Raw genomic sequence first — 144,179 nt, 5'->3', positions numbered from 1 at the left:
TGATTTATGAGACCTTAGAAATTAAAGAAGAGCAGGCCTCTCTGTCCCTACATGACAAAATGTACCAAACCCTGAAAGAAGCTCAGTCTAGGGTATTTCCGGTACATGACACCTTGTCGGACTCCATTAAAAAGGAGTGGGTGGAGCCTGAAAAGAAGCTGTTTTTCCCAAAGAGCTTAAAGAGGAGGTTTCCCTTTAACGAGGACCCCTCTTGTATTTGGAACAAGGTTCCCAAGCTGGATGCGGCCTTCTCACAATGCGCCAAATCTACGGACCTGGCCTTTGAGGATATGGGTGTCCTTAAAGAGCCTATGGATATGAGAATAGAGGTTCTCCTTAAAAGGTCATGGGAGGCAGTTATGGCTAACCTAAAACCAGCTATGGCCACAACAGTGGTGGCCAGAAATCTGGAGGTTTGGCTGGACCAACACTTAAAGCCCATCTGGAAGGAGGGACTTCCCGTAAAGAAATTCTGGATTCCGTTCCTATGCTGTCAAAAGCGGCCGGGTATATGGCAGATGCTTCGGCAGAATCGGTCAAGTTGTCCACCAGAACTGCAGCCCTGGTGAACTCTTCACGTAGGGCCTTGTGGTTGAAGTCATGGTCAGGGGACTTGGCGTCCAAGACGAAGCTTTGTGGTATCCCCTTTGAAGGGGACCTCTTATTCGGCCCAGACCTAGAGAAGGTCCTGGACCGAACAGCTGACAGGAAGAAAGCTTTTCCGTCAAAGCCCAAGAAAGCTCCAGAGCGATGTTTTTTTTTCGTCCCCAAAGGCCACAAGGGCAAACTTCCAAAATGCCAGCCACTAAAAAAGTGGGGGAGAGGACAACAAAAGAGAGGTATTCTCTTTTCCTCTCCTAAAAAAACCTCTAAACCCCAATGACCGGGTCCCGGTGGGGGGAAGGTTGGGTCAATTCCTCCCACAGTGGGAAAGCGTGACCCAAAACAGGTTCATATTGAGGATTATCAAGGAAGGTTATCAGATTCAGTTCCAGGGTATCCCACCCGCGAGAACAGTTCTGACCTCCCCTCCCAAAGATCCCCTAAAGGCGTCGGCACTGTTGTCGCAAATTGGCGACCTGGTGGACCAGAAAGTTCTTGTTCCAGTGCCCCAGGAAGAAACAAACATGGGTTTCTACTCGCACGTCTTTGTGGTGAAAAAGCCATCGGGGAGTTTTCGACTAATCCTGAACCTAAAACCTCTGAACAGATGGGTGACCCACAAAAAATTCCGGATGGAAACCATCTTTACGGTGAAAGCAATGCTCCCCCCAAATTGCTTTATGGCTTCCCTGGATCTAAGGGATGCCTATCTTCATATCCCGATTCACGAGAAGTCTCAAACTTTTAAGAATAGCGATAAGATGGGGGAGTGCTGTTCGCCATCTGCAGTTCAGAGCCCTGCCATTCGGACTGAGTTCTTCTCCCAGGATTTTTACCAAAGTCCTGGCAGAAGCACTGGCTCCCTTAAGACTAAGGGGAATCTCGGTCATTCCGTATCTGGACGACCTTTTATTTTTTGCCCATTCTTTTCCCCAGTTACAGGAAGACTTGCGGGTGGCCACCCGGTTCTTGGAGGACCTGGGTTGGTTAATCAACAAGGACAAATCCAATCTGATCCCAACACAAGAGTTGTGCTATCTGGGGTACAGGATAAATTCAATAGAGCAGAAAGTTTTTCTCACTCTAGAAAAGGGGGAAAAGGTAAAGGCGACAGCAGCCGCCCTGCAATCCAACATGGCACTGTCCATCAGGACAGCTATGTCAGGCCTAGGGTTCCTCGCAGCAACAATCCCAGCTGTTCCTTGGGCAAGGGCCCACTTTCGGTGTCTCCAAGCCAACATCCTGAGAGTTTGGGACGGGAGACAACAATCCCTGGACAAGACCATCCGTTTATCTCCAAAAGCCAAGCAATCGCTCTGGTGGTGGAGAAAAGAGAACCTCTGGGGGGGCCTTCAGTGGTCCTTCCCAGTATCTGTCCGGATAACTACGGACGCCAGTACCTGGGGCTGGGGAGCCCATTGGGGAACGAGGATGGCTCAGGGAGCATGGTCCAGAAGGGAATCTCGGGAATCGGCCAATTGGAGAGAACTACGGGCAATCTGGGAAGCCCTAAGAGTGTTCTCCAAGGACCTGAACGGACACCATGTACAAGTCCTATCGGACAACGTGGTGGCGGTCGCTTATGTCAACAAGCAAGGAGGGACTCGGTGCCCATCCCTGATGCAGCTGACAGCGAACCTTTTTTCCTGGGCAGAAGTAAGGGAAGTCTTCCAGTTGGTGACCCAGAGATGGGGCGTTCCAGACATAGATCTGTTCGCCAGCAGGACGAACAACCAAGTACCAAGGTACTTTTCCCTAGAGAAAGGCGGAGGAGCCATAGGGCTGGATTCCTTAGCTCAGGAATGGACGTCTCAGCTGAGTTATGCCTTTCCCCCGTTCAAGTTGATTCCTCTCGTTTTAAGGAAGTTCATCCAGGAGGATACCACCTTAATCCTGATAGCCCTGTTTTGGCCAAACAGGCCTTGGTTTTCATCCCTGAGGCGTCTAGCAGTGGGTCCTCCCCTCATGTTACCAGAGAGGGAAGACCTGCTATCTCAGGGGCCGATACAACTGCCAAAGATTCAGAGAATGAAGTTGGCAGCCTGGTATCTGAAGAAAGTCTTTTGAAGTCAAAAGGACTTTCAGATAAGCTGATCCGCACAATTCTTTCTAGTAGAAAGGTCACCCAGGCAATTTATTTTAAGTATTGGAAAATTTTTTGTTCTTGGTTAAAAACCGATAACAGTGAGGTCGGTATTCCAGCCATTCTTGAATTTCTGCAGAAGGTGCAGACAAGGGACTGGCCGTTGGCACTTTAAAAGTGCAAGTAGCGGCATTATCAGCGTTTCTGGAAAGATCCCTGGCTTTAGAACCTTTAGTGGTGAGGTTCTTCAAGGGACTATCCAGAATTAGAGCAGTTCCATTTAAGGTTCTTCCTAAATGGGACTTGTCAATAGTACTACAGGGTTGGATAAAACTTTCGCAGGACGTAGATCTGTCGTTAAAGTATATTACCCTTAAGACAGCCTTTCTGGTAGCAATTTCTACAGCCAGGCGCATTAGTGAGCTTCAGGCGCTTTCAGTTAGGGAACCTTTTCTTCAAATTTTTGAAGATAGGTTGGTCGTACGTACAGATCCAGGATTCCTACCTAAGGTGGCTTCCAGGTTCCACAGGGCCCAAGAAATGGTGTTCCATCTTTCTGCTCCTCCCCTTCCAATCCAAGGGAAGCAGAGTTTCATCTTTTAGATATCAGGGCCTGTGTGTTAAGCTATCTAGAGTTGTCTAAGAGCTTTAGAAAATCCAATGCTTTATTTGTAGTGCATTCAGGGAAAAATAAGGGGCAGCAGGCTTCAAAAAATACTATAGCCAGGTGGATTAAACAGGCGATAGTAGAAGCTTATAGAAGTTTAGATAAAGAGTGCCCTTTTTCTCTGTTGGCCCACTCCACGAGGGCTTTATCTGCTTCTTGGGCGGAGCGGGCTGGGGCGACACCAGAACAAATTTGCAAAGCAGCCACCTGGTCTAGCTTCTCGACATTCATCAAGCACTACAGACTGGACCTTCTCTCTGCGCAAGATCAAGCGTTTGGAAGGAAGGTCTTCCAGGCGGTAGTCCCACCCTAATCTGGTAAGTTCTGGTTGATCTCTCCTGTGCTGTCCTGGACAGACTGGAGAAAAACCAGAGTTAGACTTACCGGTAACTCTGTTTCTAGGAGTTGTCCAGGACAGCAGGGATTCCCTCCCTATAATGCTGTTTTAACCATGGGCGAGTTTTTTTGTCTTGTTGCAAATGCCATGTCCGGGGAGTTCTCGGATAAAGACTGGGGAAGATGGTGGGTGTCCGCCCCTTTATTCACCTGATCCTTTGTGTTTCCTGTCTCCGGAGGTGGAGCCTATATCTCCTGTGCTGTCCTGGACGACTCCTAGAAACAGTTACCGGTAAGTCTAACTCTGTTTTTTTTTTTTTTTTTTTTTTTTTATTAAATCCAAAGTTTATTAGAAAACAACTAACATGAAACTGGACAGGAAATACAGGAATCGTAAAAGATACCACTATCTTCCTTTTACAGTAAATACACAGTGAAGTAAATGGATACACGAGGGGGCAAAAATACAGACCGTAGAACCCACTTTAAACATTTCAACTCCCACATTAGCAAATAAGTGCAAAGGACCATGGGGTTCCATCTTTCGGCCAGCAGTCTCATCACAAAGGCACTATATAGACCCCTTAGTTAACAACAAATGTGTATTACAGGCTCTCAACGATACGATAGTGCAAAAGGTGGTTGTAGTATACAGAAAAAGGAGAGAAGATAGGAAAAGAGAAGAGCTGAAAGTAAGAGAAGAAAAACAGGAGAGACTCCCAGAGACCAGAATGAAAGAAGCACACCCTGAATTAGACTTGCAGAATTCTACCCATCATCAATTGTGCCGGGGCTAAGCCCGGACTATCCAACCAATCCTGCAAACCGCATAGAACTTTCTAAGCGCATTTCTATGGCGGTAAGCCAATTGTTCTTGTAGCAGAATCGAGTTCACTCTAGCAATCCACTGTGCCACCGTAGGGCTCATCCAATGACTCGCTAAAACTTTCCTGGCCAAATATAACAAGCGTTGGACCATAGTGTAAGTGCCCGGTTGGTATGGCTCAGGATCCAGTATGCCCAGCAGGCAGACTAGAGGGTCAATAGCTATTGTAATATGGGAAACCCGGGAAACGCACTGAACAACCTGGGTCCAGTATCTACCGTTGTCAGTTTCGGGCACCGCCATAGTAAGTGAATGAAATCACCCCTGCGCCGGTCACATTTTGGGCAAAGGGGGGGGGGGGGGGGAAGAGTCGCGACGCCCCCATTTAAACAAGTGTACTGGCGTACGGTACGTCCTATGGAGGATAAACAATTGGGACAGTTTGAGATGCTGACAATGACACAGTAGGCAATACCTCTAGAGCCTGAGCCCACTGATCCACCCCCCCCCCCCCCCAGGTCCTCCACCCACGCTGCCCGGCATCGCAGGGCTGTTGGGTCCTGTATGCAGGAGAGAAGCCACTGATATTTGAAAGAGATCATGCCGCTCTTCTCCTGTACCCGAATCAGTCTGTCATAGTGGGGTCTGGCCTGCTAAGGGGGGACAATTGTTGAGCTTGTGTTGCAGCTGCAGGTATCTGTAGAAATGATGGTGGGGAAGCTGGAAATCTGCCTGTAGTTGTTCAAAAATTTAAAGGTGGTACCCAAAAATAATTGCGCCACGTAAAGTATGCCTAGATCCCTCCACCCCAAGAAGTCCTGCAACTTGGCTATTTTCCGGTTAGGACGGGTTATTCCACAAGGGGGTATAATCAAGGAAACCCACTGTATGGGAGAAGGCCTTCAGTTCCCTCCACACCCGTAGCAGCAAAACCGAAGTGTGCAGGGAGACGCATTTCAAGATGGGATGCCGCCAAAAGCAAGGGGTAGGAACTGGATAGCAATACAGCCGAGGGATCCGACAGATCCCCCAACCCGCTAAATGTTGAAACTGTGCCCCCAGGAAATATAATTTGGGCTGAGGTACCGCCAGACTGTCCCTATCCTTAGGAAATTGGAGAGTGGACAATTTAATCCTGGACTGTTGCCTCTTCCAGATAAGGTCCTGAAATTGGGACTCCACCCTTCGAAACCAACGCTGCGGGATCCACACTGGAGAGTTATGGAAAATATACAACAGTTGGGGGGCCCAGATCATTTTAATCAAATTCACCCTGCCCACAACGGACAGGGGGCGCTTGCACCAACATGTCCCGGCCTTGGCACGCTGTTTATCGAGAAGAGGCCACAGGTTCAAATCGAAGTACTGAGAAGGGGTCGGGGAGATCACAAGACCCAAATAACGAAATGTGTTCTGTAGTCGCAACCAGCTCAGCATAGAAGGGAGAGGGTCAAGTGGCATCAAAATTGACTTATCCCAGTTAATGGCAAATCGGGGAAAGGACCCAAAGTCCTCAATCATTCGCATAAGAGCATCGAGGGTCTCAGCTGTGTCCCCCAAGTATAACAAATACTGGAGTTTAGCAAGTTTCCATCCTGCCGGACATTCTGGTCTGAGCTGCTTCAGCAGCAGAATCACTTGAAGCCTTCTGTGAAGAAGATCTTTGATTTGGAAAAATAAAAATATTAGATAAGATCATTGTATACAGAACAAAACGTATCAGAATACTCTTTACAACAATAAAACGCTTCTCAACAAAACCGCACATGCCCACATATCTGTTTTGGGCCCCTTTCACACTTGTACGACATGTCCTACAATTTGGAACTGCAAAGTCGCATGAGAAGTCGTTCTCCATGAGTACCGTTCATATCTGTGTGACTTCAACTCGCAACGACTTCAAAGTAGTCCCTGCACTAATTTAGGCCGTTTTTTTTTTTTTACGCGTTTTGAGGTCCAAAGACACAAGCATTGCTTCAAGTCCAGTCAAAATTGCGGCAACTTTAACCACTTGCCTACAGTGCACTTTCACCCCCTTCCTGCCCAGACCGATTTTCAGCTTTCAGCGCTCTCATACTTTGAATGACAATCACTCAGTCATGCAACACTGTACCCATAAAAAAATTGTCCTTTTTTTCACACAAATAGAGCTTTCTTTTGATGGTATTTAATCACTACTGGGTTTTTTATTTTTTTGTGCTATAAATAAAAAGACAGAATATTGTGAAAAATTTTTCTTTTTCTGTCATAACATTTTGCAAATGAGTAATTTTTCTTCACAAATTTTGGCCAAAATTTATACTGCTACTTATCTTTGGTAAAAATAACCCAAGTAAGACCCCGTTCACACTGGGGCGACTTGTCAGGTGACCTGGTCGCCTGACAAGTCGCCGTGGGTCGCCTGCCATAGAGTAGCACAGGACCCGTTCTAATAGGAGCGACACAAGTCGCTCCGACTTAGAAAAAGGGTCCTGAGCTTCTTTGAGGCAACCTGCATTGACTTCAATGATATGAAGTCTGTGCAGGTCTCTCCGAGGTCGCGGTGCGCACTGTGCACCACGACCTCGCAGGTCGCCCCGGCAAGTCGGGTCGCTGCAATGTGAACCGGCTCTTAAGTGTATATTATTTGGTCTTTGTGAAAGTTATAGAGTCCACAAGCTATGGCGCTAATCATTAAAAATTTATCACACTTGATCACACCTGATGTACTGAAGGCCTATCATTTCTTGACACTAAAAAGTCAGGAAAGTACAAATACCCCCCCCCCCCCAATGACCCCTTTTTGGAAAGTAGACATTCCAATGTATTTAATAAGGGGCATGATGAGTTTTTTGAAGTTGTAATTTTTTTCCCACAATTCTTTGCAAAATTAAGATTTTTTTTTTTTTTTACAAATTGACGTATTAACAGGTTAATTCTCTCACACAGCATATTTATACTTGCAACTACACCCCAAAACACATTCTACTACTCCTGAGTATGGCGATACCACGTGTGAGACTTTTTCACAGCCTGGCCACATACAGAGGCCTAACATGCAAGGAGCACCGTCTGGCATTCTAGGAGCATAAATTACACGTATAATTTCCTGACAACCTATTGCACTTTTGAATGTCCTGGAGCACCAGGACAATGGAAACCCCCATAAAATGACCCCATCTTGGAAAGCAAACACCCAAACGTATAATTTTTGAGGCATAATGAGTCTTTTAAACGTGCATTTTTTTTTTTTTACACAGTTGTACATTTATGAAATATTTCCAACACCTAGCATGTACATAGCAAAATGCATTCTGCTACTCCTCCTGATTATGTCAATACCACAGGTGTGAGACTTTTTCACAGCCTGGCCACATACAGAGGCCTAACATCCAAGTAGCACTTTACACAAAGTTGTCCATTTATCCACTTTAAGACTGGGCCTATTTTTGACATTTGGTGTTTACAAGCTAAAATCATTTTTTTTTGCTAGAAAACTACTTAGAACCCCCAAACATTATATATATATATTTTTTTTTTTAGCAGAGACCCTAGAGAATAAAATGCAGATCGTTGCAATATTTTTTATCACACCATATCTGTGCAGCAGTCTTCAAATGCAATAATAATGTGAAAGATAATGTTACGCCGAGTAATTAGATACCCAACATGTCATGCTTCAAAATTGTGCACGCTCACAGAATGGCGCCAAACATTGGTACTTAAAAATCCCCATAGGCAACATTTTAAAAATTTCTACAGGTTACCAGCTTAGAGTTACAGAGGAGTTCTGGGGCTCAAATTATTGCTCTCGCTCTAACAATCGCGGCGATACCTCACATGTGTGGTTTGAACACAGTTTACATATGTGGGCAGGACTTGCGTATGCGTTCGCTTCTGGGGACAGGGCGCTTTAATTTTTTTTTTCCTATTTATTTTTACACAGTTTAAAAAAAAAAAAATTTTTGATCATTTTTATTCCTATTACAAGGAATGTAAACATCCCTTGTAATAGAAATAGGCATGACAGGTCCTCTTTATTGTGAGATCTGGGGTCAAAAAGACCTCAGACCTCACAACTACACTAAAAAAGAAAAAAAAAATTGTTGAAAAAGAAAAAAAAAATAAAAGCGGCCCTTTAAACCGGTTGCTAGGCAACGACTTTTGACGTAGCTCCGGTCCTCCAAGACCATAGTCGAGTGAGGGCCATCTTGCCCTCACTCGACTTCCTGTCTCTGAGGATCCGGGACCAGATAGTTTTCCCCGCTGCCGGCGGGTTCGGTAAGCTGGGAAAACGTCTGGGACGCGGCGGGAGGGGGGGGGCACCTCTTCCCCCTGCACCGTAAGGGTTATTCCGCGGCGAATCCGCCACTGGGACCACCCTTATCTGAAAGCTGACCGCCTGCCGTTTAAAAAAAATACTGGGGTTATGGCAGCTATCTGCTGCTATAACTCCAGTATTTAGCTTTTAATGGCTGACGTATATAGTCGTTAGGCGGTCGGTAAGTGTTTGCATGTATATAGCAAAAATTGCACCCCAAAATACATTGTATAAAGGAAAGTGTACAGGAATAGCCTGAGTCCATCTCCGATCCGCTACTATAAGCGATTTCAAATTCCGAATCGGATTCGGGATTTGATTCGGATACTGATGAGAGCTCCCCGGTGCTCTCATCAGTCACGGAGAGGACCTGAAGGGCCTCCTCGTTGCTGTACATCCTTTTTGACGTGCTGGCTGTGATGGGCTGTGCGACGGGTGACGGTTGACTGCGGATGATTACTGATGGGTTGACAGATGACTGATGGAGTGACGAGTGACGATGATAGATGGGGTGACAGGTGAGGGGTGATGGTCACCGATGGGTGACGGGCGATGGTGCACGGCGGTACTGATGGCAGTCTCTGGTGAAAGGTGCACTTTAGGCTACGTTCACATGTGGGCGTAGCGGATCAGGACAGAATCACTGTGATTCCGCCCGCATTCCGGAAATCATTGCAAATCGCGGGGCTCCTGTGCGTTGCCCGTGATTTGCAATAGCACCCCACACGCTGTGCAATGTTGCCGCGATTTCCACCTGCCGAATCACGGTAACATCACGCAAACAACGCATGACGCCCCAAAGAGCTCTTGTACCTTCAGGGGAGAGATGGATACCCCCTCCCAGAATAGCCAAGCACATTTTTTTGGACATGGTGCCCAAAAGTAGAAATGAGGGGGCAGGCCCACCATATGTGGGTAAGAGTGCCCCTATTCCCGGCCACATCTCCAACAAGTATCAAAAGGTGTAAGTGGGCCTGGTGTGGAGGAGAGACCAAATTTCAATGCGTTGAGGTGGAAGGATCTTAAGGTGGGTCCGATTAGGGGGTGAGAAAGTAGAGTTTTGGGGCAATGAGAAAGGGGAATCCAGGGAGCAGGTGCTAAAGAGGTGGAGAAGGACTCCTCCACCAATATCCAATCTTTTGTGAGCATGTGGCAGTTCCAATCGATTATTCTGGACAAATGTACAGCTAGAAAGTAATATTTAAAGTTGGGTTGGCCCATACAGGGGGATTGATTCTAGTATCTGTGCCCCCTTCCCCCTGCTGTCTTGGACCCATGTGTGTCCTTTTCCCGCACAGTGCTGATGTTGTCCCCCCCCCTCTCCCACCGACAGCTGCTGAGGGCACACAGGTGGGTTATTTCCAGGTGGTGAGGAAGGGGGGTGTTCACAATCCTGAATGAACTCAGTGAGCGATTTAGTACTGATCACTTATTGTGGGGTGCAGATGTTGCCTTTGTGCTGCTATTCACTTGATTGGGTCTTGTTCAATGGGGTATAATTTCTGCCATGGCTGCAAAGCATCAGTGTTGCATTTTGGTAAAATATCATTTGATATTCTTGCACGAGGGGGGGGCCCTGTCAGGTAGGCTCTACAGGGCCATCTTACCAAATGGGCACGCTGGGCAGTTGCCCGGGTGCCCCACCTGCCCAGCGACCTAGCCCAAGCATTAGTCCCGACTTTTTTTTTTTTTTTTCCAATATGCATCCCGTCGCCGAACTTAGCAGGTGGCAAGTGTCTGTCGGCCCTGGGCTGCTGTCAGGCCACTTGGGCCGAGGAGGGGGAGCCCACAACTGCAGGAATGCCTGTCCGCCTCCACGGGAACAGGCACACACAGGACAGTCGAGCCTGACTCCCATCCGTGTGTGTTCACATAAACCAGCCGCCGAACTTGGAAGCTTTTATTAGCCTGGCACTTCTGTACCAATAAATATTGCCTTATCGATAATTTGCATCTTTATTCTCGTGGGCGATTGTGTAGGCGGGGCCCCAGTGTACTGCATTGCTCAGGGGCCTTTAATGCTCTTAAGATGGCACTGGCGGGGCCCTGTGACTTCTATCAGCAGCCCTGTTAGCAAGCCAAATTATATCCAGTAAGGCCCCTTACACACGGGTCCGTACAGTGCATCCCTAATGGCCTTTTAGTGTGCCCAGGAGGGACAGGTGCAATTTCCAGCTACACTGCAAGCAGCATATCAAGGTCTATGGCAGGTTGCAGCTTGATGGAGCTGAATGCTGCACCGGGTGGTACGGACATTTAGGGCCCTGTCTGTTTTTAGGGACATACAGTGCCTTGCGAAAGTATTCGGCCCCCTTGAACTTTTCGACCTTTTGCCACATTTCAGGCTCCAAACCTAAAGATATAAGACTGTAATTTTTTGTGAAGAATCAACAACAAGTGGGACACAATCATGAAGTGGAACGAAATTTATTGGATATTTCAAATTTTTTAACAAATAAAAAAACTGGAAAATTGGGTGTGCAAAATTATTCAGCCCCTTAAGTTAATACTTTGTAGCGCTACCTTTTGCTGCAATTACAGCTGTAAGTCGCTTGGGGTATGTCTCTATCAGTTTTGCACATCGAGAGACTGAAATTTTTGCCCATTCCTCCTTGCAAAACAGCTCGAGCTCAGTGAGGTTGGATGGAGAGCGTTTGTGAACAGCAGTTTTCAGTTCTTTCCACAGATTCTCGATTGGGTTCAGGTCTAGACTTTGACTTGGCCATTCTAACACCTGGATATGTTTATTTGTGAACCATTCCATTGTAGATTTTGCTTTATGTTCTGGATCATTGTCTTGTTGGAAGACAAATCTCCGTCCCAGTCTCAGGTCTTTTGCAGACTCCATCAGGTTTCCTTCCAGAATGGTCCTGTATTTGGCTCCATCCATCTTCCCATCAATTTTAACCATCTTCCCTGTCCCTGCTGAAGAAAAGCAGGCCCAAACCAGGATACTGCCACCACCATGTTTGACAGTGGGGATGGTGTGTTCAGGGTGATGAGCTGTGTTGCTTTTACGCCAAACATAACGTTTTGCATTGTTGCCAAAAAGTTTGATTTTGGTTTCATCTGACCAGAGCACCTTCTTCCACATGTTTGGTGTCTCCCAGGTGGCTTGTGGCAAACTTTAAACGACACTTTTTATGGATATCTTTAAGAAATGGCTTTCTTCTTGCCACTCTTCCATAAAGGGCAGATTTGTGCAGTATACGACTGATTGTTGTCCTATGGACAGAGTCTCCCACCTCAGCTGTAGATCTCTGCAGTTCATCCAGAGTGATCATGGGCCTCTTGGCTGCATCTCTGATCAGTCTTCTCCTTGTATGAGCTGAAAGTTTAGAGGGACGGCCAGGTCTTCGTAGATTTGCAGTGGTCTGATACTCCTTCCATTTCAATATTATCGCTTGCACAGTGCTCCTTGGGATGTTTAAAGCTTGGGAAATCTTTTTGTATCCAAATCCGGCTTTAAACTTCTCCACAACAGTATCTCGGACCTGCCTGGTGTGTTCCTTGTTCTTCATGATGCTCTCTGCGCTTTAAATGGACCTCTGAGCAGTGGCGTAGCGTGGGTTGTCAGCACCCGGGGCAAGGCAAGTCATTTACGCCCCCTACACAAACCTACTAGACCACTTTACAGACCTACCCCCCCCATACACTGACACCTACACTGACCCCCCTTCACTTAACCCCACTACACTGACACATACACTGACCCCTACACTGACTTCCCCTTACATTTCTATACACTGACCCCCCCATACACTAACACCCCCTACACTGACACCTATACAGACCCCCCTACACACTGACCCCTACACTAACACCTATACTGACACCCCCTACACTGACCCCCCCCCCATACACTGACAGTTACACTGACACCTATACTGACCCCCTTACATTCCCACATACACTGACCCCCAATACATTGACCCCTACACTGACTCCCCCCTACACTGACCCCCTACACTAATAGCTATACTGACTCCCCCTACACTGACCCCCCCCTACACTGACCGCCACATACACTGACACCTATACTGACCCCCCTACATTTCCACATACACTGACCCCCCTACAATTTGCCCCCCCATACACTGACACCTACACTGACACCTATGCTGACCCCCTACACTGACACACCCTCCTCTACACTGACCCCCCCCCCCATACACTGACACCTACACTGACCCCCCCGTACACTGACAGCTACACTGACACCTATACTGACCCCCTTACATTCCCACATACACTGACCCCTACATTTCCACATACACTGACCCCTACACTAATAGCTATACTGACCCCCCCATACACTGACACCTATACTGACCCACCTATACTGACCTTCCCCATACACTGACACCTATACTGACCCCCCTACACTGACCGCCACAGACACTGACACCCCTACATTTCCACATACACTGACCCCCCCTACACTGATCCCCCCCCATACACTGACACCTACACTGACACCTATGCTGACCCCCCTACACTGACACACCCTCCTCTACACTGACCTCCCCCCCCCATACACTGACACCTACACTGACCCCCCCATACACTGACACCTACACTGACCCCCCCCGTACACTGACAGCTACACTGAGACCTATACTGACCCCCTCACATACCCACATACACTGACCCCCCCCTACACTGATCCCCCCCATACACTGACACCTATGCTGACCCCCCTACACTGACACACCCTCCTCTACACTGACCCTCCCCCCCCATACACTGACACCTATACTGACCCCCTTACATTCCCACATACACTGACCCCCCCATACACTGACCCCTACACTGACCCACCCCCCTTCTTCCCTCCCTCCCATGTCCACTTCCCCTACACTGACACCTATGCTGACCCCCCTACTACACTGACACCCCCCCCCCCCACTTCCCTGGGCCCTGGGGGCAGGCAAGACATCACTTACCTTGTTCTGTGCCAATACACTGGCGACTCGACAGTCACAGTCCAGTCAGTCCTGACTCCTGTCCTGTGTACACAGCCAGCCCACTGAGCCCAGTACAACTCCAGTCCAGTCAGTCCAGTCAGTCCTGACGCCTGTCCTGTGTCACTCGTGACTCCTACCTTTTTTTTTTGCAGGTGCACCCGATCACAACAGCAGGCTATGTCTTCTTCTCCAGGTCCTCTGGCTCCTAGGTTTTCCTCCTGCGTCTGTCACCACTGGCTCTCTCCTCTCTGGCCTGTCACCTGCCGCCGCTGCCAGCTTCTTCTTGCTGCTGCTGCCTGGGCTGGGCTGGTGTGGCTCCCGCGCTCAACGCTGCGCTGGGCGGCCGCTGCAGTGCATTGTCCCTCCCCCAGATAGTCCCTCGCTCTCCGCACGCCTGGCACCACCCCCCCCCTCCACAGTGGGCGGCGACCCGGCGGCTCGGATCGGATTCGCACAGCGCCGCCGCCACAGCCAGCCCAGCACTGTAGTGAGAGAGAATGAGTGAGCCAGGCAGGGCAGAGCTGCGAGTGCGAGCGCGCCCCCCCCGGATGTTGCGCCCGGTGCGGCCGGCCCCCCCTGCACCCCCCACGCTATGCCACTGCCTCTGAGACTATCACAGTGCAGGTGCATTTATACGGAGACTTGATTACACACAGGTGGATTCTATTTATCATCATCAGTCATTTAGGTCAACATTGGATCATTCAGAGATCCTCACTGAACTTCTGGAGAGAGTTTGCTGCACTGAAAGTAAAGGGGCTGAATAATTTTGCACGCCCAATTTTTCAGTTTTTTATTTGTTAAAAAAGTTTGAAATATCCAATAAATTTCATTTCATGATTGTGTCCCACTTGTTGATTCTTCACAAAAAATTAGTTTTATATCTTTGTTTGAAGCCTGAAATGTGGCGAAAGGTCAAAGTTCAAGGGGGCCGAATACTTTCGCAAGGCACTGTAGTTCCGGAATGTAGGAGATCTGCATTCCAGGACCTTGTCCCAGAACAGAGGGAAACACTGGTACCACTCTGTGCAGCATCTACCTACAGCCTACCATACACTGTCAGGCTGCCTTCAGCCGGGACACTAAACCTGGATGGCCCCGTGTGCAAGGGACCCCTATAATTACATGTACTGATGGCTGGCAGTGTAGAAGATGTCTTGTGTTATGCTTCACTCCCACCTGTAGATGCAATATTATATAACCGGACTGGTCATGGCCAAACCTAAAGGACTAAGGTGGCACACAATATTCCTATCTGGGGTAGGTCCATACATTGGGGTAATAACCTTATAACAGGAACCTCGACCCACACTGTGCTTGTGGACTTCCTCCCAGTCATGAACATATATACCATATTTTCCCAGCCGCCCTCATACAAAGCTAGCCGACAACTTGGCTTGTACTGGAATCGCTCTTTATTGAACAGTCAAACAGAATTTATATACAGCATGGACCTCCCCCTCCTGATCAGATTACCACACAGGTCAGGGGTTGCCTGATTACATTATTATATGCAGATTAAATTTGTATACAGAAATAGAATTAACCTGAGCTAATTATCTAGCCATCTGGACAGAAACAATGTGAGGTCATTAACATTTAAGGATGGAACCGACAGACTTAACACAATCCACATCCCACCTCAATAGATAGACAATAGGGAGAGCCTATCAGTGACAGTCTGTCCATATCCTACATTGAAGTACATGGAATACACATCTAAAGCATTGCTTTGAGTATTTAGGAGACAGACTTCATGGCAACAGGCTATAGGTCTCACAGTGTAAAGTGGGATTGAAGCTTCATATTTCTTGATATTGCTGACAAATATTACTGTCCCACTTGAAGCAATCCAAACCATTAAGTATCTGTCTTTCACTCCCAGTGACGTTGAGTTCGGTCACAAATCTGAACTGTATAGATTGGCCATAAGGGATGTTCTTGTGTGACACAGAATGGTAACATTGTTTGTTTTTCTCTATTCTGCTCTGCTTCAGGGATATTACAGGTCAGTTAGAAATCTATTTCTATACATTGCATTATCACACTCTGAATAATATCTCACAGAATGATTAATATGAACTTCTTCTCTGACAGATTCCAATATCCAGACATTCTCAGTACTTCCCATTGCTGCTGGAATGACTATCCGCGTTCTGGTGAGTAATATTTTACATAATAGTTCAGTAAATGATATCACTGGATGGGGATTATCCATACCAGCAATGCCGTCACAATAGCATGCAGATATTGAAGTGTCAATATAATGGCTTTGGATCAATATGTATATATTTAAATACATAAAACCGGGTTAAAATGTACAAACAAGTTCACTAAAGTCGGACAGAGAGCAGAGAAGGTTGGGGACCTGAAAGTGAATAATTCTACACCAAGTTCACTATATGGACCACTTCTGTATTTATTCATGGTGATCCTCCCCCCCCCCCCCTATGTATTTATACATGGGGATCATATACCCCTCCCCTTATGTATTTATACATGTGATCATATCTCCCCGCCTTATGTATTCATGGTGATCCTATTCTCCCCCCTTATGTATTTATACATGGGGATCATATCCCCCTTATGTATTTATACATGGGGATCATATCCCCCTTTATGTATTTATACATGGGGATCATATACCCCCCCCCCTTATGTATTTATACATGGGGATCATATACCCCCCCCCCCTTATGTATTTATACATGGGGATCATATACCCCCCCTCTTATGTATTTATACATGGGGATCATATACCCCCCCCCCTCTTATGTATTTATACATGGGGATCATATACCCCCCCTCTTATGTATTTATACATGGGGATCATATACCCCCCCCCCTCTTATGTATTTATACATGGGGATCATATACCCCCCCTCTTATGTATTTATACATGGGGATCATATACCCCCCCTCTTATGTATTTATACATGGGGATCATATACCCCCCCCCCTCTTATGTATTTATACATGGGGATCATATACCCCCCCTCTTATGCATTTATACATGGGGATCATATACCCCCCTCTTATGCATTTATACATGGGGATCATATACCCCCCCTCTTATGCATTTATACATGGGGACCATATACCCCCCCTCTTATGCATTTATACATGGGGATCATATATCCCCCCCTCTTATGTATTTATACATGGGGATCATATCCCCCTTATGTATTTATACATGGGGATCATATCCCCCTTTATGTATTTATACATGGGGATCATATACCCCCCCCCCTTATGTATTTATACATGGGGATCATATACCCCCCCTCTTATGTATTTATACATGGGGATCATATACCCCCCCCCCTCTTATGTATTTATACATGGGGATCATATACCCCCCCTCTTATGCATTTATACATGGGGATCATATACCCCCCTCTTATGCATTTATACATGGGGATCATATACCCCCCCTCTTATGCATTTATACATGGGGATCATATACCCACCCTCTTATGCATTTATACATGGGGACCATATACCCCCCCTCTTATGCATTTATACATGGGGATCATATATCCCCCCTCTTATGCATTTATACATGGGGGTCATATCCCCCTCCCTTATGTATTTATACATGGGGATCATATACCCCCCCTATGTATTTATACATGGGGATCATATACCCCCCCTCTTATGTATTTATACATGGGGATCATATACCCCCCCCCCTCTTATGTATTTATACATGGGGATCATATACCCCCCCTCTTATGCATTTATACATGGGGATCATATACCCCCCCTCTTATGCATTTATACATGGGGATCATATACCCCCCCTTATGTATTTATACATGGGGATCATATACCCCCCCTCTTATGTATTTATACATGGGGATCATATCCCCCTAATTTCCTCTTCTCAACAAAGAATACATTCAGTTCCTCATACAGTAGTTGAGCTTCTCCTCACTGAGCAATCACATGACCACTGATTGCTCCGTCCTCGGACCGAAGAATAGTGACTGTCAGTCCCACTGAAGCCCTAGGGAGGGGTGGGCGCAACTGTCTATGGCTTTCAGCCAGGCGCTGAGTGGCAGAGCCAGCTGTCAATCAGGCAGCTGGGTAAATTCCAACAATATTGTCAGGACCCTTCCAGAGCCTGGAAGTCTATCAGCTGATTCTGGGTAACAGGAGAACAAAACTGCAAGAGAATAAGTCCCTGTTCACACCTGAGTGTTTTTCAGCTTGTAAAACGCTCATCTCTGAATTCTCAAAACGCCCAACAAGCAAAAACAAAAAACTTGTTCAGGTGTGAACAGGGTCTTAAAGGGGAAGTAAACCCTCTGAAAAAAATTTTGGGAAAAAAAAACCCTGTAAAGACAAAGGCATATTGAGCTAGTATGCATCGCATACTAGCTCATTATGAAGTCCGCCGTCCTGCTTCCTGGATCGTGTCCTCCGGCCATCTGATTGGCCGGAGGCGCAATTACATCACTCCCGGGCATGCGCTCTGAAGGAATGGCATGGGTGGCCGTTCCGTCAGAGCACATGCGCCGATGACGTCATCAGCTGCATGCACTGTAAATATCTCCAAAAAGGTGCAAGTTTAGGAGATATTTATAGCACCTATAAGTAAGCCTTAATATAGGCTTGCCTATAGATAAAAGTATTTAAAGTGGGTTTACAACCTCTTTAACTGTGTATCTTTCAGCCACAGTTGTTACTTAGTGTTTCTGAATCCATTACAATGTTTCTATCTATAAAAAAAAAAGTAGATTCCTTTTATGTGTTATGGTTTCCCTCTAGTGGCTAGTTCTGGTATTAAATTGGTTCTAAAGTATAAATGTGTTTAACCCTAATGTATTACCCGAACAAAAGTTATAATATACTTCGGATCTAGCTCTTGTGCCCCCTCCCTAAGCACTTGCCTGACTCCTCCATGTATAACATTTTATTTTTTTGAAAAAAATAACCTTTTACAATCATTTTAACTGACGTTGTAAAAATGGATTGCATTATATAAATGTAAAAAAAAAATATATATATATATATATATATAATATATTGTTTTGGTTTTTTTGTTTTTTTTTTTTTTCCATGAGCATTTACTTTTTTTTTTTTTTAATTTAAGTCCCCATTTTTATTTAAACTTTTCCAGACTGCCTGCAGCACATACTGCGGCAGGGCAGTCTGGCTGCTCAAAATCACGTACATGTATGTCATTTTGTGCACAAGCTTTTGGGGGGGCGTTCCGCTGTGTCCAATCAGCAGGTCTGGCGGCCGCCAGGATCCACCAATCATTCGCAAAATGACGGAACGGCAATAAACAAGACAGTCCGCTGTTCTGTCAGGGAGGAAAAGAGGGATCATGTGTTTAAGCCAAGCTGAAACACAGATCTTTTTTCCTCTAGTGCATCCACTCCTTCTACAGTTCTAAAGTACTCCCTAGGTACACACCTAACCCCTGATCACCCCCAGTGTTAACCACTTCTGTGACAGTGTCATTTATATTTTATACAGTTACTGTGCAATTTTTTATTTCTTTTTTTTAATACTTATTACTGTATTGGTGTCACTGGTCCCCAAAAAGTGTCACTTGGTGTCAATTTGTCCGCTGCAATGTCGCAGTCCCGCTAAAAATCGTTGATCGCCGCCATTACTAGTAAAAACAATTTAAAAAATTGTCCATGTATCCCATAGTTTTTATACGTTTGTAGGATAACTTTTGCGCAAACCGAGCAATATACACTTATAAGGATTTTTTTTTTTTTTTTTTTTTTTACCAAAAACATGTAGCAGAATGTTGGCCTAAATTAACCACTTTACCGCTGAGTACCGTAGTACTACTGCGGCAAAGTGGCTCGTTATCGTCTGACGACGTAGACCTACGTCGTCAGACACTCCCCTTCTGGGCGGCGCTTGCGCGCCGCCGGAGGCTCGCTCCCGCTGTATTCAGTCACAGCGGGAGTCGGGCCAGGGGAGGAGTGGCGGCAATCGCCTCTGCTCTTCCCCGATCGTCGGGGATCTAGTGTGGAGATCCGCCCGCCTGTGTAAACACAAGCGGGCGGATCTCCCAAGTGACAGGGAGTGACAGATCGGAGTGTTCAGCATAGCTGAACATGCGATCTGTCCCTGTGTCACTCAGTCACCTCCCCCCATACACGTTAGTAAGCACCAGGCATACATTAACCCCTCCCTCTCCAATAAAATTAACCCCTTCCCTGCCAGTGTCATTTTTACAGTAACAGTGCATATATATAGCACTGATTACTGTAGAAATGTCACTGGTACCCCCAAAAGTGTCAAAAATGTCAGTCAAGGGTCCAATCTGTCCGCCACAATGTCGCAGTCCCGCAAAAAAAATCGCAGATTGCTGCCATTACTCGTTAAAAAAAAAAAAAACCCACCAAAAATGACAAAAATCTTTCCCTTTGTTAGTAAACGCAATAACTTTTGAGCAAACCAATCAAAATACGCTTATTGTGATTTTTTTTTTTTACCAAACATATGTAGCAGAAAACAAATTGGCCAAAAATTTTAAAAAAATTTTGATTTTTACATTTTTTTGGGGGGAATTTCATATAAAAAAAAAAATGTGAAAAATATTGTTATTTTTTCAAAATGTACGCTTTTTTTGTTTATAGCGCAAAAAGTAAAAATCGCACAGGTGATCAAATACCACCAAAAGAAAGCTCTGTTTGTGGGGAAAAAAAGAACGTAAATTACGTTTGGGTACGGCGTCGCACGACCGCGCAATTGTCAGTTAAATTCGAACAGCGCCGAATCGCAAAAAGTGGCCCAGACGTAAGACAGCAAAATGCTCTAGTGGTAAAGTGGTTAATGAAAAAATTCGTTTTTTTTTTTCTTTTTTTTTTTTTTACCAAAAACATGTAGCGGAATGTTTATTGGCCTAAATTAATGAGAATTCTTTTTTTTTTTTTTTTTTTTTTTGGAAATGTTTTATAGCAGAAAGTATAAAAAATATATGTATTATAAATTAAAATAATTGTAAACCTTTTTAACATTTAAAAAAGTTATACCTTTTTGAAAAAAAAAAAAAAAAAAACAAAGTGCTAATTCACACAGGTTCTCTGTCCGCTAATAATGATTTTAGTGTATTTTTAGTGAAAATATTGTCTTGATTTGGGGGGGCCCTGCCAGGTAGGCTGTATGGGGCCCCGTGATTTCTAACAGCAGCCCTGCATCTGGCAGTAACGTATGCGTTTGCATTTGTTTGTAAGTACGGTGGGACAGGGGCTTTTTAAGAAACAAATACATTTTGTATAAATTAAAAAAAAAACTATCTATTTTAAACAATTTTTTTTTTTCGCACAAACTTTATTGCTATCACAAGAGATGAACATCATCCCGTGTGATAGCATGGGCCATGGCAGGTCCTCTTTATGGAGTGATTTGGGGTCTATTAGACCCCAAATCTCTCCTGGCGCCCCCTCCCCCATGCAACTTTTCGGACCGAGATCGGTCCGATCAGCTGCTGGTGGCCAGATAAACAAAGGGGCTGAACCGGATGTTGCGAATACTCGGTCCCAGTTTTCCGAGTTAGAGAGGGGAATGACTTCAGTTCCTCTCTGTCCCAGGCAGCCATCACCGCCGGCCGCATTTCTTCCGGCCTCTGCGATGGGACCGGAGAGGCGGTGGGAGGGGTGTGGCTAATTAGCCACTCAGATCACTTCTGCTTTGTAGGGAATCGCTAGCTGAAACTAATGGTACCGGTATGATGCCTGCAGATGCAAGAATCACCCCGGTATAACCACTGAAACCCAAGGACGTACAGGCACGTCCTTTTGGGGGGGGGGGGGCAGTGGTTAAACTGTGCTGTTGGGAAAAAAAATGCCGATTTACAAAGTTTGTGGATAGGTGCAGCATGATGCAGTGGATAGAAGTAGGGGTGGGACAAGGGGTGGGCAGGAGGGACAGCTGCCATGGGCACAATTTATTGCAGGGATGGTGGTGCCCTGATCCTAAGGTAAAAGGGGGGAGTTTGCCATCTTTGCTCTGGGCGCGTGATAAAAAAACACACGGAGTCTAAGTGCTGTAATGAGAATATAACCGATAATTTAACAGCAGTCCAGCAATACAGAACAGACCAGCGGGAAGGCAACACGAGCGGCGCACTCACAAGTTGTAAGAGAAACGCGGCAGCAGAATGGTGAGTCGGAGGTGCTGGCAGCATCTGTCTTGTAGAGCGGAATGCAGCCTGGCCGGGCTGTACCCAAACAGGGAGGCGTCCAGGAAGGCTGGAGTGTCCCTGCACTCCCTACTCCAGAACCTTTCCCTGATGCTAAGCCCTGTCCCTAACACACAGGTGGTCTGTCCCTATTCTTACCACTCCCATAATGCACACCAAACCTGACAGCCAGGGGTCTAGTCTATCCAAGCTGGCCACCTAAGTCACATGGGGTGTCGGCATCCAATTGGATAGCTGCCCCCCTGTGACCAAGGAAACCATAGAGGAACCAAGTGCCTCAACTTCCTCACCTATCTGCATTGCCTCTGTGGGGCACCACCTGCAGTGGAGAAAATAGACTTCACCTGCCTCCAAATTTAATAGCTTAAAGCAGGACATCACCCAATAGGGGAAGTGCCACTTGTTTGCACCCCCTGCCACATTTGGCACTTTTTGGGGGTGGGGCGAGCAGGTACCTGGTTTTGACAGATACCCGCTCCCACTTCTGGGTCAGATCACTACGGATATCTGAGGATGTTAAGCCCCTCCTTCCCCCGCAGCCTTTGGGGCGGGGGGACGCAGTTCCCAGAAGACAGCTTGCGCATGCACATTAGGAAACCGGCTGTGAAGCTATTGCATCTATAACAGCTTCAACTCTTCTGGGAAGGCTGTCCACAAGGTTTAGGAGTGTGTCTATGGGAATGTTAAAACATTCTTCCAGAAGCGCATTTGTGAGGTCAGGCACTGATGTTGGATGAGAAGACCTGGCTCACAGTTTGCGCTCTAATTCATCACAAAGGTGTTCTGTTGGGTTGAGGTCAGGACTCTGTGCAGGCCAGTCAAAGTTCCTCCACCCCAAACTCACCCATCCATGTCTTTATGGACCTTGCTTTGTGCACTGGTGTGCAGTCATGTTGGAACAGGAAGGGGCCACCCCCAAACTGTTCCCACAAAGTTGGGAGCATGAAATTGTCCAAAATGTCTTGGTATGCTGATGCCTTTAACCACTTAAGCCCCGGAAGATTTTACCCCCTTCCTGACCAGGGGGTATTTTGCGATTCGGCACTGCGTGACTTTAACGGACAATTGCGCGGTCGTGCGACGCTGTATCTAAACGAATTTGGCGTCCTTTTTTTCCCACAAACAGAGCTTTCTTTTGGTGGTATTTGATCACCTGTGCGATTTTTTTTTTTTTTTTTTTTGATCATGCGCTATAAACAAAAAAAGAGCGTAAATTTTGTAAAAATAGCAATATTTTTCACATTTTTTATATGAAATTCCCCCCCAAAAAAATGTAAAAATCAAATTTTTTTATTTTTGGCCAATTTGTTTTATGCTACATATGTTTGGTAAAAAAAATCGCAAAAAGCGTATTTTGATTGGTTTGCGCAAAAGTTATCGCGTTTACTAACAAAGGGAAAGATTTTTGTCATTTTTGTTGTTTTTTTTTTAACGCGTAATGGCGGCGATCTGCGATTTTTTTTTTTTGCGGTACTCCGACATTGCGGCGGACAGATCGGACCCTTGACTGACATTTTTGACACTTTTGGGGTTACCAGTGACATTTCTACAGTAATCAGTGCTATACATATGCACTGTTACTGTAAAATTACACTGGCAGTGAAGGGGTTAACTTTTTTTGAAAGGGAGGGGCTATGTGTGTCCCTAGTGGCGTGCTTTCTTCTGTGATTGGCTGTGGCTTCAGATGTATGAATGGTGATCAACGGTTCTACATAAAACCGTATGATCATCCTTCATACACAGGGGAGAATGACAGGCAGCTTGTTTACACAAGCCGCCTGACTTTCTCCCTCTCCCCCGCCGATTGCAGAGTGACCGGCGGACATCGGGTCCGCCGGTCACACGCACGGGGGGGTCCGTGACCACGCGGGAGTGGGTGTGCGCCTCCGGGGGCGTGCGCTCGCTCCCTAGACCCTCACAAGCTAGCGACGTAGACCTACGTCACTTTGCCTGTGAGGGGCTGACCGACGACGTAGATAGTCGTGCGGCGGTCGGCAAGTGTTTAAGAGTTACAATCGCCTCTCCCAGGAATGCTGGCTGGTGCTGGGTAGTGGGCACGACCATTTCCACCCCCAGTGCTGTTGGCTGCCGCTGAGACGAGGGACCTGCAATCGCCTCTCCCGGTACCGCTGGCTGGTGCTGGATAGTGGGCACGACCATCTCCATCCCCAGTGCTGTTGGCTGCTGGTGGGACGAGGGACCTACAATCTCCTCTCCCGGTAACGCTGGCTGGTCCAAGGTAGTGGGTACGACCATCTCCACCCCCAGTGTTGTTGGCTGCTGCTGGGACAAGGGACCTACAATCGCCTCTCCCAGTATCGCTGGCTTGTCCTGGGCAGTGGGCACAACCATCTCCACCCCCAGGGCTGTGGGCTGCTGCTGGACCAAGTCTAGGAGGTGTTGGTAGTCCTGTTCCAACCCCCACTCGATCATAACAAGGTAGGTGAGGTCTAGTCTCAGCTCCAACAACTGGGCTGGTAGCATCCTTCTCCGGTAATGATAAATAGCCCAGAACCGCGACATTGCAGGACTGCCAAAATCATCATCCTCCTCCATGGCCTTCCACAACAGGCCTGGGCCATCATAGACCCCCCCCCCCCCCCCTCTGGTTGAATGCCTTCTGCCAACCAAGGGTCTTGTTGGACTGCGTACCACCATAGTGCCCGGTACGAGTCGTCCAGCATAATTTCTCTGGACCAGGCACTCAAGGTGCCTTTCACACTGCTTGAAGGGTTGTTCTGCCAGGATAAACATCCGTTGGCAATCAAAAAGGACAGATCCTGCACATGCTGATATGCAACAAGTACAAAGAGGAGTACTTCACCAGCCCATGGCGCTGTCCATGTGTTCACCTCCTTTGTTTGTATGTTTTTTTGGCTGAAATGTCCTGGTTGCTGCTGCTCCTCTCTCACTCCACCGGGGGGGGGGGCGGATCAAAACAATTCAAATCTGTAAAGAAAAGCGCACGCAACCTCGGGCAATAACGCTTTAATAAAGGACAATAAAACAGTACATTGGAATTGCACTCACACTTTTCCTTTAAGACAATCGCTTTACAGCATTCCAACAGGAGCTACTCGCTCCTCCCGTCCCTCCAGATGGTGACTCTGCGGTCTCCTCATCCGCGGCTGCCACCGCTGTATCCCCGCTCTCCTTCACTTCCTGTGTTGCCTGGTCACCGGATGCCGGTTCTAGTGCGCCTGCACACTATACCAACGTGATCTACGGCGCCTCAGGAGAGCCTCAGCCAAAGCCGGAGCCACAAGTTGTACGGAGCTGCGAGGTGGGGGATTCAAGACACGGGTGCACTGCCTCTGCTGTTACTATGGACAACGCGTTTCGGAGGCTGAGCCTCCTTCCTCAGGTCCCACCTTGCTTCCTGCTAACGCCCTTCCCTATATACCCGGGATACCATCGGCCCTAATTATATAGTTGTGTATTCTTAAAGGGGCCAGTAACCGATAATCCTTATCCACCTTGGCTGGGACGGGAGAAACTGTATTTTTAATATATGTTTTTTAAAAGTGGATAGCCCCTTGCTTCTCCCGTCCCAGCCAAGGTGGATAAGGATTATCGGTTACTGGCCCCTTTAAGAATACACAACTATATAATTAGGGCCGATGGTATCCCGGGTATATAGGGAAGGAGCGTTAGCAGGAAGCAAGGTGGGACCTGAGGAAGGAGGCTCAGCCTTCGAAACGCGTTGTCCATAGTAACAGCAGAGGCAGTGCACCAGTGTCTTGAATCCCCCACCTCGCAGCTCCGTACAACTTGTGGCTCCGGCTTTGGCTGAGGCTCTCCTGAGGCGCCGTAGATCACGTTGGTATAGTGTGCAGGCGCACTAGAACCGGCATCCGGTGACCAGGCAACACAGGAAGTGAAGGAGAGCGGGGATACAGCGGTGGCAGCCGCGGATGAGGAGACCGCAGAGTCACCATCTGGAGGGACGGGAGGAGCGAGTAGCTCCTGTTGGAATGCTGTAAAGCGATTGTCTTAAAGGAAAAGTGTGAGTGCAATTCCAATGTACTGTTTTATTGTCCTTTATTAAAGCGTTATTGCCCGAGGTTGCGTGCGCTTTTCTTTACAGATTTAAACATCCGTTGGCTCACTTGTTCATGCCAGCGTTGTGCTGTACTTGGAAGCTTCTCTTTCTGCCGAAGCTGTGCTACCTCCATGGACTCCTGCCAGAGTTCTTGCATTACATATTTTCTCCAGTTCCTTGTCCTTGGCTGACATATGTCCCTGTTCCTTTGCCAGTATGTCTTGTAGTCTCCGCTGGAACTCCACCTCATATGGGGACACTGCCCGGGGGCTAGCTTGCTCCATCTCCTGAGTTCCTCCTTAGACCGAGACGCTGCTGGGCTCCTCACTGCATTCCTGGATTGGGATCTATTCAGAGAAGAATCCCACCACTGCCACCAGTGTAACAGATCCCCAATACTTGAACCAAGTATTTCTGTCTTAGGTCTCCAGACTCTCCAGTGATGCAGTGACCTGGCCCCTCAATTCCCCCCAAACATCAGCCTCCAGCTTGATGAAGGTTAAAACAAAATGACCCTTTATTCACCAACTCACTTGCAATATATATCCAGTAATTAACATACCTGGCCATCTGGACAGACACAGGTGAATGAGACTGCAACATTATCATAATTAATTCAACAAACAACAAACCCAAAACCTAGCTGAATACACATTCCTAGAAGTGTGAACACACCTCACCTCTAAACAGATTAAGCAGGAGACATAGGCTCTCAGACGGCCCGTTTCCGTATACAACACACCTTAGTAGAACTGTCAATACACATCCCCCCCCAGTATACCAAAGCTGAGTCTTATGTCATTAGCATCTGTTTAGTCTCTCTTGTAACAGGCAGCATTAGGCCTGTAACATTGATCCCAGTCTGAGTCTGTATCTTGGGGTGACATGGATTTGAGTCCAAAGCAACACTACTCCCATTGTCCCCCAGCATATACCCCCACACAGAGGTGCACTCCCCTACAAGCCAGGGCCCATAGTCCGTGGGCAGGAGGCTGGCCTCCACACTCCTCCAGTAGCCCGTGGCGAACGTTCCAGCAAATGGGTGTTCGTCACAGTGTGTATAGACGCACATGTGTTTGCGCTTTTAGGGTGCACACCATAATGCAATAGGCTGCGCACACCTATGGTTAAAGGTGATTTAATCTTCCAAAGCAAATACACTTTTGCAAACAGGTACTGACTAGTATTCCAATGTTTCTATTCTCCCTCAGGTTTTCTCCATCACTCAGCTAATGAGACCCCAAAGCTGATGGAGAGAGGCACGGAAGGGTCAAACAAGGGTCATATGCAGTCTACTGACATCCTCCTTATCAACTGATGATGTCATTGGTCGATAGGAGGTTGGCGGCTAGAAGGATGTAATGGTGCACAATGAAAACCTGAGGCTTTGTATACAAGCTGGTGGCTGTATGAAGTCTGCCTTTTTAATTAACAATTTTGGAGCAATTTTTAGGCATTTTGCCAAGGCACCCCTGAGAAAACCTCAAAGCACCCCAGGGTGCCTAGGCACCTTGGTTCAGAAGGCTGCTGTACACTGCATTCTGCCTTCTAGTACACATATAGGTGAGATATAGGTGTTGAACAGCACAGTTGTTACATAGTTTGTGAGGTTGAAAAAAGACATCCGTCCATCCAGTTCAACCTATGATGTGTGTGTGTGTGTGTTTGCTGTTAACCATACATTGTATAGCCCTGTATGTTTTGGTCTTTAAGGTGCCCATCTAATAGTTTTTTGAAACTATCGATGCTCCCTGCTGATACGACAGCTTGTGGAAGAGAATTCCACACCCTTTCTGCTCTTACAGTGAAGAACCCCCTACGTATTTTAAGGTTAAACCGTTTTTCCTCTAGTTTTAGTCAGTGGCCACGTGTCTTATTGTATTCCCTTATGCTAGGGTCGCCAGTACAGTATTTGTACATTGATATCATATCCCCCCTCAATCGTCTCTTCTCCAGAGAGAATAAGCTCAGTGCTTGTAGTCTTTCCTCATAGCCGATGCCCTCCATTCCCCTAATTATTTTTGTTGCCCTTCTCTGGACTTTCTCCAGTTCCAGCACATCCTTCCTGAGGACCGGTGCCCAGAACTGGACGGAATACTCCAGATGTGGCCAGACTGGAGTCTTGTAGAGCGGGAGAATAATCTCTTTATTTCTGGAGTGAATCCCCTTTTTTATACATGCCAGTATTCTGTTGGCTTTGCTTGCAGCGGCTTGGCATTGCATGCCACTGCCAAGCCTGTTGTCTACCAGTACCCCCAGGTCTTTTTCCATCTTAGATTCACCCAGAGGTTCCCCCCTAGTGAGTAGCTTGCTTTCGTGTTTCTGACGCCCAAGTGCATTACTTTACATTTTTCAACATTTAAACCTCAGCTGCCATGTAGTTGCCCACCCCATTATTTTGTTCAGGTCCGCTTGTAAGGTTTCCACATCCTGCATAGAAGTTATTGCCCTGCTTAGCTTAGTATCATCCACAAATACCGAGATTGCACTAGATATCCCCTCCTCTAGATCATTTATTAATAAATTAAACAGGATTGGTCCCAGGACAGAACTTTGAGGGACCCCACTTTCCACACCCGTCCAATCCGAGTACTCCCCATTTATCACCACCCTCTGGACTCTCCCCTGGAGCCAGTTCTCTATCCAGGTACTCACCCTATGGTCCATACCTACCTTCCTTAGTTTGTACAGTAAGCGTTTATGGGGAATGGTGTCAAAGGCCTTTGCAAAGTCCAGATACACCACATCCACAGGCTTTCCTTTATCAAGATTGCAGCTCACTTCATCATAGGCTAATAGATTAGTCTGGCAAGAACGATTTTTCATGAATCCATGCTGATTACTACTAATAAAACAGTTTTCATTACTAAAGTCTTGTATGTGGTCCCTTAACATCCCTTCCAAAATCTTGCAGACTACTGATGTTAGGCTGACCGGCCTATAGTTACCCGGGATATATCTCGGCCCTTTTTTAAATATTGGTACCACATTGGCTTTTTTCCACAGCTGGCACCATACCCGTCTGTAGACATCTTTTAAAGGTCAAGGATAATGGTCTGGCAATCACCTGGCTCAGCTCTTTAAGAACCCTCGGGTGCAAGCCATCCGGTCCCGGTGATTTATTTATGTTAAGTTTCTCTAGTTTAGTTTGAAGTCTATCTTCTGTTAGACATGGCGGTACTTCTTGAGGTGTGTTATTTAGTTTAGCCTTACAAGCTGGGTTAGTGTAGCCCCCCGATTATTTTGTGAAGGCTGCAGAGAAGAAGTTATTTAACACTTCCGCCTTCTCTGTCCTCTGTGGCCAAATCTCCCTTATTGTCTTTTATGGGGCCAATGTGTTCTGGCCTCGCTTTCTTACTATTTATATACTTAAAGAATTTATTGGGGTTCTTTTTACTCTCTTCCGCTATATGTCTCTATTTTAGCCGCCTTGATTTCGCCTTTACATTTCTTATTACACTCTTTGTAATGCTTGAATTCTGCCAATGACCCCTCAGTCTTGTATTTTTTGAAGGCCTTTTCTTTCGTATTAATATGCATTTTTATGTTGGAGTTTAGCCACCCAGGATTTAATTTTTCTCTTTTTTAAATTTATTTCCCTTTGGAATGCACTGGCCAATCCCTTTGTTTAGTATGCTCCTGAAGCACTCCCATTTCTCCTCCGTGTTCTTTGATCCCAGGGTTCTATCTCATTTTCTAGCAAAGAGCGCAGTTTTGGGAAATTGGCTCTTTTGAAATTCAGTGTCCTTATATTACCCTTGTGTTTCCTATTACTATGATTAATACTGAAACGTATTCACCTATGGTCACTGTTTCCTAAGTTGCCCCGTATTGCTATATCCGTGGGCAGGTCTGTATTGTTGGTAATCAGTAGGTCAAGTACCGCATTTGTTTCTTGTCGGTGCATTCACCATCTGACCCATGAAATTGTCCTGCAAAACTTTTAGGAACTGCCGAGCCTTGGCTGAATGCGCAGTTCCTTCTGCCCAGTCTATATCTGAATAATTAAAGTCCCCCTATTATAATGACATTTCCCATCCTTGCTGCCAAACCAATCTGTGAAAGAAGGTCCACCTCCCTCTGGTTGGGGGGCCTATAGCATACGCCCAATATCACTTTCCCCATAGTGCCTTCCCTTTGAAGTTCTACCCATAGGAATTCTGCCTCGTCCCTAGCTCCATTATTATCATCCCTCATATTTACCTGTACATTGTTCTTAATAGACAGACATACCCCTCCCCCTTTTTTTACCTTCTCTATCTCTGCGATAAAGGGAATACTCCTGAATGGTCGCCATCCAATCATGAGAGCTGTCGAACCAAGTCTCTGTAATCCCCACAAAATCTAAGTCCTCCTCGTACATCAGCAGCTCCAGCTCTCCCATCTTGTTGGCCAGGCTGCTGGCACTGGTAAACAAACCTCGTAGTTTTGACCTGATGCATACCATATCCTCATTTGATGTTGTTTTTACGCTGCTCTTGTGATTTTTTTTTTTCCCCATACCCACCTTGTCTTTAGGAACTCTGAACACCCTACCGCTAATGTCCCCATTTTTGCCGCTGAACCTTGCTCCCCGCTGGCTAATTCTACATCTGTACCCTCCCCCCCATCACCTAGTTTTAAAAGCCCCTCTAACTTGTTGGCCATCATCTCACCCAGTACAGTTGCTCCCTCCCCATTTAGGTGCAATCCGTCCTTACTAAAGAGCCGATGGCCGACTGAGAAGTCGGCCCAGTTCTCCAGGAACCCGAAACCCTCCTTACTACACCAGCTCCTCAGCCACTTGTTAACTTCCCTAATCTCCCGCTGCCTCTCTGGTGTGGCTCGAGGTACAGGTAGTATTTCTGAAAATACTACCTTGGAGGTCCTATTCCTCAACTTAGCGCCTAAGTCCCTGAAATCGTTTAGGACTCTCCACCTCCCTCTGCCTATGTCATTGGTACCCACATGTACCATGACAGCTGGGTCTTCCCCAGCCCCACCCAATAATCTGTCCACCCGATCCGTGATGTGTCGAACCCGAGCGCCCGGTAAATAGACAGTTCGGCGCTCCCGGTCTTTGTGACAGATTGCACTGTCTGTCCTCCTAATAGAGTCCCCTACCACCAGAACCGGTCTTTCCTTTCCCTTTCTCCCGCTCTCACTGGATGAGTTCAACCCCTGGCAGCTAGGGGCGACTCTCTGCTCCAGCAAAGCTGGTCCCTGACTGGTTTCCCCAACACCATGCAACGGGGCGTATCTATTGGGGTGCTCCAGCCCAGGACCGGCCTCCTTGCCTTGTTCCCTTCTACCCCTCCTAACTGTCACCCATCTACTCTGATGCCTGCACCCTTGTATCCCCGCGCTCCTCTGTGCAGGCCCTGGCCTGCACCTGTCGGGTACGATCCCAGCTCTCCTTTCAGTATGGAGAGTCTTCTCAGTGTTGCCAGTTGCTTCCCTAGATTCAGGACCTGAGCTTCCAGGGAAGTAATGTGCTTAAATTTTGTGCGGCTGTATTTACCCTCAATCGCATGATCAAGGAACGCCTACATATCACAAGATGTACACCGAATCGCATCTCCACACCCGCCAGGCATTGTACCCACGAATCTAATCTGATGGGGATTCAGTAATTTACATCTGTCCTGTGTGGCTGTCTTCTAGCTTCCTAACTCTACTTTGTTTACCTCTGGTACTCCGCGACACTCACTGACCCTCAGGTACTCCCCGTCCTCACAGGTACTCACAGGTCCCCCCCGTCCCTCACAGGTCCCCCCCGTCCCTCACAGGTCCCGCCAGGTACTCCCCGTCCCTCACAGGTACTCCCCGTCCCTCCCCGGTACTCAGGTACTGCCCGTCCCTCACGTACTCCCCGGTACTCAGGTACTCCCCGGTACTCTCAGACACTCGGGTACTCCCCGGTACTCAGGTACTCCCTGGTACTCTCAGACACTCGGGTACTCCCCGGTACTCAGGTACTCCCTGGTACTCTCAGACACTCGGGTACTCCCCGGTACTCTCAGACACTCGGGTACTCCCCGGTACTCTGACACTCGGGTGCCCACAGACACTCGGGTGCCCACAGACACTCGCATACTCGGGTGCTCGCATATAATCAGGTACTAATAGGTACTCATAAAAACTCTTATATTGTTAAACTCTTATGATGGAGATGAAAGACAAATACATTTTGGGAACCGCTGACCTCGGGTAATAGGACAGTGATGTATTGCTCAATCACCTGACCTGCAGCTGTGTTTTTTATTTCTAGATGTGTTGCAAAGAGGAAAGTAAAGATCTTCCTCTCCGCATCATGGAGGTTGGATATTCACAACCAATCCACAGTAAATCCACCATCACCAATGGGATCCATGAAGATGATTCTCCGAATATAATGGATGATAAATATGAGCAACCCATCAACATATCTACATCTTCCCACAGAATCTTTGAAGATCTTCCTCTGAGTATCATGGAGGTTGGATATTCACAACCAATCCACAATGAATCCACCGCCATCCATGGGATCCATGAAGATGATTCTCCGAATATAATGGAGGATGAATATGAGCAACCCATCAACATATCTACATCTTCTCACAGAATCTTTGAAGATCTTCCTCTGAGTATCATGGAGGTTGGATATTCGCAAGCCATTCATCACGAATCCATATCCACTCATGGGATCGTTGATCCATATTTGAGTGAAGGGTGAGGGGGGGGTAATGATCCACCAATCTGTAATTCTTTTAAAACCCCAATGGGAAGGGATCACTGTCTGGAGCGGGGGATGGGAGTGTGCTCCACAAATTCTATTGGGACTCCCCCCATCTATTTACAAAGATGAATGTAAACTCAGTGCCGTTTTCTGTCATGTCCAGTAGATTTCTGGAGGATCTACACTGATACGTTATTTTTATCTCCTTTTTTATTATTATGCAATTTTGTACATTTTATAATTGTTTTTTTTATTGTTTTAGCAGACTTTTTAAAGTGGAACTCCAGCCAAAACATTTTCATGTAGTGTGAAGGAGGGTGGGGAAAGCTTAGAACCTCATCCAGATTGTTAGTGTATGTGCTGGGGGGGGGGATTTACTCTAATTTCCTGTTCCACCGACCACACAGGAAGTGATGGAACGCAGACAGAGGTGCTAAACCGTCCACACAACTTTTATAACTGTACGTGCCCCACTCTCTCCAAAAAAACTGAGGGAAAAAATGTTAGAGGTTTGTTTTTAAAACCAGTTATACAGTAAGTGAGTTTATGTAATATATAATTAACTTAAGAGTAAGAAGTCAGAGATCACATCAGGGTTTAATTATAAAACAAATGCTGGACAAATGCCGCAAGCATTCCTCCAGCCACCATGAATATTCACTGTAATTTGCCTAGTATGTTTTATTACCTATAATCAGCTCCACCTAGTGGCCATAATGTGGTATTTGATAGATTGCCGCATTTCAGGAAAATGCCGCATTGTGGCCACTAAATGGAGCTGATGGTCATAGGAAATAAACCAATTAGACAAATTATGATTATTCGTGATGGCTGGGTAAATGCTCGTGACATTCATTCAGCAATACCTATAATAAATAGACCCCTTAAAGTCTAATAGTCTCTGCCTGATTTTACACTCTTTTTATTCCTAAGAGTGCGCTGGGTAAAAATGTGTGAGATATATTTATGCACTGCGCCCATTAAAAAAAACGAACAAATAAATGCTATCAAAGAGCAAAGCAGGTGAAAAATAAATCGGTACACAATAATGTTAAAGTGCAAAATGATTTGTCTGCTCCTGATGAAGTCACTTATGATGAAATGCTGTGAGTGGGCGGGGCATGCTGATGTCACGCACACCAGGAAGTCTCACTGTTACAGAGCATAGATGGAGATTGGGGCAGCTGAGCGCATGTTTTGGTGCTGTTACAGGCATCTGTCTTGTGAGTGAGATGTTTTTATGCTTTTCTTTGTAAATCTGTTTGTTTTATGCTATGGAATGTCTGTCTTTTATTTTTTCTGTGGTAAATTGAGAGAGATTGCTGTAGATTTGACAATTGATTTTTGGGGTCATCCCTAAAGTGCTGACCCTCAGTATCATCTTGCTTACCTTATGTATTCATGGCAGCACTTTGTGGAAGAAGCACTTTACTATTGCAGTTTATAAGAAGGAATTGTAATATATATTTATTTTGCATTCCCTGAAATGATTTGGGTGAATGTTGCACTTTAGGATTTGTGGCACTTTATTTGCACATTATTGTAAATTGATTTTTTTTTTACCTGTTTTGCATTTGTAGTATGGTAATTGGTTAGTAATGTGTTTTTTCTTTATTAGTGCACTTTATACTCCACATTGATTGGGTAAACTATTTTACTTGCACAGCAGCTGTAGTTAGGGTGGTAAGTGGGTGTGTAGACTTTTTTTGTTTTTTTTTGTTTTTGGGTTAACCATTTCCCTTTTAGAACAGTTTAGATTTTTTTTTTTGGGTTAACCACTTCCCCTCTGGAACAATACATTTTTCACACACATCCCTAATAAAAAAAAAAAAAATTTGCGTTATTGGCTAACCCTGAGAATATTATATTTTCTGAATAAAGAGGCCCTGTAGAATAAATAGCTAGTAGTTTTTTTTTTTTTTATATGATGTGTTCAGTAAATGGAAACCAAATATGTCCAGCCTCAAAACTGCAAAAAAATGTATAGTACCCCAAATCATCAGTAGGTGGCACTTTAAATGCGTTTACATCTTATTAGTTTAGCGGTAACGTGAAACGTTAGGTAAAAAAGTATTGAATAGGCAGGAATTTAATGCAGACGAGGCATGCTTTGTCTTCTGCATTAGTTACTTTACCTGTCTGCCCACCCTGGTACAGTGAGATGTACAAATTTTGGCAATCCCGAATCTGACTGAGCTTCCATGCATGTGCGAGAGTGACATCATCTCAGCCAATAACAGCAGGTGGCGATCGAGACCTGGAAGCCGTTCATCTAAAGATGTCAGCGGACGGGCGGGCGGGGAGATCCAGGACGGCGCATCGCTGAATCCAAGGTGAGTATATTTCCACTGTAACTGAGGCATCTAGAATTATTGCTCACTGTGACGTTTGCGGTGACACCTAGCATGGCATGCGCAATTGTTTACATACACAGATGCACCCAACATGCTTGCTTGTGTTCTGTAGTATCAGTTTTTAAATATCTCCTAGTCAGGAAAAATACCACATTATGGCCACTAGAGGGCACTTAGAATCATACAAGATTATATAACACAGAATACGGCGAGTTTCCTTGGAGCTGTGCACCTGTTACATTCTTTATATACATGACTACTAAGGCTACATTCACACCTGAGCGTAGCGTTTTTCGCGCGTTTTTTACCGCGATTTTACCGCGATTTTTGCGGCGTTTTTTACCGCGATTTTACCGCGATTTTTACCGCGATTTTTGTGCAGGCGTTTTTAGATTGAATAGAGATCAATGGAAAACGCCTGTAATCTGCCCAAAAAGAAGCTCATGTACTTTTTTGAGCTTTGGGCGTTTTGTATACAGCTTCAAAACGCTCAGATGTGAACAGGGGCCATTGAAATGAATAGGATTTGTCTTGTTGGGCGTTTTGAGAGCTGATCCTGGAGCAGAAAAACGCCCCAAAAACGCCCCAAAACGCCTACGCCTACAAAAAGCCTAAGGCTCCGTTCACATGTAGGCGTTTTTGGGGCGTTTTTCTGCTCTAGGATCAGCTCTCAAAACGCCCAACAAGACAAATCCTATTCATTTCAATGGCCCCTGTTCACATCTGAGCGTTTTGAAGCTGTATACAAAACGCCCAATGCTCAAAAAAGTACATGAGCTTCTTTTTGGGCAGATTACAGGCGTTTTCCATTGATCTCTATTGAATCTAAAAACGCCTGCACAAAAATCGCGGTAAAAATCGCGGTAAAATCGCGGTAAAAAACGCGCGAAAAACGCTACGCTCAGGTGTGAATGTAGCCTTAGTGACTATTAAGATTATTACATCTACCAAAATTTTACTTTCTTTTTGAGAAGGAACCACTTAAGAAATGTGATATTGATGTGTTTGCACTTTTTATTGTTTAACATCATAGGTGCGTGCCTGGGCACACCCTAATCACCCCGTGTGATGCCGATTTCCCTATACTTCCTGTCTCCCCCCTGCAGTGCTGCCAGCTTCTCTCCCCACCCCTTTCCCTGCTTTGGAGAGAGGGGAGGGAAGCTGGCTGTCTTCCCCCCCCCCCCCCCCTCCTGCAGTGCTGCTAGCTTCTCTCCCTGCTCCAGAGAGGAGGGGAGGGAAGCTGGATGTCTCTCCCCTGCAGTGCTGCCAGCTTCCCTTCTCTCAGGAGCAAGGAAAGGGGCTGGTAAACATTTCATTAACCGGCCTTCCTTTTTCCGAATGAACACAGTGGGTGATCTCTACGGATCGCTCCGGTCTTCATTCTTAACTGAATCTTTGTAAACTATTTTTCCTGTAGGCTGTAGAGAAAAGGACTGGGGATTCTCTGTCCTCAGTTTATTTTTCTATCTCAAAAGTGAGACATCAGGGGTCTGATTTAGACCCTTGAGATTTCACCCAAAAAGAAAAAAATGAAATATTGTGGAAAAAAAAAAAAACTACTGACGCCGTCCACTGCTCTGCTGCACACACCAGTATTTAACTTTTAGGCCCCTTTCACATTTGTGAATCGAACAACTTTTTTTTTTTTTTTTTTGCCACGACCTGAAGCAATTCCTGGGTAATCTTGAGGTCTATGGACTTCCGAAACCCATCAGTCTGACCAAATTAGTGCAGGGACTACTTTGAAGTCGTTGAGACTTGAAGTCGCACAGATATGAACTGTACTCATTGGAAATCATGGCGTACGACTCGTCATGTGGCTTTGCAGTCCAAAATCGCAGGACAAGTTGCACAAATGTGAAAGGGTCTATACTGTTCCTCTGATAATCCGCAATCTCTGCCCCAGTATATGTGAGAGACGCAAGATATGTGAATGATGAATACAGAGATTTTTGTTGTGTTTTGAGGAACGATCAGAGAAACGCTGGATTTTCACTGGCAGGGAATCGGGAAGATTTTCTTAAGTTTTGGAATCTGACATCTTGGCAAGCTATCTTTTTTTTTTTTTTTTTTTTTTTTTAAACCTTCCACTGTTTTTTTTACCATAATTACATGATGAGCACAAACGACTTAATGTGGGCGTGTCCTGACCATAAAAATAGGAGGTTCCTTCTTTGACCCCCACTTTTCACCAGTTTTTGCTTTTTACTTTTTATTTGGTGGGGGGAAAAAATTTAATAAGGAGTCTAGTTATACAAAACTTTTCAGCGCTATTTATTCCTGTGAAGCTACATGTATATTCTTTCTTTGCCTTTCAGGGCAAAATTGAATGTTATAAGCCTATTTTATCTGCAGTTTGAATGTTATCCATAGAGTGAATAATAAAATACCACATTATGGCCACTAGATGGAGCTGAAAATCATAAGTGTTTATCTCCAGTGATTTTTTTTTTTTTTAGCTCCATCTAGTGGCCATAATGCAGTGCTTTCCTTATTCACTCTATTGTGTATGAATGAAAAACATCTGGCCGACGGCGAAAATCTCCTGAAACACTCCCATTTTACGCCTGCTGAATGCACATGATGTTTGACAAGACAAAAAATTCAAATTTTATTTATTTGTTTTAATTAAATCTGCAGCATAGTGCGACAAAATTTACAAATGTCCTCAACCTTTCCATTACAAAACTTTAGACCTATGCATTTTTTTTTTCTCTGTTGATGGCATAATCTGTAATGTCTGTATGTACGGGGGTTTCCCAATCTTCATCTCAGGGTTCTCATAATTGCTCGATCTCAGGGGCTAATGCAATAACATATTAGATGGAATATGTGCAATAGTGAGATATGGACAATGTAAAGTGCACCTGTCTAATTCCATTGAAAGATTTTGGGTCACCTAGAAGCATCAGCCTGTGATTGGTCCCTGTGACACTCACACGTTTCAGATAATATTGGAGAGAATTAGGCAGAATATTCCTGTTAGCACCTTGAATGTTACATTTTGTCAATACTTTGTCTATGAATTGTTTCTTTATATGAATGTATCATTTTCCAGACACAGCAACATTGTATTCTGTATATTGGTGGTTTATTCCCAATGGCAGGAATACACGATAAGAAATTAGTACGAAAACTTTCGTACAGCGAACGATCGGCCGATTTTCTACTAGTTGATGCCCAGCAATCAATACCCGATATCTATCTTATGAATGAAATATATATATATATATATATATATATAGCCTGACATTTCTTTTGCCTTGTTTATTTGGAATTTTTCATTCGTGTTTTACGAAACTTCGTTCTTGAACACTACTTCTGGGTCGCTAACTATTTCCGCTCATGTGTGATAATGTGCTATAGATTTTCTACTGACGACCTTCACACCAACGCATAGAAAATCATTTGTTCGCAAACGATACAACAGAATTTTTTAATCGGTCTAATATATATTATAATATATATATATATATATATATATATTCGTTTCAATGCCGATCTCTTCAACAAAGAGCATAGGAGCATTCGTGCTGGGAGGAAGGGCATGTCTACATAGTCACACGCACACGACATCACCTCCACTTGTACGTGAAACATCAACACTACGTATGAAATCGTTCGCTCTTTGAAAGATTTTTTTCGATTTGTTAAAGTGGAGTTCCGCCCCCCCCCCTCCAAAAGTGAAAAGACAGCAGCTACACATACTGTAGCTGCTGACTTTTAATATTAGGAAACTTCCCTGTCCTGGAGTCCAGCGATGTTTCCATCAGCTGTTGGGTGCTGCCGCCACCGCCATTGCCACGGGCGGGTCCCTATTGTGCTTGCACGGAGCACCCTGCGCATTTGGATTGGCTCGCCAGCGGGGGAAGGAGGAGGGGGCCAAACTTCCATGGGACGGCGCCGTCTCCCGGAAGTGGGGAAGGGTACCGGTCAAAAACAGATACCCCCCCCCCCTCTAAAAGGTGCCAAATGTGTGGCACAGGAGGGGGGAGGAAGCAAAAGAGTGGAAAGTTCCACTTTGGGTGGAACTCCGCTTTAATGTTGGCGACGTTGGTCGGTGATCGGTCGATATTCGAACCGTGTATTCCTGCTGTAAGGCCTTGTGCACACTGGTGGTAAACGGTTTTACTGCCCCCCCCCCCCCGACCATCCAAAGAAAGCATAGCAGCCGGAGGGGGCTGCACACATGTGGCGAGTGTGGAAAATGTATCTCCAGTTTCAGCACATATCAAAATTGCCCATTGAAGTCAATGGGACTTCACTAATTCACGCCAGATGCTTGGCTCATGCTTGAGGCGTGTTGCTTCTAAGCAAATAACTCAATTTGGGGGGGGGGGGAACCAGGTAGGGGGTGCAGCATCATCCATCCTCATCATGATTTGCCTCAATAAGGGGATCGCTTTTCAGTGGGGAGGTAGAGACCGCCACCTGTGTGAACGTGGCATTGGCTTTGGTTGTGGCACCGCTCTCTGGAAAAAATTGCTGTCATTTTCTATCCATCATGCTGGAAAACTCTTAAGAGGACAAGCCATACAGTAATAAAATGTTTTATACTTTTTTCTTATTGTGTGATTCCCTCTGTGTACATATATTTGAACCAAGTTTATAAGCTCCTTGCGGGCAGGGACTGATGTGAATGTAAAATATATATATATGAAAATTGATGGTGCTATATACTGTAAAGTACCTGTAATAAATAAAGTTTTTACTTTCGGGGACAGTCTTGTCTTCTGTGGTTTGAGATTCTTTTCGCTGCATTACCAGTCGTCCCAAAATCAAATATTAAAGTATGTAAAGACTAACCTTTTTTTTTTTTTTTTATATATATAATATGCATTGGTATGGTTGGTTTCATACTTTTTTGCAGTAGGTTTTATAACGGTGGTGCGTTGTGTTCTGCTTGATCTGTGTGTCCGGGTTCCTGGGATGTTCACAGTTAATGGTGGTCCGCGGGATATCCAGTGTTTGGATGCAGGCGGAGGTGCGCCTGGATTGCATCTATTTCCAGCTTCTGGGATTTACCTGTGATTGTTTACCATCCCGGAACATCCGGTTTCCGGATGGGGTCGAATGGAACGCATGAGCGGGTCGTTCCGCATTCGTCACTTCCGGTTAGGTCCTTTATATGCGTGCTGATGTTCTAGTCAGGTCCGCCTCTGATGTCAATTATTCTGACGACACGCGTCAGGCAACCTGGGAACAAGCAGCACGCCTTGTACACCGTGGTATTCTACCATTGATATGCTCATGTTATTCACAAGTTTGTAAGTACAATTCTTTTGATTTATTAAATGTTGATCCATGCAGTTTGCACTATTGTCCTCCTTTTTCTGTTGAGGTGCATTGCAGTTATGTTTCTATGAAACAGATCTTGTGGCATATCACTTCCTGGTTAAACAGCTTGAGTCTATTCATCGCCCTCTATATATCAGTATCTGGTAAGCAGATAGTGTATACATCACGATTGGGTGTTGGCTCCATTTCATCTGCACAACCGGGAATTGGGATCTTGTTTCTACTTTTCCTTCTCCAATCTATTGGACATATTGGACTTTTTATGGACACTTTTATCTGATATTTTTATCTGACGTTTTATCTAGTGTTTGGCGCTACTATACCTCTTTTTATAAGTATACAGATCTTTCTCTATCGCTCATTGACAGACGTAGTCTTCTTGATTCTCAAGAGCTGGGGTTATGTTGTCTCCGCAGGAGTAGGACTAGGCAGAAAGACAAAACGTTCTGGCTCCACCTTAGGGGCAGTCCCTGAGGGTATATCCCCCCTTCTCTCTGCTACAGGGAATCAGTTTTTTTCTGTCTAGTCAGGAGTAAGGACCTAAGTTCCTTGCTGGGATCTTTTGGTCCTGGCAAGACTTTTTTCTTTAGAAAAAGACATTTTTTAGGTAGTTTTTCTCCAGTGTTTTTCCTGTGAGATCTTCAAGCAAAAATGCCGGACTGGGCGACACTTGTGGTCACCCCAGCCGGCCTACTAGCGCGCGCAGACCATGGCATTGCGCTTGGTCGGCCGCGACACATTCAAGTAAGTATGCGGGGCCGGGCGACGGGCTGGATGTTGAGATCCAGTGGTCACCCCGGTTTCTGCCTACGAGCGCGTGCAGACCAGAGCTCCGCGCTGGGTCGGCCGCGACGGAGTCCCAGTGGAGGGACTGACCTTGCGAGTTAAGTCTCGCTTGGACGCCAGGAACCAGAGAGTCGAGGCGTCCGGAGTGGTCCACAAACCCCCACCCCGGTGGAGAGGGTATTGTGAAGAGAGGGTGCCTGTCGGTTTGGTATGGTGAGTAAACGTTCCCTTTTTTCTTTCCTCGTTATGAGGCAGTATGAATTATGGGCCCCTCCATATATGGTCAGTATATATCTGACACTAAAAGTCCCCCTGGTAAATACAGTATGTGTTTGTGGGAAGTGGACTTGGTTTGAGAGCTAACACTCTACCCAGCAGACTGTAGCATTACAGCAGACATAGGAGGTATAATCCTACCTTATTTGTAGTGTATCTCCTGTAGATCAATCAATCGCCACTCAGCAGAGATGCAGGTGGATGTGCTGGGAAAAACGATTTCGGCGGTCCGCCGCCATTTTGCCGTAGACCAGGTGCATGCATGTCCTCAGGTCACGCCGGCCGCCATGTTTTTGGAGTCTAATGTCTCCTGTATGGGGGCGGCCATGTTTCATGAGCCCAGCTACCTCGTGGAGAGCTGGGAACGCCGGAAGGCGTACACAGGGGGCGGAGCCACGTCCTTCTACCCGGGAAAAAGCAACAGCTCCTTCCAGTCTGTAAAAGACAGACGCTGACTGCAGTTGGTTGGAAACTTCACTGCATCGGTTGGTGAGCCTTGGGGGTCCCTCTCTCTCTCTGTGGGATCGAGAAGCAGGTACTCTGAGGGGCGCTATTGCGCTAGGGGGAGACACATAAAAAAAAAAAAAAAAATTTAAAAAAAAAAGGTATTTTTTTTATTTAAAAAAAAAAAAAAAAAAAAAAAAGTTTTTTTTGTGTTTTCAGGCAAAGGTGTCCTGAATTAACATGGACCCTGCCACTCATGTATCCTCCAGATCCCCTCGAGGGGTCTGCAGGATCCTCCAGCACCCCACTGACAATTGAATCATTGTCAGCTCTTATGGAAACTTTTGTGTCCCGGGTGGAAGTGGCTTGTCAGGGACAGGGCGCAAGAAAGCGACCCCCGCCTAACCCCTTATTATCTGAAACCTCGGATTCAGACTCTGAGCCTATTTCTGCAGTTGCAGGTACTTCATCTGGGATTGGTGTCTCGGGTCCTGTCTCTTCAGACAGCGGGGAGGATGTTTCGGCATCAGCCATAGCCCGAGAGGAAGCGTTGGTAAACGCACTCATTGTATCTGTTCAAGAAACCTTAAGATTACAGGGTATTCCATCGGAAATAGCTGAAACTGAAATCCCTTTTGGGACTAAAAAACGCATCAAAGTGGCGAAGGTTTTTCCATTGCCCAAATGTTTTGGCAATCCAATCGAAGAAGAATGGCGTCTGCCAAAACGCACTTTTACTATTTCTAAACGCATTAACAGGCACCTGTGGTGGATTCACCAATTGCTAGATTGAATAAAGCCACGGTTATTCCTCTAGAAGACGCTTCGTCTTTTAAAGATCCAGTGGATCGCAAGATAGAAGCTATGTCTCGCACCATGTTTTCCTTGATTGGATCAGCTTTCAGACCTGTAATAGCTATTGGTCTGGTTTCGCAGGCTGTAACTGAATGGACCAAGTGGTTACGCCGGGACTTAGAAGAGGTCCCTCAGGCGGTATCAGATTTGTTGGAACAAATGATACAGGGGTTACAGTTTGTGTGTGATGCGGCGTTAGACGCCACTCCATTATTGGCGTGAGCATCAGTCTCCGCAGTGGTTCTCAGGCGTACACTGTGGCTAAAAGGTTGGTTAGCCGACCAAGGTTCCAAAAAAGCATTGGCTAATGTCCCCTTTTTAGGAGAGCGTCTATTTGGAGCCAACTTAGATGAGATCATTAAGGATCTCACGGGTGGAAAGAGCACCTTTTTACCGCAAAATTTTAAAGGTAAAGGGACTCGTCAAAGACGAGGGCCTTCTTTTTCTGCTCACAAGAGGTTTTTTCGTCCCGCAGGTGAAAAAATTAAGTCCTCCAAAGCTCCTGCAGGAGGCATCAGGGGTCGTTGGTCGGGCAAGCAAAAGCCCGCCCCCTCCAGACCTGAAGATAAACCGTCCAAAGCCTGAAGGTGCGCCCCCACCCATAACTGGGGTGGGGGGACGTCTTCGCCGGTTCCCGGATCCATGGCGTTCCAGAATCCCGGACAGAGGGGTTTGCAAAGTCATAAGGTCAGGGTACAAGATCAAGTTTCGATCTCTCCCACCGGCGCGATTCTTCCCTTCCAATATCCGACTATCCCCGGATCGTTTAGAAGATCTGCGGAGAGCAGTCACAGATTTACTACAACAAGGAATGGTAGTCCACGTTCCTTGGACAGAACGGTTTCAAAGGTTTTTACTCAAACCTATTTACAATACCCAGGAAAGAGGGCAAAGTGCGTCCAATTCTGGACTTAAGGGCACTCAATTCTTTTGTCAACATAAGAAGATTCAGAATGGAGTCCATTCGCACAGTAGCAGCCTTCCTGCATCCAGGGGATGTCCTAGCGTCCATAGACATCAAGGACGCATATCTTCACATTCCCATTTTCGCAGGACATCAGCGGTTTCTACGCTTTTCCGTAGAAGAGAACCACTATCAGTTTGTGGCGTTACCTTTCGGTCTCGCCACGGCTCCTCGGGTCTTCACGAAGGTGTTGGCCCCAATGTTGGCACTACTGCGCCAAAGAGGCATATTGATTCTTGGTTACCTAGACGATCTTCTGCTTCATGCAGAGTCTCCTCAGACCTTGCTACAAAACATAGAAATTACTATGATTTCTTTACAGGAATTCGGGTGGCTGGTGAACCAGCAAAAGTCTTTTCTGGTTCCCACCCAGAGGCTCGAATATCTGGGTCTAATTCTAGACACAGTCAGGACAAGAGTTTTCCTTCCGGTAGGGAAACTCCGAAAGATTCAATCAGTAGTCCAGTTGTTACTATCCAACAGCTGGTCTTCCCTTCGGACTTGCATGAGGGTTGGGGTTGATGGTGGCTTCCTTCGAAGCAGTCCCATTTGCCCAGTCCCATACCCGAATTCTTCAGCAAGAGATTCTTCTCAGATGGAATCGGAATCCGGAATCCCTGGACAATCAGATCCGATTGAGCAAACAGACCAGAGAGTCTCTGGTCTGGTGGCTTCGGTCTCCGATGCTCAGCCAGGGAAAGTCATTTCTGCCAATATATTGGACGATAGTGACCACGGATGCCAGTCTATCCGGATGGGGAGGAATTCTCGGTCAGTTATCTATCCAGGGACTTTGGTCCCCGGAAGAATCCAGGTTGCCGATAAATGTATTGGAACTGAGAGCGATCAGACTTTGTCTGATTCACTGGACAGAGCAGCTCCAGGGCAGCCCGGTTCGGATCCAGTTGGACAACGCCACGGCCGTGGCTTATGTCAATCACCAGGGGGGCACCAAGAGTGTCAGAGCGGCCAAAGAAGTGGCTTGCATTCTTCGCTGGGCGGAACGATTTGTTCCAGCTATCTCTGCGGTGTTCATTCCGGGGGTGGAAAATTGGCAGGCAAATTATCTCAGCCGTCAGACTCCGGATCAGGGGGAATGGTCCCTCCATCCAGAAGTTTTCCACCAGTTGTGCCTACATTGGGGCACCCCGGATGTGGATCTGTTGGCATCTCGATTCAACAGAAAAGTACAGAGATTCGTGGCTCGCTCCCGCGATCCTCTAGCAGAGACCGCAGACGCACTGGTCACCCCGTGGAGGCAATACCAGCTAATGTATGCCTTCCCTCCTCTTGGGTTACTGCCAAGACTTCTTCGCAGGATAGAGGAGGAAGGAATTCCAGTAATCCTGGCAGCTCCAGACTGGCCTCGCCGAGCTTGATACGCCGACTTGGTCAGACTGGTGGCGGACGTCCCGTGGAGACTTCCTCTCAGGGAGGATCTACTGTCTCAGGGACCGATCTTCCATCCTGCTTTACGATCGCTGGTTTTAAACGGCCTGGTTATTGAGACCCAGGTGCTGAAGGACAAGGGATTGTCAGCTTCAGTTATTCCTACTCTAGTTAAAACAGGGAAAGCGACTTCCAGAAAGATTATCATCGTACATGGAAGTCTTATATTGTGTGGTGTGAATCCCTTGGGTTCCATCTACATCTTTATTCGGTAGTCCGAATATTGGCTTTTCTGCAACAGGGAGTTGAGCAGAAGCTGGCCTTGAGTGTTATCAAGGGTCTGGTTTCAGCATTTGCGATCTTCTTTCAGTAGCCTTTGTCTACTCATTCCTTGGTGCGGAATTTCATCCAGGGGGTGCGACACCTGGCTCTGCCAGTACACGCGCCGTTACCATCCTGGGTTCTTAATTTGGTGCTGTCGGTTCTTCAGACACCTCCCTTTGAAAATATCAGGGAGATTCCCTTGCTTTATCCCAGAAGGTGGTCTTCTTGGTGGCTATCACTTCTGCACGCAGGGTGTCAGAACTGGCTGCATTATCCTGTTGTTCCCCAGATCTGGAGGTTCATAGGGATAAGGTTGTTCTTCATCAGAATCCTTCCTTCCTAAGGTGGTTTCAAAGTTTCATTGAATGAGGACAGAGTATTGTCCTTCCTATGTCCTTAGCCCAATCATCCTCGAGAATTGCGTTGCATTCCTTGGATGTAGTTCGGGCGATCAGGATATTTTTGAATACACGGATTCAATTTGTAAAACGGATTCACTGTTTGTGATCACGGATGGCCCTAAGAAGGGGTTGCCTGTTCTGCTGCGACCATCTTTAGATGGATCAGACAGACGGTGGTATAGGCTTATTTTATCTAAGGGTCGGGATCCCCCGTTCCCTTTTAAGGCGCATTCTACTCGGGCGCTTAGAGTTTCCTGGACCTTCCGCCATCAGGCGTCAGTGGTTCAGGTTTTCAAGGCGACTGTTTAGTCGTCGGTTCATACCTTTACAATATTGTATAAGGTTCATGTGATGGCATCGTCAGATGCCTCTTCTGGCCGCAAGGTTCCTGCAGGCCACTGTTTGAGGAGACTGTTGGTCTACCTCGAGGATTTGTGGGGTAGGTCTCATCTGTTTACTCGATGAGTCCTTTGATACTTCTGGTTGGCTCCGGTTGGGCCTTCTAGATTGGATTTTGATTTCTGTCAATCCCACCCCTCATTTGTGGCACTGCTTCTGGATGTCCCAGCTCTTGAGAATCAAGAAGACTACGTCTGTCAATGAGCGATAGAGAAAAATGGATTTTTGTAAGATCTTACCGTAAAATCCTTTTCTCTTAAGCTCATTGACAGACGTAGTACCCGCCCCTCTATCATTGAGTTGGGTTGGGTTAAATTCTCTGTTACTGCTTTAGAACAGAACTGATTCCCTGTAGCAGAGAGAGGGAGGATATACCCTCAGGGACTGCCCCTAAGGTGGAGCCAGAACGTTTTGTCTTTCTGCCTTGTCCTACTCCTGCGGAGACAACATAACCCAGCTCTTGAGAATCAAGAAGACTACGTCTGTCAATGAGCTTAAGAGAAAAGGATTTTACGGTAAGATCTTACAAAAATCCATTTTCTTGTACACACGATAGGCAGCACGAAGGCAGGTGATGATGGACCTTCCTCCATGTTCCCCCATTAACTCGGGTCGGCAAGTGTGGGTCACCTGAAAGACAAATTGAGAGGCTCCTCTAAGAGTAGACTGTATGACAATTTTAATGCAGAGTAAAAACATTAGCAACTCGCATAGAATAAAGGAGAGCACATCAGATGGGGAAGACAGTCCCAGATGAAACCTCGGTGGACGCGTGGCCATCCGCTGACAAGGTAGTGCTGTGCAGACTGCGCCTCGCCAGTCACCATGAAAGCCGACTGTGCGGTGGATGGTAGTCCAAAGCAAGGCTTGGGGTGCAGATGGTACAGCGGCGTGAATGGATGACGTCACTGGGATGTGACGCGTATGTGCTGCGAGTGTTACGGCAGCTTCGCTCCTTCTTTATGGCAGTTCTTAATGTAGTGGTGAATCCAGTGGAGTGATCGAAGGGTTCAAAACTTTTTTTAGGGGATTTTTTTTCCCGGGTACAGTTCAAATGCCTGGTTCACAAGGGGTTCAGGATATGCTTTGTCCAAAAACGTTCTTTTGATGGGGGGGAGAATGAGGGGCTATTGAGCCGCGAGCTTCCGGCTACAGATTTGCCAAGAGACAATGTCGCCGGATTCACAGGATCCCAGTCTCCCGGGTGTGGAGCTACGTCCCTAACAGGGTGATTCCCTCCTCAGAGGCAATTTTTAATAAATCCCAGAGCCTCCATTTTTGAGCGTGTTTATCACTTTTTTTGTGTTGTGCCATCGCAATAGGATTCTCCATTTTATTGATTTCCTCGATTTTCTGGAGCCAGAGAGCTATTTGGGGGGGGGGGGGGTGTTTGCTTCCACTGAAGGGGTATGCAAGCCCTAGCTGCATTCAGAACAAATAAGTGACATCTTGAAAGTACTAACCGGGATGTTTGACACGTGCAATAGAAAGAAGGCCGGGTCATTCGGCATCACCTGCTCCGTGAACAGTGAGAGAATTCGTCTTACCTCGTTCCAGAAGTGTGTCAGCTGGGGGAAAAACCAGAATATATGAAGCATCGTGCCTCTGCCACTCTGCCATGACTTCGGGAATGGCCCTTCCGGGGTAATCGTTCTCCGTATATCCTGCCTTCTTTTTGCATTGTTTCTGGGATGCCACGGATTCTCAAGTTTTTTTCTTCTATCTCTGTTTTCTTGGTCCTCTAATTTGTATGCCATGTCCCTATGTTCTTTTTGTAGATTTTTCATTTCATTTTCGAGCTCTTTTATTTCTTGTGTATGGATCTCCAGTCTCTTTTCTATTTCTTCTACTCGCCTCAGCGTCTGGCCCAGGTCTCAGAGTAGTGTTGCCATTTCAGTTTTCAGAGTTCTCCAACTAAGCAGGCATGTCTGCCATTTCTGTTTTTGTCAGTAATTGAGTTTTAAAGCTTTGCTCTTCCGTAAGTTCTATTCCATTGCAGGCGGTCCCCGGGCTACAAACATCCGACTTACAAACGGCTCCTACTTACAAACGCAGGGAGACAACCGGAAGTGAGGAGAAATCTCCCCCTAGGAAGGGAAATTCACACCTGTAAGAGTTCTTATGGGAAAAATGTGTCTCCACTGAAGCTTTATCACCAATCCTTGTTTCCACAACAACCCAAAATTTTCAAAATCCAGTTGTCACAGCGACAGAAAGTGAGGTGAAATCTTCTGAACAGGGGTACAGACAGCAAAACAAATGGTACAGGGGTGTTAGCCCTTTCCTATGCTATACAAAAAACATAAAAATGATTCTTTTGGCTGGAGCTAGACGGCTAAATGTACATGTTCCGACTTACAAACAAATTCGACTTAAGAATAAATCTACAATCCCTATCTTGTTTGTAATCACTGTATTACTTTCTATCTCCAGATCTCCTTTCAATTGACTTGATGCGATTGAACCGACTGTTCTATTATTTTTTATTAGTTCCCGGTGTTTGTTTTGCATGAGTTCCTGGCTGATTTCCTGCTACAAACTTCTCATGGCTCTCTTCTTGAGACATATTTTTTTTTTTATTGTTCCTGGACTTGAGCCTATTTTGGGTGACTTTGCTTTGCTTGTTTTTGCCATTTTACCCTTCATTTTTATTTATTGATCATGCTTTATTTTCCCTTTTTTCCTCTTCTCTCTTCTCATGTCTTTTCAGTGACCCCTTCTTTGCTTCTTATAATATATATAACCCAGTGGCGGCTGGTGCTCCATGGGTGGGAGGGGAGAGCGGCAGACGGACCACACCATATTCCCTCCCCCCCCCCCCCCGGGCCACACCAGCTCCAGCCCACACACATTAGCCCCCCCCCCCCCGGTCGCCAGCTCACTCACCCTGGACTGACATGTGGAGGGCAGGCAGTGGCAGCTTCCCCCTCAGTCTCCTCCGTGGGTTGAGCTTCCCCTGCGTCTCCTCCCTCCTCCTCCTCCTTGGCCAATAGCAAGGCTTCTCCTTTCGGACAATCGGGAAGCGGGTCTCAGGACCCGCTTCCTGATTGGCCAGGAGGAGAATCCGTGTGACAGTAGCGAATATTCATTCGCTATCGTCACACAACTGGCTGGGCTCAGGGCGCAGTGCTCTGCACTCCAAGCCCACCCTTTTTTGAAGCCTATCATAGCCTCTGGCTCTAATCGCATGCTTCAAAAATAAAAATCCCCTATTGGAATCCATGCGTCCGACGCCCTGCATGTAGATTAGGGGGCCAGATGCATGGATAGGGGGGGGGGGGCGGCGCCCCAATGGAAAGGCCACCACTGATATGACCTCTTTAACTTTTAGTCTCATTTTGCCTCTCCTCTGTATTCTCTGGGATCCTCTTCTCCTCTCATCTCCCCACTGCACCTCCGTTCCAAACAGTCCTCCTGCAGTTTAGGGGGGGACTGGTCCAAACCTCAGAGTTGCCACAATTATGTAGTAACAGCAATTATAAAGGTGTATGGAAAAAGAGACTTAGAAAAAAGATAATAATTTACTGCTCTCGGTTAGGGTTGGGAGGTAGGGCTCCTCTTAGTCATGCTGTCACTCCACGCCAGCTCCATCAGGATCTCCTCTCGCTCTCCCATCACCAGGAGATTCGGCCACCGTAGAGAGCGGGGAAGTGAAAAAGATACAATTCGCCCGCCCCCCGACGGTCTCCTACCCCCCCCCCCCCGTCGGTCTCTCCCCCCCGTCAGTCTCACAGATGGTGAGTCAGAGGTCAGGGGTCCTGGATTGAGATACGGGGTTACCAGTGAATTACAGGGGGTTACGGGGGGTCCAACTGGTATACCGCATCTCCATCCCTTTTGCATTTTTCAGAATGGGAGTTCCTGGTGCTCCTAACCCGAGCTCCTGAGCAGCGCTATGCACAGACTCAGCAAATTTACACTGTTATACAAGCTGTACACTCACTACTTTGTAGCAAAGTGTAATTTCTTCCGTGTTGTCACATGAAAATATAGAATAAAATATATAGAAAAAGGTGAGGGGTGTACTTACTTTTGTTGCTGTATATAATGCTTACAATTTAAATACAGTAAAACCTTGGATTGAGAGTAACTTGATTTGAGAGCCTTTTGCAAGACAGGCAAAATTTTTTAATAAATTTTAACTTGATAAACAAGCGATAGCTTGATATATAAGCAGTATCATGTCAAACTGAGTATAAAAGAGAAGAGGGGCGCCTCTAAGTGTAGCAATATGGTTACATTTAACAACTTACATGGTTGAGGATTAATACAGGCACATCTAAATATGCTGGTGTTCTAAAATTTTGTCAGACCCATGAAAATTCCGGACCTCGTCACTTCCGGTTACACTACGTCAGTAATCAGCTGGTGAGAGTCACCACTGCTCATGCGCAGAAGACATTTTCTAGGTCGGAGAGGAGGCGGGAAGGATGTGCTTAAAAGCGTCTCCTTCTGTTCTTTATATATATATATATATATATATATAGGAGACGCTTTAAATCGCATCCTTTCCGCCTCTTCTCAGTTCAACCCTCCCGCCCCGCCTCCTCTAAGTCAGCTCTGCAACATGTTCCTTGCTGTCCCATCCACCCCCTGTAAGAACTAGATGACACGACGGTGTTGTAAAATTTTCCCGCGGCGGCAAGTCCGTCCCCCTCAGCCCCCCCTCCTCTCAGTCAGCTGTCCGCTGTGTCTTATATATTTTCCCGACCTAGAAAATGTCTTCTGCGCATGAGCAGTGGTGACTCTCACCAGCTGATTACTGATGTAGTGTAACCGGAAGTGACGAGGTCCAGAATTTTCATGGGTCCGACAGAATTTAAGAACACCGGCATCCGGGGTAAAGCTGTCCATATAGACTGTCCTCCATACGGCCATTGATGTCATCCCTTTCACACTGCCTACCATGAGCACTTCAAGCCTCGCTTTCAGATCGCTCTCCTGCAGGGTAGTCTTCCCGGTCACGATTGCAAACTTGACAGCGGTGAGAGCCGGCGGTGAGGAGGACAGTCCATGTGGACAACATTACATTCGGTCCTCCCAAGACCTCCTGCTCTCTAGCTCCCTTGTCACCTCTTCCCATGCTCGCCTCCAGGATTTCTCCAGAGCTTCTCCCATTCATTGGAACTCTCTACCCCAATCTGTCCGACTGTCCCCTAATCTATCCATTTTTAGATGATCCCTGAAAACCCTTCTCTTTAAAGAAGCCTACCTGGCTACTAACTAATAACACTGTTTCACTTGCTCCATCAGCTCATCCCCCACAGCTATTGCCTTTTGTATCTATTGACCCTCCCTTTTAGATTGTAAGCTCTAACGGGCAGGGCCCTCTGATTCCTTTTGTTCCGAATTGTAGTGTAACTGTAATGTCTGCCCTCATTTTGTTAAGCGCTGTGCAAACTGTTGGCGCTATATAAATCCTGTATAATAATAAATAATAATTACCCCGGATGCCGGCATGATTAGATGTGCCTCTTTTATTCATCAACCATGTGAGTTGCTAAATGTTGAACCTTCATTAAATGTAACCATATTGCTACACTTAGAGGTGCCCTCTCTTCTCTATTATACTCTGTAGCTCCTGCTGGATTTTGCTTCTAACCCCCTTGTGGAGGCGCCATTTGTGGATTGGCAGTTTATGGTTACATAATCTATCACATTGCTATAATCTTTTTATATGGACTATAAACTGAAGGATTTATGAAGAAATGGTTGTGGAACGAATCATCTGAGTTTCCATTATTTCTTATGGGGAAATTCGCTTTGATATAAGAGTGCTTTGGATTACAAGCATGTTTCCGGATCGAATTATGCTCGCAATCCAAGGTTTCTCTAGCGCTCATTGACAGACGTAGTCCTCGGTGATACAGCACCTTCGGGTTATGTTGCCTCCACAGGAGCAGGACTAGACAGGAAATTAAAAAGCTCTGGCCACACCCTAGGGGCAGTCCCAGAGGGTATATCCTCTCTCTCTCTGCCTCAGCAAATCAGTTATTTTCTGTCTAGTTAGGAGTAAGGACCTAGATACCTTGCTGGGATCTTAGGTCCTGGCAAGATTTTTTTCTTAAAGGATTTTTTAGACAGCTTTTTTTCTCCAGTGTTCCTGTGAGATCTTCAAGCAAGAAAGCTGAACTGGGCGACGGGCTGGATGTTGAGATCCGGTGGTCACCCCAGTTCAGCCTACGAGCGCGTGCAGGCCATAGCTCCGCGCTGGGTCGGCCGCGACAAAGTCCCATTAAAAGGACTGACCCCGCGAGTTAAACGTCTCGCTGAAACGCCAAAGACCATGAGTCACGGCGTCCATATCGGTCGACAGCCCTCCCGCCCCGGTGGAGAGGGGTACTGTCAGGAGTTGGTGCCCGCCTGGTTCCGGTATGGTGAGTAGTATGTTCCCCCTTTTCCCCTGACGGGTCTTGTGGTGAACGCGGGCCCCTCTCTGTATGGTAAGATAGAGTCCCTCTCTATCCTATAAATGACACAGATCCTCCTACTTTGAGTGTGATTTTATGTGCAAAAAGCCAGGAGGCTTGGTTTGGGAGCTAACAATCTAATTGTATACATGTTAAAAAGATTGTAATCAGTGGCATTCTGGGAATCTTACGGTGATAAGAATAAGCTACCTACCAGTCAGAAGCCACGGACATGTAGACTGCCTTCCTAATCAGATCTCCAGCTATTAGCAGGCCTCCCGAATGGCCATGCGGTCCGCCAGGGCCGGTACCGCCAACCACGCCAAATCCCCATGCAGAGAGAGTGTTGTGTGCCCTGCAGCACACCGCTATTCAGTACAGGCCGCCGCCATTTTTTTTGCTGGATCGCACGAGCCGCCATTTTGGCGTAGCCTCGTGTCTCCAGCATGGGGGCGGCCATGTTTGAGGTGATCCAAACACCTCGTGGAGCTAGGGGAGGCGCCGGAAGGCGTGCAGAGGGGCGGAGCCGCCTCCTTTCTTCCTGGGCAGCCAGCCAAAAGACTTCCTGTTTGTCAAGACAGCGCTGTAACCTGTTGCAGTTAAACTCTGAGCATCAAGTGGTGAGCCTGGGGGTCTATCTCTCTCTCTCTCGATCGATAGGGATCCCTAGCAGGTAACACTAAGGGGCTTTTTGTGGCGCTGGGGGTCTGAAAAAAAAAAAAAAAAGTTTTTTATTTTTGAATTATATTATCCAGGAAGTGACTGGAATTATCATGGACCCTGCCACACATATTCCCCCACCTGTTTCCCTCGAGGGGGCCACGGGACCCGCCGGTGCACAGAGTGTAGAGTCATTTACAGCAATTTTGGAGTCTATGGTGGCTCGGGTGGAGGCGGCCTGTCAGGGACGAGGGTCAAGGAAGCGACCCCCGCCTACCCCTATACTATCTGACACCTCTGACTCAGATTCAGAAATGGTCACTGCAGTTGCAGGTCCCTCTGCAAGGGCTGTTATCCCAGGTAAAGCCCCCTCAGACAGTGAGGAGGACGTTCCTTCTCCCGCTATAATTCAGGAAGAAGCATTGGTGGACGCACTAGTTGTGGCAGTGCAGGAAACCTTAAAACTTGAGGCTTTACCGGCAGAGGCAACTGAAACAGAGATTCCTTTTGGTACTAATAAGCCCATCAAAACGGTGAAGGTTTTTCCTGTACCCAAGTGTTTTGGTAATCAGATTAAAGGAGAATGGGAGCATTCTAAACGTACCTTTACTATTTCCAAGCGTATTGCTAGACGCTATCCGTTTGAGGAATCCATCATTAAGAAATGGACGGTACCACCAGTGGTGGATCCACCTATTTCCAGGCTGAATAAAGCCACGGTTATTCCAGTGGAGGACACTTCGTCCTTTAAGGATCCGGTGGATCGAAAGATGGAAGCAGAGTCCCGCACCATCTTCTCTCTGATAGGGTCAGCATTTAGACCAGTAATTGTTATTGGTCTAGTTTCCCAGACACTTACGGAATGGGCGAGAATGGTACGCCAAGACCTTAGGGGAAAAGATATTCCCCAGGAGACATCTGATTTGATGGAACAGATTATACAAGGGCTACAGTTTATCTGTGACGCAGCCTTGGACACTACTCCCTTATTAGGGCATGCATCTATGTCAGCGGTGATCCTAAGACGTGCGCTGTGGTTAAAATGCTGGTCAGCTGACCTAGGTTCCAAAAAGACCTTGACAAATCTCCCTTTTCAGGGGAATCGTCTATTTGGGGCCAACCTAGATGAAATCATTAAGGATGCCACTGGGGGCAAGAGCACTTTTTTGCCACAGGCTGCTAAAGCTAAGGGACCTCGCAACAAGCGAGGACCTTTCTTTACCGCCCATAAAGGGCGCCCGGCTGGTACAAGCGGGAAAGGCAAGACTCCTCCAGGAGGGTTCAAGAAGGGCTAGTCGGACAAGCAGAGGACCAACCCAGCCAAACCCGAAGCAAAGGAGTACACAGCCTGAAGGTGCGCCCCCACCCGGTTTCAGGGTGGGGGGACGTTTTCACCGGTATTCAGGACATTAGATTGAGCATCAACCACTACTACCGGTGCGATTCTTCCCTTCCAACATTTAAGTACTACAGGAAGCGGTAGTTACCGTGCCCTGAATAGATCTTTTCCTTTACCTTTTCCTAAGATTAGTCCCTATACCTCACAGGAATCGGATCTGGTTGACCAGATAGGCCAAGTAGCCTCTAGTCGGGTGACTTCGGTCCCTGAGGTTCAACCAGAAAAGATCACCCTTCCTGATAACAATCAGGTATCTGATAAATGTGTGGGAACAGAAAACGACCAGACTTTCTCGGATGGTCGGGGCCAGATACCTCTAGGGACGCCTGGTTCAGATTCTATCAGCGCCAGTGGTCCTAGAAATTCTAGGCTGGCCTCCTCAAGCCGGCCTGGCCGACTTGGACATGCTAGTCGCAGACGTTCCGTGGGAACTTCGTCTCAGGGAGTGTCTGTGGTCTCAAGGACCAATTTACCATCATGCTTTACAGTCGCTGGTTTTAATGGCCTGGCCATTGAGACCCAAGTACTGAAGGACAGAGGTTTGTCTACTTCAGTCATTCCTACCCTTATTAAAGCAAGGAAAGCGACTTCCAGCAAGGTCTATTATCACACATGGAAGACTTATATTGCGTGGTGCGAATCTTTAGGATTTCCTCCACGTACCTATTCGGTGACTTGAATATTGGCCTTTTTGCAACAAGGGGTTGAGCAGAAGCTAGCCTTGAGCACCATCAAGGGTCAAGTTTCAGCATTAGCAATCTTCTTTCAGAAGCCTTTAGCTACCAAGTCCTTGGTGCGGAATTTCATCCAGGGGGTGCGGCACCTGGCTCCACCAGTCCGCGCGCCGTTACCGCCCTGGGATCTTAATTTGGTTTTGTCGGTTCTACAGAAACCTCCCTTTGAAAACATCAGGGAGATTCCCTTGCTTACTTTATCCCAGAAGGTGGCCTTCTTGGTGGCTATTACTTCTGCTCGCAGGGTGTCAGAACTGGCTGCATTATCATGCCAGTCCCCATACCTAGTGATTCATAGGGATAAGGTAGTACTTCATCCTAAGCCATCCTTTCTTCCTAAGGTGGTTTCAGACTTTCATCTGAATGAAGATATTGTACTACCTTCCTTGTGTCCTCAGCCCAAGCATCATCGGGAACATGCGTTGCATTCCTTAGATGTGGTTCGGGCAATCAGGGTATACCTGAAAGCTACGGAATCATTCCGTAAGACGGATTCACTTTTTGTGATCACGGATGGCCCCAGAAAGGGTTTGCCTGCATCTGCCGCGACCATTGCCAAATGGATTAGACAAACGGTGGTACAGGCTTATTCTATTAAGGGTCAGAGTCCTCCGTTCCCTGTTAGGGCGCACTCCACTCGAGCGCTCAGTACTTCCTGGGCCTTTCGCCATCAGGCGTCAGTGGTCCAGGTATGTAAGGCGGCCACCTGGTCGTCGGTACATACCTTTACAAAATTCTATAAAATTGATGTGACGGCATCGGCGGATGCCTCATTTGGCGGCAAGGTTTTGCAGGCCGCAATTTGAGGAGACCGGTGGTCTACCTCGAGGGTTTTTTCTGTTTGAAAAAAAAAAAAAAATTTTTCTCTTTTTTGTTGAGTCTCATCATTAAGGATGAGCATTGTAAACTTCTAGTTGGCACCGGTTGGGCCTTCTAGATTGGGATTTGATTTTCATTTTCCCACCCTTCATTTGTGATACTGCTCTGGGACGTCCCGAAGGTGCTGTATCACCGAGGACTACGTCTGTCAATGAGCGCTAGAGAAAAATGGATTTTTGTAAAATCTTACCGTAAAATCCTTTTCTCTTAGCTCATTGACAGACGTAGTCCCCGCCCCTCTGTTTTTTTGAGTTGGGTTGGGTTTAAATCTCTAAAGACTGCATTTTCACATAACTGATTTGCTGAGGCAGAGAGAGAGAGGATATACCCTCTGGGACTGCCCCTAGGGTGTGGCCAGAGCTTTTTAATTTCCTGTCTAGTCCTGCTCCTGTGGAGGCAACATAACCCGAAGGTGCTGTATCACCGAGGACTACGTCTGTCAATGAGCTAAGAGAAAAGGATTTTACGGTAAGATTTTACAAAAATCCATTTTTTACTGTATAGCATTCATATCAGTCCGCTCAAAGAGTTAACAATCTAAAGTCTATCTCACACACAAGCACCAGCTTGGAAAGCACCCAACTAACATCCCAGCACGGCTTTGGAGCGTGGGAGGAAACCCACACAAGCACACATGTAAACTTTAAAACTTTATGCAGAAGGTGTCCTGACCAGGGCTTGAACTAGGGACCCGAGTTACTACCCACTAAGCCCCTGTAAAGTCACTGAAAATGATGAAAACTCCACACGGCATAAACACAGAAGTGCTGGGTGCAGGCCCAGTCCATGGATCATAGGAGGACACAACCTTCAGCATACTTGTGTTGCAAGTCCTTGCGAATCTGGATGACGATGGCGCTTGCTATGTCTTGCCTTTTTTTTTTTTTTCTATTTTGTTACAAAATAATTACATGCTTGCCAGTTCCAGCTTCCCCTTCTCCCTTACTGCTGGGCAGGGTGTTTTTCCAAAAGGACAGAATTTCCCCTCTGGAGAAAAGCTGCACCAAGCCCTCTGTTGGAGGCACCACGTTGCTTGTGAGACTCAGGAATCCTCTTCCTATACACCTCTACGGGTGACCAGGTAAGGATTTCTTCTTTCTAAGCTTTCATCTACAGATCTGAAGATAGATTCTGAGTAGTATATCTGTTTAATTTGCTGAAATTGCATTAGTGAGGGATCTTTTGAATGGGTGGCACTTGCTACTGCCCTCTGAAAAGTGATCTGCAGTGAATCCTCTTCGAGGCAGGGGTGTATCATGAAATGAGTGGACCTGTGTGCAAGATCATGAGTGAGCCCCAGGCATCAATAAATAAAGAAATGTGGCGTGCCCGAAAGTGGGCAGGGTTTACCATGCGCTAAATATTGGGCAAGGCTGTGGGTAGAATGTGCAGGAGAGGGGTGTGGAATGTATGGCGGTGGGTAGTATGTGTAATGAAAAAATTATTTACGGCCATGAGTCTGTATTTGGCTGCTTTGTTACATTTCTGACCTGTGAAGTTCCATTGTCAGAATGGCAACACCGCTGCAGTGGCCAGCTACACACTGTGCTGAGATTGGAGATCCTTACATACAACCACAGCAATGTGTTGTATGGGGAGGAGGAGATCTGCTAGCCATGCCCAGGCTGTGTGGGATGGGAGAAGGAGCTTAGCTGAGTGCCCTGCCAGCAGTGACCCCCCATCCCCTGCCTTGACAACAGTGACCCTTGTCCTCCACCCTGCTGACCCAATACACTGTCCTTCTGATCCCTGTCCTCTGTGCTGCTGACCCCTGTCCTCTGTGCTGCTGACCCCATACACTGCCCTTCTGACCTCTGTCCTCTGTGCTGCTGACCCCATACAATGCCCTTCTGACCACTGTCCTCTGTGCTGCTGACCCCATACACTGCCCTTCTGACCCCTGTCCTCTGTGCTGCTGACCCCATACACTGCTCTTCTGACCCCTGTCCTCTGTGCTGCTGACCCCATACACTGTCCTTCAAACCCCTGTCCTCTGTGCTGCTGACCCCATACAGTGCCCTTCTGATGCCTATCCTCTGTGCTGCTGACCCCATACAGTGCCCATCTGATCCCTGTCCTCTGTGCTGCTGACCCCATACACTGCCCTTCTGATGCCTGTCCTCTGTGCTGCTGACCCCATACACTGCCCTTCTGATGCCTGTCCTCTGTGTTGCTGACCCCATACACTGCCCTTCTGATGCCTGTCCTCTGTGCTGCTGACCCCATACACTGCCGTTCTGATGCCTGTCCTCTGTGCTGCTGACCCCATACACTGCCCTTCTGATGCCTGTCCTCTGTGCTGCTGACCCCATACACTGCCCTTCTGATGCCTGTCCTCTGTGTTGCTGACCCCATACACTGCCCTTCTGATGCCTGTCCTCTGTGCTGCTGACCCCATACACTGCTGTTCTGATGCCTGTCCTCTGTGCTGCTGACCCCATACACTGCCATTCTGATGCCTGTCCTCTTTGCTGCTGACCCCATACACTGCCCTTCTGATCCCTGTCCTCTGTGCTGCTGACCCCATACAGTGCCCATCTGATCCCTGTCCTCTGTGCTGCTGACCCCATACACTGCCCTTCTGATGCCTGTCCTTTGTGCTACTGACCCCATACACTACTCTTCTGACCCCTGTCCTCTGTGCTGTTGACCCCATATGCTGCCCTTCTGATCATTGTCCTCTGTGCTGCTGACCCCATACACTGCCCTTCTGACCCCTGTCCTCTGTGCTGTTGACCCCATATGCTGCCCTTCTGATCCCTGTCCCCTGTGCTGCTGACCCCATACATTGCCCTTCTGACCCCTGTCCTCTGTGCTGTTGACCCCATATGCTGCCCTTCTGATCCCTGTCCTCTGTGCTGCTGACCCCATACATTGCCCTTCTGACCCCTGTCCTCTGTGCTGCTGATCCCATTCACTGGCCTTCTGACCCCTGTCCTCTGTGCTGTTGACCACATACGCTGCCCTTCTGACCCCTGTCCTCTGTGCTGCTGACCCCATACAGTGCCCAACTGATCCCTGTCCTCTGTGCTGCTGACCCCATACAGTGCCCATCTGATGCCTGTCCTTTGTGCTACTGACCCCAGACACTGCTCTTCTGACCCCTGTCCTCTGTGCTGTTGACCACATATGCTGCCCTTCTGATCATTGTCCTCTGTGCTGCTGACCCCATACACTGCCCTTCTGACCCCTGTCCTCTGTGCTGTTGACCCCATATGCTGCCCTTCTGATCCCTGTCGTCTGTGCTGCTGACCCCATACATTGCCCTTCTGACCCCTGTCCTCTGTGCTGTTGACCCCATATGCTGCCCTTCTGATCCCTGTCCTCTGTGCTGCTGACCCCATACATTGCCCTTCTGACCCCTGTCCTCTGTGCTGCTGACCCCATACATTGCCCTTCTGACCCCTGTCCTCTGTGCTGCTGATCCCATTCACTGGCCTTCTGACCCCTGTCCTCTGTGCTGTTGACCACATACGCTGCCCTTCTGACCCCTGTCCTCTGTGCTGCTGACCCCATACACTGCCATTCTGATGCCTGTCCTCTTTGCTGCTGACCCCATACACTGCCCTTCTGATCCCTGTCCTCTGTGCTGCTGACCCCATACAGTGCCCATCTGATCCCTGTCCTCTGTGCTGCTGACCCCATACACTGCCCTTCTGATGCCTGTCCTTTGTGCTACTGACCCCATACACTACTCTTCTGACCCCTGTCCTCTGTGCTGTTGACCCCATATGCTGCCCTTCTGATCATTGTCCTCTGTGCTGCTGACCCCATACACTGCCCTTCTGACCCCTGTCCTCTGTGCTGTTGACCCCATATGCTGCCCTTCTGATCCCTGTCCCCTGTGCTGCTGACCCCATACATTGCCCTTCTGACCCCTGTCCTCTGTGCTGTTGACCCCATATGCTGCCCTTCTGATCCCTGTCCTCTGTGCTGCTGACCCCATACATTGCCCTTCTGACCCCTGTCCTCTGTGCTGCTGATCCCATTCACTGGCCTTCTGACCCCTGTCCTCTGTGCTGTTGACCACATACGCTGCCCTTCTGACCCCTGTCCTCTGTGCTGCTGACCCCATACAGTGCCCAACTGATCCCTGTCCTCTGTGCTGCTGACCCCATACAGTGCCCATCTGATGCCTGTCCTTTGTGCTACTGACCCCAGACACTGCTCTTCTGACCCCTGTCCTCTGTGCTGTTGACCACATATGCTGCCCTTCTGATCATTGTCCTCTGTGCTGCTGACCCCATACACTGCCCTTCTGACCCCTGTCCTCTGTGCTGTTGACCCCATATGCTGCCCTTCTGATCCCTGTCGTCTGTGCTGCTGACCCCATACATTGCCCTTCTGACCCCTGTCCTCTGTGCTGTTGACCCCATATGCTGCCCTTCTGATCCCTGTCCTCTGTGCTGCTGACCCCATACATTGCCCTTCTGACCCCTGTCCTCTGTGCTGCTGACCCCATACATTGCCCTTCTGACCCCTGTCCTCTGTGCTGCTGATCCCATTCACTGGCCTTCTGACCCCTGTCCTCTGTGCTGTTGACCACATACGCTGCCCTTCTGACCCCTGTCCTCTGTGCTGCTGACCCCATACACTGCCCTTCTAACCACTATCCTCTGTGCTGCTGACCCCATACACTGCCCTTCTGACCCCTGTCCTCAGTGTTGTTGACCTCATATGCTGCTCTTCTGACCACTGTCCTCTGTGCTACTGACCCCATACACCAGGCATGTCCAAAGTCCGGCCCGCGGGCCAATTGCGGCCCCCAGGCCGCTTTAATATGGCCCCACAGGTAATTTGGAAAAATCTATTGTTGTGGCCCCTGTGTATCCCAGAGCACTGCTCAGGACCACTGGGATCTCTGGATCTTTCAACGTCCATGTACATGTGAATACACTATTGTTAACACCCACCGCCCGTCCCCACCAGCTTTATATCCCTTGCTCAATATGGCCTCAGACTTAACCTAATAAGGGAGCACTAAAAAACACAAATAAATTTGGCGCTAGTATAACAGGACCAGCGCCCTCTCCATGATAACTGGCATAACACCTGTTTAGATTTGTCATCCATGTGACGAAATGGAAAAGTATGCCATTTGCAATAAACTTTGCATAAAATAGTTAATTTGCATTTATTTTTAATGGTACAAAGAATGTCAGATAAAATGGTCGGCCCTCGCGCATGTTCACTTCATCAAATCTGGCCCTCTTTAAAAAAAGTTTGGACACCCCTGGCATACACTGTCCTTCTGACTCGTGTCTTCTGTGCTGCTGACCCCCAAACACTGCCTTTCTGCCCCGTCCTCTGTGCTATTGATCCCATTCACTGCTTTTCTGACCCCTGTCCTCTGCTATGCTGACCCCTGTACACTGCGCTACAAACAAATGGCCTCTGTACGCTGCCCTACAAACTGCTGACCCTATCCACTGCCCTGCTGACCTCCCATCCTCTGCACCCCTCCTATTCATGTGTAGGGGGGGCCTACACAGGCCCCTGGAGCACAGGGCTGGGTCGCAATTGCGACCCCTGTAGCTATCCCCCTGCTCCTTGCATTGCAGCACAACTGATTGGCTCCTTCTCCTTCTCCCAGCCTGATCTCTCCTGTACAGAGACTGCAAGAGGCTGAAACCAAGCCAAATTCAGGTTCTTACACTGCTTGTATTTGGAAAAATACAGTTAATGATGTATAAATGATTACATAGTTGCATGAATTTGCTACTTTTATATCAACATGAAGTTCAGCTACATCAATACATTTTATTACAGAACAAATGTGGCTCCCCCTGCTGGTGGCGTTGGGTTTAATTCTTCTGTACAGATGGTACAGGCAGAGTCAGATACTGGAGAATCTCATTGACAAATATGTCTTTATTACTGGATGTGATTCTGGATTTGGGAACTTGCTGGCTAAGCAGCTGGACAAACGTGGGATGAAGGTCCTGGCTGCTTGTCTGACGGAGACAGGAGCCAAAAATTTGAAGAAAGAGACCTCCAGCAGACTGAAAACAAGAATCCTGGATATCAGCGACAGCAAAAGTGTCAGCTCTGCTGCCGAATGGGTATCAAGCATTGTTGGAAATGAAGGTAATTTTTCCCCCATATACTGCATATGCTTTACACATAGATGACCCCTTTTCAATTTTATATCATATACAGTATCTCTCAAAAGTGAGTACACCCCTCACATTTTTATTATCTTTTCATGTGACAACACTGAAGAAATGACACTTTGCTACAATGTAAAGTAGTGAGTGTACAGCTTGTATAACAGTGTAAATTTGCTGTCCCCTCAAATTAACTCAACACACAGCCATTAATGTGTAAACCATTGGCAACAAAAGTGAGTACACCCCTAAGTGACAATGTCCAAATTGGGCCCAATTAGCCATTTTCCATCCCCGGAGCCATGTGACTCATTAGTGTCTCAGGTGTGAATGGGGAGCAGGTAAAGCGGTAATATTGTCGCTTTTTGCCTTTTACCTACAGGTAAGCCTATAATAAGGCTTACCTCTAGGTAAAATTAATATCTCCTAATCCTGCAAGGTTTAGGAGATATTCGCCCGGAATGCAGCCGCTGACACCAGCAGCGCATGCGATCTGAAGGTCTAGCGGACCTTCAGAGATCCTTGCCGGCTCCTTGTTGGAAAGTGACGTCATCGCAGCTCCGGCCATTTACAGCGCCGGAGTCGCCGAACCCGGAAGAGACGCCGAGGGAACATGACAGCTCCCTCAGTGGTGTCTGGGCGACCGTGTCAGGGCTTCATTTTAAGGTAAGTATTTCCTAATGAGCTAGTATATATTTAATATTTATTGATTGATTATTGATTGATTAACTTTTGTATCTCAGCCTTTGGCGCTGCGTTTTGTTTATTTGATTAATGGCTGTGTGTTGAGTTTTTTTGAGGGGACAACACATTTATATACAAGCTGTACACTCACTACTTTACATTGTAGCAAAGTGTCATTTTTTCAGTGTTGTCACATGAAAATGTATAATAAAATATTCACAAAAATGTGAGGGGTGTACTCACTTTTGTGACGTACTGTAAGTAATATACCAAACTTATAAATAATCTTAAGAAAAAAGTGATTAGCACCAAAAGTGTATGAACTACAGTGAAATGTGAATACTGTATTATAAATAAACAACACATCAAAATAAAGACCAAAAAGTGCTAAAGTGAAAAAAAATTATATACAAAATGTCAAATCTTGAATGAAAATCAACAATAAAAAACCAATATAGTGAAAAATATGCTGTAGGTTTAAATGCACAGTCCCATGGTAGGATTAGCAATATAAACTTATTGGTGAAAGCTCATAGTTCAGTGCAAAGATGTGCACAAAAAGTCGGTGGTGTCTTGAAAAGTGTAGAAGTGATCTAGTACAGTGCTCCAGAATCATCCCCCGCACCCCTGTGACATGGTCATTCATTGGAAAAGCTGGTTGCTGTTACAGCAGCTAACACGCACTAAGTTTAGACAGTGGTGGCCGGCCGATAGGGGGCGCCGCCCCCCCAAAAAAAAGATTAAATAAAAAAAAATTGACAATTTTTGCCCACTAGGGGCGCCGGACTTAGTGCTGGGTATGGGGGGGGGGTGGGGTTTTTGAACCCACGTGCTGCAAATAGAGGCGCCGATTGGCGCTCTTCTGGGGGTCATTGGGGCGCAGAGCAATGCGCCCTGACACTCCCCACTTTACTGATGTCCGGTCTGTGATTGGTCCAGACTCCAGCGTGGATCAATCACAGGAGGACATGGACCTGGTGACGTAACACATGGGGCCGGTGTACTGCCCCGGCGTCATGATCACCTCCGCCGGAGAGAGGACACAGGAGAGCAAGAGCCACCGCGTGACACTTGAGTGAATCGGATGGATCGGATCGGAACTTGCTTACCTACCTGATGCCATTGGCTGGGGGACTCTGGCGAGGACGAAGGCGGGAGCCGGGAGCCTGGAGGACCGAGGAGTCGCCAGTCGCCGCCACGCCGGAGGGAGCCCACCGCCCGGAGCAGTACCAGAGGAGCCTGGAGGTGAAGAAGTGACAGGATGTGATCCTCCTGCAGAGCGCAGACTTCCAGTTATTCTGTGCCAGCAGCTGCAGCGGGGCGGGCGGCCTCACGTTGTGAATGATTGGTCAGCTCGATCGGAGCATGCAGAGATAAACTGCGATCAGATGTCTGATCGCAGATTATCACCGCTGCAGCTGCTGGCACAGAATAACTGGAAGTCTGTGCTCTGCTGTAGGAGGATCACATCCTGTCACTTCTTCACCTCCAGGGATCGGCAAAAGAGGAGATGCCCGCAGTGCCGGAGAAGTCGGGGTGTCCAGTGTCGGCGTGTCGCCCCCTCATGGCCTGAACCTGCGGGGGAGCACCATGTATGGGAGCTGTCCCTCCGGACCCGGGAGCAACGTGTCTCCATCTTCAGCAGTCCGGTCGAGTGAGCCAGCCCAAGAGCAGGTAAGTGACATGACCTGTGACATGCCTGTACCATGATCTGTGACCTGACCTGTGACATGACTGTACCATGACCTGTGACATGACTGTGACATGCCTGTACCATGACCTGTGACATGCCTGTACCATGACCTGTGACATGCCTGTACCATGATCTGTGACATGCCTGTACCATGACCTGTGACATGCCTGTACCATGACCTGTGACATGACTGTGACATGACCTGTGACATGCCTGTACCATGACCTGTGACATGCCTATACCATGACCTGTGACATGCCTGTACCATGACCTGTGACATGGCCTGTGCCATGACCGTGACATGACCTGTGACATGCCTGTACCATGACCTGTGACATGCCTGTGACATGACCTGTGACATGCCTGTACCTGTGTGCTGTGACCTGACCTGTGACATGACTGTGACATGGCCTGTAACATGACCTGTGACATGACCTGTGACATGCCTGTACCATGACCTGTGACATGACTGTGACATGACCTGTGACATGACTGTGACATTACTGTGACATGATCTGTGACATGCCTGTACCATGACCTGTGACATGCCTTTGCCATGACCTGTACCATGACCTGTGCCATGACCTGTGACATGCCCTTACCATGACCTGTGACATGCCCTTACCATGACCTGTGACATGCCCTTACCATGACCTGTGACATGCCCTTACCATGACCTGTGACATGCCCTTACCATCACCTGTGACATGCCTATACCATCACCTGTGACATGCCTGTACCATGACCTGTGCCATGCCCTTACCATGACCTGTACCATGCCCGTACCATGACCTGTGACATGCCTGTACCATCACCTGTGACATGCATACCATCATCTGTGCCATGCCTCTATCATCATCTGTGACATGCCTATACCATCATCTGTGACATGCCTGTGCCATGACCTGTGACATGCCTGTACCATCACCTGTGACATACCTGTACCATCACCCTTGACATGCCTATACCATCACCTGTGACATGCCTATATCATCATATGTGCCATGCCTGTGCCATCACCTGTGCCATGCCTGTACCATGCCTGTACCATGACCTCAAAGTCACGCAATTTTTTACCGCGTTTTTTGCCGCGAAGCAATACCTATTACATTTTTCTTTTTGCGCCCCCCCCAAAAAAAAAAATTTTGAGCACCATCCGCCACTGAGTGTAGATCCGCCATCTGTTATGGGGAAGGCTGTTCACCAAACACGCACTCAGTGTAGATCCACCATCTGTTATGGGGAAGGCTGTTCACCAGCTCGCACCATCCAGATGTAGCTGGTGTAAATAAAGCTCACCAGGAGCCCGATGAAGTCTCCATAGTTTAGTATTTATTGGAAGTGTATGTTAAAAGCCAAAATAAACTGAATTGTAAAACCATATGACAATGGGTACCACTACCGACCCGGTATCAGACAGTGGCCTGATGTCAGCACTAGTGTCTCCTCCCCGACGCGTTTCATCCTCATTTTTTACAGAGATGAACGAAGGAAAGATGGCCTCTGCTCATCTCTATGGCCTAGGAGGACCGGAGCGACATCACTTCAGGTTCCAGTGTGCTGCTGAAAGCTCCAGCTCGCCAAAACCTCCAACCACGTCCCTTCCGGTGACTCTCCAGTAGCAATAATTGGAGATTTCGATGAGCTGGCTATTTTAACAGAACACCGGCAGCGTATAAACTATGGTAAATGACGAGTTGGCTGTTTTGACAGAACACCGGGTAAAGAGGAAAAATTAACCGACTTGTAGGTGGCCATGCTGCTGGTTGGTAGCGGGGAGACTAACAACCTCCGCTCATTATAGCATGTACTGGAGTGTCATTTCCGGGGACTCTTCAGCAGCAATTATTGGAGATTTCAGTGTTTTCAGAACACGGCAGTGTATACACTACGGTACAGGCTATATTGAGTGGACATTGTTAGTCCGCCCGCTACTAACCAAAAACATGGCCTCCTCAAAGGCGGCAACAACATTTTTCCTACTTTTCAGAACAGCCAACTCGTCATGTACCGTAGTGTATAGTTGCCGGTGTTCTGTGAAAACACTAACTCGTCAAACTCCAAATATTGCTACTGGAGAGTCACGGAAGTGACGTGGTTGGAGATTTTGGCAAATTGGAGTTTTCGGCAGAACACCTTTGTTCTGCCAAAACTGTTCTCTCTTAAAAAATAAAATAAAAAATTACTGAACTACTAGGGTCACATAGGTCACACTTGTTACCAGGCCCTGATGTTCTGCCACCACTCAGATAGAAGGGCCCCAGCTGGGGATGGGGGGGGGGGGGCCTTAATGGTTTCTTGTACCGGGGCCCTGAAGGTTCTTGTTAAGTCACTGAATAAATGTATATCTGGACGATCAGATTTTGGTGTGGCACTTCAATCCCAAATTTTCTCAGCCACAAAATAAGGAGACACTGGAGGTTCTTTGGCATTGAGAAGCTGCCGGCCTCGAAAATCCAGACATCTAATGTGATGACTTCAGTACCCCTTATAACTTATCTTGAGTGAAGTTCTTCTTTGAAAGGCTCTGAATGTCAGGGGCTTATTATCAGAAGACTTTTTTTTTTCAGGTTAGGAATTTAAAAAAAATAAAAATATATAAATGCCTGGTTTTATAAATATCCTTGTTTTACCCTCAAAGGAAGTCATTTCTTTAGAAACATACTTATTGCTAAAGAATTACAAAGTGTTTTGATATTTTGCTGATTTCAGGAGTTACATAGTACTGACATTACTTTGTTTCATGGCTCACAGGGCTGTGGGGACTGGTGAACAATGCTGGTTTCACCAATACTTTTGCTCCCAATGAGTGGCAAACAAAAGAAGACTTCTCTGAGGTCCTGAATGTGAACTTTCTTGGGACTGTCGATGTCACGGTGCGCTTGCTGCATCTTGTCAGAAAAGCCAGAGGACGCATTGTTATGGTATCCAGTGCCTTCGGGAGATTGGCTGTTGTCGGTGGGGGATATTGTCCTTCAAAGTTTGGCCTGGAGGCTTTCTCGGACAGCCTAAGGTGGGTTGCCATGATGAGCGGTTGTAAAAGGATTGTAGCTTAAAATGACCATTGCTCTTCCCCTTGTTCTTCTCATCTAACAGTACTTGTAAGGCTTTTATACGTTCTTTATTACCCTGTCATCTCTAGCTAGCACTCCACAAGGTAGCAGCTGTGAAACTCTGTACAGCTTTTAGCGCTGTTGCATTTTGAATGACAATTGCGCGGTCATGCAACACTGTACCTAAACCAAATTTATGTAATTTCCCCCCCACAAATAGAGCTTTCTTTTGGTGGTATTTGATCACTGCAAGGTTTTTTCTTTTTTGCTAAACAAATAAAAAAAAGACCGAAATGTTTGAAAAAAAAAAACGTTTTTTTGTTTGTTATACAATTTTGTAAATAAATACGTTTTTTCCTGCACTGATGAGCACTGATGAGACTGCACTGACAGGCACTGATGAGGAGGCACTGATGGGGTGGCACTGATAGGCAGCACTGATAGGCACTGATATGTGGCACTGATAGGTAGCACTGATAGGCGGCACTGCTGGGCACTGATAGGCGGCATTGATGGGCACTGATAGGCGGCATTGATGGGCACTGATAGGTGGCACTGATGGGCACTGATAGGCAGCACTGGTGGGCACTGATAGAGGGCACTGATTGGCACTGACGGGCGGCACTGATGGGCACTAATGGGCACTGATAGGCAGCACTGGTGGGCAATAATGGGCACTGGTGGGTGGCACTGATCAATGGCAATGATGGGCACTGGTGGGCAGCACTGATGGGGAGGGCACTGGCGGGCAGCACTGATGGGGAGGGCAATGGGGGGCTCCCTGAGCCCTGATTGCCATCCCTGGTGGCCATAGTGGGCATCCCTGGGGTCATGGGTGGGCATCCCTGGTGTTTCTAGTGGCACCCCCCCGAGGGTCTGCACTGGTAATCAATGATCTGATTACCAGTGCCGACCCCCCCCCCCTGTCAGAGGAGCCGCCGATCGGCGCTCCCTTACTCGTGCCTGTCAGGCACGTACTGAGGAAAGCCGATCAACGGCTCTTCCTGTTTACTATGTGACCAGCCGTGATTGGACACGGCTGGTCACATGGTAAAGAGCCTACGTCAGTAAGCTCCTTACCGAGATCGGAGATGCAGGGAGTCAGTGTGACACCTCGCATCACCGATCGCCGCTCTGCGCGCCCCCGGGGGGCGCGCAGAGCACATTATCCTGCCGCCGTCATATGACGTCCGGTCAGGATAATGTAACCACATTCCCGCCGTCAATCTGCTATAGGGTGGGCGAGATGTGGCTAAAGTAGTTCATGCACTACTTCGGTCTGACTCTCATGCAACTTGAGGGCTGCAGACTTCAATGTTAACTCTCAAAAGTTGCATGAAAGTCATACCTGAATGTTTTACATGCAACAGTGGCTCCGACTTTGCCGAGGGACAGCATGTCACATCCAAGTTGCACACCTCCAAAATTGTGTAGCACCCTTCTAGGTACAGCATCTCACAACAGTAAGTACATCCCTCACATTTTTGTAAATATTTTATTCTATCTTTTCATGTGACAACACTGAAGAAATGACACTTTGCTACAATGTAAAGTAGTGAGTGTACAGCTTGTATAACAGTGTAAATTTGCTGTCCTCTCAAAATAACTCAACACACAGCCATTAATGTCTAAACTGCTGGCAACAAAAGTGAGTACACCCCTAATATAAAATGTCCATATTGGGCCTAATTACCCATTTTCCTTCCCCAATGTCATGTGACTCGTTACAAGGTCTAAGGTGTGAATGGGGAGCAGGTGTGTAAAATTTGATGTTATCGCTCTCACTCTCTCATACTGGTCACTGGAAGTTCAACATGGTACCTCATGGCAAAGAACTCTCTGAGGATCTGAAAAAAAAAAAAGAATTGGTGCTCTACATAAAGATGGCCTAGGTTATAAGAAGATTGCAAAGACCCTGAAACTGAGCTGCAGCACGGTAGCCAAGACCAACAATAGTTTCACTCAGAACAGGCCTCGCCATGGTCGACCAAAGAAGTTGAGTGCACGTGCTCAGCGTCATATCCAGAGGTTGTCTTTGGAAAATAGACGTATGAGTGCTGCCAGCATTGCTGCAGAGGTTGAAGGGGTGGGGGGTCAGCCTGTCAGTGCTCAGACCATACGCTGCACACTGCATCAAATTGGTCTGCATGGCTGTCATCCCAGAAGGAAGCCCTTTCTAAAGATGATGCACAAGAAAGCCCCAAACAGTTTGCTGAAGACAAGCAGACTAAGGACATGGATTACTGGAACCATGTCCTGTGGTCTGATGAGACCAAGATAAACTTATTTGGTTCAGAAGGTGTCAAGCGTGTGTGGCGGCAAACAGGTGAAGAGTACAAAGATACGTTTTTTTTTTGCCTACAGTCAAGCATGGTGGTGGGAGGGTCATGGTCTGGGGCTGCATGAGTGCTGCCGGCACTGGAGAGCTACAGTTCATTGAGGGAACCAAGAATGCCAACATGTACTGTGACATACTGAAGCAGAGCATGATCCCCTCCCTTCGGAGACTGGGCCGCAGGGCAGTATTCCAATATGATAACCCCGAACACACCTCCAAGACGACCACTGCCTTGCTTAAGAAGTTGAGAGTAAAGGTGATGGACTGGCCAAGCATGTCTCTATACCTAAACCCCATTAGGCATCTGTGGGGCATCCTTAAATGGAAGGTGGAGATGCACAAGGTCTCTAACATCCACCAGCAACATGATGTCCTCATGGAGGAGTGGAAGAGGACTCCAGTGGCAACCTGTAAATCACTGGTGAACTCCATATCCAAGAGTGTTAAGGCAGTGCTGGAAAATTATGGTGGCCACACATAATATTGACACTTTTGGCCCAATTTGGACATTTCCACTTAGGGGTGTACTCACTTTTGTTGCCAGCGGTTTAGACAATAATGGCTGTGTGTTGAGTTATTTTGAGGGGACAGCACATTTACACTGTTATACAAGCTGTACACTCACTGCTTTACATTGTAGCAAAGTGTTATATCTTTTCATGTGACAACACTGAACAAATAATAAAATATTTACAAAAATGTGAAGGGTGTACTCACTTTTGTCAGATACTGTAGGTCCTAGAAGAGAGAGTATAGTTTTTGGGTCTTTCTGCTTACCAGAGAGATTGCCAGGTAAATGTATATTGCTCTTTGCCTACCAGAGAGCAGGATCCATTGGTAGGATCTGCTCATGGTGCTCAGGTGCAGCTCAGCTTGTCTGAAATGTTTCACACTGGTCCAATAGGGAGACATATTGGACAGTGGGAGGAAACCTGACAAGTGAGGGCACAGGCATTGTTACAGTCATGGGGTTTGGCAGAGGAAAGTGCCTTGCTGCATGCTGGGAGACTGTATAAATGCCAAGGGCACATGTGCTTAAGGTCTTGGACTGGAGAGCGGGGTCCTGGAGGGAGGGGGCGCCTGCCCATCCTTTGTAGAAGTTGCCATGCGGCCTCGGGTGGTTGATCTGAGGGCCTGAAAGTTAGATAGGAACTGAACCCAGATGTCCAGCAAAACTGACTGGAAGGGGGACACTTGAAAGGATTTGATTCTGCCTAAAATGGATGCAGATCTGTGTCATGGGGCCTATCATGTGAGGACCATTCCTTCAGTGGAAGAGTCAGTGGACAGGGGTCAGTCAAGGGGATGCTAGAGAGTGTCCTGAAGATAAAGTAGTTGTGTCAATTCTGCTACTAGAGAGAGCAAGAGGACTTAATTCTTCCATACAAGTGGCACTATATTAAAAGCAGCGTGTCTGCTTCCACAAGTAATCCGGTGAGGCCAAGTGACAGTTGTTATCTACTGTGAATAGTTGAGTTGGAGTATTTCACTATTCCTTTCTCCCATCTAGGTCTACAATAAGTATGAAATCCAAACACCCTAGACTGTTTGAGTAACGAACAAGTGGGAGTAAGGATGGATATGTGAAAAATCCCCTAGTGACTGCCTGCAGGTTACCAGAGGGAGGCCTAAGAAGTCAACACACAGCAAGCCCTACGGGAACAGTGCTTACAGTTGTATCAAAGTTGCATTCCATAGTTGCATGATTTTGGAGTCCTTCAAGTGTTAATAAACAACACTGCTCAAAAAAAATTAAAGTAATACTTTGAAAACACATCAGATATCTATACTGATAGGGACTGGGTAATGTGTTAGGATCTATACTGGTATGGACTGGGTAATGTGTTAGGATCTATACTGGTATGGACTGGGTAATGTGTTAGGAAGGAAATGATGCCACATCATTTGATGGAAATGAAAATGATCACCTTACAGAGGGCTGAATTCAAAGACACCCCGAAAATCAAAGTGAAAAAATGATGCAGCAGGCTAGTTCATTTTACTTAAATTTCATTGCAGCAACTCAGAATGGTCCTCAGTAGTTTGCATGGCCCCCACGTGCTTGTATGCATGTCTGACAATGTCTAGGCATGCTCCTAATGAGACGACGGATGGTGTCCTGGGGTATTTCCTCCCAGATCTAGACCAGGGCATCACTAAGCTCCTGAAAAGACTGAGGTGCAACCTGGAGGAGATAGATGGCCTGAAACATAATATCCCAGAGGTGTTCTACTAGATTTAGGTCAGGCAAGCATGGGGGCCATTCAATGGTATCAATTCCTTCATCCTCTGCCTACTCTCGCCACAAGAGGCATTGTCATGCACCAGGAGCAACCCAAGACTCGCTGCACCAGCGTAAGGTCTGAAAATAGGTCCAAGAATTTGTACCCAATACCTAATGGCAGTCAGGGTGCCATTGTCTAGCCTGTAGATGTCTGTGTGTCCCTCCATGGATATTCTTCCCGAGACCATCACTGACCCACCACCAAACTGGACAATGTTACAGGCAGCATAACGTTCTCTGCAGCTTCTCCAGGACCCTTTCATGTCTGTCACATGTGCTCAGGGTGAACCTGCTCTCATCTGTGAAAAGCACAGGGTGCTAGTGGCAGACCTGCAAATTCTGGTGTTCAATGGCAAATGCCAATCAAGCTCCATGGTGCCCGGCAGTGAGCACAGAGCCCGTTAGAGGACATCGGGCTCCCAGGCCAACCTTTATGAAGTCGGTTTCTGGATGTTTAGTCAGAGACAATCATACCTGTGGCCTGCTGGAGGTAATTTTGTAGGGCTCTGGCAGAGCTCATCCTGTTCCTCCTTGCACAAAGGAGCAAATACCAGTCCTGCTGATGGGTTAAGAACCTTCTACGGCCCTGTCCAGCTCTCCTAGAGAAACTGCCTGTCTCCTGGAATCTCCTTCATGCTCCTGAGACTGTGGTGGGAGACACAGAAAACCTTCTGGCAATGGCACGTATTGATGTACCATCCTGGAGGAGTTGGACTGCCTGTGCAACTTCTGCCTGTGCAACTTCCTAGCCAAATGCAAAACTTGTGAAAAACAGTCAGGAAAGATGAGTAGGGAAAAAAATGTCAGTGGCCTCCCCCTGGAAATTCAGTGTAATTGAATGGTCCCCATGCTCGCCTGACCTAAATCCAATAGAACACCTCTGGGACATTATTTTTTGGTCCATCCTATGCCGCCAGGTTGCACCTCAGTCTGTTCAGGAGCTTAGTGATGTCCTGGTCCAGATCTGGGAGGAAATACCCCAGGACACCATTCATCGTCTCATTAGGAGCATACCCCAACATTGTCAGGCATGCATACAAGCATGTGGGAGCCATAGAAACTACTGAGTACCATTTTGAGTTGCTGCAATGAAATTTCAGCAAAATGGACTAGCCTGCTGCATCATTTTTTGTCTTTGATTTTTGGGGTGTCGTTGAATTTAGCCCTCTGTAGGTTGACAATTATCATTTCTTTCAAACGATGTAGCATCCTTTCATTCCTAACACATTTGAAGAAAGGTATTCAGCGCTAGATCTCGCACACCTAAACCTAGATCGATTGCTACTGGACACTGAAGGTCAACCAAAAAAACTCAGAAGTGATAAACAAAGAAAAATGGTGCAGCGCATAAATAATTAAAATGAAATGAAATAATGTAATAATAAAGCCATAGACATGAGCAGGTTGGTAATCAGGGAAGGAGGCCTTGAGTGAAGATAGATGAAATACACTCCATGCAATGTTGTTCCGTGTATAATGCCCATCCACCAAGAAACAAACTGCCTCTCACCTCCACTATTCGACCACTAGGGGTCACCAGGCCAATGCAATAACCAACAATGAATCTGGTCCTCACACAGAAATCCATGCACAGCTTGGACGGATCAGTCATATAAAATAAAAAGTGATCTAATGCTCTCTGTCTTTAACACAATTTATTGAAGTAATACACAGTAAAATTACTCACAAATATAGCACTGACACGGTGCCAAATGCAGACAGCTAGCAGATCGTGAATCATGCCGGGCGGCCGCGGGTAACGTCAAAACTCCTCCCCCATACGCATTACATCAGTGTGTATCGCCATCTGCCTGTTTTCAGCAGATCTTGTCGGATTGGATGGTAGACTGGTGTCAGTGGACACAAGTCCGCTGACGTCCACCTCCCCATAGAGGCGAATGGGTGGCCTGATCAGGTCCACCTGCAAAAACGGACAAGCAGACCTGGTCGGTCTGATCATGTGAAAAGGGCCTACCAATACAACCAAAAGTAAGCTCTATTTGTGTGAAAAAAATATATATAAATTTAATTTGGGTACAGTGTTGCATGACCGCGCAATTGCCAGTTAAAAGAGCGCAGTGCTGAATAGCAAAAAATGTCCTGGTTATGAAGGGACAAAACCTTCCGGAACTGAGGTGGTTACAAAATGACAAGGTATTTCCGAATCAGTAGGCCCAAAGAAGATATGTAAGAATTGCTACGGTTCGTAGACGATGTACAGGTGTGAGAATTGGTGAACTGGTTAATAAAGTCCAAAATGATTTTGTGGTCTGTGTTAAAACATTTATAGGAAACCTTTTATTACATTTGTACTGGTTCTATTCTCCAGGAGGGAAATGCGTTATTTTGGTGTAAAGGTTTCTACCATTGAGCCAGGAGCTTTCCAAACCCCTGCGTGCAAGACTGTGGATAATTATATAAATAACATCAACCGAATGTGGGAAAAACTTCCAGCGCATATTAAGGAGAGCTATGGAGAGGACTACCTCAAGCAATGTAAGCTATAACATAAAGACACATAACTGCAGCTTTTTGTTACTGCAGAGAGCACACCACACCTGAGTGTTCATAGCCATTGGTGTACAATTACCCAACAGGCTTTTATGTATCAAGTGTCTGTCTGAGCCTCATGACTCTTTCCTTAAAGTTTCTATTTTTTACCTTTTTCCCCTTTATTTTTACCTTCTGATCCTGCCTATTACACACTTCCAATCCTACTAGGGGACAACGCTCACTGTGCTTGTATAGAGGAGCAGCGTTGTCACCCTACAGCAGAAAGTTTCCCCTCATTCCTGAAGATAGGATTACAGGATCCATGTCTCCAGCAGGAAACAATTCTTATGTGATGATCAGCAGACCTCAAATGATACCTCTGTTAAAATTCAATTTTAAAAATCTTTTTTAAAACCATGTTATAACGCTCGCTGGCAACGCATTTTGTCTCTGGTTGGGTCTTGATCACATATCAATGCAAAACTACTCAGCATATTTAAATAGGTAAGATAGATATTCCATACCTGTGGGACTGCTGTGGAATTGGATAATTACTCTAGTAGCTGCCCTTACTACAGCGATTGCCGCTGTTTTCTAGGTCCTCTGCCAAGCTGCTGGCCTGCTGCATCCTAACCACAAGGGGTCCTTCTTTAACTTTAAAGCGTCGCCAATGGACAGTTTTGATTACAACAGGGTTGCCCCTTACATTAGAGTCCCGATCAGACTCCCTTTCAAATCAGAGCCCCCTTACATTGGGGTCCCCATCTGAGCCCCCCTTACATTAGGGTCTCCATCAGAGCCCCCCTTACATTGGGGTCTCCATCAGAGCCCCCCTTACATTAGGGTCTCCATCAGGCCCCCCCCCCCCATATTAGGGTTTCCATCAGAGCCCCACTTACATTAGGTTCTCCATTAGAGCCCCACTTACATTAGGTTCTCTATCAGAGCCCCCTCTTATATTAGGGTCTCCATCAGAGCCCCCCTTACATTAGGGTCTCTATCAGAGCCTACTTTACATTAGGGTCTCCATCAGAGTCCCCCCTTACACTAGAGTCTCCATCAGAGCCCCCTTTACATTAGGGTCTCCATCAGAGCCCTATTTACATTAGGGTCTCCATCAGAGTCCCTCCTTACATCAGGGTTTCAATCAGAGCCCCCCTTACATTAGGGTCTCCATCAGAGCCCTCCTTACATTAGTGTCTCCATCAGAGTCCCCCCTTGCATTAGGGTCTCCATCAGAGCCCCTTCCTACATTAGGGTCCCCATCAGTGCCCCCCTTACATAAGGGTCCCCATGTGGGCCCCCCTTACATTAGGGTCCCCATGTGGGCCCCCCCTTACATTTGGGTCTCTATCAGAGTCGTTCCTTACATAAGGATCTCCATCAGAGCCCCCTCTTATATTAGGGTCTCCATCAGAGCCCCCCTTACATTAGGGTCTCTATCAGAGCCTACTTTACATTAGGGTCTCCATCAGAGTCCCCCCTTACACTAGAGTCTCCATCAGAGCCCCCTTTACATTAGGGTCTCCATCAGAGCCCTCTTTACATTAGGGTCTCCATCAGAGTCCCTCCTTACATCAGGGTTTCAATCAGAGCCCCCCTTACATTAGGGTCTCCATCAGAGCCCTCCTTACATTAGTGTCTCCATCAGAATCCCCCCTTGCATTAGGGTCTCCATCAGAGCCCCTTCCTACATTAGGGTCCCCATCAGTGCCCCCCTTACATAAGGGTCCCCATCTGGGCCCCCTTTACATTAGGGTCCCCATCTGGGCCCCCTTTACATTAGGGTCCCCATCGCAGCCCCCCTTACATTAGGAACTCCATTAGAGCGGTCCCCTTGCATTAGGGTCCCCATCAGAGCAGTCCCCTTGCATTAGGGTCCCTATCAGAGCAGTCCTCTTGTATTACATTCCCCATCAGAGACCCCTTATATTAGGGCCCCGATCAGAGCCTCCCTTACATTAAAGTCTCCATCAGAGCCTCCCTTACATTGGGGTCCCCACCAGAGCCCACCTTACATTAGGGTCCCCATCAGAGCCCACCTTACATTAGGGTCCTCTTCAGAGCCCCCCTTACATTAGGGTTCCCATCAAACCAACCCTTGCATTACGGTCTCCATCAGAGCAGTCCCCTTGCATTGGAGTCCCCATCAGACCCCCCTCTTACAGTAGGGTCCCCATCAGAGCCCCCTCTCCTGACAGGGTCCTCATCAGAGCCCCCCCTCTTACATTAGGGTCTCCATCAGAGCCCCCCTTACATTAGGGTCCCCATCAGAGGCCCCCCCCCCAATCACTGTAAGGTACAGAGTGATGTACCAACAGGATGGGAGCTATGAGGCGGAGCAGGTCTGGGTGGAGGAAGTTTTGTTCTATTGTGAATTCTGAGGAACCAGGAACCAGTACTTCATTGGTTGCAGGGATGCCAGCAGGAAACTATGCTGCAGACTGCAAAGAGGGTGGGGGTAAGACCACAGGCAGCCTCTGCTTACCTGAGTCCTCAGTGCATGTTGAGGACACACCACTGACCCTAGCTGTGGGCCAGATAAAATCTTGTAGTGGGTCAGTTGGGACCTGCAGGCCGTAGTCTGCATGGCTGCCGCTAGAAATCCTGGGGCCCCATACAGCCTACCTGACAGGGCCCCCCCCCCTACACCGAAAATATCAAAATTATATTATCACCCCCTCCCCCAATCCCTCTTCCTAGCAGAAATCCCTCCCAATCACCCCTCACAGCGCAACCCCCCAAATCCCTCCACAAATTCACAACCCCATCCCCGTACAGAGATCAGGAATGCATTATGTACAGAGTGCAGGGGTCAGGAATACGTTCAGGAGAATGCTAGATACAGAATGCAGGGTTCTGGAGTGCATTATGCACAGGGTTCAGGAGAGTGCTAGATAGGGAGTAGTGCCTTACTAAGCTGACCAAGATTTCCCATAGATACAAATGTTAGACAGGGAGCAGTGCCATACCAAGTTGACCATGATTCTCCATTAAGGCCAATGTTAAAAATCGGGAGTAGTGTCATACCAAGCTGTACATAGTAGCGAATGTATGTAAATGCCTCTGTACTGCACCTCTTCCCAGCTGCTACAACCTCTGGAACACACACACTTCTCCTCTGCCCTTATCTTCCCCAAAGGTCCCCCATCTTCCACATGATTACCTTTCTAAAATACCTTTCTGTTGCTGGCTGCTATACAGGGAGTGCAGAATTATTAGGCAAATGAGTATTTTTGAGGATTCATTTTATTATTGAACAACAACCATGTTCTCAATGAACCCAAAAAACTCATTAATATCAAGGCTGACTATTTTTGGAAGTAGTTTTTAGTTTGTTTTTAGTTTTAGCTATTTTAGGGGGATATCTGTGTGTGCAGGTGACTATTACTGTGCATAATTATTAGGCAACTTAACAAAAATCAAATATACAGTATACCCATTTCAATTATTTATTTTTACCAGTGAAACCAATATAACATCTCAACATTCACAAATATACATTTCTGACATTCAAAAACAAAACAAAAACAAATCAGTGACCAATATAGCCACCTTTCTTTGCAAGGACACTCAAAAGCCTGCCATCCATGGATTCTGTCAGTGTTTTGATCTGTTCACCATCAACATTGCGTGCAGCAGCAACCACAGCCTCCCAGACACTGTTCAGAGAGGTGTACTGTTTTCCCTCCTTGTAAATCTCACATTTGATGATGGACCACAGGTTCTCAATGGGGTTCAGATCAGGTGAACAAGGAGGCCATGTCATTAGCTTTTCTTCTTTTATACCCTTTCTTGCCAGCCACGCTGTGGAGTACTTGGACGCGTGTGATGGAGCATTGTCCTGCATGAAAATCATGTTTTTCTTGAAGGATGCAGACTTCTTCCTGTACCACTGCTTGAAGAAGGTGTCTTCCAGAAACTGGCAGTACGACTGGGAGTTGAGCTTGACTCCATCCTCAACCCGAAAAGGCCCCACAAGCTCATCTTTGATGATACCAGCCCAAACCAGTACTCCACCTCCACCTTGCTGGCGTCTGAGTCGGACTGGAGCTCTCTGCCCTTTACCAATCCAGCCACGGGCCCATCCATCTGGCCCATCAAGACTCGCTCTCATTTCATCAGTCCATAAAACCTTTGAAAAATCAGTCTTGAGATATTTCTTGGCCCAGTCTTGACGTTTCAGCTTGTGTGTCTTGTTCAGTGGTGGTCGTCTTTCAGCCTTTCTTACCTTGGCCATGTCTCTGAGTATTGCACACCTTGTGCTTTTGGGCACTCCAGTGATGTTGCAGCTCTGAAATATGGCCAAACTGGTGGCAAGTGGCATCTTGGCAGCTGCACGCTTGACTTTTCTCAGTTCATGGGCTGTTATTTTGCCCCTTGGTTTTTCCACACGCTTCTTGCGACCCTGTTGACTATTTTGAATGAAATGCTTGATTGTTCGATGATCACGCTTCAGAAGCTTTGCAATTTTAAGAGTGCTGCATCCCTCTGCAAGATATCTCACTATTTTTGACTTTTCTGAGCCTGTCAAGTCCTTCTTTTGACCCATTTTGCCCAAGGAAAGGAAGTTGCCTAATAATTATGCACACCTGATATAGGGTGTTGATGTCATTAGACCACACCCCTTCTCATTACAGAGATGCACATCACCTAATATGCTTAATTGGTAGTAGGCTTTCGGGCCTATACAGCTTGGAGTAAGACAACATGCATAAAGAGGATGATGTGGTCAAAATACTCATTTGCCTAATAATTCTGCACTCCCTGTATCTTCCTTCTCCTTCTTCCCTTTGCACGTGTTGCTTGACACAGGGGATGGGTCCGAGTAGCAGTCCTGCCCATTACCGACATCACAGCATGAATTTGACAGGTGCAGTCTCTCATTGTGGCTGCATAGTGCACACCCAGCTGGTTTGTTAGCCAATCCCTGGCTGTTCTAAATGTTCCCACTGCTGCAGGTCCTTCTGAGCTACAAGGTAACATTTATCACCAGAAATATGCCGGACAAAGCCTCTGTACAGCGGGACAGTCCTGCCCAGGTTGGGAGATATGCTGTCATCCTACCGATCTTCCTGCCGTCCGGGCCCCCCTATGTGCCGGGGCCCCATACAGGAGTACTGGCTGTACCCCCCTGATGGCGGCCCTGGTAGTCTGTATACACCTGATAAAGATAATTCGCACAAATGCGCCTCTATAATATTTTTTGTTTAAAACCAGTACTGTTGCCATGATCAGTGTTTGACTTTTGATATACCCAACAGGCATCAAGGCTCTGGAAGCATTACCAGCATCATCCAGTCCAAAGACGTACAAAGTCCCAGATTGTATGGAGCACGCCCTGACCGCTGTCCACCCCTGGACCCGGTACTCACCCGGCTGGGACTGCAAGCTGTACTACCTCCCTCTATCCTACCTCCCTACTGCCATCTCCGACTATTGGCTAGGTCAAGTTGCTCCTAAACCTGCTTCCAGGACATCAGCTGATGAAAAAAATAAAGGTTACTGATTGGTGCCATATAGAATTGGTCAATTTTGATGGACGTTGGGTCACTAAACATAAGTGTTCACTGTGTTATCCAATCAAAATGCTTATATTTACTGTTTAATCAACTATTGTTATATTTACACTGATACAATGTATTCAATACTAGGGGGGTGTCCCTTTCAATTGTCTCTGTCAATTTTTTAATAAAGCTTTGTAAAATACTCGTCCATAGTCTATAATCATTTCATAAGTCCCTCCTCCACAGTTAGAAAACACTCCCCTAGGCTCACACTTAACCCTTTGATCACTCCTAGGTTAACCCCTTCCCTGCCAGTGTCATTATTACAGTAACAGTGAAAGGTACATATACACAACGTTCGACCTGCGCCAGTGAAAGAGTCAAGTACATTCGATCTTATGAAAAAAGTTTCAACTGTGGCTGTAGGTAGTCTTTTTAGGAGGTATGCAGGATAGTTCAATCCCTGGGGTTAGTGGAGATGGATGGTGGAGGTGGCTGCAGGCTTCATACAGAGCTAGAGGGACTCTGCAACAGACAAAAAAGGGTAGGAGAAGAAAAGCAGCGTCACCTCAGTGTAGATAAAAACAATGTAGTAACTCACACAGAGGAAATAGTTGATCAGCAAATGGTGATGGTTCATCTGCAACACTGTAGGGATGTTAGGGAAGTACACTGTGGTGATCGTTGTAATGGACAGCCAGGACCATGTCCACCACAGTGTACTTCCCTAACATCCCTACAGTGTTGCAGATGAACCATCACCATTTGCTGATCAACTATTTCCTCTGTGTGAGTTACTACATTGTTTTTATGTACAATGAGGTGACGCTGCTTTTCTTCTCCTACCCCTTTTTATTACAGTAACAGTGCATATTATTAGCACTGATTACTGTGGTAATGTCACTGGTACATCCAAAAGTGTCAAAAATGTCGGTTAGGTGTCCAATCTGTCCGCCGCAATGTCGCAGTCCCGCTAAAAATCGCAGATTGCCGCCATTACTAGTAAAAAATAAATAAATTAAAATGACATAAATCTTTCCCCTAGTTTGTAGACGCGATAACCTTTGCACAAACCAATCAAAATACGCTTATTGCGATTTTATTTTACCAAAAATATTTAGCAGAATACAAATTGGCCTAAAATTATGAAAAATTTAGATTTTTCAAATTTTTTTTCCGGGAATGTCATGTAGCAGAATGTGAAAAATATTGTTTCCTGGCAGACTCCATGGCAGTATATGTTCAGGTAGGCCCCGCCTCCTCTCCTACCCTATAGGACCCCGTTCCCTTAAATCTTTGCTCCCTTTCAGCATCCATGTTCCTTTTTTGTCCTCCTCATACATATGGTGTTATGTTCCTACGTATGGTCCTATATACTGGAAGCAGGATTGGGTCATCATGGGTTTTCAACAACATACCCAGGCCCAGGTTCATCGCTACATCTCTCCCTCCTTCAATAGAGAAAAAGAAGATCCTTCTCTCTTACCTAGACACCTTGGTGGCTCAGGAGGCTGTAGTTCCAGTCCCAGATGCAGAAAGATGTCAGGGAGTCTATTCACCCCTCTTCCTCGTTCAAAAGAAAAACGGCACCTGGAGGCCCGTGATAGACCTTACGTACCTCAACAAGTTCAAGATGGAGTCCTTGGTCACGATCCAGCAGTCTGTTCTTCCAGGAGACTGGCTAGCATCCATAGATCTGAAGGATGCGTATTTTCACGTTCCAGTAGCAAGAGAATTTCAGCGGTTTCTCCACTTCGCCATCGGACGTGCTCATATGCAGTTCACATGTCTCCCCTTCGGGCTTTCAACATCGCCTCGCATGTTTTCCAAGACCTTATTGGCAGTTGTGGCACTCATCAGGGTCAGAGGTATCAGGTTACACCACTATCTAGATGACCTGCCCCTTCTGTCTCAAGACAGGTCTCAACTACTTCTGCATCTAGAACAAGTGACCTCGACTCTCCAAGACTTCAGGTGGATCTTGAACCTCGAGAAGAGACACCTAATTCCAACACAATCGCTTGTGTTCCTAGGAGCACTGTTCAACACAGTGAAGTGTACCATCTCTCTGACCAAAGAAAAGATTCCGGTGGTTCAAAACAGTGTGGCTCTTGCCCTAGAATCCTCCCATCTCACTGCTCGGCAGTGTTTGAGGATAGTAGGGACCCTGGTGGCCATAGCCCCCATGGTGAAGTGGGCTTTGTGGAAACTGAGACCCTTCCAAGAGGGGTTTTCTCCAACAGTGGACATCAGAGAGCATGTCTCAGGTCATTCACCTAACCCCATTCATGAAGGGTTGTCTTCCCTGGCGGCTACGTTGAGCGAATCTCGGGAATTCACAGTCACATGGATCACGGTAACTTCCGATGCCAGCAGTACGGGTTGGGGAGCCCACTGTCTGTCAGAAGTGGCACAAGGCAGTTGGGAATTTCCTACACGCGGAGTAGTGTCCAATATCCTGGAACTGCGGGCCGCCTTCAAAGCCCTTCAGGCCTTCCGCCATCTGATCCAAAGAGCCTCAGTTATACTCAGGTTGGACAACGAAACAGCGGTGGCATATGTCAAAAGACAGGGAGGGACCCGCAGCCTGTCTCTACTCCAAGAGACGGAACCTATCATGTCCTGGTCTCAGCAACATCTGGCCAATCTCTCGGCTGTTTTTGTTCCAGGAATACTGAATGTGGAAGCAGACTTTCTTTCCAGATACAAGCTCGACAACAACGAGTGGTCTCTCCATCAAGAAGTGTTCGATTGGGTTCTGTCCCTGGGGCTGTTTTTCGGAAGTGGACCTCTTCGCGGCCCCACTCAACAAAAAACTGTGGAAATACTATACGAGGTTCCGGGATCCTCAGGCGTTCGGGGTAGATGCCCTCACGGACAGCTGGAATTTTCGAACAGCCTATGCCTTCCCGCCAGTGCCAATAATCCTCCAATTTCTACAGAGAATGGAGGCGGTGGAAATCTTGGCGGTAATTTCTTTTTGGCCCAACAGACCCTGGTTTCCCTTGCTGTCTCTCCTCCGCTTCCGGGATCCAATCTCTCTACCCCTCAGGTTTGACCTGCTGTCACAAGGTCCTACTCTGCACCCATGTCCTGCACGTCTGCACCTCAAGGCTTGGTTCTTGAGAGGGGGAGGTTGGAGGTAATTTCTACGCTCATGAATTATAGAAGAAGTAGCACCAACAGGGTCTATGAAAGGATCTGGTCCAAATATATAAGTCATCAAACTCCGGGATCCGGTTCAGTGAACGCACCTACAGTTCAGCAGGTTCTGAGTTTCTTGCAGTCTGGCCTGGATCTCTCCCTGTCGGTCAGCTCGCTCCGGGTGCAAGTCTCGGCCATCTCGGCCTTTGCCGGGGTATCATTGGCAAAACATCAGCTAGTCCAGCAATTCTTCAAGGGCGCAGTTAGGCTCAGGCCTCAGAGGAAACCAAGATTCCCCAAATGGGATCTCCCTCTAGTCTTGGACTTCTTCTCTTCTGTTGATATGGCTTCTCTTTCAGTCAAAGAGCTTACGCTGAAGACAGTATTTTTGGTGGCTATTACCTCCACCAAGAGAGTCTCTGAGATTCATAATCTAGGATCAAAAGAGCCTTTCTTAACTTTCTTCCAGGATAGAGTGGTTCTAATCCCTATGCTGGGGTCAAACCCCAAGGTAACCTCCGTCTTCCATGAAAACACGGATATAGTCCTTACCACCTTCAGGACTGATGAAGCTTCTCCGCTCCATCCCCTAGATGTGGGCAACACCTTAAAACAATATTTGGCATCCACATCCTCCTTCCGTCAGTCGTATTTCCTCTTTGTCCTTCTCCAAGGGAAGAAAAGAGGAATGCGTGCTTCTTCTAGAGCGGTAGCTGCTTGGATTGTCCAGGCCATTCAATGGGCCTACAGAGCGAAGGGCTTGGCTCCTCCGGAGGCGGTTACGGCACATTCAACTCAAAGTATTTCCACGTCATGGGCAGTCTCTAGGCATGTCGCTCCTGATGTGATATGCAGGGCAGCCTCCTGGTCATCTATCAACACTTTTCTTTCTCATTATTGTGTTGAACCAGCTGCACTATCCTCTGTTAATTTTGGTGTTCAAGTGCAGTCAGTTGACGGTGCCAATTAAAGCTTTTTTCTTCAGCATCTTCCCACCCGGGAGAGTATAGCGAGTTATTTCCCGAACATATGCTGCCATGGAGTCTGTCAGGAAAACGTAAAATTGATATCAAATACTTACCGTAATTTTCTTTTCCTGATGGACTCCATGGCAGCAGGAGTCTCCTCCCAATTCCTCAGTAGGCTAGTTACAGAACATGGATGCTGAAAGGGAGCAAAGATTTATGGGAGTGGGGTCCTATAGGGTAGGAGAGGAGGCGGGGCCTACCCAAACGTATGCAGCCATGGAGTCCATCAGGAAAGGAAAATTACGGTAAGTATTTGATATCAATTTTCCATTTTTTTTTTTTTTCAGATCTGTCGCTCTTTTTTTGTTTATAGCGCAAAAAAATAAAAATCGTACAGGTGATCAAATACCACCAAAAGACATCAATTTTATTTTGGTACAGTGTTGCATGACCGCGCAATTGTCTGTTTAGGTAACGCAGTGCCGAATCGCAAAAAATGGCCTGGTCATTAAGGGGGCAAATCCTTCCGGTCCAGAACTGGTTAAATGTCAAACAGTTTGTTTCTTATAGCATTCAGCTGAAGCTTCCATTTTTTTTATTATTACAGGGATTTATAGAATGCTGACAATTTAAATATAGCATTCATATCAGTCCGCTCATGGAGTTTACAATCTAAAGTCTATCTCACACACAAGGGCCAAGTTGGAAAGCACCCAACTAACATCCCAGCACGGCTTTGGAGCGTGGGAGGAAACCCACCCAAGCACACATGCAAACCTTATGCAGAAAGTGTCCTCCAGGGCTTGAACTAGAAACCCCAGTGCTGCAAGGCAGAGTTACTAAATCATTGTAAAGTCACTGAAAGTGATAAAAACTCTACAGAATAACCACAGAAGTGCTGGGTACTGGCAGGTCATAGCAGGACACAGAATAAATGCCCAACCCTCGGCATACTTGTGTTCCAAGTCCTTGTGAATCTGGACGACGATGGCGCTTGATATGACTCGCACACGTTTTTCTTTTTTTGATTCGTTCCAAAGTAAATACATGCTGGCCGCTTCCCCACCCCTCAGTGCTGGGCAGGGTGTTTGTGTTTTTTCCCAACAAGGACAGAATTCCCTTCTGGAGGAACGCAGCACCAAGCCTTCTGGTAGAGGCGCCACGTTGCTCGTGAGACCCAGGAATCCTCTTCCTATACACCTCTACAGGTGACCAGGTAAGTTCTACTTTCTAAGCTTTCATCTACAGATCTGAAGATAGATAATTACTGAGCAATAATAAGTCTATTTAGTTGGCTTTCCTGAAATGACAACAGTAAGGGAATCTATCAAATGGGTGGCTTTATGAACTTTAACCACTTTACCACCGGAGGATTTTGCTGTCTTCCGTCCAGGCCACTTTTTGCGATTCGGCGCTGTGCGACTTCAACTGACAATTGCGCGGTCGCGCGACGCCGTACCCAAACGAAATTTACGTCCTTTTTTTCCCACAAACAGAGCTTTCTTTTGGTGGTATTTGATCACCTGTGCGATTTTTACTTTTTGCGCTATAAACAAAAAAAGAGCGTTTATTTTGAAAAAATAACAATATTTTTAACATTTTTTTATATGAAATTCCCCCCAAAAAAGATGTAAAAACCAATTTTTTTTTAAATTTTTGGCCAATTTGTTTTCTGCTACCTATGTTTGGTAAAAAAAATTGCAATAAGCGTATTTTGATTGGTTTGCGCAAAAGTTATTGCGTTTACTAACAAAGGGAAAGATTTCTGTCATTTTTGGTGTTTTTTTTTTTTAACGCGTAATGGCGGCGATCTGCGATTTTTTTTGCGGGACTGCGGCGGACAGATCGGACCCTTGACTGACATTTTTGACACTTTTGGGGGTACCAGTGACATTACTGCAGTAATCAGTGCTATATATATGCACTGTTACTGTAAAAATGACACTGGCAGGGAAGGGGTTAATTTTATTGGAGAGGGAGGGGTTAATGTATGCCTGGTCCTTACTGACGTGTGGGGGGGGAGGTGACTGAGTGACAGAAGGACAGATCGGATGTCCAGCTATGCTGAACAGTCCGATCTGTCACTCCCTGTCACTATGGAGATCCGCCCGCTTGTGTTTTACACACAGCGGGCGGATCTCCAGACTCGATCCCCGACGATCGGGTAAGAGCAGCGGCGATCGCCGTTGCTCCTCCCCTGGCCCGACTCCCGCTGTGAATGAAAACAGCGGGAGCGAGCCTCTGGCGGCGCGAAAGCGCCGCCCAGAAGGGGGAGTGTCTGACGACGTAGTACTACGTCGTCAGACGATAACGAGCCACTCTGCCGCAGTAGTATTACTGTGAGCAGACGTAAAGTGGTTAATATAAATAAAACCAAAGAATGTTACTCACAAAAGTGAAATCATAATAGGCACACTCAGGAATGTAGACTCTATTGGCAAGAAGCCCCTGATGTGGGATTTTATAGGGCAAAAATATCACCAAAACAATTGAAAGTGCGTGAAAAATTTAATTTACATATATGTATAAAAAGCCAAACCATATTCCGAAGTCAAATAAAATCACGCAACATTGCGGTTGAAGTGTATATTACTGTTGTGTAGGAGTAACCTCGAATCAACTGTAATGACAGAGCTATGAATTGGGTTTATATCTGTCATTACAGTTTATCCACTTCAATACCGGGCACTTTCACCCCCTTCCTGCCCAGGCCAATTTTCAGCTTTCAGCGCTGTCACACTTTGAATGACAATTGCGCGGTCATGCTACACTGTACCCATATGACATTTTTATCATTTTTTTTCCACACAAATAGAGCTTTCTTTTGGTGGTATTTGATCATCGCTGGGTTTTTTATTTCTTACAAAAAAAGACAGAAAATTTTGAATAAAAAAAAAAAAAGTTTTTCTGTGACCAAATTTTGAAAATAAGTAAATTTTCTCCTTCACTAATGTGCACTGATGAGGTGGCACTGATAGGCTGCACTGATGGGCAGTTGGGCACTGATGAGGTAGCACTTATGGGTAGTAACGAGGTGGCACTTATGAGCACTGATGAGGTGGCACTGATGAGGAGGTACTAATATGCCGCACTAATGGGCACTGATAGGTGGCACTGATAGGCGGCACTGATGAGCACTGATAGGTGGCACTGATGTGCACTGAAAGGCGGCACTGAGAGGTTGTACTGATGGGCACTGAGAGACGGCACTGATGGGCGACACTGATGGGCACTGATAGGTGGCACTGATGGGCACTGGCGAGCAGCACTGATGGGCAGCACTGATGGGCAGCACTGATGGGCGGCACTGACGGGCAGCACTGAGAGGTGGCACTGATGGGCAGCACAGATTAGCAGGCACTAATGGGCACTTACTGGCAGCTCTATGGGCACTGATGGTGGGCATTGTGGGCACTGATGGTGGGCACTGTTTTTTTACTTTTCTGTAATCAGGGCACTGATGATCATTGCCCTGATTACCAGTCCTTGACTTCCCTTTGAGGGGGTGCCACTGATCGGCTCTCCTTGCCACACACTCTGACAGTGTGAGGCGAGGCGAGTCGATAAACGGCACTTCCTCATTTACATGTGACCGGTGTTCCGTGAGAATTACCTACCCGTGAGAAAAACCTACCCTCGTCACTTCCGGTTTACGGCAGTGTGTGTAACGTGAGCAGTTACATTAAAACAGCTGTGCTGCACTATGAGTCATCTCCGCTCCTGTCCCGGTCACTACCCTGCTCTCGGCTAGTAAATATAAAAGCGGCGGCGGCTGTATGAAAAGATAAATCACGGAGCCGCCAGCCGCTTTTATATTTACTAGCCAAGATCAGGGAAGTGACCGGGACAGGAGCGGAGATGACTCATAGTGCAGCACAGCTGTTTTATGTCACCGCCACGTCGGTAGGTTTTTTTCACGGACACCGAGATCAATTCAGACTAGTGCGCATGCGCACTAGTCTGATCCTCAGCTCTTCCATTAGGTCTCCGGGGCTGTGAGCATGCGCACTGCTGCGCTGCTCAGCTGTTCCTGGCAGGAAGTGACGTAGGTAGGTTTTTCTCACGGGGTAGGTAATTCTCACGTTACACCGGCTGTGATTGGACACAGCCGATCACATGGGTAAAGACCCATGTCATTGTCTCTTTACCAAGATCGGGGTCGCACCCTGTCTTAGCAACACGGCGCGACCACGATCGCCGCACTGCGCGCCCCCCGCGGGCGCGCGAGAGAGGCCCTTCTAATGCACCGTCATATGGCGACATCCCAGAACAAGAGCCGCACCGCTCCGCCGTCATTTGACAGGGGTGGGCGGGAAGTAGTTATTTGAGTTTACACCTGCACAACAGTAATATACACTTCAACCGCAATGTTGCGTGATTTTAATGGACTTTTGTATTGTATTGTCTTTTTATACATATACAGTGCCTTGCAAAAGTATTCGGCCCCCTTGAACTTTTCGACCTTTTGCCACATTTCAGGCTTCAAACATAAAGATATAAAACTGTAATTTTTTGTAAAGAATCAACAAGTGGGACACAATCATGAAGTGGAACGAAATTTATTGGATATTTCAAACTTTAACAAATAAAAAACTGAAAAATTGGGCGTGCAAAATTATTCAGCCCCCTTAAGTTAATACTTTGTAGTGCCACCTTTTGCTGCGATTACAGCTGTAAGTCGCTTGGGGTATGTCTCTATCAGTTTTGCACACCGAGAGACTGAAATTTTTGCCCATTCCTCCTTGCAAAACAGCTCGAGCTCAGTGAGGTTGGATGGAGAGCGTTTGTGAACAGCATTTTTCAGTTCTTTCCACAGATTCTCGATTGGATTCAGGTCTGGACTTTGACTTGGCCATTCTAACACCTGGATATGTTTATTTGTGAACCATTCCATTGTAGATTTTGCTTTATGTTTTGGATCATTGTCTTGTTGGAAGACAAATCTCCGTCCCAGTCTCAGGTCTTTTGCAGACTCCATCAGGTTTTCTTCCAGAATGGTCCTGTATTTGGCTCCATCCATCTTCCCATCAATTTTAACCATCTTCCCTGTCCCTGCTGAAGAAAAGCAGGCCCAAACCATGATGCTGCCACCACCATGTTTGACAGTGGGGATGGTGTGTTCAGGGTGATGAGCTGTGTTGCTTTTACTCCAAACATAACGTTTTGCATTGTTGCCAAAAAGTTTGATTTTGGTTTCATCTGACCAGAGCACCTTCTTCCACATGTTTGGTGTCTCCCAGGTGTAGCACCACCCCCGCAGGAGCTGCTGATTAGATTATTGGGTCTACGTCCTGCCTTCCAACCCCTGAAATTGGCTCGAACCCTCCCTAGGCACAACTGACACGAAATGGGACTATAATACCAAATGGCTACAGGAGAACACAGTTCAGGATATATCACCCCAATAAGTAATAATAACTTGTTACCTTTCTCCAGCCGCAGTCCCTCTGGGTGACACAAGGTGCAACACACAGACTTTTGCTTAACCAAAGTAGCTTTACTGAGAGTTAAAGTACAAGTTGACTCCAAAAGACATCACAAGAGTCAACTAAGAAAGATAAAGTTATTGACACAATAATAAACAATATGATTAAGATAGCTATTTTTGTATACTTATGCAACTAAAAGATAACTCATAGGCTTTCTTTTACCCAATTCAGGCTATACTTTACACACGTCTAGTCTCTTGTATCAGGTAGGCAGAACCTATTTGAATCCCATACACAGTTCCTTCCTTTTGGTTTGGAATCTTCGCTAGCAATCGTTGGTGCACAAGCTATTTGTAATCCAAAAGTAAGGATATATAGTCAAAAGGGGTGAGAAAAAAAAAGGTTACAATCACCCGCAATGTTACTGCGTAATTGGGCGTATTAATCTTCTTAGTGGTGCATATATAGGCCCCTGACACCTTATGTACTTGTGTTTAAATGCTTAGTCTCCTGGAAGGTGCACTAGGCCGCTGAGTGTACTGCGTACTATCTGAAGTGTAGTTAGCACCGGCTAAAGTTACTTTCTTCCAAGCGAGAAACAGATTTGGGCATGTGCCCTGCTCACCAAACGGCCTCTTTCTTCCCGAGCTCTCCACCTCCGATTTCTGTCACCAGCCGCGCTTGTGGTTAGATGTGGGCAACACCAGTCTCTGCAGAGCATCAATGGATTCTCTGGGAAGGCTCCTTTACTGCAGATGAAATGCTTCCACTCCGTCACTTCAGGCTCAGGCTTCAGGCCTAGTCCGCAGCATCAGCCCACAGCACTTGCTTCCTTCTAGCTGTTGTGTCAGGAGACAAGAGAGAGAGCCTGGCTCCTCCCTTCCTTTATAAAGCTTCCCCCAAAAGGCTGTGCGGTGAAGCAATGCACCCTGGTGTTCCCACTGAATTGTGGGTATCCTAGTATCTGATGAACATCACCAAGCTGCAGTGTGGCAGTTTGGCCACTAGAAACTTCTGATGAAAACCACCAAGCTGCAGTGTGGCAGTTTGGCCACTAGATGGAGCCGAGTTCCTTCAAAATGTTATACAGTCTACTAATGAACAATTGTAAATGGGAGGATGCCCGCTACACACTCCCCCCACTTTAGAAACTTTGGTCCCCAAAGATAACGACAGCATGTATCCTGTCACATACGTTGGAAAAAAAACAATTAACTCATGCACAACGGTAAACCATGTCCCTTATCAGAAGCAGAGTTCAAACCCAACAACTGCACATTAAAACACAGGGCCGACAGCGGAACCTCCCACCAATTGTTGGGGGAGAGAAGGTGGTTCTGTTCACAAACCCCCGACACTTGAGTGGCTTGTACAGATGTGCCTGGGGGTGAGCTAGGGTTGTCCTCCACTAAATCTGCAGTGGAAGAACTAGGCTGATCAAGAGTTCTCTTAGAAGTAAGGACAGCTTCTTCCGAGCATTTCCCCAATTGGTCGTAAGTTAGTCTTTTGGGTGGGTGAATGACTCTTCTTTCCCTCTGTTCTTTGGGAGTCACAATCTTAGAAGTGCTGGAACCAGCCGCTCTTGGGGATTCTTCAAGAGCTTCCTCCTCTAGTCCCAACGCATTGGACTCTGGGGTTTCAGAAGCAGTTAATTCTTCTTCAGAGAAAGGTGCAACCTCCTCCTCAGGATCTTCACCATCAGCTACTTCTTCTGTAAGCATGTGGAAAGGCACAAATTCAGGAGCTTCTGCCCGAAGGGTTCCTCTTTCAACCAGTTCGGATGAAGACAGGTACTCAGTCGTGGGTTCTGGTAACTGAGATGACCACATCCAATCAGGTACCTCCTCTTCATCTTCCAGATCTTCAATTGGAGAATCTCCATCCCTCACATCTGGAAATGCTGTTTGAGATCTGGTAACTGGCCTGTGCCCTTGAGACGTTGAAGGGACTTCATGTGAGACTGGGTCAGGAGGTAGGCGAACTGCTTCTGAGAGAGGTAATAGGTGGTTCCTATGCCAAGTCTTCAGTGGGCCCACTCTCCCTTCCGGCCTAATCTGATACACAGGAAGGTTTGGCAGCTGCTTACAGATGACATAGGGCTGGGATTTCCAACGGTCAGCCAACTTGTGTTTCCCAGGGATACCCAAGTTCCTCAACAACACTTTATCCCCTGGCTGCAAATCCTGGATCCTAACTTTCAGGTCAAAGTTTCTTTTATTTCTCAGCCCCCGTTGATCAGATGAGACTTGGGCTTTTTCGTAGGCCGTTTTTAGGCTCTTCCTCAACCGGTCCACATACCCCTTGTGAGATGCTGCTGAGGTGTGATCAGGTGATATGCCGAAAGCCAAGTCCACTGGCAGCCGAGCCTCCCGCCCGAACATTAATCGGTATGGGGAGTATCCTGTAACATCACTGACAGTACTATTGTAGGCGTGTACGATGGCAGCTACATGTTTACTCCAGTGCTGTTTCTTTTCTGAGCTCAGGGTCCCCAACATGTTCAAAAGAGTCCGGTTAAACCGTTCAGGCTGAGCATCCCCTTGTGGGTGGTAGGGAGTAGTCCTAGTCTTTTGGATGCCTAACAAGTCTAGCAACTTCTTAATCAGCCGGCTTTCAAAGTCTCTTCCCTGATCTGAATGGAGGCGTTGCGGTAAACCATAGTGCACAAAGAACTTTTCCACTAATACTTTGGCCACTGTTGTGGCTTTCTGGTCTTTTGTTGGAAACGCCTGGGCGTATCTGGTGAAATGATCTGTTACCACAAGGACATTCCCTTGACCACTCAAGTCAGGCTCCAGGCAAAGGAAATCAATGCACACCAGTTCCATAGGCCCCTGACTTTGCAGATGGCCCATTGGGGCTGCTTGACGTGGCAAAGTTTTCCTCTGGATGCAGCGAGCACAAGAACGACAGTATCCTTCAACTTCACCCCGCATACAGGGCCAGTAAAACCTGTCTCTCACAAGTTGGAAAGTCCTTTCAGGCCCCAGATGACCATGATTGTCATGGAGAGCAGCCAAGACTCCTTCCCTGAATTTAGCTGGTAGGAACAGTTGCCACTTCTCTTCCAGATCATCAGAGGGGCCCCTTCGGTAGACCACCCCTTGGCGTATCTGTAGCCGGTCCCATTCTTTATGCAACAATCGGGCTTCCCGAGGGGAGTCTGTTAGAAGCAGCTCAGGGCGCTGAGTCTCTATGGCCTTCAGCAAAAGTTTCCCCAAAGGGTCTTTTAACTGCTCCTTCCTCAAGTCCCCTTTCGATAGCCTAGGCAAACCTTCTTCAACCTGGGTCACCCTGCAATAACACCTGGGTACTCCAGCAGCTGAGACCCCAATCTCTTCGGCTCTTGCTCCTCCACTGGATCGAAATTCCGTTCCCTGACATAGGGCGCGCACTCCCTCTGAGGTCAAGTGAGCCCATTCTTCAGTAGGATCGTTGGGGGCATGAGACCTTCTGGAGAGGGCGTCTGCATCCCTATTCCCAACACCTGGTCGGTATTTTAAACTGAACATAAAGCTAGAGAGAGCGGCTAACCACCTATGTCCTGTAGCGTCCAGTTTGGCAGTGGTCAGCAGGTAGGTAAGTGGATTATTATCCGTTTTGACTATGAATTCTGCTCCATATAAGTAATCTTTCAGTTTGTCTACTACAGCCCACTTCAAGGCCAGGAATTCCAGCTTGTGTGTGGGGTAATTCCTCTCGGAAGGTATCAGACTTCTGCTCACATAAGCAACGGGCCGCAGGTGACCGTCATGCTCCTGGTACAACACCCCACCTAGCCCATCTCTGCTGGCATCGACATGTAGTTCGTAGGGTTTTGAGGGGTCTGCGTAGGCCAACACAGGGGCAGTGGTCAGGCTCTTCTTCAACTGAATGAAGGCTTCCTCACATTTCGAGGTCCACTGATCCTGAATAGATTCCTTGGGCTTTCTAGGCCCCATGGCGGGTTTCACTGGTTTGACTAGTTCTGGAACATCATCTTCCCCTTCGGTTCTGAGTAATTCATTGAGGGGTCGGGCAATTTTGGCAAACCCTTCCACAAATCTCCTGTAATAGGAGCAGAAACCCAGGAATGATCGGAGCTCAGTCACATTTGTGGGCCTCGGCCAGGAAGTAACAGCATCCAGCTTCTCTGGGTCGGTGGACACTCCTTCTGCAGACACAATGTGACCCAGGTAATGGACCGAGGACTGGTAAAACTGGCACTTCTCCGGAGAAAGTTTCAGGCCTTCTTCATATAACCTCTTTAGGACCTTTTCCAACCTCTCTTCATGCTCTTCTAGGGTTCTGCCGAACACAATAATATCATCCAAGTATACCAGTACCTCTATCAGGTTCATATCTCCAACAGTTCTCTCCATCAGTCTTTGGAAGGTGGCTGGGGCTCCTGACAACCCTTGAGGCATGCGGTTAAACTCAAAGAACCCCACGGGGGTGATGAAGGCTGTCTTCTCCCTATCCTCAGGGTTCATGGGGATCTGGTAGTATCCGCTCTTCAAGTCCATCACACTGAACCACTTGGCCCCTGACAAACTTTGTAAAGCGTCTTCAATCCGGGGGGTGGTATACTGGTCTGGAATAGTCCTTCTGTTCAGTGTTCGGTAGTCGATACAGAGCCTCAGGGACCCAGTTTTCTTCCGGACTACCACTATTGGAGAAGCGTACGGGCTCCTGGATTCTCGAATAATCCCTGTTCTCTTGAGTTCCCCCAACTGCTCCCGTAGATCTTCTAAGTCACCCAAGGGAACCCGTCGGACTCTCTCCCGAAAGGGTTTATCTTCATGTAGACGGATATTATGGGTGGCACTCTTTGCACACCCCACATCGAATTCATCTCTAGAGAATATTTCTTTCCATCGAATCAGTTGGGCCCTGGCTCTCTTCTTCCATTCCGGTGGGAGGGCCGTATTTCCAGAGCAGAGCTCCTCTATGGTGATTTCGCCCCCGTCTTCCCTCTTCAAATCTGATGGGGCAACTGGGGTGGCCGGGTTCACCTGGCCCAACAGCACCCTGGCCGGCACCTTCACCGGAGTAGTAGCAGTATTTCTGACACTCACCAAAACCTTCCCATGACTTTTCTGTAATGCCTTCAATGGGATCACTTCGGGGATCACTTCTATCCCTTTCTGTGCCTCCGATGGGCCTGATTCAAGAACCATGAAAGGGCCTGGCTGCTTCCAAGTGAGCTTGACAGAAGCCCTCAAGCAGGTCACCTCTCCCGGCTGCAACACCTTCTCTGTTTTATCCAGCTTCCAGATCTTTCCAACTCCTTCGGCAGGGGCCTTCTGTTCCAGACCTAGACGTTGATAGGCCTGCCTTAACATGGGATGAACTTTCAGAGTTGGGGCATCCTGTCCCTGGACTAGTTGTGTCAGCAATCGCCTGACTAGGTCAGTGTTGGTCCCTATAATGAGGGAACTCTTATTGGCCCCTGGTGGGCGAGGGCATACCACTGCTAAAGTATCGAAGGTTTCAGCTTTGCCGGCCAAGGAGGGGTCAAAAGTTAATTTGATTGGCAAATACCCGTCATAGGGAAAACTTTGTGTTCCAATACCCCATATCTCCAGGTCTTCCAGCCTCTGCAGGGGCAGATGTTTGAGGTGTCTATCGTAGAAATCCCTATACAGGAGAGTCACCTGGGCTCCTGTGTCCAGTAAAGCCTTTGTATAAATTTCTTCCACTTGGATTGAGACTACAGGGGAAGGCCCCACTAGCTTGACAGGAAATTCTTTTGGAGTAGCCCTTCTGCCGGGCTCAGCTACCTGCACCCGTACTCCTTTCCTTTTTGAGTTTCTACCGGGCCTCATCTCCTCCTGGGCCTGGTGTGCATTGATTTCCCGCCTCTTATCGGCCCAAGTCGTGGAATGAGAGGCATTTAAAGAGGGCCTTACTCCCTGACTGTGGCTCTTAAATTTAAGGGATCTCTTGGAGTCCATTAAAACTGTTGGGCGCCCGGTTGACTCCTTCACCGGAGCCCTCTGAAGTTTTCCGCCGGCTTGCGGTGTTTGAAGGCAGCCTCCTCTGGACTGGGACATACTCCTCTGACATGCCCTACCCCTCCACAATTGAAACAGGTTATCGGCCTCCTAGGTTTCTGTTCTGGTTCAACACTGGAACTAGGGTGTTTAGCAGGCTTCTCTTCTGTGTTTCTATTAGATAGAGCAGATGCCTGACTGTTCAGGATGGATACCATTTCTATTAGCTGTGACACCTGAGTCTTTAAGAGCTCAACTTGTGAGTCGCCTTCTTCCGCACTTATCACTCTAACTCGGGCCGTTGTTTCCCGTTCTTGGCTCTTCCTTTTGTTATCCAACATGACCTCTTCTTCCCGGACCATCCTGATCAGATCAGGGTACTCCAGGATGCCACCGTCCTGGCGAGTTCGCAACAGTATAGCAATAGGGTCTAGAGGTTGAGCTCCCCTCAGCACCTGTTGTGCTCGAGTCTCATCCACCTTCCGGGGATCCAACCCTTTTTTTAACAGAATCTGATGTATGATCCTATCCAGACGCCCGATGAATTCAGACAGTTTTTCTCCTTCCTTCTGGTAACAGTGCTCCAGTTGGTAAAGAAGTTCAGTAACCTTTTCTGTCCGGCCAAACACATCTTGTAGAATATCCAGATAGTCTTGTGCAGTACAATCCTTCTTGCTTAGCTTGAGGTTGCGTACGGCCTCCAATGCAGGCCCCTTCAAACTCTCTGTGATTCGCTGCTTCTTATGCTGTTCTGGTATCTCCCACTCCTCCAAGGCCTGAGTAGCGTTATCTAGCCACTCCTCGAATCCATCTTCCACTGAGGGTACAGGTTGCTTCCCAGAAAAAGTCCTGAGCTTCCTGTATCCAGCCATCAGATAGTTTGGAGGATCCTTGTTACATTTGGCTACTATTTCCCCCAGGACAGCGCATAGTTCTGAGCTAAGGGTAGTCAAAGGTGGTGCACTGAATCCCTCCTTTTTGGCACTTTCTTCTGTGCTCAGTCCCCCTGTAGTAGTGGGTATAGGGTCTTCCTCTTCACCTTCTGGATGTATCAGGAATAACTCTACTTGATCTATAGTTTTTATGCTGGTGCCCTTGAAGTGATCTGGGACCCCCTTCTTCCATTCACACAATGCGTAGGTGTGTTTATTGGTGGTATCTGTCCTCATGTCCATCACCCAAAGTTTCCTGTCCTTGGAATATGTTCTCAGAACTGAGAGTAGTTGTTCCTCTGTCCAGTTCTCTCCCTTGATTCCAATCACCAGACCATGGCCGATAAGGACATTTTCTTCTCTGCACCACCGGGCTGCAGCGGCAGGGTCCATTTCTGTGCGAACATCGATTTTGTCACTGAGAGGGAACTGTTGCAGGACCGTAGATATCCCGGACGAGCCCCCACGTGTAGCACCACCCCCGCAGGAGCTGCTGATTAGATTATTGGGTCTACGTCCTGCCTTCCAACCCCTGAAATTGGCTCGAACCCTCCCTAGGCACAACTGACACGAAATGGGACTATAATACCAAATGGCTACAGGAGAACACAGTTCAGGATATATCACCCCAATAAGTAATAATAACTTGTTACCTTTCTCCAGCCGCAGTCCCTCTGGGTGACACAAGGTGCAACACACAGACTTTTGCTTAACCAAAGTAGCTTTACTGAGAGTTAAAGTACAAGTTGACTCCAAAAGACATCACAAGAGTCAACTAAGAAAGATAAAGTTATTGACACAATAATAAACAATATGATTAAGATAGCTATTTTTGTATACTTATGCAACTAAAAGATAACTCATAGGCTTTCTTTTACCCAATTCAGGCTATACTTTACACACGTCTAGTCTCTTGTATCAGGTAGGCAGAACCTATTTGAATCCCATACACAGTTCCTTCCTTTTGGTTTGGAATCTTCGCTAGCAATCGTTGGTGCACAAGCTATTTGTAATCCAAAAGTAAGGATATATAGTCAAAAGGGGTGAGAAAAAAAAAGGTTACAATCACCCGCAATGTTACTGCGTAATTGGGCGTATTAATCTTCTTAGTGGTGCATATATAGGCCCCTGACACCTTATGTACTTGTGTTTAAATGCTTAGTCTCCTGGAAGGTGCACTAGGCCGCTGAGTGTACTGCGTACTATCTGAAGTGTAGTTAGCACCGGCTAAGTTACTTTCTTCCAAGCGAGAAACAGATTTGGGCATGTGCCCTGCTCACCAAACAGCCTCTTTCTTCCCGAGCTCTCCACCTCCGATTTCTGTCACCAGCCGCGCTTGTGGTTAGATGTGGGCAACACCAGTCTCTGCAGAGCATCAATGGATTCTCTGGGAAGGCTCCTTTACCGCAGATGAAATGCTTCCACTCCGTCACTTCAGGCTCAGGCTTCAGGCCTAGTCCGCAGCATCAGCCCACAGCACTTGCTTCCTTCTAGCTGTTGTGTCAGGAGACAAGAGAGAGAGCCTGGCTCCTCCCTTCCTTTATAAAGCTTCCCCCAAAAGGCTGTGCGGTGAAGCAATGCACCCTGGTGTTCCCACTGAATTGTGGGTATCCTAGTATCTGATGAACATCACCAAGCTGCAGTGTGGCAGTTTGGCCACTAGAAACTTCTGATGAAAACCACCAAGCTGCAGTGTGGCAGTTTGGCCACTAGATGGAGCCGAGTTCCTTCAAAATGTTATACAGTCTACTAATGAACAATTGTAAATGGGAGGATGCCCGCTACACAGGTGGCTTGTGGCAAACTTTGAACAACACTTTTTTATGGATATCTTTAAGAAATGGCTTTCTTCTTGCCACTCTTCCATAAAGGCCAGATTTGTGCATGATACGACTGATTGTTGTCCTATGGACAGAGTCTCCCACCTCAGCTGTAGATCTCTGCAGTTCATCCAGAGTGATCATGGGCCTTTTGGCTGCATCTCTGATCAGTCTTCTCCTTGTATGAGCTGAAAGTTTAGAGGGATGGCCAGGTCTTCGTAGATTTGCAGTGGTCTGATACTCCTTCCATTTCAATATTATCGCTTGCACAGTGCTCCTTGGGATGTTTAAAGCTTGGGAAATCTTTTTGTATCCAAATCCGGCTTTAAACTTCTCACAACAGAATCTCGGACCTGCCTGGTGTGTTCCTTGTTCTTCATGATGCTCTCTGCGCTTTAAACGGACCTCTGAGACTATCACAGTGCAGGTGCATTTATACGGAGACTTGATTACACACAGGTGGATTCTATTTATCATCATTAGTCATTTAGGTCAACATTGGATCATTCAGAGATCCTCACTGAACTTCTGGAGAGAGTTTGCTGCACTGAAAGTAAAGGGGCTGAATAATTTTGCACGCCCAATTTTTCAGTTTTTTATTTGTTAAAAAAGTTTGAAATATCCAATAAATTTCGTTCCACTTCATGATTGTGACCCACTTGTTGATTCTTCAAAAAAAAAATTACAGTTTTATATCTTTATGTTTGAAGCCTGAAATGTGGCAAAAGGTCGAAAAGTTCAAGGGGGCAGAATACTTTCGCAAGGCACTGTATGTAAATACATTTCATGCACTTTTAATTGTTTTGGTGATATTTTTGCCCTGTAAAATCCCACACATCAGAGGGTCTTGCCAATAGAGTCTAGACCACAGGTGTCAAACTGGCGGCCCTCCAGCTGTTGCGGAACTACAAGTCCCATGAGACATTGCAAGGCTGACATTTACAAGCATGACTCCCACAGGCAGAGGCATGTTGGAACTTGTAGTTCTGCAACAGCCACCAGTTTGACACCCATGGTCTAGACTATAGGGATGCGGGCACCATTTGCCAGTATTTAGCAGCTATTTGTATTTTCATCAGGAATGTAGAGACAAGGTCATCTTCAAGGTAGAACTGAAGAGACGAATACCCGTGGGAGGGAATCCAAACAAACAGGGTCTGGGGCTCCGCGGTCTGATTTGTCAGTGGTTTCCAGTGTGGCGGATGCGGGTATCAGATCCCTGCCCTCTTCACTAACTCATGACAAAGGACCGGCCGATCTCACACCCCGCAATCACTTGTCACTCTCAGCCACACCCTGAACAAAGATTTTCCAGCTCGCGGGACCACAATCTAAGTGCCAGCAGCCTGAGACCGATTGTCACTGGGCTAACCACCACCCCCGTTTTAGTCCGAGCAGGGGGAAGCTCGTAAATTTTAGAAATACCAATTATTATTTTAGAATAACCGTCTGTAACATACACTGTCACCAGTATGCATGTATTTTCAAGTTCAAGACAGACTGCATGCTCCGCAAACGCATCGCTGAATACACAATGCCACTTCCAGGAAGTTATGTCATACCTGCAGCGTTGTGGGTTTCAAGAGTCACGGAGGTGACGGAAACCACAGGGAAACCAGGCTGCGGAGCCCAAGACCTTATTTGGTTGGATTCCCTCCCACGGGTATTCATCTCATCAGTTCTACCTTGAAGATGACCTTTACTCTACATTCCTGATGTGCCCATTATGTTTCCATTTTTGTGAGTAACATTCTTGGGTTTTATTTATAGTTACATAGTTACATACAGTAGTTACATAGTAGTTGAGGTTGAATAAAGACAATAGTCCATCCAGTTCATACTTCATAAAGCTACACTTAGTGGCAGTGCTGTATTTTGACCTAGGCCAACAAGGCCCAGGCCTAGGGCGGCACTTTGCAGGGGGGCAGCAAAAAAAGCTGCCCCCCTCCACCTGAGACTCTATTGGCCACTGGTAGCTCTCTCACCCCCTCTCTCTTACCCCCTCAAACCCCCCTCTCTCTTTCACCCCCCTCTCACCCCCCTCTCTCTCACCCCCCTCTCTCTCTCTCACCCCCCCTCTCTCTCTCTCTCTCACCCCCCCTCTTTCTCTCTCTCATCTCCCCTCTCTCTCACCCCCCCTCTCTCTCTCATCCCCCTCTCTCTCTCTCATTCCCCCTCTCTCTCTCTCATCCCCCCTCTCTCTCTCATCCAGCTTTCTCTCTGTCTCTCTCACCCCCCTTTCTCATCCCCCTCTCTCTCTCACCCCCCCTCTCATCCCCCCTCTCTCTCTTTCCCTCCCTCATCCACCCCGCTCTCTCTCTCTCATCCCCCCTCTCTCTCTCATCCAGCTTTCTCTCTGTCTCTCTCACCCCCCTTTCTCATCCCCCTCTCTCTCTCACCCCCCCCCCCTCTCATCCCCCCTCTCTCTCTTTCCCTCCCTCATCCACCCCGCTCTCTCTCTCTCATCCCCCCTCTCTTTATCCCTCCCTCCCCCCCCCCCCTCATGAGATCTCAGGGGTTCATGCTGGGACTTGCAGTCCTTCAATTTTTGAGGGAGTTACATCCATTAAAAAGGAAGGAGTGGGGCAAATTTGCATAGGACAGGGAGGGGGGCGCTCAATTTTAGTCTTGCCTAGGTCAGCACAAAATCAACATACACCACTGCTTAGTGGGCGCTTGTGTTTCATCCCAGTGCTTTCCCAAGAGTTTCCTTCTTGCTCCACACACTGCTGCCAGCCTGTTTAGCAATTTATGGACTTTTTATGGACACTTATGGCCCCTATTTATATGTCCTGATCAGAGGCGTAACTATAACTTTCAGGGCCCCGGTACAGGAAACCATGAAGGGCCCCCCCGGACTCCTGGCCGGGGCCCTTCCCTTCAAGCCTGGGGCTTTTCCCACTGGTCCTGGGGCCCTTAACTCTCATTGCGGGGGCCCTTATTACGGTCCTTTCACAAGTTCTGCAATGGGCCCCCTTCCTGCCATCTTGGGGCCTCCACACAGTGGTGGAATCCCAGGCCCCGGTCGCAAGTGTGACCTTTGTGATCCTGGAAGTTCACCCACTGGTGTCTCTTTCACAAGTTCTGCAGTGGGCCCCCTTCCTGCCATCTTGGGGCCTCCACACAGTGGTGGAATCCCAGGCCCCGGTCGCAAGTGTGACCTTTGTGATCCTGGAAGTTCACCCACTGGTGTCAGTAGTTTTTATTTGTTGGTATTTTAATTGTATTATTTTTTAGCATTTTATTTTATTTTTTTTTACAATGTCACTGACTATGACTCTGTCCATTCAGAAAAGGAAGGAGCTGGTAAATTACATATTTACCGACCCCTTCCTGGTTCTCTATTGTGACACATCCCCTGCAGCAGCCAGCAGGAGAAGGGAGGGAGCACAGTAGGGAAAGGGGGGCTGCACAGTGGGTGGGGGGGGGCAGGGGAGCACACAGGGGCCCAGAGTCAGCAGAACACAAGTGAACTGGATAGGAGGAGTGGCGGGGGCAGCATACAGAGGAACCAATCTCCTCCATTTTCCTCCTGCAGCTACAGGACGAAAAAGGAGGACAGTGATTTCTCTACATGCTGCCCCCGCCACTCCTATCCAGGTGTACAGGGGAGCCGCACAGGCCCTCTGGAGCATGGGGACCGGTTGCAACCCCTGCAACCCTTGTAGTTACGCCCCTGGTCCTGATTGATGTTGTTGTTCCCACATTCAGCCCCTTGCCTTGTGCTCAAAGACCTCAACTTATTGCCTATATTTAGGCCGATTTTATGTTTCCTTTATCAAATGGGTGGCACTCTCTACTGCCCTTCAGAAAGTGATTTGCTAAAATGAGGAGCAATTCATAGGACTTAATAGGGCGCGACATAATAGTAAACAGAATTTTATCTTAAAAAAACAATTTTTATTGAACAATAGTCTAAAATATGTTCTCCATATGAAAACATATGCACTTGTGATCCAATTCATATAGTCCTTAGTTACATAGCTGTATTATACTGGTGAATCCCAACATGTTTCGCCCGTTAGGGCTTCTTCATGGGAGGAATTATCCACTAGGGGGTCAAGACATTCTTGTGTTAATACACAAAATACTTTAAAGTATAACTAAAGGCAAAACTTTTTTTTAGTTTTGGATAGAGTGGAGATGGTATTAGAATACCTGTCAGTTTTTATTGCTGTCTTTGCCCCCGTTAGTGAAAGTCATCCTCTATATTTGTTCTGTTTACCATTATTATTGAATATGAAAGTAAAAGAAAATCCCAAATTTTGGTTTGCCCCCAGAAAAGTAATAGAGGGAAAATCTTCCAATAGGGACACTAGTTCTGGTGAACTGGGGGTCCCTAAGAAATTACCTTAATTTGCAGGGATTTGCTCCCACTTCCTGTTTGGATATGGGACAGGAAATGAAGGGAAATCTCCGAAATGAGACACAGATGGCGAAAAAACTCTCCATTCCTTTATCCAAAATGAAAAAAAAAAATTGCCTATAGTTCTACTTTAACCAGTTGCCGACCACACGCCGTGTATTTACTGTGGCAGTGTGGCTCCCCCAGGCAAACCGACGTAGGGATACGTCGGTCGTGAGCAGGGAGCTAGGGTGCGTCCCTGTTCTCCATTTCAGGGACAAATCAGCCCAGAATTTTTGCCTGAATTTGGACCTGAAACAGAGCCAAAGACGCACAGGACCCCTGTGCAATCCGCTCCGCAGCCACCCCAGAGATGTGTGAACCGCCTCCATTGAGAGCTCCTCACACTCTACTGTCATGCAAATTGCATGCGGGGAAACTCACATTCAATTTGCATTAGTGTGAACCCAGCCCTAATATATATTTTTAAGGTTAGGGGTTAATTATTATTTATTTATTATTACATATTTTAATTTATTTTATATAGTTTTTATTTATTTATGATGATTTTTTGTTATTTGTGTATTTATTTTACATGTATTCATATGTTATTACAGTTTTTTTATTATTTTTTTATTTTTTTTTCATTTGAGCAGAAAATTGCGCAAATCGCGCGTTTCTATTAATTTCTATGGAAATAAAAAGGAGCCAAAAAATGCACAAATCTGCCCAATTTGAGCTACACAAAAAAAGGGGACAACCTAAAACATTTAATGTGAAAATGGCTTCATGTAGCTTAACGTGTAATAAAGTGCCTAAACCCTAAAGAATGGCCCTGAAGCTTAACGTGGCTTAACATACAAAAAAGAGCTTAGATAATAACCACTTGCCGACCGGTCACGTTGACCGCACTGCGGCAAAGTGGCTCCATATCGTCCAGCGACGTAGACCTACGTCGCTGGACTCCTCCCCTTGTGGGCGGCGCACGCGCGCCGCCGGAGGCTCGCTCCCGCTGTTTTCAGTCACAGCAGGAGTCGGGCCAGGGGAGGAGCGGCGGTGATCACCGTTGATGTGTAAACAAAGTGGGCGGATCTCCTAAGTGACAGACAGTCACAGATTACAGGATTCAGCATAGCTGAACCTGCGATCTGTCCCTGTGTCACATAGTCCCCTCCCCCCACACACGTCAGTAAGCACCAGGCATACATTAACCCCTTGATCACCAATAAAAGTTAACCCCTTCCCTGCCAATGTCATTTTGCAGTAACAGTGCATATTTATAGCACTGATTACTGCAGTAATGTCACTGGTCCCCCCAAAAGTGTCAAAAATGTCAGTCAAGGGTCCGATCTGACCGCCGCAATGTCGCAGTCCCGCACAAAAAATCGCAGATCGCCGCCAGATCGCCGCCATTACTAGTTAAAAAAAAAAAACAATAAAAATGACATAAATTTCCGGTAGTTAGTAGCTGCGATAACTTTTGCGCAAACCAATCAAAATACGCTTATTGCGATTTTTTTTACCAAAAATATGTAGCAGAAAAGAAATTGGCCTAAAATGTTAAAAAAAAATGATTTTTAAATTTTTTTGGGGGGGAATTTCATATAAAAAAATGTGAAAAATATTGTAATTTTTTCAAAATTGTCGCTATCTTTTGTTTATAGCGCAAAAAGTAAAAATCGCACAGGTGATAAAATACCACCAAAAGAAAGCTCTATTTGTGGGGAAAAAGGGAAATAAATTTAATTTGGGTATAATGTCGCACGACCGCGCAATTGTCCGTTAAATTAACGCAGTGCCGAATCGCAAAATATGGCCTGGTCAGGAATGGGGTAAAATCTTCCGGTCTTTAAGTGGTTAAAAATATGCTCATTGAGAATTTTTTTGTCAATGACATGTAGCTAAATACATTTTGGCCTAAATATATGACAAAAATTTAATATATTGGATATTTTTTAACTGTCAAAGTCGAAAAATATTGTTATTTTTTCAAAATTGTTGCTTTTTTTATAAATATCGCAAAAAATAAAAATTGCACAGGTGATCAAATACCACCAACAGAAAGCTCTGTTTGTGGGAAAAAAAAGGATGTAAATTTCGTTTGGGTACGGCGTTGCATGACCGCGCAATTGTCAGTTAAAGTTGCACAGTGCCGAATCGCAAAAAGTGGCCTGGACGTAAGACAGCAAAATCCTCCGGTGGTAAAGTGGTTAACCAATACCCCCAAAACTTCACACAATAGAAGACTCGATCTTAGCCAACATATCCTGAAAATGGTCACTAAGGGGGGTAAAAACTTCTAGTCCAGAAGTGGTTAAAGGATAAGTCCAGGCAAAACCTAACTAACACTAAACCTGCTCTGTGCCACATTCTAAGGCTAATCTATCTAGCCTTGTAAAGCAAAAATCGCTGTACTTACCTTTTCTGCACCTGATCCGGTCAGCGGTGGCTTCAGCGTGGAGGCGAGTGCAGCACTCTGTGTATTATAAAGTCCTGTGCCCAGCGCTCTGTGTATTGTGCGGTCCTGTGCCAAGTGCTCTGTGTATTGTGCGGTCCTGTGCCCAGCGCTCTGTGTATTGTGTGGTCCTGTGCCCAGCGCTCTGTGTATTGTGCGGTCCTGTGTCAAGTGCTCTGTGTATTGTGCGGTCCTGTGCCCAGCGCTCTGTGTATTGTGTGGTCCTGCACCCAGCACTCTGTGTATTATGTAATCCTGTTCCCAGCGCTCTGTGTATTATGCAGTCCTGTGCCCAGCGCTCTGTGTATTGTGCAGTCCTGTGCCCAGCACTCTGTGTATTGTGCAGTCCTGTGCCCAGTGCTCTGTGTATTATGCAGTCCTTTGCCTAGCACTCTGTGTATTATGCAGTCCGGTGCCCAGCGCTCTGTGTATTATGCTGTCCTGTGCCCAGCGCTCTGTGTATTATGCAGTCCTGTGCCCAGCACTCTGTGTATTATGTGGTCCTGCACCCAGCACTCTGTGTATTATATAATCCTGTTCCCAGCGCTCTGTGTATTATGCAGTCCTGTGCCCAGCGCTCTGTGTATTATGCAGTCCTGTGCCCAGCACTCTGTGTATTATGCAGTCCTGTGCCCAGCGCTCTGTGTATTATGCAGTCCTGTGCCCAGCACTCTGTGTATTATGCAGTCCTGTGCCCAGCACTCTGTGTATTATGCAGTCCTGTGCCCAGCGCTCTGTGTATTATGCAGTCCTGTGCCTAGCACTCTGTGTATTATGCAGTCCTGTGCCCAGCACTCTGTGTATTATGCAGTCCTGTGCCCAGCGCTCTGTGTATTATGCAGTCCTGTGCCCAGCGCTCTGTGTATTATGCAGTCCTGTGCCCAGCACTCTGTGTATTATGCAGTCCTGTGCCCAGCGCTCTGTGTATTATGCAGTCCTGTGCCTAGCACTCTGTGTATTATGCAGTCCGGTGCGCAGCGCTCTGTGTATTATGCAGTCCTGTGCCCAGCGCTCTGTGTATTATGCAGTCCTGTGCCCAGTGCTCTGTGTATTATGCAGTCCTGTGCCCAGCGATCTGTGTATTATGCAGTCCTGTACCCAGCGCTCTGTGTATTATGCAGTCCTGTTCCCAGCGCTCTGTGTATTATGCAGTCCTGTACCCAGCGCTGTGTATTATGCAGTCCTGTGCCCAGCACTCTGTGTATTATGCAGTCCTGTGCCCAGCACTCTGTGTATTATGCAGTCCTGTGCCCAGCGCTCTGTGTATTATGCAGTCCTGTGCCCAGCGCTCTGTGTATTATGCAGTCCTGTGCCCAGCGCTCTGTGTATTATGCAGTCCTGTGCCTAGCGCTCTGTGTATTATGCAGTCCTGTGCCCAGCGCTCTGTGTATTATGCAGTCCAGTGCCCAGCGCTCTGTGTATTATGCAGTCCTGTGCCCAGCGCTCTGTGTATTATGCAGTCCTGTGCCCAGCGCTCTGTGTATTATGCAGTCCTGCACCATTTGCCATTTAAAAAAAAAATGTCCCCAGATATTAAAAATCTGGTCACCTTAACTTGGAAACACTTGAGAATATGCTTAAAAAAAAACAGGGGAAGGGGGTGGCTGGCTGTTAGCGAGTGGAAGTGTTGCTCCATTACTGAGCTAACTACACGCTAGCTCACTCTGTGATTGGCTGGAAGCTGGCAGCTGAACACAGGGAAAGACTTGGCACTGGAGCATGGAAAAGATGAGTGTGACAACTACGTAAAAAATAAACATCGAATTGACCCCTCTAACCATTACAAAATCAAACCAACATTCTACAAATGTTCAAGCTAAATTCAACTGGTGTGTGGCCAGCTTTAAAAACAAAACAAAAAAAGAAAAAATAGCGCTCCCTCCTTGTGCAAAACCCCCAATAGTTTAACCCCTTCAATACTAGTCACTTTTAACCCCTTCCTACCCAGGCCAATTTTCAGCTTGAATGACAATTGCAACACTGTACCCATATTACATTTTTTATCATTTTTCTCACACAAATAGAACTTTATTTAGGTGGTATATAATCAGCACTGTTTTTTTTTTTTTTTCGTTGCTAAATTAACCACTTAAGCCCCGGAGGATTTTCCTGCTTAAAGACCAGGGACTATTTTGCGATTCGGCACTGCGTGACTTTAACGGACAATTGCGCGGTTGTGCGGCACTGTACCCAAATGAAATTGACGTCCTTTTTTTCCCCACAAACAGAGATTTCTTTTGGTGGTATTTGATCACCTGTGCAATTTTTTACTTTTTGCGCTATAAACAAAAAAAAGCGACAATTTTGAAAAAATAACAATATTTTTCCAATTTTTTTATATGAAATTCCCCCCCCCAAAAAATGTAAAAATCAAAATTTTTTAACATTTTAGGCCAATTGGTTTTCTGCTACATATGTTTGGTAAAAAAAAATCGCAATAAGCATATTTTGATTGGTTTGCGCAAAAGTTATTGCGTTTACTAACTAAGGGAAAGATTTATGTCATTTTTATTATTTTTTTTAAACTAGTAATGGCGGCGATGTGCGATTTTTTTTTTGCGGCGAACAGATCGGACCCCTGACTAACATTTTTGACACTTTTGGGGGTACCAGTGACATTACTACAGTAATCAGTGCTATACATATGCACTGTTACTGTAAAAATGACACTGGCAGGGAAGGGATTAACTTTATTAGTGATCAAGGGGTTAAGTGTGTCCCTAGGGGTGTGCTTCTAACTGTAAAGGGGCGTGGCTAGTGATGTAACCACAGAGACATACGATCCTACATAGCAGGATCGTATGATCTCTGCAGTTACACCAGGGGAGAATGACAGGCGGCTTTGTTTGCATCAGCCGCCTGCCTTTCTCCCTCTGCAGCGGGAGATCGCGAGTGACCGGCGGACATCGGAGCCACCAGTCACTCACGCGGACATGTCAGGGAATGAGCTGGGGTGGGACGCTCCTCCGGCGGCGCGCGCTCGCCCCCTAGAGGCTCGTAGGAGAGCGACGTAGCCCTACGCCGGTTTGCCTGTATGGGGCTGACTGCCGCAGTAAATAGTCGTGCGGCGGTCGGCAAGCGGTTAAAACGAAAAAAGGGCAAAAATCTTTAAAAAAAAGATTTTTCTTTGTTTCTGTTAACGTTTTTTGCAAATAAATAATCTCTCCAGACAGACTCCATGGCAGCATATGTATGGGTTAGCCCCGCCTCCTCTCCTAACCTATAAAACCCATAAATTTTGCTCAGTGCTAGGGGCCGCGTTCCTTTTTTTGTCCTCTTCATACCCTGTATGAAGATTCATTGCGACCCAGGCCTGGCGGCGTGTTTGCGAGCTGATGGATCCAGACGGTGTTCTCTCGGAAGTCCAGCAATCACAGCCATAGGTGTGCGCACAGGGTGTGCCAGGTGTGCCTGGGCACACCCTAATCACCCCATGTACATTAACCTTATCACTTTTGGTGCTGGCAGGAAGATGGTAAAAATCTCTATCTTACTGGCTCTGACATAAGAGAAGTCTTTACGCACTTCCCTTTCAATGTGCCGGCAGGGAGATAAATGTGCTGGGGTCATATATATGTAGATACACACAAACACGTGTGTTTGAGCTTTGGGGTGCACACCCTAATTTAACAGGCTGCGCACACCAATGATCACAGCTATTTAGCAGGGTGGACATGGGCGATGGATACGGTGCCATGAAGAGCTGTAAATCCTGGCCACTGGCAGGTTAGCAGCATGTGGCCATACATCCCAGCTACTAGCGGGAGGCCCTTATGTCCTGATCGGAACACGCTCATAACGTTCGGTGGCAGTCTTTGGAGTTCCAGGTCCGTTCGCTTGTTACCGTGGTGGTAATGTATATGTTCTCCTGTAATGGCAGCAGTCAGTATTGTATGCGCTTTTCTTCTGTTTCCTCTTTGTTGTGTGTTGCCATGGGGGCTGGGACACATCTGCGCTCCAAGCCACCGCTCTGGGTCCCATCCTCGCTTGTCTGTGCAGCCGCAGCTTACAGACAAAAACGAAGCTTAAATCACGCACGCGCTGTTCTGGCAAGATGGCAGCAGCCGCGCATGCGCGCGGGCGCCGCCGAGTGTCGATTCCAGGACAGGCTGTCAGGGTGCCAGGAAACCAGACCACGCAAGTAAAATAAAGCGATTTATTTATGCAACAATAATAATCGCACAGCAAGAGAGTGGAGCAAAATCAAGAACAGCCGGGGTCAAGTTCGGAAGCGGGTAGTCATCCAAGCCGGAATCAAGTCCAGGAACAGGTAGTCATCCAAGCCGAGATAGAGTCCAGAAGCGGGTAGTCTACCGATGCTGGGTCGTCTGATGCGGGGTCATCTGCCGATGCGGAAATCCACAGCCAGGAAGGTCGTCAGCCAAGCCAAGTCATGCACGGAGGAACCACAGAGACCAGATGACTGCTAGCAGTGATGCACCTTGGAGCACTAACGCAAGGGCATGGTCTGAAAGCCATCAGGTGATTATATATATATATATATATATACAGTGGGTACGGAAAGTATTCAGACCCCCTTAAATTTTTCACTCTTTGTTATATTGCAGCCATTTGCTAAAATCATTTAAGTTTATTCTTCTTCCTCATGAATGTACACATAGCACCCCATACTGACAGAAAAACACAGAATTGTTGACATTGTTGCAGATTTATTAAAAAAGAAAAACTGAAATATCACATGGTCCTAAGTATTCAGACCCTTTGCTGTGACACTCATATATTTAACTCAGGTGCTTTCCATTTCTTCTGATCATCCTTGGGATGGTTCTACACCTTCATTTGAGTCCAGCTGTGTTTGATTATACTGATTGGACTTGATTAGGAAAGCCACACACCTGTCTATATAAGACCTTCCAGATCACAATGCATGTCAGAGCAAATGAGAATCATGAGGTCAAAGGAACTGCCTGAAGAGCTCAGAGACAGAATTGTGGCAAGGCACAGATCTGGCCAAGGCTACAAAAATATTTCTGCTGCACTTAAGGTTCCTAAGAGCACAGTGGCCTCCATAATCCTCAAATGGAAGACGTTTGGGATGACCAGAACCCTTCCTAGAGCTGGCCGTCCGGCCAAACTGAGCTATCGGGGGAGAAGAGCCTTGGTGAGAGAGGTAAAGAAGAACCCAAAGATCACTGTGGCTGAGCTCCAGAGATGCAGTCAGGAGATGGGAGAAAGTTGTAGAAAGTCAACCATCACTGCAGCCCTCCACCAGTCGGGGCTTTATGGCAGAGTGGCCCGACGGAAGCCTCTCCTCAGTGTAAGACACATGAAAGCCCGCATGGAGTTTGCTAAAAAACACCTGAAGGACTCCAAGATGGTGAGAAATAAGATTCTCTGGTCTGATGAGACCAAAATATAACTTTTTGGCCTTAATTCTAAGCTGTATTTGTGGAGAAAACCAGGCACTGCTCATCACCTGTCCAATACAGTCCCAACAGTGAAGCATGGTGGTGGCAGCATCATGCTGTGGGGGTGTTTTTCAGCTGCAGGGACAGGACGACTGGTTGCAATCGAGGGAAAGATTAATGCGGCCAAGTACAGGGATATCCTGGACAAAAACCTTCTCCAGAGTGCTCTGGACCTCAGACTGGGCCGAAGGTTTACCTTCCAACAAGACAATGACCCTAAGCACACAGCTAAAATAACGAAGGAGTGGCTTCACAACAACTCCATGACTGTTCTTGAATGGCCCAGCCAGAGCCCTGACTTAAACCCAATTGAGCATCTCTGGAGAGACCTAAAAATGGCTGTCCACCAACGTTTACCATCCAACCTGACAGAACTGGAGAGGATCTGCAAGGAGGAATGGCAGAGGATCGCCAAATCCAGGTGTGAAAGACTTGTTGCATCTTTCCCAAAAAGACTCCTGGCTGTATTAGATCAAAAGGGGGCTTCTAATAAATACTGAGCAAAGGGTCTGAATACTTAGGACCATGTGATATTTCAGTTTTTCTTTTTTAATAAATCTGCAACAATGTCAACAATTCTGTGTTTTTCTGTCAGTATGGGGTGCTATGTGTACATTCATGAGGAAGAAGAATGAACCTAAATGATTTTAGCAAATGGCTGCAATATAACAAAGAGTGAAAAATTTAAGGGGGTCTGAATACTTTCCGTACCCACTGTATATAGTCAGGTGTGCAACATCATCACTGAGAGACACCCAGGAAGCAGACAAGTGATGATGCAAACAGATCTATAAGAGACAGCAGTCTGCACATGGCCAAGATGGCTGCCAACAGGAGGGCAAGGTAAGACCTTGACACAGACACTGGAGGGGCGATGACGTCAGCCCAGATAGCAAAGGTAAACAGCTGTCAGGGCTGTGTTGCTTGGGATGACCTGCGGGCTTGTGCGGCGGCTTCCCCAGGCTCTGTTGTCCTCAGCCCTGGTGAGTCCTCTGCCAGCTGCCTTGCTGTGCAGGGTTTTTTTTTCTCTGCCTTACCCTCTGGTTCTTGCAGTTTTCAGGTCTCAGCAGTGCCGTCATGGATGTCTCACCACCCCCCGGTAGCCACCCCTTGTGCAGCAGGTAGGACTGGTCCTCTTAACCCCTGCCTGCCTGTCTCTCTGTCCTGTAGAGACTCAAGATAGAGGAAGCGGAAATTGTGTCAATAGTTCCATACTGGCCGAACAGGCCATGGTTTTCCCTAATGATGCAGCTCAGTTTCCGGAACCTGGTTCCTTTGCCCTCCAGACCAGATCTACTGTCCTATGGTCAGGTCCGGTGCTACCACTAGGCAAACTAGGCAGCCGCCTAGGGTGCACTGCCACCTAGGGCGCAGCCATGGCCAGTGCCACATTCTTCTCCTGTCACCTCCTCATCCCAGGTGGATGTCACCTCTAGAGAGGGGGGCAGTGTGTACAGGAAGGGGGGTGAAAGGTTTCAGGGGGGCAGTGTGTATAGGAAGGGGAGTGTAGACTTAAAGTGGGGCAGTGTGTATAGGAAGGGGTTGTAGGGTTAAAAGGGGGCAGTTTGTGCAGGAAGGGGGGACAGTGTGTACAGGAAGGGTGGTGTAGAGTTAAAGGGGGCAATGTATACAGGAAGGGAAGTGTAGGGTTCAAAGGGGGGGGGGGTCGGCATTATGTGCAGGAAAGAGGAGGAATGTGTACAGTTTTTTTTTTTTTTTGGGGGGGTTGCAAGTAGCTGGTCTTGCCTAGTGTGCAAAATAGTCTAGCTCCGGCCCTGCCCATGGGACTGCTTTACATCTTTGCCGGGCACATCTGCACCTGATGACTTTGTCCTTGAGAGTACAAAAAAGGATATGGAGGTTGGGTCCAAATGGGGGAGTGAATGAGTTAGATAGCCCTCATCCCTATACTGAATAGTAGACAAAAAATGGGGAGACCCCCTGTGTGGGACTATAGCGGGTAATCACTCATGGATATATAAAAATGTTGAAATTTTATTTATAAATATAAGTAGAAAGGAAAAAAATGACATACATAATCATATACAAAATAGTGACCACTAAAAACATGTATATTAGCGACTGAGTAATTGTATAATGTGACTACACATAACATGGAGGAACCTTGAAAAGGTCATAGAGACCCTACGCGTTTCGATTTAGCATATAATGTCTCTACCTCAGGGGTCTTAGACAATAGTTCCACTGAAGAGCATCTATGATAAGAAAGAAAGTGTTCAAAATAAGAATAATTTTAACCATTGTGCAGTTTATCACAAAGTCTAGTAAATTTTACATAATTTTGAAAAGATAGATACACATACCATGTAAATGGTAATAAGCACAGTCGCCTAAATAAAATCTTTGACTGCAAGACCAGCCCGGAGGAATATGCCAAGGGATATCCCAAGATCCAACACTGCCTGCACCTCACCAGATCCCAGGATCGGGAAGCATAGATGGTCAAAACGTGGACTGTGAGAGTAGAGAGGGAGAGGGAGGCGGTATATATATATATATTCCTCCGGGCTGGTCTTGCAGTCAAAGATTTTATTTAGGCGACTGTGCTTATTACCATTTACATGGTATGTGTATGGACTGGGTAATATGTTAGGATCTATATTGGTATGGACTGGGTAATGTGTTAGGATCTATACTGGTATGGACTGGGTAAAGTGTTAGGAAGGAAAAGATGCCACATCGTTTGATGGAAATGAAAATAATCACTCTACAGTAGGGCTGCCACGACGCGTCGACGTAGTCGACTACAAAAAATCGTCAACGTACGTGAAAGGCGTCGACGCGTCAACGAGTGACTTCACACTCCCCATGGCCGTCCGCCGCGTCGTTTGAAGCATCGCCGGCCGGGTGAAATCCCCCCCCGGGCTCCGTCCACCCCGATGTCGGAGACAAGAAGTGAGCGCTGAGCGTCTCCAGCACCCCCGTACTCCGCCACAGCTTCCTCCCCGATCACCTAGCTACTTAGAGATGTCACATGTGCGGCGCTTGTACTGTACTGTGGCGGCTTGTAATGGTCTGTACTAGGTGGGAGGGCTTGCTGGGGGGTCTGTACTGGGAGGGGGGCTTACTAAGTGGTCTTAGTCTCAGTCTGTACTAGATGGGAGGGCTTACTGATGGGTCTGTACTAGGTGGGAGGGCTTACTGAGGGGTCTGTACTAGTGTACTGGGAAAGGGGCTTACTAAGTGGTCTGTACAGTACAGACCACTTAGTAAGCCCCCCTTCCAGTACAGACCCCTCAGTAAGCCCTCCCACCTAGTACAGACTGTACTAGGTGGGAGGGCTTACCGAAGGGTCTGCACTGGGAGGGGGGGCTTACTAAGTAGTCTGTACTAGGTGGGAGGGCTTACTGAGGGGTCTGTACTGGGAGGGGGGGGGCTTACTAAGTGGTCTGTACTAGGTGGGAGGGCTTACTGTGGGGTCTGTACTGGGAGGGGGCTTACTGAGGGGTCTGTATTAATTACAGGATTAATTAGCTAATCAAAAAAACACTCAATTAAGCAAATAAAATAAAATAAAAATAATCGTTAGATTAGTCGACTAATCGTAAAAATAATCGTTAGATTAGTCGACTAATCGTAAAAATAATCGATAGATTCGTCGACAGACAAATTATTCGTTAGTTGCAGCCCTACTCTACAGATAGCTGAATTCAAAGACACCCCTTAAAGTGAAAAAATGATGCAGCAGGCTAGTCCATCTTTCTGAAATTTTTTTGCGACTGTGGGGGCCATTCAATGGCATGAATTCCTTCATTCTCCAGGGACTGGCTGCATACTCAAACCACATGAGGCCAGGCATTGTCGTGCACCAGGAGGACCCCAGGACCCACTGCACCAGTGTAGGGTCTGACAATGGGTCCAAGGATTTCATCCCAATACCTAATGGCAGTCAGGGTGCCATTGTCTAGCCTGTAGAGGTCTGGGCGTCCCTCCATGGATATGCCTCCCCAGACCATCACTGACCCACCACCAAACCAGTCATGCAGAACGAAGTTACAGGCAGCATAACATTCTCCAAGGCTTCTCCAGACCCTTTCATGTCTGTCACATGTGCTCAGGGTGAAGCTGCTCTCATCTGTGAAAAGCACAGGGCGCCAGTGACAGACCTGCCAATCCTGGTGTTTAATGCCAAATGCCAATCTAGCTCCATGGTGCCGGGCAGTGAGCACAGGGCCCACTAGAGGATGCCGGGGACCCTCAGGCCACCCTCATGAAGTCTGTTTCTGATTGTTTGGTCAGAGACATTCACACCAGTGTCCTGCTGGAGGTCATTTTGTAGGGCTCTGGCAGTGCTCATCCTGTTCCTCCTTGCACAAAGGAGCAGATACCGGTCCTGCTGATGGGTTAAGGACCTTCTACGACCCTGTCCAGCTCTCCTAGAGTAACTGCCTGTCTCCTGGAATCTTCTCCATGCTCCTGAGACTGTGCTGGGAGACACAGCAAACCTTCTGGCAATGGCACATATTGATGTGCCATCCTGGAGGAGTTGGACTGCCTGTGCAACCTCTATAGAGTCCAGGTATCGCCTCATGCTACCAGTAGTGACACTGACCCTAGCCAAATGCAACACTAGTGAAAAACAGTCAGAAAAGATGAGTAGGGAAAAAAAGTCAGTGGTCTTCACCTGTAAAACCATTCCTGTTTTGGAGGTTGTCTCATTGTTGCCCATCTAGTGCATCTGTTGTCAATTTCATTAACACCAAAGCAGCTGAAACTGATTAACAACCTCCTCTGCTACTTAACTGACCAGATCAATATCCCAGGAGGTTAATTGACTAGATGCTACACTCTGATTTAAAAAGTGTTCCTTTAATTTTTTTGAGCAGTGTGTATGTATGTACATATATATACTGTAACAGCAGTTTAGCAATACACCACAAACATGGTGGGAAGGCATCCTGACTGGGAACACTAACAAGTTGTACCATCAATGCGACAACAAGTTGGTGACTCAGAGGTGCCAACAGCCTCTGTCGCAGAATGCGGCCTGGCCAGTCTGTTGTAACGCTCCTTGCGTTTCTTACAAGGTGTGGATTTTCAGCTGCAGAAGTAGTTCCACGTCAGTAGTCATGTAGGAGATATGCTGAGATACCAATCCCAACCTCAATGACTCATCATGTATGGAAGGTCTTATTTCAGCAAGTAAATACACACAGTAATTAAGCTGGTTCCTAGTGTGACTTTATATACATGTGGTAAGACAATGATAAAGGTCTTAGGGATAGGTTTGAGTGGAAGTGGTAGGTGACAGACACTTGAGGTGAGACAGTGCAGATGGATGCAGGAAGGGTTAGCGATCATGTATGATAACAGATGACAGAGTAGCAGGTGCATACAGGAGAGATCAACCCAGTGCAGGAAATAGTAGCAGTAGCCTCAAGAGCTAGCAATCTAGTTATGCAGATGTAAAAGACAGTCCTTGCTATGCAGAGCTAAATAGTGGAAGCCTAGTACAAGTCTATAGAGATTTCCCCTGTGGGGTACTTAGCACTAATAGCGATAGCCGAAGGATCGCTCAGGAGATGCGGATGATCCAGTAGCAGGATTCAGGGATCAGCGCAGCGAGGTTCGTCAGCGAGGAGAGCTTGCAAGCATGGAAGCTTCAAGCAAGATTAGTATCCAGGTACTGGTGTTTGAACGAACACATGTGAGTGAGAACCGACGCCCTAAATAGCCATCTAGTCCGGCGCTGGGTGATGACAGCTTCAGCCTTAAAGGGAAACACACCTATATGTGTTTCTTCTGTCTAGGTAGATGGAAATCACCCGGAATAAATGTGATAGGAGGCACTGAGAGTGCCAGAACCTTACATTACCCCCCCCGTAAGGCCGGCTCCGGAAGGCCTCTAAGGCTGGTTGTTGATATAAGAATCACATGAGACTGGTTGCCGATGCGAAAATCGGAAGGAAAAAAAAAATTTCTCTTTTTTTTTTTTTTTTTTTTGTTGCCGATATGAGAATCGGAATGAGACTGGTCTCCGATGCGAGAATCGGATAAGACTGGTTGCCGATATGAAAATCGGGAAGAAAAAAAAAAAAAATTGGTTGCCGATATGAGAATCGGATCAGGTTGGTAACCGATCTGAGAATCGGATCCCTTGTTGCCGATATGAAAATCGGATCAGGTTGGTAGCCGATGAGAATCGGATCCCTTGTTGCCGATATAAAAATCGGATCAGGTTGGTAACCGATGAGAATCGGATCACTTGTTGTTAGGGTGTCTGCTACATGGACCCCTCACTAGAATCGGACGCATAACCATCCGAAGTAATCCTAGTAGACCTAGCAACCAATGCTTCTTCAAACATCCTCAGATCCTTCCTACATACCACCGTGCCATTAGAAGCACGTACGCAGTCAGGTGCAAGAATCTCTGTATTTTCATCGGAAGCCAGAAATGTGCTTGCAAAAATAGGAGTATCCTCAGGAGGTGGTACAGGAGGGTTTTTTGAACGTGGTATAAAGTTCACTGGAGTTGAAGGAATATCTATTCCAATATTTGTTAATTTCTGGGTGTCCTTCACTGATATAGAACGGGGACAGGGCTGGCAACAGCCTTGATAATTTCCAGGCTGTTTTTCAGGGAAGACCCTTCGGATTCGCCTGGCCTCCATTGGGAGAGCCTTAGGCCTATGGGGTCTGGTTGGGCAGAATGTAATGAAATGTCCCCCTTCACCACAATAAAAACAAAGGCCACAGATTCTCCTGTGATCTCTTTTTTCTTGTGAGGACAACCTAGCATGTATGGCACCAATCTCCATAGGCTCCTCATCCATCTCTGTAGGATCAGGGTCCAAATGGGATGTGTCAGAGTGACAAGGTCGACTGTTTGAGGCAGGCTCGGACCATGACCAGGCAGGATCACCATATCTACTAGGTCTCCTTTTTTCCTTAGGTAGCCGGGGTCTGTGGTTACCTGGAGCGGGTTTAGGAGTGGGGTCAATAGCTGAATTCTGAGAAGAACTGGATAATGGCATTTCCATTTTTTCAGACTTCCTTTCTCGTAGTCTTCTATCTATGGTGATACTGAGTTGTATCAATGTATCCAGGGTTTTTGGCATCTCTGCTCGGGCGAGCTCGTCCTTGACGGCTTCTGATAGGCCAAGCCTAAATTGGGTTTTCAGAGATGCATCATTCCATCCTGAATCAAGGGTCCATCTCTTGAATTCTGCGACAAAGTCTTCTACAGGCCTTTTTCCTTGTTTCAAGGATCTTAACTGAAGATCAGCAGTACTCTGCCTATTGGGGTCATCATATAGGCTAGTGAGTTCTGCTAGGAACAAGGCATAGGAGCTGAGAAGCTGGTCGTTTTTTTCAAAAAGAGAATCTGCCCAGGCTCGAGGATCACCTGATAGGTAAGAAATAATAGTACAAACCTTAATGTGATCAGTAAGGTAGGTACGAGGTTTTAGCAAAAAAAGTAACTCACATGCGTTTTTAAATTCGCGAAATTTTTTGCGATCGCCTGTAAATACCAAAGGGGGATTTATCTTGGGTTCAGGAGACTGTGCAGAGGTAAGTTGTGTCAGTCTAATTACCTGCTGCGACAGAGCCTGATTGTCGTTTTTCAATTCAGCAAGTGCGTGTATTAACGCAGATACCTGCTGTTTTAATTGTGTCACCTGAGTGGCTACTTCTGCTGAATCCATTTTTTGGGTTCGTTCAATCTGTAACGCTCCTTGCGTTTCTTACAAGGTGTGGATTTTCAGCTGCAGAAATAGTTCCACGTCAGTAGTCATGTAGGAGATATGCTGAGATACCAATCCCAACCTCAATGACTCATCATGTATGGAAGGTCTTATTTCAGCAAGTAAATACACACAGTAATTAAGCTGGTTCCTAGTGTGACTTTATATACATGTGGTAAGACAATGATAAAGGTCTTAGGGATAGGTTTGAGTGGAAGTGGTAGGTGACAGACACTTGAGGTGAGACAGTGCAGATGGATGCAGGAAGGGTTAGCGATCATGTATGATAACAGATGACAGAGTAGCAGGTGCATACAGGAGAGATCAACCCAGTGCAGGAAATAGTAGCAGTAGCCTCAAGAGCTAGCAATCTAGTTATGCAGATGTAAAAGACAGTCCTTGCTATGCAGAGCTAAATAGTGGAAGCCTAGTACAAGTCTATAGAGATTTCCCCTGTGGGGTACTTAGCACTAATAGCGATAGCCGAAGGATCGCTCAGGAGATGCGGATGATCCAGTAGCAGGATGCAGGGATCAGCGCAGCGAGGTTCGTCAGCGAGGAGAGCTTGCAAGCATGGAAGCTTCAAGCAAGATTAGTATCCAGGTACTGGTGTTTGAACGAACACATGTGAGTGAGAACCGACGCCCTAAATAGCCATCTAGTCCGGCGCTGGGTGATGACAGCTTCAGCCTTAAAGGGAAACACACCTATATGTGTTTCTTCTGTCTAGGTAGATGGAAATCACCCGGAATAAATGTGATAGGAGGCACTGAGAGTGCCAGAACCTTACATCTGTACCCCAAATAGGAAGGTTTCCAGGAATGATGTAGTGTCCCTGCACTTTCCCTACTCCCCGGGAACCTTTCCCTGATGCTAAGCACTGCCCCTGACAGACAAGTGACCTCTCACTACTCACAAATTGCATGCCAAACCTGGAAGTCAGGGTCTTAAATAGACTCTGCCTGACCCAAGATGGCTGCCAAAGTCATCTGGGGTGCCAGAAGCCAGATAGCTGCCTTCCTGTGACCGAGGAAACCATAGAGAAACCAGGTTTCACTCAACTTCCATCCCCATCTACAATACTGCTGCAGACAGCGCCACCTGCAGTGGAGAAAATAGACTGCATCTGCCTACATGTGCATGTATGTACATATGAGATGAAATGTGCTATGGACCACCAGCTTTCTGCTGGCCGGCTCTCCATTAATGGGACACGTCTACACTCGTTACAACTATCTGACTAGAGTTAGTCCCTAACCCATCTGCTATTGAGTTGGCCAGTCCCTATTAAGGCCGGTGTTCTATCAGAAAACCCTACCCCATCAGAAATCTATACCCTCGTCATTTCTGGTTCAGATCAGCTGTGGATTCGTCATGCATCAGCTGTAGACGCGTCACATGTCCTAGTGCGCATGCGCGCAATAGGTAGGGAAATTTGATAATATCGCAACGGGTCTGGCACACGTCCTAGTGCGCATGCGCAGCAACGGGTTGGATAGCGGGCAGGGAGATCTCTTATAACAAATATCCATCCGATCTCCATGCCCCACACTGCTCCGACCCAACAATGGGACAATCCGATCTCCATGCCCCACACTGCACCGACCCGACAATGGGGCAATCCGATCTCCATGGCCCACACTGCACCGACCCGACAATGGGGCAATCCGATCTCCATGCCCCACACTGTACCGACCCGACAATGGGGCAATCCGATCTCCATGCCCCACACTGTACCGACCCGACAATGGGACAATCCGATCTCCATGGCTTCCTCTTTTGGATCTTCCTCTTCTGTGTTGGCCAAAAAGTCAAGGGTCTCTGAGGAAGCATTTTGGAACACAACAGTTCAGCGAAAAGCATAAGACCCATGTTGTCTTGATCGACCATTTAGAAGGCCATCACTAACCTTTGGATGGCTCTATTTTCCTATGGCGTCTTTGTAACTATATATGTGACTTCCGTTCGTGGTTTTTAACCAAATGTATTTAATACATTCATATGTTTTTAAGAGTATAACTTTGTTGTTTAAATATGCTCACTTACTGCACATTCTACACCTTGTAAAGTCCCCTTTCTTTTATAGAGTTGGGGTTGGCTTCCCTTGGTTCCTTCTTGGAATTTCAAACCCCCCTTCCCTTCTTTTTAGACCTAATTAACGACTATGAGATGTGGATGTAGTTGGCAGTAACTACCCTCAACACCTTTGTTTATTTCTTATATGCTGCCAAGATCGTGTCTAAATTTATGTTCTTGTGTGCAGTGAAGGAGACCTCATCTTTCATTGTTGCAGTTTAACTTAGAGATCCTTGTGCTGCTTCTCCCTCACTCGGTCTAATCTCTGCTGTACAGGGACTGCAAGTGGCTGGCACCACGCCAGATTCAGGTACTTACTAAAAATTGCAATTCATGCTGTATAAATGATTATATAGTTGCATTAATTTGCTACTTTTATATCAACCTGAAGTACAGCTACAGCATTATATTTTATTACAGAACAAATGTGCATCATGTGGCTCCCCCTGCTGGTGGCGTTGGGTTTGATTCTTCTGTACAGATGGTACCGGCAGAGCCAGATACTGGAGAATCTCACCGACAAATATGTCTTTATTACTGGATGTGATTCTGGATTTGGGAACTTGCTGGCTAAGCAGCTGGACAAACGTGGGATGAAGGTCCTGGCTGCTTGTCTGACGGTGACAGGTGCTGCAAATCTGAAGAAAGAGACCTCCAGCAGACTGAGAACAAGAATCGTGGATATCAGCGACAGCAAAAGTGTGAGCTCTGCTGTCGAATGGATATCAAGCATTGTTGGAAATGAAGGTAATTTTTTATTTTCTCCCTTCAATGCTTTACAGAAAACTGACCCATTTCTAGTCTTATTATTTCTAATCAAGGTGAGAACATGCAAGGAGAGCTAAAAGAACATTTCTTAAAGTGAACCTTCAGTAATTTTTTCATTTAATCTTCTGCTCTTGTTTTAACTTTGGGTAGTAAAACATTTTTTTTCTGCCAGTAAACTCCGTATACAGCCCAACTTCCTCTTCCTCTTTTCTCTTCCTCTGGAGGAGGGATGAGTCAAAGGAGAGCCAAGGAGAGCTGCAGAGCTGGAGGGGGCTGGATGGGATGAGGACAGAGATAACAAGAGACTGCAGGGATCCATGAGTATTCATCAAGAGAGTAGAAATGTGCAGGGATCCATGAGTATTCATCAAGAGAGAAGAAATGTGCAGGGATTTATGAGTTTTCATCAAGAGAGGAGAAATATGCAGGGATCCATGAGTATTCATCAAGAGAGGAGGAATGTGCAGGGATCCATGAGAATTCATCAAGAGAGGAGAAACGTGCAGGGATTCATGAGTATTCATCAAGAGAGAAGAAATGTACAGGGATCCATGAGTTTTTATCAACAGAGGAGAAATGTGTAGGGATCCATGAGTATTTTTCGAGAGGAGAGATGTGCAGGGATCCATGAGTATTCTTTAAGAGATGGGAAGTGTGCAGGGATCCATGAGTATTCATCAAGAGAGGAAAAATGTGCAGGCAAGCAGTGGTGTGTCTGTCTGTCTGTATATATGTGTATGTGTGTGTCTGTATAAATGTGTGTTTGTGTGTCTGTAAAACTCCATGAAGTGAGCAGGTAGCAGCTTCAGCTGCCCACAGTTAAAATGGCTGCAGCCAGACTTAGTGGAGGGAGATTTCTGTAGAATATTTGGCAAGTACAGAATCACAGTAGATATAACATATGCAATGTGGTTGGAGGGAAGCTTCAGAATGGCAGATATGTTATTATTACAAATGATGTGAACAGACTGCAGTTCCTCTTTAACTCATTCTGGACCGGAAAATTTCCCCCCTTAATGCCCAGGCCATTTTTTGTGATTCGGCACTGTGTGACTTTAACGGACAATTGCGCGGTCGTGCAACGCTGTACCCAAATAAAACTGACATCCTTTTTTTACCACAAATAGAGTTTTCTTTTGGTGGTATTTGATCACCTGTGCGATTTTTTATTTTTTGCGCTATAAACAACAAAAAGCGACAATTTAAAAATAAAAACAATATTTTTCACTTTCTGCTATATAACTACCCCAATAAAAAATGTAAAAATCCAATTTTTTCTTAATTTTAGGCCAATTTGTATTCTGCTACATATTTTTGGTAAAAAAAAATCCCAATTAGCGTATTTTGATTGGTTTGTGCAAAAGTTATCGAGTCCTTAAACTAGGGGAAAGATTAATGTCATTTTTATTTATTTTTATTTTTTTCACTAGTAATGGCAGCAATCAGCGATTTTTAGCGGGACTGCGACATTGCGGCGGACAGATCGGACCCCTGACGGACATTTTTGACACTTTTGGGGGGACCAGTGACATTACTACAGTAATCAGTGCTATAAATATGCACTGTTACTGTAATAATGACACTGGCAGGGAAGGGGTTAACCCAGGAGTGATCAAAGGGTTAAGTGGTGAGCCTAGGGGGTGTTTTCTAACTGTGGGGGATGGGCTTGTGGAATTAACACAGGGACCTGTGATCCTAAATAGGAGGAACACAGGAGCTCTGCATTGATTCCTGAGAGAACAACGGTCTGCTGTGTTCACAGGAAGCGATTGCAGGTGCCCAGTGGAAATCGCGGCCGTCGGCCCCATGGATCGGCTTCCCCACTGGGGAGTGGCACGCTCGCGCCCCCAGGATCACTCCCACGGCTGCCGTACAGGTGCGGTGATTAGCGGGATCCTGCCGCAGTATAACTGCGGCGGCTGGTTGACAAGTGGTTAAATTGTCACTGTTAGGTTTTGTTTTTTTTATTGTTATTATTATTCAAGCAAAAAAAATGCCAATTCAAGAGCTCGCCTTTCAGGCAGGCAGTTTAGCTGCAGTTTTACTGCTCCCTGGCTGCCCACTAAACAATAGCCAGAGGCTGCTCTGCAATGCTTTGCGCTGTGGCATATTTAATGCGCCATGACAGGTGCTGCATTGCAATCGGGAGCCAAATCCTTTAGTCCCATTATAAAATGCTATTCAGCAGAAAAAATTACTAACAAAATCAGGCATTCAGGAGCGGGCAGCGGCTACTTAGCTGTGCTCTGGAAAGGAATCCATTGCAGATCGCTTTTCATGCATTGGCTAGTGTACACATAGTATGTGCCGCAGTGGCGACTGGTGCTCCATGGACCGGGAGGGGGGGCGGCGGATGGTACAACACCATACAAACCACCCCCCCCCCCAGCTCCAGCCCGCACACCATACCCCCCCCCCCGGTCGCCGGCTCACTCACCCTGGACTGGCAGGCAGCAGCAGCGGCGGTGGCTTCCCCTGCATCTCCTCCCTTCTCCTTGGCCAAAAGCATGGCATCTCCTTTCGGCCAATCGGGAAACGGGTCTCAGGACCCACTTCCTGATTGGCCAGGAGGAGAATCTGTGTGACAATAGTGAATAGTCATTCGCTATTGTCACACAATTGGGTGGGCTCGGGGCGCAGTGCTCTGCGCCCCGAGCCCACCCTTTTTTGAAGCCTATTAGAGCCTCTGGCACGTGCTTCAAAAAAAAAAACCCCCACTGGAATCCATGCGGGGGTCGGACGCATGGATGGGGGGGGCAGCGCCCCTGTGCCCCCAATGGACAGGCCGCCACTGATGTGCAGGACACTGTAAGTGAGGACTTCCCCTCACTGTGTACTGCCTGGTCTGGTGAGCGGATTTCATGGGGGAGAGCTATACTGGTGGTGTGGGTGGAGACCTGTTCTGGGGGAGGAGAGATCTGGTCTGATGGGGGTAGGGAAATATGTACTGGAGGAGGAGAGATCTTTACTAGCGGGTGAGGTGATCTTTACTGGGGGAGATCTGTAGTGGGCAAGTGGATCTGTATGGGGGAGAGATCTGTACTGGGGGTATTTTGGCTTTGGGCGGGAGGTCATTTTTGTTATACTCTGTCTACTGACCTGTGCTTTATGTACTCCTGACCCCTGCACTCTGCATTACAGTTCTATTAGACTCGTGCTTGTGGCACAGTAATTAAAAAATACACTGATTAATAAATAAATTATAAACGCAACACCTTTTGTTTTTGCCCCCATTTTGCATCAGCTGAACTCAAAGATCTAAGACTTTTTTTATCTATGTACACAAAAGGCCGATTTCTCTCAAATATTGTTCACAAATCTGTCTAAATCTGTGTTAGTGATCACTTCTCCTTTGCCGAGATAATCCATCCACCTCACAGGTACAGCATATCAAGATGCTGATTAGACAGCATGATTATTGCGCAGGTGTGCCTTGGGCTGGCCACAATAAAAGGCCACTCTAAAATGTGCAGTTTTATCACACAGCACAATGCCACAGATGTCACAAGTTTTGAGGGAGCGTGCAATTGGCATGCTGACTGCCGATTGCATGCTCCAAGAGCCGTTGCCCGTGAATTGAATGTTCATTTCTCTACCATAAGCCGCCTCCAAAGGCGTTTCAGAGAATTTGGCGGTACATCCAACCGGCCTCACAACCGAAGACCACTTGTAACCACACCAGCCCAGGACCTCCACATCCAGCATCTTCACCTCCAAGATGGTCTGAGACCAGCCCAGGACCTCCACATCCAGCATCTTCACCTCCAAGATGGTCTGAGACCAGCCCAGGACCTCCACATCCAGCATCTTCACCTCCAAGATGGTCTGAGACCAGCCCAGGACCTCCACATCCAGCATGTTCACCTCCAAGATGGTCTGAGACCAGCCCAGGACCTCCACATCCAGCATCTTCACCTCCAAGATGGTCTGAGACCAGCCCAGGACCTCCACATCCAGCATGTTCACCTCCAAGATGGTCTGAGACCAGCCCAGGACCTATACATCCAGCATCTACACCTCCAAGATGGTCTGAGACCAGCCCAGGACCTCCACATCCAGCATCTTCACCTCCAAGATGGTCTGAGACCAGCCCAGGACCTCCACATCCAGCATCTACACCTCCAAGATGGTCTGAGACCAGCCCAGGACCTCCACATCCAGCATCTTTACCTCCAAGATCATCTGAGACCAGCCCAGGACCTCCACATCCAGCATCTCCACCTCCAAGATGGTCTGAGACCAGCCCAGGACCTCCACATCCAGCATCTTCACCTCCAAGATGGTCTGAGACCAGCCCAGGACCTCCACATCCAGCATCTTTACCTCCAAGATCATCTGAGACCAGCCCAGGACCTCCACATCCAGCATCTCCACCTCCAAGATGGTCTGAGACCAGCCCAGGACCTCCACATCCAGCATCTACACCTCCAAGATGGTCTGAGACCAGCCCAGGACCTCCACATCCAGCATCTTTACCTCCAAGATCATCTGAGACCAGCCCAGGACCTCCACATCCAGCATCTCCACCTCCAAGATGGTCTGAGACAAGCCCAGGACCTCCACATCCAGCATCTTCACCTCCAAGATGGTCTGAGACCAGCCACCCGGACAGCTGCTGCAACAATCGGTTTGCATAACCAAAGAATTTCTGCACAAACTGTCAGAAGCCATATCAGGGAATCTCATCTGCATGCTCGTCCTCCTCAACCTGTCTTGACCTGACTGCAGTTTATTGTCGTAAACCAACTTAAGTGGGAAAATGCTCACATTCAATGTCGTCTGGCACTTTGGAGAGGTGTTCTCTTCATGGATGAATCCCGGTTTTCATTGTACAGGGCAGATGGCAGACAGCGGATATGGCGTTGTGATGGTGAGCGATTTGCTGATATCAACGTTGTGGATGGAGTGGCCCGTGGTGGCTATGGGGTTATGGTATGGGCAGGCCTACGTTGTGGACAATGAACACAGGTGCATTTTGTTGATGACATTTTGAATGCACAGAGATACCTGAGGCCCATTGTTGTGCCATTCATCCACGACCATAACCTCATGTTGCAGCATGATAATTCGCGGCCCCATGGTGCAAGGATCTGTACACAATATCCAGCAACTTCGCACAGCCATTGAAGAGGAGTGGACCAACATTCCACAGGAACCAATCACCAACCTGATCAACTCTATGCCAAGGAGATGTGTTGCTCTGCGTGAGGCAAATGGAGGTCACACCAGATACTGACTGGTTTTCGGACCCTCCCAATACAGTAAAACTGCACATTTTAGAGTGGCCTTTATTGTGGCCAGCCTAAGGCACACCTGTGCAATAATCATGCTGTCCAATCAGCATCTTGATATGCCACACCTGTGAGGGGGATGGATTATCTCGGCAAAGGAGAAGTGATCACTAACACAGATTTACACAGATTTGTGGACAATATTTGAGAGAAATCGGCCTTTTGTGTACATAGAAAAAGTCTTAGATCTTTGAGTTCAGCTCATGAAAAATGGGGGTGTTGCGTTTTATAATTGTGTTCAGTGTATGTTTTGAGTACAAGGACTGTGCCATATGTTGCCGCGTACATGCTGAGTAGGCTCCTCCCATTGTTAGTGCAAATTTTGCCACACCCACAATGTGCCGAAGCTGCTTGTCTGTCTCTCATGGGAAGTCATTTCTTTAGAAACATTGTTATTATTATTATAGATTTACAAAGTGTTTTGTTAGTTTTCTGATTTTAGTACTTACATTACTTTCTTTTATCGCTCACAGGGCTTTGGGGATTAGTGAACAATGCGGGTTTTACCATCGCTCTGGCTCCTAATGAGTGGCAAACAAAAGAAGACTTCTACAAGGTCGTGAATGTAAATCTTCTCGGGACTGTCGATGTCACAGTGCGCTTGGTGCCCCTTGTCAGGAAAGCCCAGGGTCGCATTGTCATTGTAACCAGTGCCGCTGGGAGATTGGCTTTTGCAGGTGGAGGATATTGTCCTTCAAAGTTTGGGCTAGAGGCTTTCTCAGACAGTTTAAGGTGAGTTATCTTGATGATCGGCACCCTGACTGCCAATGGGTATTGGGATGAAATTGTTGCACCCATTGTCAGACCCTACGCTGGTGCAGTGGGTCCTGGGCTCCTCTTGGTGCACGACAATGCCCAGCCTCATGTGGCGAGAGTATGGCGCCAGTTCCTGGAGGATGAAGGAATTGATACCATTGAGTGGCCCCCCACGCTCACCTGACCTACAATGGGTACGGAAAGTATTCAGACCCCCTTAAATTTTTCACTCTTTGTTATATTGCAGCCATTTGCTAAAATCATTTAAGTTCATTCTTCTTCCTCATGAATGTACACATAGCACCCCATACTGACAGAAAAACACAGAATTGTTGACATTGTTGCAGGTTTATTAAAAAAGAAAAACTGAAATATCACATGGTCCTAAGTATTCAGACCCTTTGCTCAGTATTTAGTAGAAGCCCCCTTTTGATCTAATACAGCCAGGAGTCTTTTTGGGAAAGATGCAACAAGTCTTTCACACCTGGATTTGGGGATCCTCTGCCATTCCTCCTTGCAGATCCTCTCCAGTTCTGTCAGGTTGGATGGTAAACGTTGGTGGACAGCCATTTTTAGGTCTCTCCAGAGATGCTCAATTGGGTTTAAGTCAGGGCTCTGGCTGGGCCATTCAAGAACAGTCACGGAGTTGTTGTGAAGCCACTCCTTCGTTATTTTAGCTGTGTGCTTAGGGTCATTGTCTTGTTGGAAGGTAAACCTTCGGCCCAGTCTGAGGTCCAGAGCACTCTGGAGAAGGTTTTTGTCCAGGATATCCCTGTACTTGGCCGCATTCATCTTTCCCTCGATTGCAACCAGTCGTCCTGTCCCTGCAGCTGAAAAACACCCCCACAGCATGATGCTGCCACCACCATGCTTCACTGTTGGGACTGTATTGGACAGGTGATGAGCAGTGCCTGGTTTTTTCCACACATACCGCTTAGAATTAAGGCCAAAAAGTTCTATTTTGGTTTCATCAGACCAGAGAATCTTATTTCTCACCATCTTGGAGTCCCTCAGGTGTTTTTTAGCAAACTCCATGCGGGCTTTCATGTGTCTTACACTGAGGAGAGGCTTCCGTCGGACCACTCTGCCATAAAGCCCCGACTGGTGGAGGGCTGCAGTGATGGTTGACTTTCTACAACTTTCTCCCATCTCCTGACTGCATCTCTGGAGCTCAGCCACAGTTATCTTTGGGTTCTTCTTTACCTCTCTCACCAAGGCTCTTCTCCCCCGATAGCTCAGTTTGGCCAGACGGCCAGCTCTAGGAAGGGTTCTGGTCGTCCCAAACGTCTTCCATTTGAGGATTATGGAGGCCACTGTGCTCTTAGGAACCTTAAGGGCAGCAGAAATCTTTTTGTAACCTTGGCCAGATCTGTGCCTTGCCACAATTCTGTCTCTGAGCTCTTCAGGCAGTTCCTTTGACCTCATGATTCTCATTTGCTCTGACATGCATTGTGATCTGGAAGGTCTTATTCAAATTGAAAGCGTGTTTGTAGCAAAAATTGTAAACAAAGAGTACCACATCCCTAATTTGTATGTTAAACACTGGGAAAGATATCCCAGTAGAGAAATCCACAGCCGGAACCTGAGGTGTACAGGTAGGTGCTGGGGTTGAAAGAAAACGAAAGAAAGAAGCAGAGGAAAAAAGGGGGAGACAGGGATAAGCAGAATGGAAGGGGAGGACCAGGAGGGACAGGGAAGGGTGAGATAACAGGGAAGGGGGGAAAAAGAGGAAGGTGGAGGGAAAAAGGAAAAAAGACAGGGAAAGAAAAAGAAAAACAAAGAAAAAAGGAAGAAAGAAACAAAAGCGAGGTGACCCAGGGGTCAAGAAGTAGATAGGAGGGCTAGTGGGATTTTAAAGGTACCAGGTATTCAAAATGATAAAGACATAGTTAAAAACATGGAATATTTATTGACATAGCATATTTAAAAACAAAAACCAACAATACAACATTGATACATATAATTCTGACATATACAAAATTGGATGTGTAAGACACAAGGCAAGAAATGAATGATGGTAGTCAATGGGTCCAATGCTGAACATCAAACCATTCCCGACATGTTTCGCGGGCAACAGTGCACCGCTTCTTCAGGGGAATAAAAATACATAAGTGTGCAATGCCTTTTAGTATCCTGTATAATACAGCAACAACAAGAGAAGTTTGTTATTGGTTCAAATACATATATAAGTATATATAACATCAAATATAGAATACGTGCAAATGTGAGATATCGAGGTACATCCGAGACCACCACCACATAGGAACCCACCACCAAACCGACCCGATGGAAGTGCACCCCGAGAAAAACGCCTCCCCAGCGGATGTGGAGGGGCATATACGGCAGGACAGAGGTATATGTACAAAAGACTAGAAATCCATCATCACCCGAGAAGGGGAGAGACAGAAGAAAAAAAGTCTGTATAAGAAAATACTGTATATACCTTATTTCGTGTCTACAATGGACACATTCACATAGCCAAAAAAAAATTATAAAAAGTCAGAAGCAGGAGGGCTCATGCAGAGCGGTCATATTGGAAACCCCCACGTGGGGTATTATTCTGTTGGGATAGAGGTAAAGAATGTATGCTTACACTTAAAAATAAATGAAATAAATTTTAGGGAAAATATGATTTTTGCAAAGAAGGGGGGGGGGGGCTTTACCTGCGTAGTAGTGGATGTGCTTTTTCTGAAAAGGGTAGTACCATAAAGTATAATACGGCCCAGATGTAGGCTCTCAATTTTATACCACTAAATCAGAGGAGGAAATGCCATCCATTCAACGCTTCTATAGAGCATAACAAAAAAAGGGGGGGGGTAAAAGTTACTAGGTCTATCCATTCCAAAATACTCTTTACAGATTGATATAGATAAAAATCCTTACCCACGTGGGACCGCCGTGCAAGTGAACGCCAACTCCTGACTGGACATTGCACGTGAACCCGCCTAATATGGCCCTCAACCCGACGCCAGACTGCGCATGACGTCATGCGCAGTGTGGGCGGGTCAGGTCCTCAACTGAGCGCGCATCCAATAGGGGCGCGCGCGCAGTGTCATTCTGTGAATGGGCCACAAAGCGGCAGCCCCGAACGACCACAACAGCGCCGGGCAGACAGGAAGTATCCGGCCAGCGATGTGCGTGAGGACCACACATCCACTGGGAAGTCCGGGAGCACACCACCAGGTGGACGGAGGGGAAACTGCAGCGGAGGACAGAAACTCGGATGTAGATCGATGCACAAGGAACATAACATGTAATCACAGAAAATTCAAAAATACATGCAAATAGACAAAAAGGACAAAAAACACCTGATGAATATCTATCTTGTGTATGAGGTTATAATCCTGTATCCAGACATTAATTGTACTAGAAACCTGAAGAGGATACTAAGTCCCACATAGTTTCTGCATAAATAAGCAAATTCCCAAAAGGAGGGAAAAGGACATACAAAGAGGCAAATAGCAGTCATATTTCTAGATGCTCCAGCCATATAAAGTATTAAATCTGAGAGAGACAAAAAGTAAACTTCAAGTAAATACGGGCTAATTTAGAAAGGGAGCAGTCCTTCCAATGATGGAGTGACTGAGAACTTACCAATCTCCAGAGCTGCAGCCACGACATCGCGGGGAGTGGACGGTCAAAAGAGGAACTGTGTGGTACATGACAAGGGCCGGGATGCTAGACAGCTCACCTGGATCAGACTCAGTAGTATTGCAAATCAATTAAAAGGATTGAAGAAAAGGGAAAGGAAAGAATTACTAGCCTAGAAAGGGTTTATAGGTCAAAACCTCATTGATTCCGGGAGGTATCGTGGCCTCTAAGGATTCTATCCAGTAGGACTCCCTTTGTAAGATGCGTTTGTCCCAGTTTCCCCCGCGGGGGTCCTGGGGAATGACCTCCAAAACGAAAAACGAAACCACTGAATTATGTCGAAATCCTATATGACGTGTTACACTGGTTTGTATGGTACCCCCTTCAGAGTGGTAAAGGTGATCATCTATACGTTTGCTCAATTTTCTAATGGTTTTGCCGACATAAAATGCCCCACAGCAACAGGTCATAAGGTAGATCACCCCATGAGTGTTGCAGTCGGCATGATGTTTAGAGAGGAACCATTTCCCACTGGGTAAGCGGATGCCTGTTCCGACTCTAACCCAAGGACATTTGTCACACGCCCCACATCGGTATGTGCCTTTTTTAAGGCCTGTATTAGTGGTTACATTTGTGTAATGACTTTTGGTCAAACAATCACGGAGGGACGTGGATCGCCTAAATACCAGACTAGGTCTCGTATTTAGGTATTTATTCAAGGTAAAGTCTTGGGTGAGAATCGGCCAGTGACGTTTTAAAATATTTCGTAAGATATCATCGTGTGCAGAGTATGTGGTGATAAACCTGACACTTTTATCATCTTTTTTTGTGGTAGTCTTATATAGCAAGTCGGCTCTTGAATGGGTATTGGCCCTGTTGTAGGCTTTTCTGAGCAACGTCTTGGAATATCCTCTGGCAAGGAGTCGCTCACGTAATTGGCCAGCCTGGACACGGTATTTGGCTTCCGCAGAACAATTCCTGCGGAGCCTGAGGTACTGGGCATAAGGAATACTAGCGATCAAGGGGGCGGGATGGGCACTTGCTGCGCTAAGTATGGTATTACCCGCGCTGGGTTTACGGTAAAGATCTGTATCAATGAGTCCCTCCGGGGAGAGGCCGATGTTCAGATCTAGGAATGAGATCAAGTGTTTGTCAAATGTATATGTAAATTTGAGATTTAAATTGTTGTTATTGATAGCTTCCAAAAATGATGAAAGTTCATCTACTGTACCTGTCCATATAATCAACAGGTCATCAATGAACCTGTACCAAATCAAAATATGAGACATCCACTGTTCCATTCCCTCGTCTGAAAAGATCAGCCTCTCCCAGGCGCCCAGATAGAGATTGGCGTATGAGGGAGCGCAGCAAGTGCCCATAGCCACCCCCTGGATCTGCAAGTATGTTTGTTCCAAAAAGATAAAATAATTTCTAGTGAGAATAAATCTCAGCAATTTGAGGACAAAGTCCATCAAAGGCCAAGATCTATAGTCCTGTTCCTTGAGGAATGATTCGGCCATCCAGATGCCCTGGTCGTGCGGGATACTGGAGTATAATGCTTCAATATCAATTGCTACAAGCAGGGCATCCGGAGGGACCTGAACCTCCTCAAGGTGTCTGAGAAGATCGGTAGTGTCCCTGATATATGAAGGGAGTGCCAGAACGTGAGGCAATAAAAACGAATACACAAATTTGCTGGCATGTTCCGTGAGTGACTCGTTGCCGGAGACGATTGGTCTACCAGGGGGATGTATAGGGCTCTTATGCACCTTAGGCAAGGTGTAAAAGGTAGGAGTTTTGGGATGTTTATTTGACAAAAAGTTATATGTATCCCTGTCTATGAGGCCCTAAGTGAAGGCCTCAATACACAGGGATCCATATTCACAAATGAAGTCCTGAATGCAATCAGATTCAATGGGAAAATACCATTCCCGATTGCATAGAACTTCTAAACACATTGTCTCATACTGGAGGGGGGACATAACAACTATGTTGCCCCCTTTGTCTGATGGTTTTATTAAAATCTCTTTATTGTTTTGGAGTGATTCTAAGGCTAGAGTCTGGTCTCGGGTTAGGTTTTTAGGAATGGGGGGCAAAGTTGTAGTTTTTAAATCTCTAGATACACGTTGGACAAAAGTCCAAATGTTAGCATTAGTGGATAGATCTGGTAATTTTTCGGATTTTGGTTTGAAGATCTTATTGGATGGAATTTTAGAGGTAGGGGGAGGAGTTTCATCAGATGAGTCCGTAGAGTCAATGATGGATACAACCTCGGGATTACCTTCTTCATATAACAAAACTAGATCTTTTATGGCCCGGCTCTCAGCCATGGTAAAGTGCTTGGTCTGTTCGGCCAATTGTTTTTCTAGATTTTTTTGTTTTCTGTCATCATCAAACATAAATTTAAAGGTGAGATTCCTTGCAAAAAGGTGCAGATCTTTAATAGTTTCGGAAGTATCAATTGCCCTGGAAGGGCAAAAGCCTAGCCCAAGACCAAGCACTTGTTCCTGGGCAGGAGTCAGGTCAAAAGAGGTTAAATTGATAATGTTAAGTTTGTTAGAAGAGTTAGTGTATGTATTTAGGTTGTTTTGGATTTTATGTACGTGTCCAGGTTGCCTTGTCTGGCATTCCTGGGCATTTGAGGGGTAGGTAGCTCTAAAAAACCGTCATCGGAAGTGGCAGAAGTGGAGTCACTAGTATTCAAAGGAAGTGAGGTGTTTTTGGCCAATACTTTCTGTAGTGTGGGAGCTATGTTGGCTAAATTAGTAGGTGTGTTCAATTTAGCAAGCGTGTCAGGTTTTTTCTTGTTTTGACTCGGGGGTAAGGTGGGTGACGGACCAGCACTACCTCGTCCTCGTTTCTGGGCCTTGGTGCGTTTGTTTGGGGCTGGTGGGCATTGTCGTGATGCTCGTGATTTGTGTGAAAGGGAACTGGCCAAGCTGGAATCTGATTCTAAGTTATCATCAGTGGTTTCTGCGTGATTAGCTGTACGTGATCGGGGTGTGCGTGTTGGGCGGGTTTTGGAACTCCATTTGTATGCATATCCTTCATTGAAAGCTTGTTTATCTTTTTGAAATTTAACTTGCTTTTTATGGATAATTTCTTTATTCATAACCTTTAATTTGGCCTTTACTTCTGTCCATGCTGGGGCAAAGTTGGGGGCATCAAAGACCTGTTTGTATTTGATGTTCATTTGATCTATTTCAGTGTCTAGCGCTGTCATATCCACCTTATATTGGGTCACTAATGATTTCATTAGATCTTGGCTGCAGGTGTTTAGGATACTCTCCCATTCCTTCTTGAAGGTCTCCGAGGGATCTCTCAGAGTAGGGAGAGTGTGTATCCTTAGGCCCTGTGGGCTAATGTTCTCATCAATATATTTAAGAAAATATTCTATGTGCCAATAAAGGTGTGATTTGCGTTTTAATAGATTAAACATTTTACCAAGGTAAGTCCTGAGGTCTTCCTCTATTTTAGTATGGGATCCACAAGTGGATTGTATATCTGTCATGAAACCGGTCCATGCTGTGCCTAGCAAATCCATGCCCGTGTCCACACGTCCAGACCAGTCCACAATCAGCGAAGCCGCAACAATACGAAGCTGGAGAAGAAAGGCACAACTATTCCGTAAGGAGTGTGTGCCAAGAAGGAAAAGAAAAGGGAAAATTACTGTCTCTCCGAGATAATAATAAAGAAGGCTGAGCACATAATCTAAACAATAAACATAAGTAGATCATACAATGAAACAATATAGTTTTACAAACACTTGGCGTATAGCCAAAAAACGGAGGTGCCCTCAGGTGTGTTATCCACCTATAATTCATTCAAATTGAAAGCGTGTTTGTAGCAAAAATTGTAAACAAAGAGTACCACATCCCTAATTCGTATGTTAAACACTGGGAAAGATATCCCAGTAGAGAAATCCACAGCCGGAACCTGAGGTGTACAGGTAGGTGCTGGGGTTGAAAGAAAAAGAAAGAAAGAAGCAGAGGAAAAAAGGGGGAGACAGGGATAAGCAGAATGGAAGGGGAGGACCAGGAGGGACAGGGAAGGGTGAGATAAAAGGGAAGGAAAACAGGGAAGGGGGGAAAAAGAGGAAGGTGGAGGGAATAAGGAAAAAAGACGGGGAAAGAAAAAGAAAAACAAAGAAAAAAGGAAGAAAGAAACAAAAGCGAGGTGACCCAGGGGTCAAGAAGTAGATAGGAGGGCTAGTGGGACTTTAAAGGTACCAGGTATTCAAAATGATAAAGACATAGTTAAAAACATGGAATATTTATTGACATAGCATATTTAAAAACAAAAACCAACAATACAACATTGATACATATAATTCTGACATATACAAAATTGGATGTGTAAGACACAAGGCAAGAAATGAATGATGGTAGTCAATGGGTCCAATGCTGAACATCAAACCATTCCCGACATGTTTCGCGGGCAACAGTGCACCGCTTCTTCAGGGGAATAAAAATACATAAGTGTGCAATGCCATTTAGTATCCTGTATAATACAGCAACAACAAGAGAAGTTTGTTATTGGTTCAAATACATATATAAGTATATATAACATCAAATGGAAGGTCTTATATAGACAGGTGTGTGGCTTTCCTAATCAAGTTCAATCAGTATAATCAAACACAGCTGGACTCAAATGAAGGTGTAGAACCATCTCAAGGATGATCATAAGAAATGGAAAGCACCTGAGTTAAATATATGAGTGTCACAGCAAAGGGTCTGAATACTTAGGACCATGTGATATTTCAGTTTTTCTTTTTTAATAAATCTGCAACAATGTCAACAATTCTGTGTTTTTCTGTCAGTATGGGGTGCTATGTGTACATTCATGAGGAAGAAGAATGAACTTAAATGATTTTAGCAAATGGCTACAATATAACAAAGAGTGAAAAATTTAAGGGGGTCTGAATACTTTCCGTACCCACTGTAAATCCAATAGAACACCTCTGGGACTTTATGTTTCGATCCATCCACCGCCGCCAGGTTGCACCTCAGTCTGGGGGAGGAAATAACCCAGGACACCATTCATAATCTCATTAGGAGCATGCCCCGACGTTGTCAGGCATGTATACAAGCACGTGGGGGTCATACAAGCTACTAAGTACCATTATGAGTTGCTGCAAAATGGACTAGCCTGCTGCATCATTTTTTCACTTTGATTTTTGGGGTGTTTTTGAATTCAGCCCTCTGTAGGGTGATCATTTTCATTTCCATTAAACGATGTTGCATCCTTTCGTTGCTAGCACATTACCCAGTCCTTATCAGTATAGATATCCTGCATGATATTTTTCCCTACTGAGATCTGATGTGTTTTCAAAGTGTTCCTTTATTTCTTTTGAGTAGTGAACCTACAGAATAAAATGGTGGTTGTTGCAATTTTTTTATGTCATAGTTACATAGTTAGTGAGGTTGAAAAAAGACACCAGTCCATCCAGTTCAACCTGTGATGTGTGTGTGTGTTTGCTGTTAACTGTACATTGTATACCCATGTATGTTGTACATTGTATACCCCTGTATGTTGTACATTGTATACCCCTGTATGTTGTGGTCTTTAAGGTGCCCATCTAATAGTTTATTTAAACTATCGATGCTCCCTGCTGATACGACTGCTTGTGGAAGAGAATTCCACATCCTTACTGCTCTGACAGTGAAGAACCCCTTACGCACTTTAAGGTTAAACTGCCTTTCCTCTAGTTTTAGTGAGTGGCCACGTGTCTTATTGTATTCCCTTACTCTGAATAGGTTTTTCCATATGCTAGGGTTGCCAGTACAGTATTTGTACATTGATATCATATCCCCCCTCAATCGTCTCTTCTCCAGAGAGAATAGGTTCAGTGCTTGTAGTCTTTCCTCATAGCTGATGTCCTCCATTCCCCTAATTATTTTTGTTGCCCTTCTCTGGACTTTCTCCAGTTTCAGCACATCCTTTCTGAGGACCGGTGCCCAGAACTGGACAGCATACTCCAGATGTGGCCGGACCAGAATCTTGTAGAGAGGGAGAATAATCTCTTTATTTCTGGAGTGAATCCCCTTTTTTTATGCATGCCAGTATTCTGTTGGCTTTGCTTGCAGCGGCTTGGCATTGCATGCCACTGCCAAGCCTGTTGTCTACCAGTACCCCCAGGTCCTTTTCCATCCTAGACTCACCCAGAGGTTCCCCCCTAGTAAGTAGCTTGCTTTCCAATTTCTGGCCCCCAAGTACATTACTTTACATTTTTCAACATTAAACCTCATCTGCCATGTAGTTCCCACCCCGCTATTTTGTTCAGGTCTGCTTGCAAGGTTTCCACATCCTGTATAGAAGATATTGGCATGCCTAGTTTAGTATCATCCGCAAATACTGAGATTTTACTCGATATCCCCTCCTCTAGATCATTTATGAATAAATTAAACAGGATTGGTCCCAGGACAGATGCTTGGGGGACCCCACTTTCCACACCCGCCCAATCAAAGTACTCCCCATTTATCACCACCCTCTGGACTCTCCCCTGGAGCCAGTTCTCTATCCAGGTACTTACCTTATGGTCCATACCTACCTTCCTTAGTTTGTACAGTAAGCGTTTGTGGGGAACGGTGTCAAAGGCCTTTGCAAAGTCCAGATACACCACATCCACAGGCTTCCCTTTATCTAGGTGGCAGCTCACTTCATCGTAGAAGGTTAATAGATTGGTTTGGCACACAGTATTTGTGAAACAGTTTTTTTAATCGCAATTTGTTTTGGGAAAAAAACACACTTAATAAAATCATAATACACTGAATAAAAAAAAAAAAAAAAACACACAGACACCAATGATATGGCACTATTTCTCTCCTAAATACCAACAATGGAGCACATTCCTCCCACTGATTCCAACAATGGGGTGCTTTTCCTCCTACTAAAGCCGATGAGGAGGCATATTTTACTCCCATTGACGTCAGGGCATTATCTAATCCCACTGGCATATGGGGTACCATTCCTCCCACAGACAACCATGAAAGGGCACCATTGCTCCCACAGACACCCATGAAAGGGCACTATTCCTCCCACAGATACCAAAGATGGGGCATTATTCCTCACACAGACCCTAATGATGGGGCACTTATCTGCCCACAGACACTAATGATGGGGCACTATTCTGCCCACAGACACTAATGATGGGGCACTATTCTGCCCACAGACACTAATGATGGGGCACTATTCTGCCCACAGACACTAATGATGGGGCACTATTCCTCCCACAGACACCAATGATGGGGCACCATTCCTACCTTGAATATCAACAACTGGGCACCATTCCTTCCACTGATAGCAACAATAGGTCACTGCTTCTTTCACTAAAACCAATGATGGGGTACTGTTTGCTCTCACCGACACTTTTTTTTAATCCCACTGGCCACAGTCTGGCCCTGCAAAACCTCAAGGAAAGGAAAATGGCCCTTTGTTTTTTGGTTGAACTAGATGGACTTGTGTCTTTATAATTGCCCCTTATACTTTCCTGAGCCCCATCGCGATTCAGCACTGTGCATAAGAGCAGCGGCTCTCGTGGCTCTGTCCTTCCTCCTAGGAAAAATTGGTAGCAGTGCAACCATTGGCTCCTTCTGCTGTCAATCAAACTATGTGACGAGAGAGTGGGGGGCAGGGCCGTTCCCCGCTGTCTGTTTCTATAGATGCAGGCAGCAGGGCTCAGGAGCAAGCCCCCACAAGTGCCCCCATAGGAAGCAGCTATGGCGGCAAAGTGGTTGTACTATCCTGACTGGCCGTCATATGACGTCCAGGGGGCGCACAGAGCGGCGATCGGTGATGCGGTGTGTCACTCTGACACACCGCATCTCCAATCTCGGTAAAAAGAGCCTACTGACGTAGGCTCTTTACCATGTGACCAGCTGTGTCCAATCACAGCTGGTCACATAGTAAACAGGAAGTGCCGTTGATCGGCTTTCCTTAGTTCGTGCCTGAGAGGCACGAGTAGAGGAGAGCCAATCTGCGGCTCTTCTGACAAGGGGGGGTCTGTGCTGGTAATCAGAGCATTGATTACCAGTGCGGACCCTTGGGGGAGTGCCACTAGAGCCACCAGAGATTGCCCACCCATGGCCACCAGGGATTGCCCACCCATGGTCACCAGGGATTGCCCACCCATGACCATCAGGGATGCCCACCCATGGCCACCAGGGATGGCAATCAGGGAGGGCTCAGGGACCCTTTCAGTGCCCTCTCCATCAGAGCTGCACATGATTTCCATCTATCAGTGCCACCTACCAGTGCCCATCATTGCAATCTATCAGTGCCACCCACCAGTGCCCATTATTGCCCACCAGTGCCGCCTATCAGTGCCACCTATCAGTGTCCATCAGTGCCCACCAATGCTGCATATCAGTGCTACCTATCAGTGCCACATAGCAGTGCCTATCAGTGCCGCATATTAGTGCCACCCCATCAGTGCCTCCTCATCAGTGCCTGTCAGTGCGGCCTCATCAGTGCTCATCAGTGCAGGAAAAAACGTATCTATTTACAAAATTTTATAACAAACAAAAAAAAAATGTTCTTTTTCAAAATTTTTTGTCTTTTTATTTGTGTAGCAAAAAAGAAAAAACCTTGCAGTGATCAAATACCACCAAAAGAAAGCTCTATTTGTGGGAAAAAATTACATAAATTTAGATTAGGTACAGTGTTGCATGACTGCACAATTGTCATTCAAAATGCAACAGCGCTAAAAGCTGAAAATTGGCCTGGGCAGGAAGGGGGTGAAAGTGCCCGGTATTTAGGCGGTTAAGTAATGACAAATATAATGTAAAAAAAATGTAAGAAATGTATGAATTGCTCCGATCCATTGACGACGTACAGGTGTGGGAACTGGTAAACTGGGTAATAAAATCCAAAATCATTTTGTGGTATTTATAGGAAACCTTTCACAGCATTTGTACTGTTTCTGTTCCCCAGGAGGGAGATGCGTGATTTCGGTGTAAAGGTTTCTATCATTGAGCCGGGAGCTTTCAAGACCGCGTCGGCCATTGCTGTGGATGTTCATATAAATAATTTAACCCGACTGTGGGAAAAACTTCCAGCGCATGTTAAGGAGAGCTACGGAGAGGACTACCTCAATGCATGTAAGTTATAATAGGAAGACATACAGTATTATCACAGCTTTTTGTTATTGCAGAGAGCACACCACACCTGAGTTTTTATAGCCATTGGTGTAAATCTACCCAACAGGCATTGTTTGTGTGTTACAAAAAAAAATCTGGTGTCTCTAAACCTCATTACTCTTTCCTTAAAGAGGAGCTCCAGTCTTCCCCCAAAAAATGAAAATCAGCAGCTACAAATTCTGTAGCTGCTGACTTTTAATATAAGGACACTTACCTGTCCAGGGATCCAGAGCCATCCTCACCTGAGCCGATTCTTTCAATCGGCCTTGGGTGCAGGCGCTGACATTGTAAATAAGGGAAACCGGCAGTGAAGCCTTGACAGACGTTTTCCTACTGTGCATGCGTGAGTTGCGCTGCCCTTTGTGAATGGTCTCATAGTCTTCTGGGACCTGTAATGTGTCCCAGAAAGCTGCGAGGGAAGGGGGGGGGGACTTCTGACACAGATCGCCGCGGCCTAGGCCATCTATATGTAGAGCAACAATTCTATTTTTCAGATCCCCAGAGAGTTCTTTGCCATGAGGTGCCATGTTGAACTTCCAGTGACCAGTATGAGAGAGTGAGAGCGATAACACCAAATTTACCACACCTGCTCCCCATCCACACCTGAGACCTTGTAACACTAACGAGTCACATGACACCGGGGAGGGAAAATGGCTAATTGGGCCCAATGTGGACATTTTTACATAGGGGTGTACTCACTTTTGTTGCCAGCGGTTTAGAAATCAATGGCTGTGTGTTGAGTTATTTTGAGGGGACAGCAAATTTACACTGTTATACAAGCTGTACACTCACTACTTTACATTGTAGCAAAGTGTCATTTCTTCAGTGTTGTCACATGAAAAGATAGAATAAAATATTTACAAAAATGTGAGGGGTGTACTCACTTTTGGGAGATAAGATATATTATAGATAGACAGATAGGTAGATAGATAGTTACATAGTCTAGACTCTAGTTGAAAAAAGACACAAAGTCCATCTAGTTCAACCAATAAAAAGCGGAAGATAGATAGATAGATAGATAGATAGATAGATAGATAGATAGATAGATAGATAGATAGATAGATAGATAGATAGATAGATAGATAGATAGATAGATAGATAGATAGATAGATAGATAGATAGATAGATAGATAGATAGATAGATAGATAGATAGATAGATAGATAGATAGATAGATAGATAGATAGATAGATAGATAGATAGATAGATAGATAGATAGATAGATAGATAGATAGATAGATAGATAGATAGATAGATAGATAGATAGATAGATAGATAGATAGATAGATAGATAGATAGATAGATAGATAGATAGATAGATAGATAGATAGATAGATAGATAGATAGATAGATAGATAGATAGATAGATAGATAGATAGATAGATAGATAGATAGATAGATAGATAGATAGATAGATAGATAGATAGATAGATAGATAGATAGATAGATAGGTAATACCATACCACTGATCATTGTTTGACTTTTGATATACCCAACAGCTATCGAGAATATGAAAACATTAACAGCATCAACCAGTCCAAAAGCGTATAAAGTCTCAGACTCTATGGAGCATGCCCTGACCGCTGTCCACCCCTGGACCCGCTACGCACCTGGCTGGGACTGCAAGCTGCACTACCTCCCTCTATCCTACCTCCCTACTGCCATCACCGACTACTGGCTGTGTTCGTCTGCGCCCAAACCCGCTAGAAGGATATCAGCTGGTGAAAAAAAATAAAGATGGATGATTGGTGCCATGATGAATCAGTCACTCTCAATGGCCAAGTGGGTCACTAAGACCAAATGTTCATTGTGTTATCCAGTTTAATCATCTATTATATTTACACTGATAAAATGTATTCATTACACCATATTTACTGCTAGAGATTGGTTGGGGTGTCTAGGAATGGGTGGGGTGTCTCTACGAATTGTTTAATAAAGTTGTGTAAAATATTCATTTGGAAGTATGTGGCTTTACCTGTACGTCTGCAGTAAGGGGTAGATACGGGGTTACCTTTTATTTGTAGTCGATCCTGCCTGTTTGTTGGGTGGGTCTCTGCCCCTTTGATATCCATACCAGACCCACATCAAGGATAAGGGTCCAGGCTGAATTCACAGGGGATACCTACATGATTTTTTATTTTTTGTGGGGTTCCCCTATAAACATCTATATTAAACCCTCATTTAGGATAAGGGTCTGGTATAGATGAGTCAAATCTCCTGGCTGCTTTCTTTACAAACAGAACGAAGAAGCCGGGAGCTGGTATTTTTTTTTAACAATCAGAATTGGTTTTATTGAAAAAAAAATGGCATAGTACATTAGGTTCAGTTTACATAGCAACTCAGCACATCTAAAGAGGTATTGTTTTACAGTGTACAACAAACAAATTGTATGAATATAGGAGATGAGTACAAATGCAAAATATATACCATCCTCACAATGGAGGAGGGCCCCCGACAGGGCACTCAACGCAACACAGGGCAAAGCAGCCAAGAATCCGCTCAGGGATCCATCAGTCGCAAGGAATGTATGAGGACACGAGGTCATTCAATGCGTTTAGAGGAGAAGCGATTTAACCTCAGGCTACGCAGGGGGTTATTTACTGTAAGGGCTACAAGACTGTGGAATTCCTGCCACAAATGGTGGTAACTGCGGGGAGTATGGCTACTTTTAAAAGACTCTTGGACGTACATCTCAAGGATCGAAACATTCAGGGGTATGAGAAATTAATACGTCCACACACACCTACACAGGTTGAACTGGATGGACTATTGTCTTTATTCAACCTCACCTACTATGTAACTATGTAACTATCACCGCTCCGTCCAGGGCTACCAAACCTTATCATATTTCCTTGGGCATCCCCTACTAATGTATGTCAATGTGTAAATGGGTAGTACTGCATCAATAGAGGATTACTATGAGGCCACCGTAATAGGGGGGGCATGGGTGAAATCCATCTTTTTAGAATTTCTTTTTTGGCATAGTTCATTAAAAGTTCAAGCAGTGTTTTGGTACATCATTGTCTTGAATGCCCAACAGTGCTAGTTTAGGGGACAATGGAAACTGAAGACGGGCACTGATACACTCAAATACTTTCTCCCAGAACCGTGCTATTCATGGACATGACCAAAACGTATGGTAGTAGGTACCTTCAGTAAAATGACATCAGGGACATTCTGGGGAGTGCTGTAGGTAAATTTTGTGCGTGTAGTAAATTCTATGCAAAAACTTTGAATACCTGTCACGGGAGGAAATTACCATCCTAGTATTATTCTCAAAACACTCCTCCCAAGTCTATGTCCAGGGCTAGGATGTCCTCACTCCATTGTTCCCACAGCCTAAGAAGAATAGCCAGGTAAAGGGAAGATAGGGGCTTTACTAGGGTCTCCTGCACAAGAAGCTCCTCTATTGGGTCTGCCTTCAAGTTAGGAGCAACTGGAAATTGGGCTCTGTGACGGTACTCGCCGTCACTGGGAGTGAAAGACAGATACTTAATGGTTTGGATTGCTTCAAGTGGGACAGTAATATTTGTCAGCAATATCTCTCGAGAAATATGAAGATTTAATCCCACTTTACACTGTGAGACCTATAGCCTGTTGCCATGATGTCTGACTCCTAAATAATCATAGCAAAACGTAGATGTGTATTCCATGGACTTCGATGTAGGAGACTGACAGACTGTCATTGGCAGTCGTGTCCTATTGTCTGTTTTGAGGTGGGATGTGAATTGTGTTAAGTCTGCCTGTCCCATTGTTAAATTTTAATGAGCCCACATTGTTCTGTCCAGTTGGCTAGATAATTAGTTCAGGTTAATTCTGTTTCTGTATACAATTTCATCTGTATATGATAATGTAATAAGGGCAACCCCTGACCTGTGTGTGGTAATTTGATCAGGAGGGGGATGTGCCCATGCTGTATATAAATTCT

The 144,179-nt window shown here is 46.5% G+C and overlaps 2 protein-coding genes across 2 annotated transcripts; both read left to right on the top strand.

Annotated features, from left to right (window-relative positions):
* Positions 1-15,826: 15,826 nt before the first annotated feature.
* Positions 15,827-32,700, top strand: LOC309547515 (uncharacterized protein). Its single transcript, XM_082247385.1, has 2 exons — positions 15,827-15,941; positions 32,251-32,700. Exons 1-2 carry the CDS (start codon positions 15,924-15,926, stop codon positions 32,692-32,694), a joined length of 462 nt encoding a protein of 153 aa, XP_082103511.1. The 5' UTR covers positions 15,827-15,923; the 3' UTR covers positions 32,695-32,700.
* A 24,563-nt stretch (positions 32,701-57,263) lies between these two features.
* LOC309547916 (uncharacterized protein) lies at positions 57,264-142,064 on the top strand. Its single transcript, XM_082247916.1, has 10 exons — positions 57,264-57,350; positions 62,039-62,356; positions 67,508-67,766; positions 74,758-74,924; positions 80,186-80,428; positions 83,932-84,372; positions 121,130-121,456; positions 127,242-127,500; positions 140,047-140,213; positions 141,751-142,064. The coding sequence occupies exons 2-10, from the start codon at positions 62,044-62,046 to the stop codon at positions 141,984-141,986; spliced, it is 2,412 nt and encodes an 803-aa protein (XP_082104042.1). The 5' UTR covers positions 57,264-57,350; positions 62,039-62,043; the 3' UTR covers positions 141,987-142,064.
* Positions 142,065-144,179: the final 2,115 nt, after the last annotated feature.

Source organism: Pelophylax lessonae (genome assembly GCF_965119305.1).
Source record: "Pelophylax lessonae genome assembly, chromosome: 2".
Lineage (NCBI taxonomy): Eukaryota > Metazoa > Chordata > Amphibia > Anura > Ranidae > Pelophylax > Pelophylax lessonae.
Note: the sequence above shows the minus strand (reverse complement) of the source record. Positions and strands in the feature narration are given on the sequence as shown.

What these genes read in the sequence shown, in the direction of transcription:
- LOC309547916 (XM_082247916.1), top strand. Translation starts at nt 62,044, where the DNA reads ATGTGGCTCCCCCTGCTGGTGGCGTTGGGTTTAATTCTTCTGTACAGA. An exon ending in AAGCATTGTTGGAAATGAAG is followed by an intron (nt 62,357 to 67,507) that starts GTAATTTTTCCC and finishes CATGGCTCACAG; the next exon opens with GGCTGTGGGGACTGGTGAAC. An exon ending in TGAAAAAAATAAAGGTTACT is followed by an intron (nt 80,429 to 83,931) that starts GATTGGTGCCAT and finishes CTTCTCTTTCAG; the next exon opens with TCAAAGAGCTTACGCTGAAG.